The 144,179-nt window shown below is 43.1% G+C and overlaps 1 protein-coding gene and 1 long non-coding RNA gene across 7 annotated transcripts; both read right to left on the bottom strand.

The window, feature by feature from the left end:
• Positions 1-32,354: 32,354 nt before the first annotated feature.
• On the bottom strand, positions 32,355-90,553 carry ST18 (ST18 C2H2C-type zinc finger transcription factor). Of its 6 annotated transcripts, none has more exons than XM_088844614.1 (19): positions 90,358-90,553; positions 90,093-90,095; positions 82,095-82,889; positions 75,534-75,668; positions 74,306-74,396; positions 73,240-73,344; positions 70,058-70,245; positions 67,650-67,861; positions 58,250-58,495; positions 50,051-50,166; positions 45,155-45,217; positions 44,328-44,396; positions 43,757-43,819; positions 43,575-43,655; positions 42,528-42,749; positions 36,365-36,453; positions 33,877-33,980; positions 33,629-33,772; positions 32,355-32,579 (listed from the first exon to the last, which is right to left on the bottom strand). In XM_088844614.1, exons 1-19 carry the CDS (start codon positions 90,536-90,538, stop codon positions 32,439-32,441), a joined length of 3,048 nt encoding a protein of 1,015 aa, XP_088700740.1. In that variant the 5' UTR covers positions 90,539-90,553; the 3' UTR covers positions 32,355-32,438. The 6 variants fall into 6 exon arrangements, with proteins under 6 accessions (XP_088700740.1, XP_088700742.1, XP_055287987.2 ...); XM_088844616.1 differs by lacking the exon at positions 90,093-90,095 and having other exon boundaries at positions 82,095-82,443; positions 82,507-82,889; positions 90,358-90,547; XM_055432012.2 differs by lacking the exon at positions 90,093-90,095.
• A 31,320-nt stretch (positions 90,554-121,873) lies between these two features.
• On the bottom strand, positions 121,874-125,822 carry LOC148775286 (uncharacterized). The gene is made up of 3 exons (XR_016039318.1): positions 125,729-125,822; positions 123,077-123,226; positions 121,874-121,968 (listed from the first exon to the last, which is right to left on the bottom strand). It is a non-coding gene; the product is annotated as an uncharacterized LOC148775286 (long non-coding RNA).
• Between the last annotated feature and the right edge of the window lie 18,357 nt (positions 125,823-144,179).

Here is a 144,179-nt window from a genome sequence, read left to right as displayed (position 1 = left end):
TCAAGAGTCTTCTCCAACACCACAGTTCAAAAGCATCAAATCTTTGGCGATCAGCTTTCTTCACAGTCCAACTCTCACATTCATACATGACCACTGGAAAAACCATAGCCTTGACTAGACAGACCTTTGTTGGCAAAGTAATGTCTCTGCTTTTTAATATGCTATCTAGATTGGTCATAACTTTCCTTCCAAGGAGTAAGCGTCTTTTAATTTTCTGGCTGCAATCAGTATCTGCAGTGATTTTGGAGCCCCAAAAAATAAAGTCTGACACTGTTTCCTTGGAGACCTTACCTTTCTCCTAAAACACATTTCCCCTAAACTGGTGGCTTAGTAGTAAAGTATCCACCCGCCAACTCAGGAGACTTGGGTTCAATCCTTGGGTCGGGAAGATCCCCCAGAGAAGGAAATAGCAACTCACTCCAGTACTCTTGCCTAGAGAATCCCATGGACAGAGGAGCATGGTGGGCTACAGTCCATGGGGAGGCAAAGAGTCGGACACCCTTAGTGATTAAACAACAACAAGAGCCACCTACTGTGTGATATATTAAGTACCTTTCCTCATGTTTTATCAAATAGCTTTTTTCCTTATCTCTACATCATGTCAGCATCCTCTCGTGTAAAATGGGATGCTTTTGTATTAAGATCAAGTACAAAAAATGCAGATTATTTTTAGATTGAAAGAAGATGACATAACGTTTAAAATATAAATAAGCTAAGCTTGAATTGAAAACTCTGACCTGGAGCACAGGCATCTTTGTTAATTATCTATTGGGCTATGCAGACAGTGTTTGCACGGGGACAACAGAATGTAAGTTTTCTCTGAAGTCCTGCCACGTATTGGTTAATTCATGCAATAAGAATTTATTCTGACATTAATTAAAAAGCAACCATCACAAAATGTCTTTCTATTCATGGAACAGAAAATAGTGCATTCTTTGTAGAATCAGGCAAAATTTCAAAAATTGTCCCTACAACAAATAGATGAACATAAATTTTAGTGCCAGTGCTTGTGGTTTAGTCCCTAAGTCATGTCAGACTCTTGTGACCCCGTGGATTGTAGCCCACCAGGCTCCTCTGTCTATGGGATTCTCCAGGCAAGAATACTGGAGTAGGTAGCCATTTCCTTCCCCCGGGGAATCTTCCTGACTCAGGGATTGATCCTGGATCTCCTATATTATAAGCAGATTCTCTATTGATTGAACCACTAGAAAAGCCCCTTAGTGCCAATAATCAAGAACAATTCCTCTTAATTAGAAATATTTTGTTCTCATAAAAGTTCTGACAGAACTAAAGAAAAATTGAATAGGATTTTAATAAATATCAGAACACTGTCTCTGACAAACAAAAAATATTACCTATACTGATACAGGGATTTTTATTATTTTACAGGAAAAGGAAGTAGACTGCAGGGAAGTTACCTCCAAAAATCACACAGAGCGTCATCAATGAAACCAGGATTTCTCTCCACTCTTCTCAGTTCCAAAGGTCGTGCCCATGCAAACAGGAAAAACTGGGTTTACAAGCCCTGCATTCTCGGCCGTAGTCAAACATATAGATAGGTCTAAGAACCTCTTGATGAGGGTAAAAGAGTAGAGTGAAAAAGCTGGTTTGAAACTCAACATTCAAAAAACTAAGATCATGGCATCTGGTCCCATCACTTCATGGCAAATAGAGGGGGAATAAGTGGAAACAGTGACAGATTTTACTTTCTTAGGCTCCTAAATCACTGTGAATGGTGACTGTAGTCTTGAAATTAAAAGACACAGCAATCCAGGGCAGCAGTGTCAGCAGCACCCCAGGCTTCCACCCAGAGCTGCAGTCTCCTGACGGTTCTCTCAGCAGTAGAGGATGTGCATTGCCTTCTATATGTCCCTGTCCTGTGTCTAGTAGACAGAAGATGTTGTTCAGCTGCTAAGTCAAGTCCTGGTCTTTGTGACCCCATGGACTGCAGCATGCCAGGCTTCCCTGTCCTTCACTATCTCGCAGAGTTTGCTCAAATGAATGTCCATGGAGTCAGTGATGCCCTCCAACCATCTCATTCTCTGTCGCCCCCACTCCTGCCCTCAGTCCTTCCCAGAATCAGGTTCTTTTCTAATGAATTGGCTCTTCACATCAGGTGGCCAAAGTATTGGACATTCAGCTTCAGCATCAATCCTTTCATTGAAAATTCACAGTTGATTTCCTTTAAGACTGACTGTTTTAATCTCCTTGCACAAGATATTATGCAGTTAATCCCTGAAAAATAAGCATTAATAACTTACTTTTTTTTTTTTCCAGTTGCCATGGGAGAAGCCAATGAACAGTATGAAAAGGCAAAAAGATATGACACTGAAAGATGAACTCCCTAGGTCAGTAGATGCCCAATATGCTACTGGAGAAAAGTGGAGAAACAACTCCAGAGAAAATGAAGAGACAGAGTCTAAGTGAAAACAATGCCCAGATGTGGATGTGACTGGTGATGGAAGTAAAATACAATGTTGAACAATATTACATAAGAACCTGGTATGTTGGGTCCATGAATCAAGGTCAGTTGGAAGTGGTCAAAGAGGAGATGGCAAGAGTGAACACTGATATTTTAGAAATCAGTGAACTGAAATGGAGCAGAATCAGCTTAGTTCAGTCGCTCAGTCGTGTCTGACTCTTTGCGACCCCATGAACCACAGCACGCCAGGCCTCCCTGCCTATCACCAACTCCCGGAGTCCACCCAAACACATGTCCATCGAGTCGGTGATGCCATCCAACCATCTTATCCTCTGTTGTCCCCTTCTCCTCCTGCCCTCAATCTTTCCCAGCATCACGGTCTTTTCAAATGAGTCAGCTCTTTGCATCAGGGGGCCAAAGTATTGGAGTTTCAGCTTCAGCATCAGTCCTTCCAATGAACACCCATGACTGATCTACTTTAGGATGGACTGGTTGGATCTCCTTGCAGTCCAAGGGACTCTCAAGAGTCGCCTCCAACATCACAGTTCAAAAGCATCAATTCTTCGGTAATCAGCTTTCTTCACAGTCCAACTCTCACATCCATACATGACCACTGGAAAAACCATAGCCTTGACTAGATGGACCTTTGTTGGCAAAGTAACGTCTCTGCTTTTTAATATGCAGTCTGCTGCTGCTGTTGCTAAGTCGCTTCAGTCGTGTCTGACTCTGTGCAACCCCATAGATGGCAGCCCACCAGGCTCCGCCATCCCTGGGATTCTCCAGGCAAGAGTACTGGAGTGGGGTGCCATTGCCTTCTCCGAATATACAGTCTAGGCTGGTCGTAACTTTCCTTCCAAGGAGTAAGCGTCTTTTAATTTCATGGCTGCAATCACCATCTGCAGAGATCTTGGAGCCCAGAAAAATAAAGCCAGCCACTGTTTCCACTGTTTCCCCATCTATTTGCCGTGAAGTGATGGAACTGGATGCCATGATCTTAGTTTTCTGAATGTTGAGCTTTAAGCCAGCTTTTTCACTCTCCTCTTTCACTTTCATCAAGAGGCTCTTTAGTTCCTCTTTGCTTTCTGCCATAAGGGTGGTGTCATCTGCATATCTGAGGTTATTGATATTTCTCCCGGCAATCTTGATTCCAGCTTGTGCTTCTTCCAGTCCAGCATTTCTCATGATGTACTTTGCATATAAGTTAAATAAGCAGATGACAATATACAGCCTTGATGTAACTCCTTTTCCAATTTGGAACCAGTCTGTTGTTCCATGTCCAGTTCTAACTGTTGCTTCCTGACCTGCATACAGGTTTCTCAAGAGGCAGGTCAGGTGGTCTGGTATTCCCATCTCTTACAGAATTTTCCACAGTTTATTGGGATCCACACAGTCAAAGACTTTGGCATAGTCAATAAAGCAGAAAAAGATGTTTTTCTGGAGCTCTCTTGCTTTTTCAATGGAGCAGAATGGGTGAATTTAATTCAGATGACCATTATATTTACTACTGTGGACAAGAATCCCTTAGAATGGAGCAGCCCTCACAGTCAACAAAAGAGTAAAAAATTCAGTACTTGGGTGCAGTTTCAAAAATGACAGAAAGATCTCTGCTTGTTTCCAAGGCAAACCATTCAATATCAAAGTGATCCAAGTCTATGCCCCAACCACTAATGCTGAAGATGCTGAAGTTGAACGGTTCTATGATGACCTATAAGACCTTTTAGAACTAACACCAAAAAAGAAAAAAAAAAAAGTTGTCCTTTTCATCATAGGGGACTGGAGTGCAAAAGTAGGAAGTCAAGAGACACCTGGAGTGGCAGGCAAGTTTGGCCTTGTGTATAAAGTGAAGCAGGCAAAGGCTGACAGAGTTTTGCCAAGAGAAGGCACTGGTCATAGTGAACACTGTGTTCTAACAACACAAGAGACGACTCTACACATGGACAAAACTAGATGGTCAATTCTGAAATCACATTGATGATATTCTTTGCAGCCTAAGATGGAGAAGCTCTATACAGTCAGCAAAGAAAAAAAAAAAAAATCTGGGAGCTGACTGTGACTCAGATCATAAACCTCTTATTACAAAATTTAGACTTAAATTGAAGAAAGTAGGGAAAACCACTAGGCCATTCAGGTAAGACCTAAGTAAAATCCCTTATGATTATACACTGGAAGTGACAAACAGATTCAAGGAATAAGATCTGATAGAGTGCCTGAAGAACTATGGACGAAGGTTCACGACATTGTAGAGGAGGTGATGGTCAAGACTGTCCCCAAGAAAAAGAAATGCAAAAAAGCAAAATGGCTGTCTGAGGAGGCCTTACAAATACCTGAGAAAAGAAGAGAAGTGAAAAGCAAAGGAGCAAAGGAAAGAGACACCCATTTGAATGCAGAGTTCCAAAGAATAGCAAGGAGAGATAAGAAAGCCTTCCTCAGTGATCAGTGCAAACAAATAGAGGAAAACAATAGCATGGAAAAGACTAGAGATCTCTTCAAGAAAATTAGAGATACCAAGGGAACATTTCATGCAAAGATGGGCTCAATAAAGGACAGAAATGGTATGGACCTAACAGAAGCAGAAGATATTAAGAAGACGTGGCAAGAATACACAGAAGAATTATACACAAAAAGATCTTCATGACCCAGATAACCACAATGGTGTGCTCACTCTCCATGAGCCAGACATCCTGGAATGAGAAGTCAAGTGGGCCTTAGAAAGCATCACTATGAACAAAGCCAGTGGAGGTTACGGAATTCCAGTGGAGCTATTTCAGGTCCTAAAAGATGATGCCGTGAAAGTGCTGTACTCACTATGCCAGCAGATTTGGAAAACTAAGGAGTGGCTACAGGACAGGAAAAGGTCAGTTTTCATTCCAATCCCAAAGAAAGGCAATGCCAAAGAACATTCAAACTATTGCACAATTACACTCATCTCACAGGCTAGCAAAGTAATGCTCAGAATTCTTAAAGCCAGGCTTCAAGAGTACATGAACCGTGAACTTCCAGATGTTCAAGCTGGATTTAGAAAAAGGCAAAGGAACCAGAGATCAAGTTGCCAACATCCACTGGATCATAGAAAAAACAAGAGAGTTCCAGAAAAACATCTGCTTTATTGACTATGCCAAAGCCTTTGACTGTGTGGATCACAACAAACTGTGGAACATACTTAAAGAGATGGGAATACCAGACCACCTGACCTGCCACCTGAGAAATCTGTATGCAGGTCAAGAAACAACAGTTAGAACTGGACATGGAACGACCGACTGGTTCCAAATCGGGAAAGGAGTACATCAAGGCAGTATACTGTCACCCTGTATTTAACTTACATGCAGAGTGTATAATGCAAAATGTGGATTGGATGAAGTACAAGCTGAAATCAAGATTGGCAGGAGAAATATCAATAACCTCAGATATGCAGATGACACCACCTTTATGGCAGAAAGCAAAGAGGAACTAAAGAGCCTCTTGATGAAAGTGAAAGAGGAGAGTGAAAAAGCTGGCTTAAAACTCAACATTCCTAAAACAAAGATCATGGCATCTGGTCCCATCACTTCATGGCAAATAGATGGGGAAACAATGGAGACGGTGACAGACTTTATTTTCTTGGGCTCCACAATCACTGCAGATGGTGACTGCACCCATGAAATTAAAAGACGCTAGCTCCTTGGAAGAAAAGCTATGACCAACCTAGACAGCATATTAAAAAGCAGAGACATTACTTTGCCAACAAAGTTCTGTCTAGTCAAAGCTATGGTTCTTCCAGTAGTCATGTATGGATGTGAGAGCTGGACCATAAAGAGAGCTGAGCACCAAAGAATTGATGCTTTTGAACTATGGTGTTCGAGAAGACTCTTGAGAGTCCCTTGGACTGCAAGGAGATCTAACCAGTTCATCCTAAAGGAAATCAGTCCTGAATATTCACAGGAAGGACTGATGTTGAAGCTGAAATTCCAATACTTTAGCCTCCTAATTTGAAGAACTGACTCATTTAAAAAGACCCTGATGCTGGGAAGATTGAAGGAAGGAGGAGAAGGGGATAACAGAGGATGCAATGGTTGGATGGTGTCACCGACTCGATGGACATGAATTTGAGTAAACTCTGGGAGATGGTCATGGGCAAGGAAGCCTGGTGTGCTGAAGTCCATGGGGTCACAAAGAGATGGACACGACTGAGTGACTGAACTGGATTGATGGGAGGGTAAGTGTTTCTTGTCGGGATTTGGGAGTAACATGATCTGACTTGTGTTCTATAAAGATCATTTTGGCTCCTGAGAGCTGAATGAAATGAAGAGGTAAAAAATAGAAACTTATTAGCAATCTAGGCAGGAAAAAAACCGTAAACTGGGGATTTGTCTGGGTTCACGTGGGAAATGAGTAATAGGGAGGAGTTCACGGTGCCTCTTGGTTTTAGGTTTAGCAATCAGGTAGAAGGTGTTGACCGCAACTGAGGCTGTAAATTCTGTTTAAGGGCTTATATGTAAGAACTGTGCTTGCGATGTGCTGAGTTTGAAATGTCTGTTAGCTAGTTAACTGTAGACATCAGGTATGTGATTGAATTTGATGCTGCAGCTTTGGATTACATCAGAGCTGTAGGCATAAATTTGGGAGTCATCAGCAAAAGGTGGCATTTAATGCCTTTGGATGCTGAACGAAACATAACAGGTGTTTGATAACTATAATTATGTGGTGGGTGAGTGTGATGCCATAACAATATGAGGTGGGGGGAGGAGAAGGAGGGTAGTGCTCACAATTATCAATGGTAGAAACAGTCACTTTATGAAATACATACTCTGCACAGTTGAGATGATCGGGCCAGTATAAAAGCACAAAATGGAGAAAACAATGTTAGGGATGTTATGTTTAACTGAAAGGGTGAACCACAATCTCTGATTTTAAAATGACTTATTTCACTCTCTTATGATTTATTGCTAGTGTATAATTGTTTGAATGTTATACATAAAACAAAATTTCAGGAAACAGGCAAGATGCATTTATCAATATTCAAACCAGGAAAATTCATTTTGATGCTGCTTACCTAAGGAGAATGGTTCAAAATGTATTGAAGGAAAAAGCTCTAAAATATAAGGGAACCAAAGGATACATAAAATGCTATGGAAAATTAGGCATTTTTTTATCATTACAGAAATATTTGCATTCACTTAGGAGAATGAATAAAAAAAATTTTCCAAAGTCTTTGCCACATGAAATTGAATTTTTTTAACTGTAAAAAATTAGCAGCTTGATAATAACATAAAGGGATGAAACATTTTTTTTCTAATGATGCAAAGTGGACTGAAACCATCACAACCACTGCCAGGAAAATTTCTACAAACAGATTGTTCTCCTCTTATTAGATTGGTGTTAATAATTATCCAGGCACCAAATGGCAGTTTGGAGAATTGCTGGAAGAAGACTTTCAGACCAATTCTTCCAATTGAGACATTCAGGGACTAAAAAATGTGGGGAATTGAATTAAAACACTGGTAAAGCAATTTGTTTTCCCTTCTCTGTTACAAACAAGCTCATGGAGTCTGCTAGTGACTCTCATAGCTGGTTGGAGGGCCCGGGCAGAGGAGGTGACGTTCACCAAGACCAGGGTCACCTGGCCCCAGGGCAGTCAGTGTGGATGGCCCCACTCAGCTTCCACCCTAGAGGGAAAAACTCTATTTTGAGGAGACTTCTTACCACAAACCCAGCGAACAAAGTAGTGTCTGCAAAGAGGTGATTACAGATTGTTGTTCACAGATTTGCAGGTGAGAAAACCCTGACCAAAAGCAAAGGTGTCCTCTTCCAGCCCCTTTATCCTCTAATCCACCCATCACAGCGGCTGGTAAACTGTACGTCATGAGTATCACAGAGACCCTTCAGAGGCAGGACTCTCTTTCTTTCTCGGGGAAGCAGTCCTATGTACTGGGAAACAGACTGTTACCTACTGTCCTGTAAATTAATAACATCAAGGTTTTTAACATCTTTCCCTGAATTGTTCATTGTGCATATTGCTAAAGTGAAATTTGAATTTTCTGAGTATTTCCTTTTAAATGTTATTAGAGAAGAGGGAGGAATTTGTCCATAAAACATCACCCAAATATGAATGGTTAGTTGTACAATGGCTCTTCATTTCTGCCCCAGGGGAGGGAATATATAGGTTTCCAAGGTGACTCATTGGTAAAAAATCGACTTGCCAATGAAGGAGACACAGGTTCTATCTCTGGGTCAGGAAGATCCCCTGGAGGAGGAAAAGGCAACCCGCTCCAGTATTCTTGCCTGGGAAATCTCATAGACAGAGGACAGTCCATAGAGTCACAATGACTCGGTGACTGGTGACAGTCCATAGAGTCACAATGACTCAGACACGACTGAGCACGCACTCACTATATGGTTACATGTCACACCCTCTCTATTTGCCCTCCAAAGGAGGGTGAGGCTCAGAACCAGTTTCAACTTTTTAGAGGAAAATTTATGCGTCGAACCTGGACTGGTCACTTATGATAATATACATGCTACAATTCCATTCTCTCCAATCATTCCACCTTCACCCTCTCCCACAGAGTCCCAAAGACTGTTCTAAATGCCTATGTCTCTTTTGAGAAAAAAGAAAAGAAGAGATCTCTCTGGCATATGGCTTAAATGAAACCAGCAGAAAGCTAGGCTAGTGAAAATAATATCTATCAATAAATGTTGAATCACATTTTGGGTACAAGATACATGTGTGTGACTTCTCTCAGTCTCTTGTTATCATAGAATGCCCACCTTCTTGTTTGTTTTCAGAGAATCAACATATTTCGCTTAGCTTAAAGAATTGAGACACCATCAGTTTTGACCAACGCCAAAGGGATCTAGGTAAAACATTAAAAAAAAAAAAAACGGTAGTTGAATTAAAATATAAATACTACTTTTCTCTGTACAAATAATGTCACAAAACCAAGTTTCTTTCTCATGGAATAAATCAGAAGACATTTACCATTTTAGTTTTCTATGGGCTTCCCTGATAGCTCAGTTGTTAAAGAATCTGCCTGCAATGTGGGAGACCTGGGTTTGACCGCTGGGGTTGAGAAGATCCCTTGGAGAAGGGAAAGGCTACCCACTCCAGTATTCTGGCCTAGAGAATTCCATGGACAGTATAGTTTATCCATATTAATTATAAAATACCCACTTTCTAGGCATTTCAACACATATTACCATTTTTTTCTACTTTGAATTAGAAATTCTAATATAATCTGTCATTACTAGAATGACTTCCCTCAAGTTATCTTACAAAAGAGGCTGAAAATCTAGAATGAAGATGTTTTGATCTGTTCTTGCATAAATAGCTTCATGCGGCTCAGCTCCAGAGAGAAAGTGCTATTAATGTGGAATTATTAGATTCAGTGAATTTACTGGTTCCAAAACAATGTTTTCTTGATGGATGCAGAATTTCTTTTGTTTGTTCCAATGTTATTTAAGGTAAACTCTAACCTTAATTTCATTTTAATCTGCCTTCTTCAATATGAACTGTACCTGGACCAGATGACTTCTATTAAGAGAATTATCTTCTGTTACTAGTACTAGTGTTAAAAAGAAAAGTGCTTTTGATTTGTGGAGTTGGAGAAGACTCTTGAGAGTCCCTTGGACTGCAAGGAGATCAAACCAGTCAATCCTAGAGGAAATCAGTCCTGAATATTCACTGGAAGGACTGATGCTGAAGCTGAAGCTCCAATACTTTGGTCACCCGATTTGAAGAGCTAACTTGTTGGAAAATACCCTGATGCTGGGAAAGATTGAAGGCAGGAGGAGAAGGGGACAACAGAGGACAAGATGGTTAGATGGCATCTCCGACTCGACGGACATGAGTTTGAGCAAACTCCAGGAGACGGTCATGGACAGGGAAGCCTGGGATTCTATAGTCCATGGGGTTGTAAAAAGTCAGACACGACTGAGCGACTGAAATGAACTGAACTGAGTGAGAGATACAAGAAAAAATAAAGTAGCAGTGGATGGGGAAACAGTGGAAACAGTGTCAGACTTTATTTTTTGCGGCTCCAAAATCACTGCAGATGGTGATTGCAGCCATGAAATTAAAAGACGCTTACTCCTTGGAAGGAAAGTTATAACCAACCTAGATAGCATATTAAAAAGAAGAGATATTACTTTGCCAACAAAGGTCCATCTAGTCAAGGCTATGGTTTTTCCAGTAGTCATGCATGAATGTGAGAGTTGGACTGTGAAGAAAACTGAGCACCGAAGAACTGACGCTTTTGAACTGCGGTGTTAGAGAAGACTCTTGAGAGTCCCTTGGACTGCAAGGAGATCCAACCAGTCCATTCTAAAAGAGGTCGATCCTGGGTGTTCATTGGAAGGACTGATGCTGAAGCTGAAACTCCAATACTTCGGCCACCTCATGAGAAGAGTTGACTCACTGGAAAAGACTGATGCTGGGAGGGATTGGGGGCAGGAGGAGAAGGGGACGACAGAGAATGAGATGGCTGGATGGCATCACTGACTCAATGGACATGAGTTTGAGTGAACTCTGGGAGTTGGTGATGGACAGGGAGGCCTGGCGTGCTGTGATTCATGGGGTTGCAGAGTAGGACACGACTGAGCGACTGAACTGAACTGAACTGAAGATGACTGAAGTAGAAATTGTTTCAGTGGGAGAATTTTAATAATGTGTCTTTAGAAGAAAGTCCCCAAGAGATCATCTAATCCAACTTCTTATTTTTCTGTTGGAGGAAGACAAAAAGAGATAAAATCATTGGATAAGAAGTATCTTGCAGATCAAAGGCTAGAATGTATGTCAAATGAGTAATTCAGTGTCTTTTCTAGCTTGGCTCATATCAATTTTATTTCTTTACTATGTCTGAATCTATCATGTATCTCTCTATCTATAGATCTGTCTATTGATTTATCTACTGATTCATTTATCTATTGATCTATCTTCATCTACATCTATGCCTATGCAATCATGACTTTCTATGTGAATATGCTTATATAATCTTGTTCTCTAAAAGTATTCAAATGTGGAAGAAAGTTCAAAACAGCTTTTCCCATGCCATGTCACCTAGTGTCTTGAAATAAACTGAGAATTTTAAATAATATGAAAGTGATGTCCTAAGGAATTAAATTGAATTATGCTTAATTGGGGATATAAGTTGTATATCACCCACATTAACTTATTTTATCACTTATATAAGTTATAATTAACGTTTTACAAATATTTTGTTGCAAATTAACCCAACCCATTAAAGAAATGAGGTTATAGTGGCAAGGCTGGCCAAATAAGCTCAGTTCAGTTCAGTTTAGTTGCTCAGATGTGTCTGACTGTTTGTGACCCCAAGGACCACAGCACACCAGGCTTCCCTGTCCATGACCATCTCCCAGAGTTTACTCAAATTCATGTCCATCGAGTCGGTGATACCATCCAACCATTTCATCTCTGCTGTCCCCTTCTCCTCCTTCCTTCAATCTTGCCCAGCATCAGGATCTTTTCCAATGAGTCAGTTCTTCACATTAGGAGGCTAAAGTATTGGAGTTTCAGCTTCAACATCCTTCCAGGGAATATTCAGGACTGATTTCCTTTAGGATTCACTGGTTTGATCTCCTTGCAGTCCAAGGGATTCTCAAGAGTCTTCTCCAACACCACAGTTCAAAAGCATCAGTTCTTTGGCGCTCAGTTCTCTTTATGGTCCAGCTCTCACATCCATACATGACTACTGGAAAAACCAGAGCTTTGACTAGACAGAACTTTGTTGGCAAAGTAATGTCTCTGCTTTTTAATATGCTATCTAGGTTGGTCATAGCTTTTCTTCCAAGGAGCTAGCGTCTTTTAATTTCATGGGTGCAGTCGCCATCTGCAGTGATTGTGGAGCCCAAGAAAATAAAGTCTGTCACTGTTTCCACTGTTTCCCCATCTATTTCCCATGAAGTAATGGGACCGGATGCCATGATCTTCATTTTTTGAATGTTGCGTTTTAAGCCAGCTTTTTCACTCTCCTCTTTCACTTTCATCAAGAGGCTCTTTAGTTCCTCTTTGCTTTCTGCCATAAGGGTGGTGTCATCTGCATATCTGAGGTTATTGATATTTCTCCTGCCAATCTTGATTTCAGCTTGTACTTCATCCAATCCACATTTTGCATTATATACTCTGCATGTAAGTTAAATAAGCAGGGTGACGGTATTCCGCCTTGATGTACTCCTTTCCCGATTTGGAACCAGTCGGTCGTTCCATGTCCAGTTCTAACTGTTGTTTCTTGACCTGCATACAGATTTCTCAGGTGGCAGGTCAGGTGGTCTGGTATTCCCATCTCTTTAAGTATGTTCCACAGTTTGTTGTGATCCACACAGTCAAAGGCTTTGACATAGTCAATAAAGCAGATGTTTTTCTGGAACTCTCTTGTTTTTTCTATGATCCAGTGGATGTTGGCAACTTGATCTCTGGTTCCTTTGCCTTTTTCTAAATCCAGCTTGAACATCTGGAAGTTCACGGTTCATGTACTCTTGAAGCCTGGCTTTAAGAATTTTGAGCATTATTTTGCTAGCCTGTGAGCTGAGTGTGATTGTGCAATAGTTTGAATGTTCTTTGGCATTGCCTTTCTTTGGGATTGGAATGAAAACTGACCTTTTCCTGTCCTGTAGCCACTCCTTATTTTTCCAAATCTGCTGGCATAGCGAGTGTAGCGCTTTCACGGCATCGTCTTTTTGGACTTGAAATAGCTCCACTGGAATTCCATAACCTCCACTGGCTTTGTTCATAGTGGTGATTCCTAAGGCCCACTTGACTTCGCATTCCAGGATGTCTGTGACTCAGATCATAAACTGCTTATTGCCAAATTCAGACTTAAACTGAAGAAAGCAGGGAAAACCACTAGACCATTCAGATATGACCTAAATCAAATTCCTTATGATTATACACTGGAAGTGACAGATAGATTCAAGGGATTAGATCTTACAGACAAAGTCCCTGAAGACCTACGGATGGAGGCTTGTGACATTGTACAGGTGACAGTGATCAAGACCATCCCTGTGAAAAAGAAATGCAAAAAGGCCAATAAGCTACCTGAGGGGAAATGCTTCAGAAAAAAATGCCAGAAAAAACTTACGGATTATAATAAACTGATGGTGGTTTCATTGGTCAGTCATGTCCAACTCTTTGTGACCCCATGGACTATAGCCCATCAGGCTCATCTGTCCGTGGAATTCTGCAGTCAAGAATACTGGAGTGGTTTGCCATTTCCTTCTCCAGGGGATCTTCCCGACCCAGGGACTGTAAGCAGATTCTTTACCAACTGAGCTACCAGGGAAACCCCTATAATAAGTTAGTGATAGATGAATAATCTCCATTTGATTCATATGTGTATTTCTCACTGACTCAAGTCGAGCTTTATTAATATGCTTTAACTTTCAGTTCAGTTCAGTCGCTCAGTCGTGTCCGACTCTTTGCGACCCCATGAATCACAGCACGCTAGGCCTCCCTGTCCATCACCAACTCCCGGAGTTCACTCAAACTCATGTCCATCGAGTCAGTGATGCCATCCAGCCATCTCATTCTCTGTCGTCCCCGTCTCCTCCTGCCCCCAATCCCTCCCAGCATCAGAGTCTTTTCCAGGTTTAACTGTAGATGTTGTAAAAGATGAACTTCCTTCTCATTTCCTAACAACAATAACTAATAAAATATTAGTACCCAATGTGCCAAGCACTATTTACATCATTGTTGCTCAGGCATGCCTGACTCTTTTATGACCCCAGGGACTGTAGCCCGCCAGTCTATGGAATTTCCCAGGCAAGAACAGTGGAGTGGTTTGACATTTCCTACTCCAGGAGCACTGTTTTAGTTACACAATTAATCAAATTAGGAATAAGAGAGCCTTTGCTATTTTCTTTTCACTGAGGCCTCTGATCTGACCGTCCATCCAGGGGCCCAGCCAAAAGACCCACTTCCGGTCATGGGCCCTGACTCGTCAGAACTCAGTCAACCCTGGCGGGGCCCTGAGTATCTGGTTCTGCTGCTTCCCATGCCCTCACTGGATTCTGGTGCATCTTTTGCTTTTATGGTCCATCCATTTGCTGATCTAAATGCATTGATGGTTTGTAGAGATCGTGTGTCTTTTGGGTGAAAGACGATAAAGAATCTGATTTATTAGTCTCTCCTGTTTGTCTGCTTTGTCTGTCCTGAGCTCAAATCAATTAAGGATTCACATACTTTGGGGAAGAGAATCGCTCTTTGGTTTGAACAGTGAGTTTCTTAATCCTGTGTTTACCTCCGACCCATGTCTGAAATTCTGCACCAAAGCCAGAGGCTTTCTCTCCCTGAGTCACAGGTGTCTGCGTCTGTGACTCAGAAAGGCCTTTATCTCTCACTGGTGAGTGTGTAATACTTCCTTTTCTCCTGATGATATTACTAAATTAGATTATAAATCTCTTAAAGGAACTATGCTCTGATTGTACCTATATAAGTCAAATATTTGTAAAAGTTCTAGAAATGAAGGAAATGTAACTTTTGGTACTCTCAGTGTTCTCAAAAATTGTATTCTTATAGCCCGACAGGCTCCTCTGTCCTTGGAATTCTCTAGACAAGAATACTGGAGTGGCTAGCCATTTCCTTCTCCAGGGAATCTTCCCAATCCAGGGATCAAACCTGATCTCCTGTATTGCAGGCAGATTCTTTACCATCTGAACCACTAGGGACTCCATATTCTTATCAAAATCAACCCAAACAACATTCTCCCTATTGTGCAATAAGCTGAATGAAATTATATCTTTCATTGTCCAGTGCATTTTATCCTTGACACCAATGATCTACTTTCTGGCACTAGAGTATTTTTCATGTTCTGGAATTTTGTATAAATGAAATTTGTCCTTTTTTTTTTTTTTAGTCTGGCTTCTTTTACTCACCATATTGTTTCAAATATCAGCACCTCACACCCTTTTATGTCTGAGGAGTATTCTATTACATGAATGGGCCACAACTTGTTCATCCACTCACCTGTTGCTGGACATTTGGGTTGCTTCTGGTTTGGAACATTCATGTACAAAAACTTTCATGGACATATGCTTTCACTTCTCCTGGGTCAATCCTAGCAGTGAGAAGGCTGGTACTGAGCAGATTTCAGTGTTTAGCTCTAATGCTCTTGTTAGAATGTCATGAAATTGAACCCTTCTTTTTATGCAGCCAAGGGAGTGATTTTAAGCAGAAATTTTTCACAGAGAGATTTTCCAAAGCTCACAGGATGACCTAAACAATACTTTCGACAAGAACAATGAATTTGAAAAATCTGTGTGGCTTCTACAGTTTTTATTCAAAAAGAGAGAATCTAGGTTGCCTGAAATATCTGTAAGTTTCAAATAATATTTCCAATAGCATAAAATTATCCCAATGAAATGCTGTTAACCAGAAATTATACTAGTGATGGGCATAAACACAAATGAATAGATCAGAAGCTTCATTGATACAGGAAAGTAATATTATGAGGGTGATTGTGGGAAATGTAAGATACAGAATTGAAAGAAGATGAAAGAGGTTAAAAAATTATCTCAGAATGGTCATTTAAGCACATTTCTTTTTAAAGTTATTTTTGGATGTGGACCATTTTAAAAGTCTTTATTGAATTTGTTACAGTATTGCTTCTGTATTATGTTTTGGTTTTTTGGCCACAGGGCATATGGGATCTTAATTCTCTGACTAGGGATCAAGCCTGCACCTCCTACATCCAAAGTGAAGTCTTAACCACTGTACGGTGAGGGAAGTCCCTAAGCACATTTCTTTATAGATAGTATCTGTGCCTCTAATCAGCTCCTTCCTATGGGCCTATAATCATGTTCAAGACTTTTCCCTGAGAAATAAACCTGAAAGACACTTTGCTCCCACCCTCCCCCATGACCCATCCCCCTTCGTCTTGCAGAGCCAGTTCTTTGTCAAGTTCCCACTGGACTGTAGATGGCCTTCTGGAGAGGATGGGTTTCCATTCCATGTTCCTGCTCAGTCATATCTGACTCTTTGCAACCCCATGGACTGTAGTCTGCTAGGCTCCTCTGTCCATAGGCTTTCCCAGGCAAAAATACTATAACGGATTGCCATTTCCTCCTCCAAGGGATCTCCCTCATCCGAGGATCGAACCCTCAGCTCCTGCGTTACAGGTGGATTCTTTGCCCAGGGAGCCATGGAGAAGTCCTGGGCTTCCATTATCAGCAATATCAGCAATTATCACCAATTGCTCCCCTCAGTACTGTTCATCACATGCTTCCTGCTTAGCCATCTGCTGCCCTGATTCTGGGGTCCTGCCTTCCGCCAGCGATTCTCCTGCATCCTCACCTTTCGGGTGGACTCCTGCCTCCTTCTTATAAACCTCAGGGTCCTCACTGCTCTGTCCTCTCTACACGCTTGCTCTGATGCCAAGGTGGGGATGTCAACTTCTCTTGAGTGAACAGACTCAGGAGCCCCTGGAAGAGGGTGAATTAGGAAAAGGCAGCCCGCCCCCTCCTCCCTGCAGAGGCACAGCTGAGCCCAGGGCAGGAGGTTCCCGGAACCTGTGCCCTCAGGCATCGCCCTCGGACACCCTTTTTCCGGCTCCGGGTGTCTCTTTGCTTCTAGCTTGGTTCTCACTGTTTCAGGAAATGCAGTTTAAAATGTTCCTCTGCACTGCAGGTCTCCTCCTTTAACTCACCGCCCCTTCATTCTGCTCTGATGAAGGAGACTGGCGTCTGTAATTACAAACAAGATTCACCTCCAACTGGCATGTTTTCTGAGAACAGCAGGAAGCACACAAGTATTGATACTAATGTTTTCTGGATAAAATTACAGGTTTTTTGTTTTTTTTTTTTCATCCAGAGTAGCTTATCAGAATAGCTTTAACTGATATGATTCCCCACTCATCTCTTCATATCATTTTAATAAAAATGTATGTGTTTATATATGGTAGAAAAATTATTGGAGAAATACTGGGAGAAGGTGAGAATGAAGTTGCTACCAGGAAATGGTCACTGATGTTGTGTTAATTTAAAGATTAACATTTCAAAAAATCTCTTTTCAATATTTCTTTGTACTTCCTAATTTTCAGTGCAATTTTGTCTGTGCTAATTTTGTCTTGCTAATGTATTTGTGTGTCAATGAGGAATAATTTGCAAGAAAAAATACAGCCCAATATTAAATAATAACAAACAGCATTGCTGTTGTTTCCACTAGAGGTCAGACAAAATAAACGTGCCGGAGACTTTGTTCCTGTGTCCTTCATGAAATATAATAAAGCTGAGCTATTTCCAGTGCATATTAAACACATGCTTTGTATTTCTCCTAGCTTTTCCACGGAGCCAGAAGAGAATGCATCTATTACTCTAGATTATGTAGTCGAAATCGTATCCGTTTATTACTCTGACTTTTTAAATGAAATGAATAGTTTATGAATTAGTAACAAAATTGTAACCATTTACAACATTATATTCCTTACCCGACTATTGCTAACTCGACTCATAAAGATACATGAAGTTTCATATATATTTAAAAAAGACATACAATGTGAATCAGTGAAAGGATTTTGCTCAAGATTCTTTTGTAATCACTAGCCTTAGTAATGAGCATATATGATATGTTAGAAACAGACTTACAGACACAGAGAACAGACTTGTGGTTGCCAAAGGGAAGGGGAGGAGAGGGAAGGATGGATTGGGATAGTGGAGTTAGCAGACACAAACTGGTATATTTAGGATGGATTAACAACAAGGTCCCACTGTATAGCACAGGGCACTATAGTCATTATCTTGTGATAATCCATAGTGGAAAAGAATATGAAAAAGAATATATGTGTATGTATAACTGATTCATTTTGCTATACAGCAGAAACTAACACAACATTGTAAATCAACTATACTTTGATAAAATTAAAATACAGATATATTAAACACTGAAGTTCAGTAAAATCTCTACTGAGTACCAGGAGAATCTTCCTCTCTACCCACCGTCTCTCAGCCACCTCCTACCCTTGAATCATTACTGTGAAGATGGAATGGACATGCCTGGGGGCACGAGGACCCAGCTTTGATTTGCGTCAAAGCTGTGACCTCAGGTGAGCTCAGCAAATTCTCTGAGTCACGGCCTGTGTTCACAGTTGGATGGAGCTATAGGGACCAGGGCCAGTAGCTGCAAGGGCCTGGGTGTGTGTGTGGGGTGGGGACTGGATCATGGAGGCAGGAATTCTTACAGTGAGATGCCCCCAGAAGAGCACAGACCCTCTTAGATTCTAATGGGTTTGGAGAAGATTCTGGAAAGCCTGTAGATTATGGGGCAGAGATGTGAGTTAAATCACAATTTCCTCTAATATCCAAACAACACAGAAGCTAGAACTTGAGGACGTTTATAATACTTATAAATAATGCTACCTCGAACGATTTTACCTTGTGAACGACAGTTAAGTAAAACACACCTTACAGGTTAAATACCATTAGCTGCTCATACCTCACTTCCCGAGAGTTGTCCACATGTTGTGGCTACGCCCTGTGGACCCCACAACCTCTGCATTCCAACTCTTCCTCGCCTGCTCTCGTCTGCTGTTTTTTATGTCCCTGTCCCAGGTGATGCCCCTGTATCACCTTCTGCGCTAGTCAGATCTGACCATCAATATTGGCCCCCCATCCTGGGCTCCATCCTGTGCTTCATGTGTCTCTTCCTTGTCTCCTGCCGGCTCCTGCGTACAGGTATCCATCTCCCATCTCCGCTCTGTGATTCTGTCCATCCTTCAAGTCCCAGCTCAACTATTACCTCCTGGAAGTGAAGGGCTGGGGGTACACTCAGGTCAAAGCACCGACACCCCCTGCCTAGCTTCTGGGAGATGTGTGACCCCACTGAAGGGAGCCCCCTGGGCCTGGCCACGCCCTCCATGGACTGCAGGGTCTCAGGACTCCTTGGAGGGTGTTGGTGGGTCCCAAAGGCCCAGCCCCCTGGCTTCAGCATGGACCAGCTCTGCAGCACCAAGCCAACCCAGCAGTGGAAGCGCAGTGTCCCAACCACTGGAACACCATGGATGTCCCTACTACCAGTATTTTTAGAAAAAGCCTTCAAAAATTTTAGGGACTATTAAAAGACTTCCCTGGTGGCTCACATGGTGAAGAATCTGCCTGCAATGCAGGAGACCTGGGTTCCATCCCTGGATCAGGAACATGCCCTGGAGGAGGGTATGGCAACTCACTCCAGTATTCTTGCTTGGAGAATCCCATGGACCCAGGAGCCTGCCAGGCTACAAACCATGGGATCACAAAGAGTTGGACACAACTGAGGGACTGACACACACACAAAGGACATTATTAAAATGAGAAAATTTTCCAGGTCTACAAAATAGAGTCTGCAGGTGAATTGATTATAAATTGACCAAGCAGAGCTTTTGACCAAATTCAATCAGAGAATAAACTGGACTATCTTCAAATAGAATGTTGTGTAGGTTTGACTGGAAGAGTATCATGAGTGCAGAAGAGATGGAAGAAAAACAAATTAAAACGAGTTGTTGGAAGTTGTCATGGTCCATGAGATCCAAGTAAACCCTTTCAGTGAGGCCCACCCCCCACCCCCCACCCCCCCCGCAGGTCCTGTAAACCAGCCCTTCTCCCAAAGAGTAACAGGTCAGGTTCTGGATGGATCAAGTACAGAAACAGCCTCAGAATCCTGTGGGGACATTCAGGAAGAAGATGCGCGTGATGATAGGAAATGGTTTTGGAACCGAGCGCATCGTGGGAAATGTGTGTAATTCAGCCGCAGGAACAGGCTAAAAAAGGCTATTGAAAAGTTGATTCACTCATTGTGTGGGGCCAGATCCAAGTGTAATTGCAGTGGAGAAATTAGCATTCCATTATTGCAGAGCGGTTCTGAAAAACTGTGTCTTGGCCAATTTGTTTCTCTAAATCTGTGTAACATTATCGAACGTGAGTCAGGCGGTAATATTTTTCAGGCTCTGCCTACTTAGTGCCAAAACCCCTAGATGCAAAGTTAAAAAAAAACAAACAGCTATTCATACAGATGCAGATGTTTTTAGCTCTATACCCAATGTTTCACCTACAGTTTTCACTCTTATGAATAATAATTTTACAGGTTTTGGGTGAAAAAAAACCCAATTTGCCTGTTAAGTAGTATTTTTCAGGGTGGAGAGGGGAGGGTGACTGTCCTGCCACTGGGCTGTCTGTGGGCATTTCAGGATTGGAGTCTTTTAGGAACTGGACTTCTTAGCTCCCTCAAATTTAGTCATATTCATAAATGCATGTAAACTTTGGAAATATGCAGTCCTTTTAAAGAGTGTCCAATAATTTCAAATGTTCATTTTTCAGGGAGAAAAAAGACTTATCAGAATTATAAAAATCAATAAATGCAAAGTATTCTCAAAATAATGATTTTTAAAATTGTGGTCAGAGGAATGCCATTATTTGAAGAATTCTTGCACTCAATTCTGCCCTGGATAAATGAGTCTCAGTTGATGTTTCTACATCAAGTGGGCTCAGAGGTAGGAAATGAGAGATACCTACTTCAACATCCATTCTCTTCTTTTCACTGAGTGACAGAACTCAAATTCCAACTCTTGGCTACATGCATGTGTGTGCTTAGTCTTTTCAGACTCTTTGTGACCCCATGGACTATAGCTTCTGTCCATGGGATTCTCCAGGTAAGAGTACTGAAGTGGGTAGCCATTCCTTTCTCCAGGGGATCTTCCTGACCCAGGGATCAAACCTGCCTCTCCTGCATTACTGGTGTTTTCTTTACTGCTGAGCCACCAGGGAAGTCCCTTGGCTACATATGTTACTATACAAAATAAGAAACTTCCTCTAGCATTAGTTAAGTCCATGTGACTAATTCTGGTCAATGAAAGTAAAGTACAAGTGTTATACGTGGTGTGTGGGATGGACAGTTAAAGGGATATGCTAAGATTTGTGGCTCAATTTTTGCTCTTTTGTCGTTCTTTTAATTCTTCTGTTAGTCTAGAATGCAGGTTAGATGGCTGGAGCACTAGTAGCTATCCTGGCTCATGTGATGACCCTGATGATAGCTCAGAAAGATTGATGAAACTAGAGCCACGTTGAATTGTCTACCCTCCACCTTCTTGAAAAAAGAAAGAAAGCAAGACAAAAAAGCCCTTTCTATCATTTGTACTGGGATTCCCAGGTGGCTCAGTGGTAAAGAACCCACCTGCCAACGCAGGAGACACAGCAGACGGGGGTTCAATCCGCAGGTCAGAAAGATCACCAGAGGAGGAAATGGCAACCCACTGCAGTATTCTTGCCTGGAGAATTCCCATGGACAGAGGAGCCTGGTGGGCTACAGTTCATGGGGTTGCAAAGAGATAGATGTGACTGAGCACACATGCACCATCACTTGTACTAGGGTTTTACTGTTATGTTCAGATGATCCAAATCTAACACAGCGACTCTTTATCTATTAAATGAGAAACTCCTAACATAATTATAAGTCATTAAGATAACAGTGATTATTTTGTGGCTCTGGCAAAAAGCTCTAGCTCTTTGGATTGAACATGGGCCTAGAAATAATGGCGAGATTTTTCATTTCTTACTAGTTTCAGTGCTTCAAAGGTATCACAGTGACAAACACCTGACACTCAGACGCTGAAGCTTCAACATTAACGTGGACGGTATCTGGGAAGTTGGGAATAAGTCCCTAATCCATTCCTTGGGTGTGCATGTCTCTGAAAGCCCTGTGGAATGCATTTGATCTTCATTCTACTCTCTGAAATGTTTCCTTGAAATTGGTCTCCTCCCAGTTTCCTGCACGGTCGCCTTTGCTCAGAACCTCACCATCTGCTCAGCTTTGCAAGAGCCCTGGCATCTGCCCACACCCGTCCCCACCATGTACTTCACCCCCCATCCAGATCTGAGATTTTTCTCAATCATGGATCAGGTTCAGCGTAATGAGGTGGGAGAACCACGGTGTTCAGAGTCAGGCAGACCTGAGTGTAAATCCTAACCATTCTACTCGCCAGCTGGGTGATCGTGGACAAGGTATTTAACTTTGGGGAACCTTTGGTAAAATAAAAACACAGTGGCCTGCCTCATGGAGGGACATGTCCTGAAGTCACACAGGTCCAGCATTTGGCGGCTCTGGTTTTCATTAGGTGCCCCTCCCACAGGTTCTGCCCCAGCCCTCTGCTCATAGTTTCACTGTACTCAGGGCTTTTGTGTGCCAAGGGCAAGGGAATGGTGTGGTTTCTGATCCGCCCATTTCATGGTGTTCAGGTTGAAGCCATTGTCACCGGTGTGCTCCTGCCGTGTTCTGAGAATGTGTCATGTCCCCACACCCAGGAACTCTTGCCGACTCTGGCCACCTGGTCCCCACACCTTCCCTGAAGCCGATTCTAGCAGCTCCAGGGCCTCATGGCTCCTTTAGTCCACAGGGGAGTCTAAATTTACCCTGGAGAGCAGACCCCACCCTCCACTTTTGTCACTTGAATCACCATGGCCTTCCTACTGCAGTGTCTCTGTACACATGGCTTTACTAATCCAGGCACTGCCGTCCAGAAGATGAAGTTGCAAATAACTACCTTGTAGGTTTCAGGAACTTCCCCCAAATCCATTTATATGGACATTGGATCAGTCAGCTTCAGTTTCCATTTACTCTCCAACACTCCCTCCAAAGCTCTCCCCTCCTAACTGGTGGCCACTGTAAGCAATTATACCCCACACCTTACCCAATCAGGCCCTTGCTCAGAAAAAGTTACCTAAACCAAGAGGCTGGGAGGGATTGGGGGCAGGAGGAGAAGGGGACGACAGAGAATGAGATGGTTAGATGGCATCACCGACTTGATAAACATGAGTTTGAGTGAACTCTGGGAGTTGGTGATGGACAGGGAGGCCTGGCGTGCTGTGATTCATGGGGTTGCAAAGAGTTGGACACGACTGAGCAACTGAACTGAACTGAACTGAAGCCAAGAAGAGCCACTTTTACCTTCCCTTCAGGATCAGAGGTCCTCCTGCAGTGGAAACAATGAACTAAGATTGGAAATGCAAATCTAACCACCAAGAGCTATCATCTCACACTGGTTAGAATGGCCACCATCAAAAAATCTGCAAACAATAAATGCTGGGGAGGATGTAGAGAAAAGGGAACCCTCCTGCACTGTTGGTGGGGATGTAAATTGATACAGCTGTTATAGAGAACAGTGTGGAGATTTCTTTTAAAAACTAGCGATAGAACTACTATATGACCCAGCAATCCCACTCTTGGGCATATACCCTGAGATCACAATAAGTGAAAAAAGCACATGTACCTCAGTGTTCATTGCAGCACTATTTACAGTGGCCAGGACAAGGAAGCATCCTAGATGTCCACTGACTAAAAATGGATAAAGAAGATATGGTACATATATACAATAGAATATTACTCAGCTATGAAAATGAATGAATTTAAGTCAGTTCTAGTGAAGTGGATGAACCTAGAGCCTGTTATACACAGTGCGGTTAAGTCAGAAAGAGAAAAACAAATATCTATAATAATGCATATATATGGAATCTAGACAGTGGTACTGATGAACCTATTTGCAGGGAAGGAACGGCGACACAGACACTCAGAACAGACTTGCGGACGTAGAGGGGGATGAGGAGGGAGGGACAAAGTGAGAGAGCAGCGCTAAAGCATATCCTTTACTGTATGTAAAGCAGCTAATGGGAAGTTGCTGTCTAACGCAGGGAACTCAATGCTGGACTCTGACAACCTGGAGGGGGGGATGGGAGGGAGCTTCAAGAGGGAGGGGATGGATGTATTATGGCTGATTCACAATGATGTATGGCATTAACCATCACAACTTTATAAAGCAATTATCCTCCAATTAAAGATAAAGATTAAAAAAATAAATTCAAATTTCTCCCCCACAAATGGTCACTGTTGCTTAAAGGAAAAGAAGTCCACTGGATATTTTTTTGGTTCTCTAATTTCAGACTGGTTCCCTAAGCTTCCAGTTCAGCCTGTAGGCGGATATGTACTCAAGAAAGTATTTCAAGGTCCATAGTGATCTTTTAAAACAGAATTTGGTTGTATAGATTGGTAATTGTTAAGAAAAAAATGCTGAAATGAGTAAATTTTCAGGTTGTGTGAACACATTCAATACATTTATAGATTTAATGGCGCGATTAACTGCTTTGCTTTCTTGCCTGAACACATAAAATTTATAATAGGTCTCGGATGTTTTCATAATTTGGCAATTTCTCCCTCAAAAAAACAGAAAAGGGAGGAAAAAAGCACTGCAACTTCTCAACTGCAGAAACACACTCATGGTTTTTCTTCTTGAACACTCTTCTGGCTCCTCACAGAAGAAATGGTCTGATGATGATGTCCAGGAGATATACAGTGAGAGCCATGCGCAGACTTCACATTTTCTAGCAGTTACATTAAAAAAAATAAGTGTAACAAAATGAAGACTAATTTTTAAAAATGTATTTTATGCAAGCTGTTATGTGCAGCATGTTTTTGTGTCACCGCGTGGCACTAGCCAGGACTTGAGCCGGCTGCTCCTGCACGGGGAACAGAAGGGGGACAAGAGGGCCAGGTGGGCAAGGGCAGTGTGCTTAAGCACAGTCTCCAGGCTGGGAAGGGGCCCACGGACAGCGGGCCTCAGCAGAGCCCCCGTGACTCAGCCCCTGGGTGACTCCTCTTTAGAGTATGCAATGATTGCAATCATTCACAGCTTTCAGAATTGTAGTCAGAGTTAAATCACGTATGCAAAGCCCCTGGGAAACCCCTGGTGAATGTTCAGCACTGAATAACTGTTAAAACAGACACGTGTGTGTGCACACATGCACACACACTTTTTAAAGTTGTCCTGGGCGTTTGGCAGTACTCATGGGAACCAGTCAAACTCTGCTTGTCCAGGCCGGAGAATTAGCTTTGGCATGTACCCCAGTGGCTCAGTGATAAAGAATCCACCTGCCAATGCAGGAGACACTGGAGACCAGGGTTCAATTCCTGAGTCGGGAAGACCCCATGGAGAAGGAAATGGCTACCTACTCCAGTATTTTTGCCTGAGAATTCCACGGTCAGAGGAGCCTATGGGCTACAGTCCATGGTGTTGGACAGAGTCAGACACGACTGAATCGACTTAGCATGCACACATGTTGTCCATAAGGAATTTGCATTCACTCTTCATTAATTTTTTTGTTAAAATATTTATTTTCATGTGTCTATGTGGCTGCACAGGGTCTTAGTGGGTTTGGAAGAGATGCTTCCGGTGAATGGGGGGAGAGAGAGGGCATCTTCAAGCATGAACAGTCATTCTAGGGTGTCAGTTGTTCTGAAAAGGAGTGTTTCCAATGAGAGCATGGCAAGTTCTTCCTGATGTGATATGTGTATAGTTGAGAAGTTAAAGTTGTTAGTTAAGTCACTCCGTCGTATCCGACTCTTTGCAACCCCGTGGACTGTAGCCCACCAGGATCCTCCATCCATGGGATTCTCCAGGCAAGAATACTGGAGTGTGTTGCCATTTCCTTCTCCAGGGGATCTTTCCTACCCAGGGATTGAACCCAGGTCTCCCACATTGCAGGCAGATGATGTAAGCTCTGAGCCACTGGGGAGAAGCTACTGACAAATACTGAAGATGCTAAAACACTTTCTTCCTGGACAAGGATTTCCTGGAGTCAGACTGGTGGTCTGGGTGCATCAGAGCACGGCACAGCCAGCACTGGGTGTGGAAGCTTCTTCCTCTCTGGCCCGAGGGTGTTGTTTATTTATTTTTTTGGTTGCCCTGGGTCTTTGTTGTTGCTTGTAGCTTTCTTTGGTTGAGGTGATCAGGGGCTACTCTCTAGTTGCGGTGCGTGGGCTTCTCATTGGAGGGGCTCCCCGTTGTGGAGCATGGGCTCTAGGGTGCTCGGGCTCCATAGATGTGGCAAATGGTTGGAGTTGCCCCCTGGCATGTGGAATCTTCCCAGATGAGGGATTGAACATGTGTTGCCTGAATTGGCAGGTGGTTTCCCAATCACAGAACCAGCAGGGAAGTCCCCTCGGGCCTTATTTCTGAAATTCAAGGACGCTAGTCTTGGTGAGAAACGTTCACAGTGACTTCTAATGGATAGATGTTTGATCCTTCACAAGCACTGTTAATGTCTGTCCCCAAAGTGCCATTCTTCCTTCCAAACATCTAAACCATCTCCTCGTACACTCAGTCCGGGATTTCATTCTGGACAGAATAAGGTAATCGGTCAGAAAAGGAAAATAGTTGCCTTTATATATGATAATATATATTTGAGTGGAAAACTCTGAAACAGATATTTCTTAGAGCAGGGAAATGTCCATTCTCTTTATGTTTCTACATATTTAATCACTGGTAAATGTCGGCACAAAGTGTCCTTTACTCATTGGAGGCCAGCGCGAAGCTGTCAATCCTACACAAGGCAGCTTTGAACCCAACTCAATAATTATGTTGTTCTGCCTTAAAAACAACAGCAAATATAAGTCATTTCTATTTTCTTTATTTGGGGGCAATTACCATCCATAGGAAGATTTTCAATCCCAATTTGTCAAATTAATGATTAGGGTGTCAGATTTGCATGATGGGTCTGTACAAGAAAAACACATCACAAGGGTGTGGCTGAAATGCAAAAATGATGCTTCTTTGAACAACTTTATCCAGATTGGTGGTGACACTGACCCCTTCTCCCCTCAGGCTGTTGGGACGTCAGCTGGGAAGTCGGGGGTTGGCTGGATGTTGTTGATGGCCTACAGGAGGGACAGGGGCTTCTCTGGGGGTCAGAACTGGGTTGAATCCTGACCCTGGACTTGTCTCTGGCATGTGAGGCAAATTGACTCTCCAAGTCCTGCAATGCTGATGGAAACCTTTCCATGAGTTGTGTCTAGGAAGCTACAAGGACGAACTCAGGACCTCAGGATACCAGGAGGCGCTGTTGTCCCGTCAGGATTTAGGGATAGTCCACATATTTGGGCTTCCCAGGTAGTACTAGCGGTAAAGAATCCCCCGGCCAATGCAGGAGACATAAGAGATGCCAGTTCAATCCTGGGTTGGGACGATCCCATGGAGAAGGAAATGGCACCCACTCCAGTGTTCTTGCCTGGAGAATCGCATGGATAGAGGAGCCTGGCTTGCTGCAGTCCATAGGATTGCAAAGAGTCAGAAACAACTGAAGCAACTTAGTACACATGTGTCTGGGCCCAACAAATCTTTTCTTTTTTTTAAACATTCAACTTTGGAAAAGCACATAGCAATATTTATTAGAGCTGGCCTTAAAATCCCATTCTTAGTTTTAGACCTGAAATAAATGAATGAATACCAACAGATGTCATAATCTTGACTAATTCTTGTTTTCTTTCTTCCAGTTGAGACAACAGCTAACAGGTGAGTAGACAGAGCCCCATGGCCGAGATATTAAAAACAGTGGAAAGTGGTCCAATCTGACTGTACCTTATCCTGGCTTCCTGGTCTTGAACAACTTACCCACTTTCCTGAGCAACAGTTTCCTCATCAGTGTCTTTGGGCCTTGGGATGTTTACTCCATAAATGTGCTTGAGGATTTTAGGACCTGACTGTCTGGGCATCAGTGATGGGGTCTGATGGTGTCAACAGTGATTAACCAATTAAATCTGCTTGTGTTGTAATCAGCTGCTCAATCATGACAGGAAATAGCAAGGTACTGCTCCCAGACCACAATAAATTGGATGTGATGTGTGGAAGGAGATGTTGAAAACACAAGTTTTAAGAGGATTAGTAAAATACTTATGTATCATGATGTCAGGTTTTAAAACATTTTCTAGGGAGCCAAATCAGAGACTCATTTACCCTCTCCTTTTTGCTCAGAATGTAGTTACAGTGGAAGAATTTTACTTCTCTGCCTAAAGGCTCCAGGACTTTTCACGGGCTGGTGACAAGGTTTTCACCTGAAAACAACCACAGCAAAACTTATCATCAGTTTTTATTTCCTACCAAATATCAGAGGTACAGCACTGAACACAATTGTGTTGCCTTCAGGTAAGAAATTGTAGGGCTTCCCAGGTGGCTCAGACAGTAAAGAATCTGCCTGCAATGCAGGAGACCCGGTTTCAACTCATGGGCTGGGAAGATCCCCTGAAGGAGGGCATGGCAACCCACTCCAGTATTCTTGCCTGGAGAATTCCATGGACAGAGGAGCCTGGTGTAATTGTTTGCATGGATGGAAAAAAATTGTCTTTAATGGAGATTTGATCCTTCTTTGGTTTCAGACCTTTCTTTGGTATTCTGGAGTCTATGTGTGGAAATTGTAATTCTTTAGCACAGTGGTTTATAAAATGACCCCCTCTCCCACTTACCTGGGCTTCTTGCTTCTTATGGCCTCACTTCTCACTAATTTTTGGATATTTCAAACACCTGCTTGGTGGATGACCGTCTCATTGAAATCTTCTGTAGATGCTTCTCCACACTGCCTGCAATGTCTTTCTTCCAATTTGCCAGCTCGTCTGTAACCAGCACTCCTTTCCAGGGAATCGGAGTCAGCGTGGTACCCTGCTCACTGTGTCCACAGGAGGCTGTGTCCCTGTCACTCACTTCCTTGTCCCCTGCTAGGCTGAACTCCCCAGGAGTGGGCCTGACACACACGTCTTCTGATAAAACACCTGTCATCTGAACATCTCTGACTTGCCATACTGTCTTGTTTCTCCTCTTCTGCCACATCGACTGACTGGGATGCATATGTGGCTTGTGGATGGAAAACTCCACGGACGGCAAGATGCCCGTGCTCTGCAAGGGGTGCACTAAGAACCTCGGAGCATATTTGCGGCTTGTGATCCCTTCATAGGATGGATCACATGTGCCTCATAGATACATCAACTGGTGATTCCAAGCAAGCTACAGGGACTTCCCTGGTGGTCCAGTGGGTAAAGAATCAGCTTCTCAATGCAGGGGACACCTGTTTGATGCCTGGACTGGAAAGATCCCACATGCCTCAGAGCAACTAAGCCTGAACACCACAATTATTGAGCCAGCACGCCTAGAGTCTGGGAGCCGCAACTAGCAAGTCCAGAGGCCACAACGACAGAACCCGAGTGATACAGTGAAGTCCCCCACTTGCTCCAACTAAGACCTGATGCAGCCAAATAAATAAATAAGAGAATTTTAAAAAATATATAAAAAACAAGCTAAATATATATTTAACTGCTGTGTGTCAACCCCTATGATACAAAGGTCTACTCAGGTATCTGTCTTTTCTCTGGGGACCCAGACTCTCCTTCAGTCAAGTTTGCTTTAACACAAGGATGACATATTTTTTTTAAAAAAAAACTATATTGAGTATAAGTGGCAACCAACCTAGAGATGTGTGAAAGTGAGCAAGAAACTGTAAAATTAAATTAAGTTGTTTGAAATAAGATAGGAAAAACACGTAAGACAAAGAGGTGCTGTGAAGAATTAACTATTTTCCTTTAATCTGAGTTCAGTGGGCTTGTAGGAATACACAGAGATACTCCTCAAAGCAGGGTTAGCATTAGGAGGATGGGGCCTCTCTCTTACTGCTCACCAGATGCGGGTGAATTTCCAGCAAAGGTTTCCTGACATCAGAGGCAGCCGCCCTTCTGTATGTGCATTTACTGGAACCCAGGCTGGGATGGCATAGCAGCTGGCAAAAGTCCTCTCCACTTGGGGTGAGAAAACAATCCAAGTAGACTGGCTGATGGACCCCAAAGAATCAGAATGACTCAGAGGTTCAGGGGTGCCCTCCCCTTCCCCCCCACTGAGCTCCTGGGGCGGGGGGGGGGGCGGGGACAGTGTTTATCATGAGCTGGTCACAAGCATCTCTATATAGCAGCTTGAGAAAGACCACAGTGAAACTTTTCCATTTTTATTTCCTACCATACACCAAATGTACAGCACTGAACACAATCGGTTGCTTTGATGTAAGAAATATTAATTGTTTGAAGAAACTGTATACAAACTACTTCAAATTAAAAAAATGCATACATCATTGCCTTTTTGTTTGTTTGTTTACAAAAGACCCAATTTACAGTATCGATCATTAACATCATGGAAAGAAACAAAAATTCAGTGCACGTTACAAAACAGACCAAGTACAAAGGAGGCAAATAAAAACAAACATCCTTCACAAAACCATCCTGTTTAAACTACATGAACACAAATCAATGAACCTGAATCGCAGTAAATTATGGTAATAAATACATAGGTCGGTAAAAGATTTCTTTTAAATTAAATAAAATATATAACAAACTCGTTAAAATATTTAGCAAATTAAACCTTTGTCTTTGTAATAAGTGAACTCATTTGTATGCATCTATCGAGGACTGTATAGCAAAATGTTTGTAAATACATAACTTTAATAGAAAATTTCGTTTGGTGTCCCATTTATAATAGACAGCACACGCGTTAGCTCTTTTTTCTTAAAGTTGATTTTTAAATACCCACCACTCCTACCTAAGAACAGACATCTCATTTGCACTAGACTAAGAGTCAAGGATTTCAATGAATGCCAAACCAAAGATAAGCCCCACTTGATACAGAACAGTGACTAGCATCATGGTGGGGGGAATTACCGTGCATGGCGCTTCAGCTGGTGCAGGAACAGTGGAAAACAGCAAGCCTGCGAGCGCCATGGCATCCAGTCCACATACACATCCATGTTGCTAAGAAAAATAAACACTTTGTTACAGCACAGAAATCAAGCCCATTTACACGGAGGCACGTCGCACACCCGGGGTGTGCACAGCAAAAAGGCAGTTTAGCTGGTTGTCTATACCTTTCTCTTAAAAAAAATAAATATAAAAAAACTTCTGAAACAATGCTTAACTACTTTACAATCCCTGAAATAGACATTGCCTTTCCTATAGCAACTCCTAATCTCTGATCCATCCAGAAACGCGAGATCGAGAGCTCAATCCCGGGACGGTGAGCATGTCTGTGTGCCTGTGGGTGTGAGTGTGTGTACTTTGCAGCACTCCTGTCTGCAGAAAGACTTTAGTCAAATCGAAAGCTGTCTGCTTGCCTCAGGAGGCTGAGACAATGTTGCCAGTGTTTAAAGCAATGACTCAGATCCGGGTACCATTCGTGCTTGTGTGACTGTATGTTCCATTCCTTTCCAGTCAACCCAGTAAGATAAATGCTATTTCAGGGGATATGGTATCTACACAGTTTTCCATTTGGGTGCGTTTACATTTGCTAAGTACAAATCTACAATAGTGTCCCTTGTGGCAGGAAAGCCTGGCCAGTCACATCGAGTCTTATTTCTCGTCTTGGGGTAAGAGCTGCCAACTATCTGGTACAACCTGAAAAACAAATAGACAAACCTGCATCGCTTAAAAGCTTGTTTCTTGAAATAATTTCAAATAAATCATATGAACTGAAACCGGACAGCCAAGTCGAATACTTTGCTGATTGCTCTATTTAATTATTGCTAACAAATTTGAAACAGGCTGGTTTTCAGTCTACTGTGCTTCTGTAGGGCACACATCCTGTGAGTGAGCACCTTTTATCTTGTTTCCCTCCACGCATTTTACCCAAGCCCATTCATAAACACAAAGCTCGTGAAAGGGGTTGGGGGTGGGGAATAGAGTGTGCAATAAAAATTAAACTGGACCACAGTGCAGTCCTTAGACAAGGATTTTCCTTCATATTTTTTTGTCTTCTCCTTTAAACCCAGCCAGATATGTGATTTGAGAATAGCATTTCTAATATTTAAATTCTATCAGAAAATAAATTAATAAACACATTTGTAAAAATATGGCAGACTTCAAAATGCAGTTAAAAGATAAAAAACTCTTTGATTAGAAATAAATAAAATATAAAAATGTCACATTTATTTTACATATACTGTACAAAAAAAAAAACCCAAAAGAGTGCAATGAAGGAATAAAAGGAAAACATATGAAAATAAATAAGATCTAATATTTGACTGCATTGCTTTTTCATCCAAAGAGTCTATCATAGTTTTTCTTTCCTTTTAACGTCAGCTGGCGGGGGGGGGCGGGGAATAATTAGTGCAATGTTGCAATTGTAAATGCAGTATGGCCACTGCCTGCCCGGGTGGCCTGGAGCCCCTCCAGGTGCGTCTGTGAGGTTGGCAGGGCTCCCCAAGGCTGGGGCACTGCGGTCTACACGTGGATGCCCTTGACCGCCTGCTTGATGCTCTCCAGCAGAGCTTTGCATTCCGGCGAGTAGTCCCGCTCCAGGTTGCTGTACATGTCTGTGAGCGTGTTGACATACGCCTCGAAATTCTGCTCGCTGATGGGCCCCTGAAGGACGAGAGAACACGGGGCTCCAGTCACATGATCTGGGCTGCTGGGGAAGAGGAAGCAGGTCTACGGGGTGTGGTATCCTGACCCTGGAGCCTGGGGAGTGGGGAGGGGACCCGTGTGGTGGTCGGAGTTCAGGGGGAGGCGGGGGTGAGTGTGTGATGGGCTGGTCTGCTCACTCTTCACTCAGCTACCGGGATGAGTGTGACCACTTGTCTGTGCGTGTGTGCCAAGTCCCTTCAGCTTTGTCCGACTCTTTGAGACCCCATGGACTGCAGCCCACCAGGCTCCTTTGTCCATGGGATTCTCCAGGTAAGAATAGTGGAATGGACTGTCATTCCCTACTCCAGGGGATCTTCCCAACCCAGGGGTTGAACTCACGTCTCTTACGTCTCCTGCATTGGCAGGCGGGTTCTTTACCACTAGCGCCATCTGGGAAGGCCGACTGACTGTCCATACTTTGGGAAAAGCTTGGAGCCACACAAGGTGGAGGTCTGGCTACTGGGTCAGGTCCCTCCCAGCTGTACCCCTTCTGCACCCCTTCTCCTGAGGAGGGGTCTCAGCCTCAGCTCATGTGTGCATGAGCTCAGCACAGAGACCTCGTCTGTGGAAGGCGGTGCAGGCCAGGCAGGGGAGGGGAGGCCCTGCTCATGCCAGAAGCTTCCCGAGACCGCCCTGAGCTAGAACAGAAGGGATGTGGGGGTGGGGGGCAGCTGTCTGGTGGGAAGTGTACTCTTTCATCCTCAGACCCCTTTGTCCACATCCCCCTTCCGGAGAGCCAGAGGCAGGCTCTTTTCCCCCTTTCTCTGTCCTTCCAGGTGATGATGGGATCCACAGTCAGGTTTGTTCACCTCCTGCTCTCTGTGTGCTGGGGCATCTCGTCTCCCTGACCTGATGGCTCAAACTGAACAGCCCCCAGACGTGTGGAAACTGCACATGAGTGGAAGGACCGAGCAACCAACAGGTCCCCCCTGCCCAAGCCACCCCTCTGCCCTAGCCCTGGGAGGGAGCCTGGGGGCACGGGGAGGGAGCCGTGGCCTCAGACTGACCATCTGTGGGAGCTGGATGTCAGCAAGGCTAGAGATGAGGGCCTGGCTGAGCCCCGCCAGCTCCTTCAGCAGGCTCTCGTTGTTCTGTTCTATCAGCTTGTTCTCCTCCTCGATGGTCTTTAAGTTGCTCTCCATTGACGTGATCTGAAAGGGAGAGAACTTGCGAACGTGGAAGCAGATCCGGAAGGACACGGCACCAGGTGGGTCTTGTCCCATCCTTACCCCCTTCCCTCTTTCTTTCTTTTTACCTGTGTCTGGAGTTTCATCATATCAGCTTCTATTTTGAGGTTAGACTCGTTAAGTTCCTTTATTTCTTCATCCAAATGCCTAATTTCTTCATCACTCTCTATACCTGTAAAAAGTCAGATTATTTCAGTTCAAAGTGAAAAAAGAAGACTGACAAATCTGAGTATACTTATGTTTCATTTGTGGTTTGCTAAGTGAGAGCTGGACCGTAAAGAAGGCAGAGTGCCAAAGAATTGATGCTTTTGAACCGTAGTGCTAGAAAAGACTCCTGAGAGTCCCTTGGACTGCAAGGAGATCCAACCAGTCAATCTTAAAGGAAGTCAACCTTGCATACTCATTGGAAGGACTGATGTTGAAGGTGAAGCCTCTATACTTTGGCCACCTGATGTGAAGAGCCAACTCACTGGAAAAGACCCTGATGCTGGGAAAGATTGAAGGCAAAAGGAGAGGGGGACAGAGGATGAGGCGGTTGGATGACATCACCAATGCAATGGACATGAACTTGGGCAAACTCCGGAGATGGTCAGGGACACGGAAGCCTGGTGGGCTGCAGTCCATGGGGTTGCCAAGAGTCAGACACGACTTGGAAAATTAACAACAACAAGTGAAAGTGAGACTTTAATTTGAAATGTTGAATTTTTACCCAAATCCATGTCCAAGATTCTAAGAAAGTGGGTTCAAAGAGTTGCAGGATGGACTCCCTTGGTAAGAAATGCCCAGAGTTCAATGTAGCTCTGCTGTGTTCCAGGTCTGCTGCCAGATGGGTTCACAAGTAAGGTCTCATTGGAACTTGGCTGGACCCTGTGGGGCAGGTGTCATCACCCCTCCCCCCATGAAGGCCAGAGCCTCACAGGGGCTGAAGGAGGCTCACTGACCACCGACATGACCACGTCACCTGGCTGGGGCCAAGGGAAGGGGCAGGGCTGACCTGAGATCCAAGGCCTGTGAGTCCTCTTGTGCACAGTGCTACCAGGACAGCAGCACCTGGACTGTGCTGATTAGTGACCAAATGTAGGGACCTTCTGAGCACTACTAGAGGCAGAGGGGGGTCCTGGCAGGTGGGTTCGAGCCCAGGGACACACAGCTTGGCTTCTTCATGGACTTTAATCAGAAGTAAATTAACGGTCTGAAGGCAGTGCAGCTTTGGAGTCTGAATGCTGCCTGACCCTTGTTCTTGAAGTTGAATCACTTCATCTCCTTGTGCTTCAATAAAATGCTGTGAGAATTAACACAAAAAAATATAAAGTGCTGAACAGACAACAGGCTCTCAATGAATGGGGCTTATCTTCCCATCATTCTTTTATAGGAGGAATATGAGTACATTTTAAAGATTTTAAAAGCTAGGAATAGTGGCTGATAGATGCCAGAAGCAGGATCTAAGGTCATCTCAACAGTCCAGAATGACAACTTTAAACCAGATGACAATTCAGCAGGATAAATGTGATCACCAACATTTAGGTTTAGTAAGATCAATGCCTGGAAGCAGGCTGGGTGGGAATTGACAACTTGTGTGATGAGGAACAGGCTCTGCTACCCTCCTGGGTCACTGCTCTGGATCAACAGTGCATCACCTACTGAAGCTGGGCCTCACAGGCTCCACGGCCCAGCAACTTTACTCCTAGGCCCACACCTGGCGCAAACATTACACACCAACAACAGGAGGATGTGTGAGGTGCACGAGGCATATTGTGCATGGAAGCGCAACCTGGAAGCAAGCCACTGTTTCTAAGAGTCACACACGGATTTAAAAGATGGAGCAATGCTTTCAGAGAAATAAAGTAGCAACAGTTGAGAGTCCCTGGCTCAGTTCTACTCGTGTAGAATTGAGTGTCAAAGATGCCATCGGCTAAAATCGATAAAGCAAATGACTTCGCCTCTGCTCCCCAGATGTGTCAGGATGTGTCAGGATGATCTTATAAGAGAAGAACACATGCCTGAGAAAATGCTGATGAGAACTCAAGAAAAGTACTCGGGAATCAGAGGGACATGAGAAGATTCCAGTAGGGAGGATGGCTTAGCTACTGTGTCGGGGGTCGACCCTGGAAAACATGCAGGGAAATAAAGACAGAGATGCTGAATTAAACCATCTGGATTCACCATAAAAATATCATTCTGGGTGTGAGACAAAAGTTAAGGATTCAAACGTGGGTGCCCAGACCTTGAAATTTGATAGAGGGCTCATACCAGGAACACACACACATGCAGGCTCATACAAAAACTGTCACTTTAAGATTAAAGGACACAAGTTCAACAAGTGTATCCTAATTCATCCAGCATCATTGCCTGATTTTCTCTGTTGGAGATCCTTATTAAAAAATAAGGAAAAAACCAAGACATTGTTTTTTAGAGAAAGTAATAGCTTAGTTCAAATTTCAGGAAAGCATCTTTATTGCCTGTTCAAATAGCACTTCCAGCATGGAGCAGGGTTTGGATGTGGGCCCCTTGGGGGGGCCAAACCTCAGGGGTCATGGCCCCACCCTGTCCTCCTACCTCCAGAAGCTTTAACCTTGATGGTCATTAGTTCTTCAGAGACCTTGCCCTTCTTGATGGCTTGTGCATTGAGAGGACATCCAGACAAGCTATGAAAGGGAAAATTACACCAGTGGGTGAAACCTGTACTATTTCTTAGAAAAATTAAAATTTTGTATTCACTACATACTCTTTAAGTCTTTGCCTGCTTACTCATTACATTATAATCTGCAGTCTCTGTGCACAAAGTAACAATATCTCCCAAAACAAAAGCAGTGAAAGTGAAAGTCGCTCAGCCCATGTTCAACTCTTTGAGACCCCATGAATACACAGTCTGTGGAATTCTCCAGGCCAGAATACTGGAGTGGGTAGCTGTTTGCTTCTCCAGGAGATCTTCCCAACCCAGGGATTGAACCCAGGTCTCCCACCATTGCAGGCAGATTCTTTACCAGCTGAGTCACAGGGAAGCCCAAAAGTATTGGAATGGGTAGCCCATCCCTTCTCAGGTGGATTTTCCCAACCCATGAATTGAGCTGGGGTCTCCTACTTTGCAGGCAAATTCTTTACCAGCTGAGCTACCAGGGAAGCACACAAATAATGTAAATGTTTTGTATTTTTTCTTAAATTGAAATACAAATAGCTACTGCTGATCATTATCATTTAATTAATTTTTTAAAAACATCACTATTTTGTATTTTTGTGTCATTTTTTTCTTTTAGCAATAGTTACTTTATTTTCTGTAAATGTAAAATTGTACCCATATATTTTGAATAAGATTTGCTCTAAATTAGTCAAAATGCCATGGATAATAAATCTAGTTCTTTCTGTCTCTATACACACTGTCATCAGATCTTTACAGAATGACTCAAAATAATACAAGCTCAAAATAATTATTCTACCCTGTGATGGCGAATTCAGTTTGGGTAAGTGAAAGTTTCGAATTTACTCTTTAATTTTTCTTAAAAAATTGTTTTGTTGGAGTATATCTGTCCATGGGGTTGCTAAGGATCGGACACGACTGAGCGACTTCACTTTCACTTTTTACTTTCACACACTGGAGAAGGAAATGGCAACCCACTCCAGTGTTCTTGCCTGGAGAATCCCAGGGATGGGGGAGCCTGGTGGGCTTCCGTCTGTGGGGTCACACAGAGTCGGACACGACTGAAGTGACTTAGCATATCTGTTTTACAATTCTGTATTATTTCCTGCTGTACAGAAAAGTGAAGCAGCTATTCTGTAACTTTTTAAAACATCATTTTTCGTTTAAAAATCTCTTTGTTGTTGTTTAGTTGCTAAGTCGTGTCCAACTCTTTTCAGCCATGTGGACTGTAGCCCGCCCAGCTCCTCTGTCCATGGGATTCTCCAGGCAAGAATACTGGAGTGGGTAGCCGTTCCCTTCTCTAGGAGATCTTCCCAAACCAGGGATCAAACTCATGTCTCCTGCATTGTGGGCAGATTCTTTACCACTGAGCCACCTCGTACCAGACACGAAAAGAAAAGGAGGGGCTGCAGGTATATTTAGGTGCCCTCATTGCTCACAGCGCACTGTCTTGTAGACTGTTTATATATCTTTCCTATAAAGCTGTTCCATTCAGGCCTGCTTCTTTCATCTGTTTTATTTAAATTGCACCAAAATGATAATGACAACATTGAACAAAACATGTTTTCTGTTGGACATGATGAGATGATTTTTTGTTCTAAGAAGCCGCTAATTTTTTGTCATTTGTTATATTTTTGGATCAACAATTTTGAAATAAAATTAAAAAATTATAATAATCAACTATTGAAAATATTTTTTTCCCACAGAAATTTGGTTACTAATTATTCATGAAACAATCATTTTCCATCCAAAGATTAGGACATTTGGTAGAATGAAAGAGGATATTTCTGAAGCAAAACCCTTAGTAAATGCTTGCAGAGTGCATGCATTTTTTGAAGAATTTAAAATTATTCTATACTAAGATGATATGAAATAAAACAATACTAGATATGAAATACTACATGAAAAAGGAAGGCTGTGTGGTTTTCCAAGACTTTATAAATTATGAAATATTTTACACAGGGAAAAAAAATAATGGAAAAGCAGAAACTGAACTGTGACCATGATATTCTGTTTTGGAAACTGCTCACATAAAGAGTGGCCTCAACTGGCACAATATTGTAAAGCAATTATCTTCCAATAAAATAAAGAAAGAAGATGTGAAAAAAAAGAGTGGCCTCTATAAGCTGCATTATCTTTCTTTTTTTTCTCTGGGAAGTTTTTGCAAGTCTGTCTTGTTTTATGTCACCTATTGTGTTCTGAGAAAAGGGTCACAAGCAGGATTACTGTCTAGTTGGTAAATGGGACTTTAAAAGTGACCTGTGGGAGGCTGGTAACAAGATGGATGCTAACACCTCCAGAGAGTTCTCTGACTCTACCTTTGAGGGTCAGGGTTATCCAGACAACACGGGGTGACAGGAACAGTTGTGTGGATGGTCAATGAAGCCCCACAACCACAGGATTGACATCTAGTAAAGTTCATGACAGATGGGAGACTCCGGTCTAAAAATGCCACTGGGGGCTCCCCGGGTGGGCCAAGGGTTAAGAGTCTGAGCTTGCGATGCAGGGGGCATGGGTTTCATCCTTATGGAGGAACTAAAATCCCACATGCTTGTGGCGGGGCCAAGAAAATTTTTTAAAATGCCACTGGGTATTTTGTATCTCCCAGGATATGAAACAAATCCTAAATTTAAGAAAAAAAGTTCCTTTTTTCTTTTGAGTAGGCCAGGTCTTCCACAAGGCTCAGTTCTGCTGCTCAGGGAAAGGGGAGGTTGGCCGGGCGTCACATTCAGGGTCTGGGCAAGCGTTATGAAGGAAGGAAAGGTGTGCTTTATATGGCTTGGACCAAATTCATAGTGCTATGAAAGTACAGGAAGGCAATTTGAAACTATATCTTTGTCTGCTCTGTTATAATGAAATTGCAGGTGACACATTTATGTGAGGGACGTCCTTGCATAATATAATCTTCAATAAAATGACAGTTACATGTAGTAATAAATGAGTTATATTTATTCCCAGGACTTCTGGTTTTCAGCTTTGAGCATCCATGAGTGTGTGTGTTTGTGTATTTAATACAACACCATTCGTCACCTCAGTTGCCATTCTTTCAAAGTGGAGGTTTGTAACATGAAGATGCAAAGCAAGGTTGTAAAGTACTTAGCATGTAACCCTGATGCTGGGAAAGATTGGAGGCAGGAGGAGAAGGGGGCAGCAAAGAATGAAACAGTTGGATGGCATCACTGACTCAATGGACATGAGTTTGAGCAAACTCCGGGAGATAGTGAAACACAAGGAAGTCTGGCATGTGGCAGTCCATGGGGTTGCAAAGAGTCAGACATGACTTAGTGACTAAACAAAAACAACAAACACAATGCTGACATCATGCATAGGTAACTGTCCTCTAGGCAAGTTTCATAACTATTCTCGTTTTGCTGAATCTTAAATGGGAAAAGTTACAGACCGTGCCTTAGAGGATGGCCAAGAGAAATCTGCAGGAGTGTTTGCCTGGTGGTTGGAAGGAGCCAGGAAACACCAGGGGTGGGCTGGTACCTAGCTCAGGAGAGGAGCTTTGTGTCCTGATGCTGTGAGCTGTGCACGGGGGCAGTCCTTGAACTTCCCTGCATAAGGATTTGTCTGTCAACGGAGGCAACCATAGCGCCCGTAGCTCATGGGGTTTGTGAGGGTTTAAAGGAATAAACAGTGTGAGGAACTCAGTTGGAACAGGCTCTCAGCCAGGACGGAGCAACCTGGATAGCGGCTGGCCTTTGGCAGAGATGGGAAAGACAACCAAACCACGTCAGGATGTTAGGGGCGAGAACAGGACAGATAAAGGTGTATCGGTCAGTAGTGTGATTCCAGCAAAAGTCATTCCTACTATAATGAGTTATTGCATGTATGCACATATATCAATACAGCTGTACAAAAGGGAAAGGAAATAGTCCATGTCAAACGCTTATTATGTGCCAGGCAATAAGCTAGGCATTTTATTATATTACTTGTATGAAATCCCATACAGCATAAAAGAAAAGCATTCCACCTCAAGGAGAATTTCCCCAGGTGATGCTCAGGCTCTCTGAGTAGCAAGACTGAAAAGCAGTGAAATCTGAATTATTCATTTGTCTAAACTCTTAATTGTTTCTCTTCTATAAAATAATATCTCTGCATTAATATTGCAGTCTATACTTTTTGAGCTCCTAATTTCCTTTTTCACGTTATGAAATAAACAGCCTGTACATAGCTGCACACAATGCGTATCTGCAGTTGAAAGAACAGCCTTGAGGGGTTTACCATGCATTTGCCTGCAAACACAGAACACGCTTTCAAGCCTCACCAGCCCTGTAGTAAGAGCTGTCTCCTGGCCCCCAGAGACGGCCACTGACTCCAACTATAGAGGAATAATTACCTGACTCTTTAAAAATGGGATTTTGCTACATGTTTTTTCACTTGGTGGAAACAAAATCACAACACATGTGTCCCTCGGCACTGTGTCACTCAGGACCTGCTCCAGTCCTTGAGGAGCCTTCAGGTCCACACGGACCAGCAGTCCTGCATGTGGAACCCCTGCTGTTTCCTGTGCTTCGGGGACCGTGGTGGGGGACAGGAGGCGGATGGGCCCCAGCCTGGAGTCAGGGGCGAAGACCTCCTGGGACACGTCTGTTTCCGGCTCCGGGTTTAGGAGTGTCTCTGGGGCTGAGCCGGCAGCTGGACAGCCGAGCACCTTCGCTCACCTGCCCCATTACACCTGATACATCAGCTTCCTGACACAGTTCTTCCAGCTCCTCCTCCTCCATCCACAGCCCTGAGGGTATCTGCACCCTCATCAGGCCTTCGTATCATCACGTTAGACTACCCGGGAGTTTACACAGATTCTACCTGAGGGATGTGCTCACCACTGTCCAGCACTGAAGTGTTGTTACTGATGTCAGTAGGGATACCACAGTCTCTGTGAGAAGGAAGCATGGCTGCTGTGGAGCCTGTGCTGCTGGGCTCACCTGATTTGTGGCTGTCCTTCCTAAATAGGAGATGACAGTGCAGACCCAGCAGAAAACGGGGTGCACTGCTATGAACGTGATCAGGCATCTGAGAACCATCAGAAAAGAAACCACTGGAAGAGTTCAGGGGCACTTCCCTGGTGGCCCAGTGGCTAAGATTCCACACTCCCAATACCGAGGGCCCAGGTTCAATCCCTGGTCAGAGAACTAGATCCCAAAGGCCGCCACTAAAGATCCTGTATGTTGCAACTTAGACCTGGCACAGCTAGATAAATCTGTAAATAATAAACAAATGTTAAAGGATAAAGAGTCCAGGTTCCTCTACAAGCGGGTGTGACTCTCGGAGAAGAGAACCTCATTTTCCGACACACAGACATGCACCTGGGAATGGAATCAGCTTTGCTGTGTTTGCATCCTGCCCATGAGCAGAGCGCCAGGACTCCCTAATGCTTCAGTAGATCTTAAATCTGCATCATGAACCACGCCCCATGGCAGGAAGGACACAGTGCCAGGAGAAGCGTGCCGGAACCCTCCAGGTCCTCTCCTTGAGGTGGACTGAGGACGGCACCTGGGCTGGGATCGGTGCTCCTGGCCACGGGCCGGGGTGAGGTGCATTCCGCTGAGTGAAGAAGGAGCTGAGTACGTGGGAAGCTGCAAAGTCTTTTCTAAACCTCTCTCCCCTCTGTGTACTTAGCAGTGGCTGTGTCCTTTTCTTTCTGGCTGCTGGGGGCAAGTCACAGCTTCCCAGCTGCAGACTATCTACCATTTGGTCTGAAATGGAGCCAGTCCGTGAGCAGAAGGGAATGACATCAAGGAGTAAAGTGACGCTTCACAACCATACGAAATCAGAGAGTCATTGTCACCATCCAGAAGTAAAACAAACCCTTGAAAGACAGAACCATCCAAAAAACAGTGGCATGAGCAACATTTTAGGACAAAAGACACGAGCAGTTTTGAAAGTACCTGAAAGTCGAGCAGTGAATTTCAGAAATAGAGAAAAGAACATTTTCCACCTTTCAAACTGGTCTAATATCTCTCTGGCAAGACTTATTGCTTGAAATCTAAGGTGCTTATTGCTCGAGACCTTGGGGGTCTCTCCCCCCAACCAGCAGGTGACAATCATAGCAACCACATGATAGACAGCAAAGCTCACCTCCTGTGGGTGACGAATACGTTGTTGACGTGGCCCAGCCCATTGCAGCCTGGCAGGGGGCAGTGGGGAAGTTCCTGTTTGTTCAGTTTCCAGGAGAGGGGTGCCCCATTGAGTGGGTTCTCCTTCTGTCTCTTGGCAGCAAGGGGACATCCAGACGCCGTGCGGTGGGACGTGTATTTACCTGATATGTGACCTTGGCCGTCACACCCAATCACAGGGCATCTAGAGAGACACAGCACAGTCATTAGTTGCTGGGGGAGATGAGATAACCCAGGTGAGGCGCTGTGATCAAATCGAGGAGGCAATGGTGAGTTCAAATCACACAGGAATCATCTGAGGGAGATGACAGGGTTTATCAGATGTCTGGTAGATGCTGTCTACCTTCGACCAGGAAGACAACGGGTCCTGGCAGTGACAATGGTCCCCAGGCTCTGAGCTAAGCAACTGCCATGCATTATCTGGAGGAGAGAGCTGTCATCCCATTTTATCATGTCATTGTCCCGACTCCCTTCAGTCGTGTCCGATTCTTCCTGACACTATGGACTGTTGCCCACCAGGCCCCTCTGCCCATGGGATTCTCAGGTGAGAACACTGGAGTGCATTGCCATGCTTTCCTCCAGGGGATCTTTCTGGCCCAGGGATGGAACTCACATCTCTTAAGTCTCCTGCATTGGCAGGTGGGCTCTTTACCACTAGGGCTACCTGGGAAGCCCATCACCCAAAGCTTGAGGAGGGAATTAAATTTAGATAAAATTGTGTCTTAAGGCAGAATGGAAGTTCCAGGGGAGGTGCAGCCATGTTGATGACACCAGGGCACATCCCCAGGAGGCTTCCATTTAAACAAACTGAGAAAATAAACCCCCCACTCCTTCTGCAGCATCCGGGAACCGAATGAGCAGGGGATGGGGAGGTTTCCTCCAGCCCCTGACCGCTCTGTCTGTGCTTTCCAGAACTCGCGATGCTTGGTCCCTGCCACCTCCCAGCCTGGATCCCGAGCCCTGCCCGCTGACCCTCGTGAGGCTTCTGCCCTGAAGTCGGGTCGCTTACTTGAGTTCAGGGTCTTCTTTTTCTTCCTTTGTAGGAGTCACCTTGACACCACCTTTCCTGGCACGAGGGCAGCCGGACAGGCTGAAACAGGGACCCAACAAAGAGCAAGAGAGAAGCGTGTGATCTCATGGCATGCTGCCGCCCCTCTGATCTCCATCTCAGGGGGCAGGGGTCTGTCCTACCTGCGGTGGGAGGCATAGTTTCCGGTCACGTGCCCTGAACCGTCGCAGCCTGGGGTAGGACACCTGGAAAAACGAAAGCAGACCTGGGGCCCCATGGGTGTGGTGGGGGTAGGTCCCATGACACAGCACAGAGCCAGGGATTCAAAAACAGGATGAGCCGATTTGGGAGGGCTCTTTTTGCTTAAATACAACTGGTGTTAGCTAAGAATCCATTTTTAAAAAGGAAATGCTGACATGTAACTACTGCCCAATGCTTGGGAGAAACCATATCTGTTGTTATCCTGCACTTTTCTTTTCTTCTTTTTAAATCTTATTTTGGAATAACCTGAGATTTGGCCCACAACTTACCTACCGCTGGGCACCTGTCAACATCATGCAAAGTTCTCATCTTTTGCTCAAGGCCAGTACATTTTCAAGGCCAGTAAATGAACTAAACTAAATTTCAGGGACTTGGTTTTAGTTGTGGACTTTTGGTGAGAGGGTACATGGTTGTGATTTACTGAGGTCCCATCTGCCCCTGGTTAGGACCACCCTGGCCAGACACAGGTGCAGAGGCTGGGTCCACACTTACTTGAGCTCCTGAGAGTTGGCTGCCATGAGGGATTTCAGGGTCTTATCTGCCAGGGGACATCCAGAAACACTGAAGAGGGAGGAGAGAGGCAAAAACAGAGACATGCTGCCACTTGCAGGCCCGACCTGGGGGCAGCCTCAGCTTGTGAACAAACCCATGTTCAACCCATGGACAGGGGTCTGGGAGAAAGAACCGGGTCTGAACCCGGGTTAGCCGGATCAGGCTTTGGACACCTGGACTACTTCTCCTAGACTGTAGTTTGCTATTTACCAAGCCAGAGGCTTTACCCAGGGACACCCAGACCCTAGTGATGACCGACCCAGAGAACCCTCTGTCTGAATCCTGAGGGACGGTGCTCAGGGTTAAAGCCACGGCCAGTGGGACAGCGAGTCACACAGCGACGCAGGACGGTGGAAGGGCCGAACTTCCGCTGTCTGCCCTGCTGTCTCTTTACTCCCGCACCAGCCACCTGCCCCGGGGAGGAAGTCCCCACAGTGTGAAGGGCCAGCCCAGTCACTGCTGTCCTACCAAGCTTTCATGTAAAGCTAAACGGGACCACAGCCTGAGGTGAACCCTAACTTCTGGGCTGTAGCCTGCGCCACAGGATCAGGAAATCATCTTTGACCATAAAAGTATAATTTCTTTACAACAAAAGTAGAAAGACTGAAGATTTAAGTTAGCTTTTTTTCTGAAAAACAAAATGAGCCAAACACCCAACTAACTCAGCCTCCAATTTCCGATGGAAAGAATGTCTTTCTAGAAGGGGTGAGGACAAGTCCTTGAAGAGGATGGGATGATGGAGCCTGACCCAGCAGGCGGTGAGCTACCTGCGGTGAGATGCATAGTTGCCCGTGACGTGGCCGCTCCCATCGCATCCTGGTGTCGGACAGCTGGGGCAGTAAAAACACAGAATCAGGGTTAAGTGCACTCATGGGGGCTTTGGCTCTGCCTGACTGGTTATGAATGTGGTAGCTTCTCTTTTAAGACCAGTTAACACATGTGAGATGTGCAGAAGCTAAAGGAACTAAGGATGTAGCTATATAAGGACCCGCAAACTCGCTAAGAAGAAACTTGGATGGGCTTCAGTTCAGTTTAGTTCAGTTCAGTCGCTCAGTCATATCCGACTCTCCACGACCCCATGAATCACAGCACGCCAGGCCTCCCTGTCCATCACCAACTCCCGGAGTTCACTCAAACTCATGTCCACAGAGTCGGTGATGCTATCCAGCCATCTCATTCTCTGTCGTCCCCTTCTCCTCCCGCCCCCAATCCCTCCCAGCATCAGAGTCTTTTCCACTGAGTTAACTCGTCGCATTAGCTGCTCAATAATGTTCGATTTTTTGCGACCCCATGGACTGTAGCCCACCAGACTCCTCTGTCCATGGAATTATCCAGGCAAGAATACTGGAGTGAGTTGCCATTTCCTCCTCCAGGGGCTCTTCCCAACCCAGGCATCAAACCCGTGTTTCCTGTGTTGGCAGGTGGGTTCTTTACCACTGAGCCACCTGGAAAGCCCAAGAAGAAACTTACAGTCCTGAATTATGAGTTTCCAGCCTTGTATCAGTTCTCTGATTCAGAATGATGCCAGAAAGTGATGCTAAAATGTGTGTTCTGGTGATGGGTGAGAGTCAACAGTCAATGCTGTTCTATTTCTTTGAAAATACAAGTTAAAAAATAATTATTATAAACCTATGCTTTATCATGATAGTGGCTCTTAGGAATACTGGAACCAACTACATCATAGATTTCAGAAAGTTTTGTAACATTTTAAAGAGAAAGATAACGTAGTAGCTTCATAAACATGTTAGAAATCACCTGAAAAAGATCTTTGAAAATACTACCTATGGCTGACACGTAAATTGACATTTCAGATGGGAAAGCTGCTGACAGTACAGAAGTAGTTAAGAGGTTTAGTTAATAAAACTTGTGATCAGTTTCATCCTAAAGTTTGAACCCACCAAAGACACTCACGAATCAACAACCTAAGCAGTAGTCTCTCCTACACACCTGCCCAGAGTCTGTCCCAGGCACTTCATTCATCTGAGAAGCTGGTCACATTCTGTGTATCTTATGTGCAGTTTAAAAATAATGAAAGAGGATAGTTATCCTGAACAGGTTTACTCCCATAGTTAACAGGTATACCTTGGTTTCTCAGCCACTTATTTTTCTCTGACACTGCTATGCTGGGGGTGAGCAGATTGACCCCTGCCTACTCAGTGGTCTTTATGATGGTGCCAATAATCAGAGGAAGCATCAGCTACATCAGTCATGCCTTCTGATGTTCTAGCCACCCTGCCTTATGGAGAGGTTTACCCGTGTGTGGAATCAGACTCTGTCCCTTTAGAGAAGTATCTGGGGATAGTCTCATGATATTCAAGATTTCTGAAATGTCACCTTCTCAGTATATTTTTCCTGTAAGCTACTTTCCAATCGTTCTCAGGTATTCTAAAGAAACCATAAGGGTAGAACATCTCCATCTCTCAGGAGATGCCTAATTTTCAGAGCTTGATCTGAGCTAAACCAGCCAGCTCTCTGCCCACCACCTTCTTAGAACATCAGGAAGGAAAATTAGAAACTACAAATATATGCAAACAAAAAAAGAGAATAACAATTCACATCTGAGCTGAGTTATCCCACAAGTGCCATTCGCCCGCTGAACAGAGAAACAGTCTTTTCTGATCATTATGCAGCTGGAATATTCAGAGCATGAGGGATGGCTTATAACGGCCTGGGAATTCCCACTTTGGAAATACATCGCCACCTGGTGTGCAAAAACAGCATTGCGTTTATTTTATTTCACTTTAAATTTTATTTCTATTTTTTTAATCATCCTTATTAATACTGCCAGGAGAGGCAAAGAAGTGCCAATGATTTTTAAACCAGACAGTGATAAATTACTTAGAAAGTATAATGATAAAACATGCATTAAGGAAGTATAATGATAAAGTGTGTGTTTAAATAGTGGCTATCTGGTCCCATCACTTCATGGGAAATAGATGGAAAAACAGTGGAAACAGTGTCAGACTTTGTTTTTTTGGGCTCCAAAATCACTGCAGATGCTGATTGCAGCCATGAAATTAAAAGACGCTTGCTCCTTGGAAGGAAAGTTATGACCAACCTTGATAGTATATTAAAAAGCAGAGACATTACTTTGCCGACCAAGGTCCGTCTAGTCAAGGCAATGGTTTTTCCCGTGGTCATGTATGGATGTGAGAGTTGGACTGTGAAGAAAGCTGATCGCCGAAGAATCGATGCTTTTGAACTGTGGTGTTGGAGAAGACTCTTGAGAGTCCCTTATACTGCAAGGAGATCCAACCAGTCCATTCTAAAGGAGATCAATCCTGGATGTTCATTGGAGGGACTGATGCTAAAGCTGAAACTCCAATACTTTGGCCACCTCATGAGACGAGTTGACTCACTGGAAAAGACTCTGATGCTGGGAAAGGTTGGGGGCGGGAGGAGAAGGGGACGACGGAGAATGAGATGGCTGGATGGCATCACTGACTCTGTGGACATGAGTTTGAGTGTACTCCGGGAGTTGGTGATGGACAGGGAGGCCTGGCGTGCTGTGATTCATGGGGTCGCGGAGAGTCGGACACGACTGAGCGACTGAACTGAACTGAACTGAATTATCTTGTTTAAGCTTTGTGCTTTAAAGAGGTCAAGCAATAAAGCAAAGACTGAAGGAGTGACATAGTAGGAAAAATTGATGCGTTGGGCTCTGATGGCTGGGTTAATTTACAGATCTTCAATGAGAAATCTTACACAGTAACATGTGCCAGTTGGGTGATACGTTCTGGGAAGATTTGCAAAGGAAAGCATCACAGTTTAGAGAAAGGAAACCAGCTAGTTCCCTCAGTAAGTGGCGCTCAAAAACTAAATGAATTTATGTTGATCCCATAGCATCGAAAAATCTATTCTAGCCAAACAGTCTCTGGTAAGCAGTTAAGGTACATTTACCGGTTAGAAACGTAAAGCGTGATAAGGACTGGGTGAGTTATTTACAGAACCCGTGTGTGACACAGGTTCGTGGGAGCACATGGTACCCACCCCAGTGCTCACCTGTCCTGAAACAAGAGGAAAACCACAAGGCCTCTAAGGAGTTAATTTCCTAGGAATTCATGACTACATTCCGAAAATCGTTCACCACATTTTCGGAGCCCTTTCTCTTTGCACCAATGAGAAGGGCCCATGACAAAATAATCGCACTTCATTTTTCTGTCCAACATGGTGATGCAGGTTAATCATCAGTTTTTCACACTACATTTAGTTTGAAATGACTGGAAATTTCCAAAATCTGCCTTCAAAGGATAAACATTGGCCCTTTTAGAGGATCTTTGAGATAATATGCAGAAACAAAATCCATGCAAAAATTTTAGAAACTTGACTAGCAGGCCATGAGGACATAAGTTCATGGCTGCCCAGGTCACCCACAGAGGGTGCAGTGCTCAGTGACGCTCAGGCATCAGGAAACATTATTCTTGTAAGGGAACCCGATGCTTGGGCATTCTGCCTTTTCTGCTTTGACTTTGTTGAACTTCCTGTGGCATTTGAAACCACCAAAGGCCCAGGTGGGAATTTTCTGAGCTCTCAGCTCCCATGACCGTCACTTTCCTCCTTGTCCCCAGGTGTGTATTCTTTGTGGGCGTCTCTGACCCTCTCAGATCCCAGCAGAACGTGTGCTCTCAAATTCTGGGATGAGCACTCTGTCCCCTTCCTTCTATATGTCATCCCCAGAGGCACCGTCTCCCAGGCCACATCTCATGTCTGCATCTCTAGTTAATGTTTTAGAAGAGCTTTCTGACCCCAGACAGTCCCCCCACATGCGTACGGCCTCAGAAGAACTCTGCACACTGCCCTTCCCCAAATAGCCCAGCACTAGCTCATGTTTCTCTCAAGCATCCTGTGGTTTGTTCATGGAAAGCTTGCAACCAGGCCATCTTCTCAGGGCCCTCGTCCTGCCCCCACCTTCTGACTCTGACTGTCTCTCTCCAGGCCGCCTGGTCCTGGGGCTTGGCGTAGGGCCTTCTGATCCCAGCAACCCTTCCTGATGAACAACCCACTGAAGCTTGACCAGTACTACCTGCCTGGGTCTTTCAACTCTCCTGAGTCACAGAACTCCTTGATAATGTGACAAAAACCATGAACTCCCTTCCCAAATAACATTTTGCAGGAAGTTTTAAAAGTTTCTGGGCTTCCCTGGTGGCTTGGATGGTAAAGAATCTGCCTGCATTGTGGGAGACCAAGGTTCGATCCCTGAGTTGGGAAGATCCCCTGAAGACAGGAATGGCAACCCACTCCAGTATTCTGGCCTGGAGAATTCCATGGACAGAAGAGCCTGGCAGGCTACAGTCCTTGGGGTCACAAAATGTCAGACACAGTTGAGTGACTTAACACTTACACAGACTATCTCTAGCCCTAACTTGGCTCCTCTGAGGTCAGGGATTGTCAGATTAAGATCTCTGATCAGAACATAAACATTTTTCATTGTTTTGCATATTTTGTTTTTCAATTTGACTTAATTCCCTTAGCATGAGATCAAGTCATGCACCTTTTTTCATAATCCTCTTAGTTCTGAGTAGAGGTCTAGGTACACACAGAACATTTAACTATCGGTCAGTCTAAATTGCCCTAAAACAGTGCCAAGTCAGCTCCATAAGCCAAACTGTTATTACTCAAGGCTTTGATCAGGAGTCTCTATTCTAGAACCACAGGTCACTCACGTGATGAGTTCTTTCTTGAGATCTCTGGTGTGAAGCTTGGGTTTAGGGCTTGGTATGGAGGTCTCTCCAGAGAACTTCTTTTCCTCTAAATTTTCTAGAGAGCTCACTGGGTCTTTCTGGAAAAAAAAAAAAACACAGAAGCACACAAGGTATTAAGAAACCCTGGAAAAACAATTGTATTTGAAGTCATCGGGGTCAAATCTGAGTTTTGGCTTAAAGACTTAGATGACATCCCTCACCGAATTTGTACACAAAATAAATAATAAGCGTACACCTGGACTGCCATGGACCTTTATTCTTGGTAAAGAATGAGAAATTATAACTCACATGCACAATTTTTAAAACTTCACATGTTGGCAGATAAAACTACAGAGGAATTTCTTGAGCCATGTAAATATTAACTTCAATATATTTCAAGCTTTACAGTTTAATAAACATTTCCTAGCTGCTAAGTCACTTCAGTTGTGTCCGACTCTGTGTGACCCCATAGACGGAAGCCCACCAGGCTCCCCCATCCCTGGGATTCTCCAGGCAAGAACACTGGAGTGGGTTGCCATTTCCTTCTCCAATGTGTGAAAGTGAAAAGTGAAAGTGAAGTCACTCAGTCGTATCCGACTCTTAGCGACCCCAGGGACTGCAGCCTACTAGGCTCCTCCATCCATGGGATTTTCTAGGCAAGAGTACTGGAGTGGCTTGCCATTGCCTTCTCGGAATATTTCCTAGAGAACACGGAAATAGTTCTTTATGTACACAGCATGCGAGTGTGTTAAGTCACTTCAGTCATGTCTGACTCTTTGTGACCCCACACACTGCAGCCCGTCGGGCTCCTCTGTCCTTGGGATTCTCCAGGCAAGAATACTGGAGTGGGTTGCCATGCACACAGTGGTCACAGGTAAAACTAAAGAAATTCTGCAAAAAATGAAGCACACAAATTTTTAAATAGAGAATGAAGAAGTAAATTTGGCTTATTAGAATGTCCTTCCTGATATGCAAATAAGATTTAAACTATTGGCTTAAATGCATAGTGGCTGAGTCCACAATGTCTCGGCAGCATTTAGCTTAATTTTTCTGGACACCTCGTTTTAGTCTCACATCAATCACTTCCTATTTTCCTTAAACTCCCTCTTTTGCTAAGTTGGTTTTTTCTCACATTTTTACTCTCTGGATGGACTGTCTTGTTGGATTATCATTAATTTTCATGGTCTCCTTTTAAGCTTAGTACTGATCCCGATTTCATAAGGAAATCTCATTCATTGATCCTTTCACATCACTTATTTACCATCTGATATATTATTGTCAGACAACTAATGATGGTTCCACTCAAACACATAATAAGTTTGAATGTGAAGTCGTTCAGTCGTGTCCGACTCTTTGTGACCCCATGGACTGTAGCCTACCAGGCTCCTCCGCCCATGGGATTTTCCAGGCAAGAATACTGGAGTGGGTTGCCATAATAAGTTTACTTTTATCATTAAGCTTATATTCAGTAAATGTAATACTTTCTGGATTTAATATTAAAATCAGGTTAACTACTATTAAAAAAAACCTGTCTCCTAAATCTCAAAAGTATTGATCCATTTAAGATGAGAAAACAATTTTGAGTTATTGAAGGCAAATCTCATTTAAATTGCATGGACATGACATTGCAAGGGTAAATACAATTTTAATCACTCTGAGTTGACACTCAAAATCAATGGAAAAACAAAATCCGTGGATTTTCCCAACCTAAGAAAAATTCTAAGCCTTGATCTCAGTTATAAAGGCAAATGTAATTTCCTTCATTAATTACCTGGACAATAGTTCAATTGATTATTTTACACAAGATCACACAGTGGTGAAAACATGCGTGAATGACCTCAAGGAATAGGATCTTCTGAGCAAATTAGTAAAACCTGGTTTGGTCTAATTTCTTTTTTCATATTATTTTTAATACTGAGTATTCCATTTTGAATTACTAATAAATGTTTGAAACTAGTAGCAGAAAATCATATACCACTAAAAAACAAAGAGAAATGTGTGCTTGATGATCACTGTCTATTAAGGTACAAGGAGAAGGGTTACTTTAATGCTGCTTCTGTGAAATCTATAGAAAACAAGTGAATGATGCTTATCCTTTTCACATTTCACAATGTGACTAGAGCCAAGCAGTTCCTAATTATAAGAGCTTAAACTGGATACACTATTTTTTAAAAAAAATATTATTTGCTATTTATTTGCTGTGTTGGGTCTTCATTACTGCCTGGGCTTTTCTCTAGTTGTGGCGAGCAGGGGCTACTCTCTAGTTGCGGTGCATGGACTTTTCATTGCAGTGGCTTCTCTGGTGGAGAGAAGCTTGTGGAGCACAGGCTCCAGGGGCACAGGTGCTTCAGTCGTTGCAGCTCCTGGGCTGCAGAGCACAGGCTCACAGTTGTGTCACACGAGCTTAGTTGCTCGAGGTACCTGGGATCCTCCTGGACCAGGGATCGAACCCGTATCTTCCACATTGGCAGGTGGATTCTTTACCACTGAGCCACCAGGAAATCCCCCAGATACACTATTATCCATTTCATTTGGAGGTGCCTGGATTCAGCGTGGGTAGTGTTTTCCACTATAATTTACAAAACTGTCTTGGCCTTTTGAAAGTGGATACATATGTATATCCAATGACCTCTTCTGCTAAGTTGATATTTTATAATGCTTTTACTCACTGGATGGAATTGCTCTTAACTGATCCAAAAGCAATGTTGGATCATTACTAATTTTCATGGCCTTCTTTTCAGTTTAGTACTGATCCTGACTTCCCAAGAAAGACAAAGAACAGACTTTGTTTTTCTATTCAGATGCTAGATTTTTCACATAAATGGCATCAAGCAGAAAAGAGCTATTTTATTATTTTCTTTGTGATACAAATTATCAAAGTATCTCTAAGAAGGCATGTACATTTACAGATGAACATATAAAGGTTATCAGCTGTTGTTTGTTGAATCCCTTGTAGAAGACAAGGGAATATGAGATTCTGAAAGAAATAACCAGCTATGAAAGCTTAACTTACTTGACTCAAATACATTCAAAATTAATTCTTGCAGAATATATGGTATTTAATTTAGCACAGTAAAGTGTGGTGCTATTTCAACAGAATAATTTTATTGGATACGACCTTTTAAATATTTTGTAACTTTCTTAAAAAATTATGGACAATTGGGTATGCAATTGCATTATGAAATAACTGTCTCTCCCTTCCTTTGTTTTTCTTTTGGCTCAGCATTCTACCTCCAGAAACTTGCAGAGAGCATATGTATTAAAATACAGGTGACCCTCATTACAAGAATGTTTAATTTTGTTACAGAAGCATTGTATATCATATAAACTCCTAAATTGCATTCCATAAAAAATATGTCAACATCATTTGTCAGATTTTTTTCAAAATTTATAGCATCCTTTTGAAAATAATAATTTATATTGGAGATACATAAGAGAAAATGTGGCATACATATATGTGTGTTTAGAGAGTGCATGGGTGCGATGAAATTCCTTTAATGTACAATAGGAGTTTATATTGATTTTAGTAAAAACCAGAACATAATGAGAGCATGAATAACAGATAATAGCATCTGGCATTTTTAACATCTGAAGTCTTTGGAGAACTGACAGTTGAACAAAACTGACAGCTCTAGTTATTTCTCAGCACTTTCCTTTCGAGATAGTTTGAGTTTTTTCCAGATTCGGGATTTTTTTTTTAGGGGGCATCTGGACAGGCTATTTCACTGAGAGAGACAGACAATATTTTCTGAAAATTACCACCAAAATTAAGCAACTGTTGTGCATATGAACAAGATAACAATGAATTAGAAATAATCACCCAGTTTCTGGTCATGGGTACAGGCGTGAGTGTTGTGTGGGGTGGGGGGTGGGGAAGGTATGCGGGGTGTGGTGTGTAGGGGTGTGTGGGTGTGTGGGGTGTGTGCGTGTATGGGGTGTGGGGTTAGGGGTGTGGGGTGTGTGGGGGTGTGTGGGGTTTGGCGCTGTGTGGGTATGGGGTGTGAGGGTGTGTGGAGTGTGTGGGATATAGGTGTGTGGGGTGTAGGGGTGTGGGGAGTTGAGAGCAGCCCAGGTTCGCAGGGCACCCTGGGACCCTGAGCAGCATCTCGGCAGAGCTCCCGGGAACCACAGCCAGGACCATCCGTCCCTGGTTTGCATGGTCACTGGCTGTGTTCTACACCCGGGCTCAGAACTCTGGTCCTGCCATCCTGAGAAGCACCAAAACCACATACCCAGCCGAGCACTATCTCATCGTTATTCTCTTTTTTCTTTTCTTCCTGCTTTTTCTCAACATTTTGCAATTTTTGAGTGCATTATTTTCTTCTCCTTTTCTTCGTTTACTTCCTTTTCTTTATTTCAGGGAAGGCCAGGCCCATTACTTAATTTCTATATGACCAAAGAACAGCGAGTTCACTCCACCTGGCTTCAATTTCCTTCTCTAGAAACTCTGGTAATAATCCCGCTCTTCAGATTAGTCAGGAGAATAGACATGGTAGAGAGACAGCCATAACCCTTACTCTGACTCAGTGTGGCCATCCTCTGCTACCTTCACAACGAGGGCACTGATAACCGTCGACTTCTACAAAATAATAACTATCGAGCATCACAGTCCTCATTCTGGGATGCAGAACAGAATGTGAAAAACACTCTCTTTTTTCCACACACGTCAATCACCTTGGCATGGACGCAGGAACGAAGAGCAGGGGTAGGAACCATCCCAGGGCTTACGGGGATTCAGAAGCACTGTGTGTGTCCCACGGGGATAGCGCCCAGCAGTGGACCACCCATGCTCCGACCCTGACCATGGGCACTGAGCTTAAAAACTACCTTGTCAACTGAAACCTAGCGCAAGCTCCAGGACTCCAGGAACTTAGCATCTCCAAAGCCGTCTTTGCGCTTGTTATAACATAGAACCTCCAGTAGCTTGTCAATCCCAGATGCCAGATGTCTGCTGTGTGCTCAGTCACTTCAGTCGTGTCTGACTCTTTGCAACCCCAGGGACTGAAGCTGGGCAGGCTCCCCTGTCCGTGGGTTTCTCCAGGCAAGAATACTGGAGTGGGTTGCCCTTTCCTTCTCCAGGGGATCGTCCCAACCCAGGGATCGCACCCATGTCTCTTATGTCTCCTGCATTGGCAGGTGGGTTCTTCGCCACTAGCTCCACCTGGGAAGCCCAGGTGTCAGATACTTAGGTTGTAAGTTGGAGCGGTGAGCCTGCACTAGCAGGCCTGAAGGAAGAAAGCCGCTCTGAAAGAGCAGACGTCCAATCGAAATGATCCATCTTCCCCATGACTGCGCTGGGACATCAGCTCCATCAGCATTAGATAGGAACGGACCCCAGCCGAATCCACAAAGCTGCCCAGATGACTCCTCACATGTTTCTAAAGAGAGAATATTTGCTATGAGACTTCACTTTCTGCTGAGTGATAAGAAGTACACACAGCCAAGGAGGTCCCCAAGGTACCTACTCAAACCCCCAAGTGGCAGGAGTGCTCCAGAATATAAGGGGTACTCTGCAGACATTGATACAGAAATTATGGTGGTGGTTTACAGCTAAGTCATGTCCAACTCTTGCAACCCCATAGGCTGTAGGCTGCCAGGCTCCTCTGTCCATTTCCAGGGATTTTCCAGGCAAGAATACTGGAGAGGGTCGCCATTTCCTCCTCCAAGGAATCTTCCTGACCCAGGGATCAAATCCGCATTTCTTGTGTCTCTTGCGTTGACAGGCAGGTTCTTTACCACTGAGCCATCAGAACCTATGTCAAATGACACAAAGACCCTGAAAGGGAGCAAGAACCCACTTTGCTTTGTTACTGGTGGGGACTGGACCGGACGTCTGACTCTGTGCAAGCAGAAAGGAGACTTGTGGTGAACAGTGACTATGGCTGGTATACAGTGGGGTTGCAAGGGTGAGGAAGAGAAAGTTCAAGCCCCCACACATGGCACCAAGCCTCTCCAATGTGGGGGGTTTCATCCCAGTGGACTCTCCCCAAAACAGGGATGTACTAACGGTCACTCTGTAAGGGACTGTCCTCCATGCCACATATTTTTGACTGGACCCCACCTCCAGGTCTCATAGCTGGGATTAGGTGCCCACATTTGGGAGTGGTTTAGGCAGGGGACTGGTTGGCAATAGGGGGTCTCCTGGACTGGGGGTGTCCCTGACTCAGAAGAATCACCATCCTTGCTCTCATCTGGGCTGTGCTTCCAGAGGATCCACCCCCACCACCTCATCTCCACCTTGGACCCCAGTGTGGAGTGATGGAAAGTGTGAATGTGGGCACATTTCTGGATTATACGGCAATGACATCAACAAGGTGCAACTCTGGGGACTTTACACAAGCTGACCAGGGAATGCAGAGGAGGACAGAGACACATGTTCACCAAATTTCAATCACCACCCGAGGCAAACCAGCTTCTTACACTTTGCAGGATCTGTTTTATATTAAAGTTGAATGTGTATGATTTAAGAAAGTTTTTCTAAAGTAGTGTTATGATAGATTAACTCAAACCATTCATAAATACTTGGGTGAACTTTTAAAAGCTGAGCAGAATGACAGTGACTAAGCCCCACATGGCAGAATCTAACTGGAACCTGCTGCTGTGGGAAACCCCTGCCCTCCTGGGAAGGCGTGGCTGGTGGTGATGGAGACGCAGATCTGCCTTGGGTCCTGGAGGCTCCTCCAGGCCAACCCCACCCCACCCCCAGCTATTCTGCATGCCTGCTCAACTGCTCACTCATCCAGGAGCTTGGCTACAGGTTGGCTCTCCTACCAGACGGGTGTCCTACATACTTGGGGCCAGTCTTACTGGACATGGGGATGCCAGTGAAAGTGTGGGAGAGGGAGGATGGAGGGAAGGACAGAAGGGGAACAGAAAACACCCCAATTTTGTGATCACTGCCATTGACACTGACTCATGCCCAGAGATGTTAAGGAAGATGCTAAAGTCACACAGGGAACTATACTCAGTATTATGTAATAATCTGTAAGGGAAAAGAATCTGAAAAAGAATACATACACACATAAACATGTATATGTAGAGTGAGTAGTGCTAGTCGCTCAGTTGTGTCCGACTCTTTGTGACCCCATGGACTGTAACCCGCCAGGCTCCTCTATCCGTGGGATTTCCCAAGCAAGAATACTGGAGTGGGTTGCCATTTCCTCCTCCAGGGGATCTTCCCCATCCAGGGATCGAACCCCAGTCTCCTGCACTGCAGGTAGATTCTTTACCATCTGAGCCACCAGGGAAGCCCATATATATGTATATGTATCTGAAGCACTGTGCTGTACTCTTGAAACTGATATGATATTGTAAACCAACTATACTTCAATAAAAAATAATGTGTATGCTAAAGTCAAATTGGCCTCCCTCCAAAGTCTCTGAGCTTCACAAATCTGAAAAAGAGGGATGATGCTTACTTCCAAATGTCTACTTCACTTCTTCAAACGTGTCAGCTGGCAAGCACCAAGCACTTGCCTAGGACAGACAGAGTCACTTGCAGGAAGGCCAGGGTCACATGTGCAATGACCCAGAGTCTAACCAGTGGAAGGTGTGGCTGTGAACTCTGGAATGACACTAAGTCAGGGCTCATCAGACCCACCCGGGGGGCTCCAGCCATGAGAGGAAGCTGATGGCTTCCTGCACAACATCTGACTTCCGGGGTGATGCCACCTCCAGAGATAACCCAGCCCACAACTCTGGGGTTGCCATGGCTGGGACACCCGACAGCCAGGATCAAGTCCCTGGATTACAGCTCTGCACGTAGGGATGCCCACACCATCCCTCTGTGAAACCATGGAAGGGAATTTGACAAGAAGCATCCTTGTACAGATTTGCTCTCGTGTTCCAGCATCTGGCACAGAGACGCATGGGCTCATGGCTCACAGGCTGCCATGTCCCCAGGATAGATAACACCACCTCTCAGCGGACACAACTCAACCCTTAACGATGATATGACAGACTCTAATGACAGCTCGTTTTAGGCAAGGAGTGGGAAATGTTGAATTCTTTTGAAATTTACTTCCTGAAATTTAAAATCATCTATTTACCAAAATCAAAAACCAGCTACAGAATTACATATTATCTAAATAGGATGGGGAGAAATGGTGCAGGAGGAGTAAGTGGACTACGCTCTCCGATCATACTCTGTCTCCAACTTATTGATTGACACTGGAACAGTACCTCTTTCTCCTCCTCAGTCTTCCCGTGGGCTTTGCTATAGTTGATGGGTGTGTCCCAGCCCTCGTGGTCACACAGGGCCTGGTAGAAGGCGGCGTTGACCAGAAGGCTGCTGGTTTTGAATGGGGAAGAGGAAGCGGTTGGAACAGAAGGGTTAGTGGAAGTTAGGGGTGCAGCTTTGTCCAGGATTCGAGCTTTTTTCATGCTTAAGTCCAACGTGCCATTCTCATCCACTTCTATTTCGGCCCCCTGTGTATAACAGGAAACAAAAAAAAACATGTAAGCAGTTTGCAGTGGTAGCCTGGCCATGTGGGGCTTTTAAGGGATCATTTTAAATGCAAGCTTTTATGGAAGTATATCTGATTTTAAATCTCGCTTTCTGATTCGCTTTGGTTAATGTTCAATTCTTAGGCAGACTTTTCAGAGCAGCCCCATTAGGGAGTTTCGTGTTTCTGGGTTTAAGCAAAGTAAGCTTAAATATAAGTAAGATGGTCCAAATACCAAATGTACGGGTTAAACATATTTTATCTTTTTTTTTTTTTAAGTTTAGCTTTAAATCTTCCTTTCTAGTTTGGAGAATTATCACTCCCAATTCATCCTTTAAAGCATTAACACTGGAGTTAATAAAGAGACACACTATCCCCCCTCCCAACATGAAAAACATGCAGAAAACAACCAGCTGGGAGAGAATTTTTATTGGGAAATATTAGAACCATATTAGATTACTGTGACAGTGACATTTTACCCTGGGTGACTTGAACCAGAAAAGCTTGGTTAACTCGTGGGGGGCAGGTTGGGGGAAGGTGGGCAGTGCATGTCTAGTTCCCCCTTGGGGCCATGAGGTGGCAGCTGGCAGCATGATGAGGGTGGGGGTAGGAGGTTAAGTTCTACATTGAAAACTCCAGAATAAAGGTGATTATTTTCCAGATACTCAGTATGAAACTTTAATTCTGCCTCACGACATTTCTCCTCGGGAGACCTTGGCTAAGCTTCGTTTTGTTTTTAAGGTTCAAGTGCCAACAAGGTCCCCATGCATCCTGGCCCTTCCACAAGTCACGTGCCCGAGGATGGTGTACACGGTCCTGAATCGTGAACGCTGCCAGTCAGTAAATCTCAGGATGCTCGGAAAGCGAGCTTGTTACCCTCCTAAGTGGGTCAAAGGAATACCTTCCCGGTGTTCTCACTTCCATCCGTCAATTCACAATTAACTTCTAGACAATGTCTCTCCTCTGTTCCTTTTGGTTGGAAAAGCAGGAGACTTTCCTGAATATGTTCCTAAGATCCCTAATAGTTACTTCTCAGGGGTTTATTTTAATCCCCCAGTTACACTCTGCCCTTACCCCCTCCCCAATATTCCCACTGAGATGAGATAAACTGTACTGATCCTAAATTAAAAAATAAAAGCATCTCTTCTGTCTGGTTGTTTTACCTGCGAAGTTTTTGTTCTCAGTGTCTCAGGTAAAGATGCTTTACGATATCTATGGGAGATAAACACACTTCTAATGTATTTGTACTAAGATGCTTTCGCCCTGTCTTTCTGTCCTTTTTAGTAAATAGTTTAATCTCCTGTGATAGTTTTAAGCCCTGAATTTCACAGTAGAGCTTATCCAGGATAATAACTTAGTAACCACCACATCTTACGCCATCTGTATAATATCAAATACGTTTTTATACCAGCATTAATAAACCTTAGTTACAAAAATCCAAGATATTAACCATATCTGTGCTGCACACTCTCTCCATGATACAATGCAGTCTGCCACAAGCACATCAAAACAACTTTTGGCTTCAACGCTGATATGTAAATATAGCAATGAAACAGAGCTATAGCAATCAAGTTTAATGGCCAATGTAAAGTAAAATGCTAAATATTGTAGTTGCTGACATTTTTTTCATAAAAAAATAAAAAACTTGGGTTAAGACTGCACAACCAACATTCACATAAAATTCCAGACCTCTGTGACAGATGGCTTAGGAAAAAGGAGCCACGTGACTGGGCTGCAGCATTTTATAGTGCAAAACCCATAAATAGTGCAGATTCGAGCTTGCTGAAAAAAAAACCACCAACTATTCCAAGACAACACTAATATATATTTTAGTTTCTACAGGAAAAAAAAAAAAACTTCCAATGAGTAAATGAGAAAAGAAAAACAGATTCTCAGAGTTGTGGTGGTTCTACATCTTGAGTAATCATGGGCTGATTGAAAAAAAAAAAAAATCATTCCTAATGTTTGAAAGAGGTGGTTTTCTGTGCCCCGTGCCCCTGCCGGCTGCTCGAAGCACCTGACCGAGCGGGGGAAGGGGAGGCGGGTAGCAGGCGGCCATGCGGGTACAGATGGGCTTTAAGTGAGCTCACAGATGCACTCGACAATTACACACAGCACCAGAGAAGGCCCCTTTCTGCCCATGGATGGGTGGATCACACGTTTACTGCATGGATTTCATTCAGAGCAGTATCAATAGACATCATTTCTCTCTGTGCTTGAAACTCCACATGGCAGGGCAATGAGGAGGGGGTGGTGGTGGTGGGAGAGGCCGTCGGAGGGGGAGAGGAGAGCCCTACCCAGACAGGGACCCTCAGCCCAACTCCTAAGATGCTCATTTCTCAAAGGGCTGTTTTCGATCTTATTTTAGTCATTTGAATTTTAAGCTTCTTGAGCCTGGTCTAACACTGCTCATATACTCTCCAACTTGGGAGCAACATCAGTGACCATGTAATTCAGCCACTTCTGAATTAGAGATATTCCCTGTGATGTGCTGATTTTCAAAAGGATTGAGAAAGCACATAACATTTTCAAGCCACTATATTTAGAGCAAAAGAAAATGGAAAAATCTAGTGTTACTGCCTTCAAGAAGAGTATTTGATGCATATAGGACATTTTTAGTGAAATAGACTACAAATTATTATTTTAGTTTATATAATTTATATATAAATTATAAATTATTATTCAGCTGAAAGTTGAGGTGATTATCTATTATAAGCCTTATCTGTACTATAAAATCAGTAGTGACTCAGATGTCTGCCAACAGAGGGACAATATTACACTGCACCTATTAACTGGCACATTATGTGATCAGTAAAACGATAATTTCAAGGACTCTGTTTCAACAGGGAAAAGACTGATGCCACTGAAAGCAGGAGACAACCTGGAATTCTGGCTACACTTACAACTAGGGAAAATGGGAAGAAAATTGTTTTCTGAAGAAGAACAAAAGGGAAAACACAGAAATTCTTGTGAGGATAGGCTAAGGGCCCTTTTCCTCAAATATTTCCCAGGAAAATAATAATATTATATTGTTTCAATAATTAAAAAATTATCTTACATTCAAAGATGGTGACAAAGTAAATAAAAAACAAAACTGTAATTTTACTTTAAATGTTCTGATTATGAAAAGCATTAACTTCCAAGGCATTGGTAGAATAAGATAGCCTTGTTTTCCTTATTTGGCATATTTTCCATTGTTAATACTCCTTGTTTTGTGACAGATCTAAGACAAGTACAAGAGGAGAGGGTCTGCAGATGGGTTTCTGCTCCATCTCTCCACTAAGGCTCTTCGGTTCTTGATTCAGGGGGTTTTTCTGGGGAAACACCTTCATATTGGAAGTCCTCTGAAACATGTTTTCAAAGTAGGCAGGGTATTGAATACAGTTCACTGTGCTATACAGAAAGTCCTTGCTAACAATACCATGCCTACTTTGAAAACATGTTTCAGAGGACAAGTGTGTATATGTTAATCCCAAGTTATTTATAGCACAGGGCACTCTACTCAATAATCTGTAATAGTCTATATGGGAAAAGAACCTGAAAAAGAATGGATATATGTGTACGTACAATTGAATCAGTTTGCTGTATACCATAAACTAATACAACACTGCAAATCAATTATAATAAATAAAAATTAAATTAAAAATCTAATTAATATAAAAACATAAAATCCTCTTGCCTAGCCTCAAAAAAAGGGTAGGCAAGGTACTAACAATAAACAAATGGGGACTTCCCTGGTGGTCCAGTGGTTAAGACTCTGTGCTTCTTCTACAGGGGTTATGGGTTTGGCCCCTGGACAGGGAACTAAGATCACACATACCTCAAAAACTTAAATGAATAAAATAAATGAACTGAAACATCTTATTCTTATTAAATAGCAATTGACTATTAATATTAATACTATTAAGAGTATGACTTGTGAGACATACTAGTAGAAATCTTGTGATGGAATTCAGAAGAGAAGTAAGTGACTGACAGAAGGTATAAAATTAAAATGTTGTTGTGTCGCTCAGTCATGTCTGAATCTTTATAACCTCATGGACTGTAGCTCACCAGGTGCCTCTGCTCATGGAACTGTCCAGGCAAGAGTACTGGAGTGGGTTACCATTCCCTTCTCCAGGGGATCTTCCCGACGCAGGGACTGAACCCATGTCTCCTACATTGCAGGCAGATCCTTTACCACCTGAGCCACCAGGGAAGCTAAATGTATAATCTTTTCCCCTAAATCTTTGTCTGACACTTGAAGTCATAGTGAAAACTCTTGGTAGACCAGCAGTTTGTACACCAGGGAATGATAAATTCATCAAAGAGATCAAAAGTTAGGCATGAATTCAAGTTTTATCTCCAATAGTTGTAGCTGTGCCACTTAGGAACAATTATTTAATATCTCTGCACTACTTTCTTCACCTGCAAAATGAGATGCCATTCAAGTATTCTTGGACTTCCCTGGTGGCTCAGATGGTAAAGAATCCGCCTGCAATGCGGGAGACCTAGGTTCGATCCCTGGGTTGGGAAGATCCCCTGGAGAAGGGCATGGCAACCCACTCCAGTATTCTTGCCTGGAGAATTCTAAGAACAGAGGAGCCTGGCAGGCTACAATCCATGGGGTTGCACAGAGTCAGACATGACTGAGTGACTAAGCACACAGTACATTATGGGCAGAGGGCTCATTTACACTGAATGGCACATAGTAGGTATTCAGTAAACAACACAACTGATAATAATCATAATTTGATAGGGTTTTGGACTTGAAGAGCCCTCCCTATGCTGTTCCACATGGAAGCAAAGAGGTGGTTTCCCCACACACGTCGCTGGCTCTCTGAGATCCTGACTACAGTCCCTCAGAGCAGTTCACTCACATTGTGCAGCAGCATCTGACTTCACACGAAAGTTACTGAAAAAGGCTGATTTTGGATTCTAACCATCCCCAGAGCCGCCGGGATATTTCTGAGAGAAGGCAGCAGGAGTGGCGATGTGATAGTGTGTTGTTTCTCGGCCTTGTTCAAGCACAAAACAGACTTTGAACTTTAAACATTTCAAGCAAGTGTCAATTTTTTGTTTTCTTTTAAGGCACACTGTGCATATGCCACTTTGTCTAAACAGGTGGGGAAAACACCAAAACAAACAACAGCACACTTGGCAAGCGGCAGCGATTGGGATAAAGATAGACTGCGTGCCTGTTCCTACCTCTGCTGGCGAGGGAGGAGGAGGAAGGTGGGGAGGAAGGATGGAGCGGACTCGCAAACCCCTGCTGCTCACTCCTCCTGCTGTCGGGTTCTCCTCAGGCCCGTGCTCCTCTCAGGAGCACCGTCTCCTGACTCAAGGGGGAATGTCTGAAGCTGTGGTCCATCTACGTTTTGCAAACTCACAGGAATTCCACATGGAAATGAAGAACAGGCTACAAATCTCAGGACCAAGGACAGTTCTATTATCACACTGTGGCCCATTCGTCAAACAGAAGTGTCCGTAACCACAAAGATCTCCACTCAGTATTGCTATTACTAATTTTTCTCTGATTTGATTTCTCAAAGAGATACTTAAAACACCCACAGGTGATTGAGGCAGTGTGGACATGCTGTGTAAGTGCTGGATTGGATTTTAACAGGAGCAATTCTTTCTAAGATCTACTTTCAGGATGTAGTGGATGTGCGCTTGGGCAGCGACTGACAGCGTTTGCCCTGGCACCTCCACCCAGGGCTGGGCGGGTGTGAAGGAGGCGTGTGGGGTAGGCAGACACTCAGGCTGAGAAACTCGGGAAGGAGAACACTTCAGAATGTTCATAATGGTCTTCATTGTTTTTGGAAGAGGTTCTCTTGCCTCCCTGAGGTTTGCCTCTACCGTCTTATCTTCCACAAGAGTAGGGATTTTGCATATCACCAATTCAGTTATCCTGCCAAACATGGGGTGAGTTATGACTTTGCACACAGCTTGAAAGAATTTGTATTAGCCCTGATGAGTGGGTATGAAGGCAGTCTCAAGGTCAGTGTCCTTTGCCTTGATTTTAACAAAGTCATGCCCACATGCAAGATTCGTAACTTGTTCTCCTCTCGGGCTCTTTAAACAACTTCCGAGAAGCTCACTGGGGGAAGGAAAGGCACAGATGGAGGCAGAAGAAAATAAATCCTTTGTCAAAGTTCTGGTCAAATTCCCTACAGAGTCACCCACACCTCCCCTGGACCTCAGGAAAGGCCCCTCTGAAGACCTCGCTCTCCTCCTGCGGTGACCACATTTTTTGTCCTTCTCTGACCGTAAGCTCCTTGAAGGAAGGGTCTCTGAGAGACTCTACTCTGTTGGGCAGCTCAGCACCTACAGACTCTCCAGTTGGGACAGCTGAATCCTCCTGCCAGAATCTCTCTAGTCCATCAACAGTGCTACATTCAGCTCCAGAAGTCGAGAATGGGGAAAAGCCGTGTATTTCTACATCCTTCTATCTGAACTAGGAGCTCAAGAGGTCTCTGGATTCTGATCAGCAAAAACAAACACACCAAACACCCACCATGGAGGAAGCCCCGCATCCTGGCGAAGAGAGAATCAGGCTAGTATTCAGTGTGGAGAGAGACTGTTTACACTTAATCCTACATGAAACAAAGGGCATGGAGCAGAGGGCATTGTGGACAACAGAAACGGCCGGCACAGGGCACTGCTGGATTGGAGCCCATATTTCAGGGTTAATTACTTTGGCTTTTTCTCTCTCTCTCTTTTTTTTTTCTTTGCTACAATAATTACTTTTTGTGGTTTCAGGAATGTATGAGCTTCCCTTTTAAGGTCAGAAAATAGAATCCAACCAGGCTAGAACTCTGCAAATCATTTCAGTTGTGTGCAAATGCAGGCCTGGAGGAGGGTGACACAAGGTGACAGCGCAGGGGGCCACACGGATCCTGTTTACCACCCACGGTGTCCAACGAGACAGTGGTCATGGGAAAAAGGTTTTGAAAACTGCCAGCATCACAGATTCTCTAAAAACCGATGGCCTCACTTTCTGCCCCTTCCACTCTGATGGTCTCATCCGTGGTTGGGCTCCTGCAGTTAAGGTGTGGTTGACAGTTTTGGGGCTCAGGCATTTGGGGGGTTCCTGTCATCTTTGTTGGATTCACCGCTTGGCTTCAGCAATTGATAGAACATGGAGAATACAAAGGTAAAAGGCAGAAATTCGAAGGAACCAAACTGTATCTATCCACGTAGAGGGAAAGCCTTCACCCTGCAACCGTTCACTCAAGCAAATTTAAGTAGCATTAACCATTGTAATGCTGGCACTTTTCTTATGCGTGCGCGTGTGCTCAGTTGCTGTAGTCATGTCTGACTCTTTATGACCCCATGGACTATAGCCCACCAGGCTCCTCTGTCCATGGGATTCTACAGGCAAGATTACTGGAGTGGGTTGCTATGCCCTCCTCCAGGAGATCTTCCTGACCTAGGGATCAAACCCATGTCTCATGCATTACAGGTGGATTTTTTTTTACCGCTGAGTCACCAGGGAAGCCCCTTTATTCTTACAGGACAGCCTAAACTGACAGTAAAGCAAATAAGAAGGAAGACAGTTTAGTATCACTCCAAGGAGCTGCACGTTAGAATATCTGTTTAAAAAGGAGAAATGTTTTCAGGTTTTTAAAAATGACTTTAAGAATAACCAAAGTTATATTCTAAAGGACCCAAAATCACTCATTTATGTAAATAATCTGTGACTGAGATTTCTGGGGAAATTGGAGTTTTCTTTATATTTTTGAGGCAACGTGTTTTTCTTTGTTTAAGGAACTCATTTGTTTAAAACGGTTTTTGAGTGGTTTTTGGCCACCAACTCTTCCTGGGGTTTACTTGGCTCAGACCTGTCCAGAAGCTAATTCTGATTCTTCTGTCAAATGCGCCATGCCACTGTGCGCCCTGCTCTCCTGAAGGCCTGGCACCCGCACAGGTGAGCAGCTGACTGCACCGGGACGGGCTGAGCTTAAAGGGAAAGGGGAGTGAATGCCTGTGCTCACTGAGTTTAGGTTAGAGTTTAGCCGGGGCATCTTCCACCCAGAACAAGGGGAACTCTCTTTTCTAATCACCACTTCTCTGGTGGCTCAGACGGTAAAGAATCTGCCTGCAATGCGGGAGACCCAGGTTTGATCCCTAGGTCTGGAAGATTCCCTGGAGAAAGGAATGGCTACTCACTCCAGCAGTCTTGCCTGAAGAATCCCATGGACAGAGGAGCCTGGCAGGCTACAGTCCATGGGGTTGCAAAGAGTTGGACACAACTGAGTGACTAACACTTTCACTCTGCTCCAAACCAGCCTGGGCACGCTCTGTCAGCTAGCTTCTGCCAGCTAGATAGGAAAACCATTTCTTTTTAACAGCCTTCCGTGTAGACAGAAGTTACTGGCTTTAGCTGCCTGTGGCCAGTTCTGGCACCCCCATCTGAGGGTCACTGTTACTCTGGAGCATCACGACTCCCTTCTCAAAAGCCAACACACAAAGGATCTTTGGTTTTTATTTTCATCAAGACATCCTAAACACAGATGTCTACTTCTCCTTGTTAGTTGGAGAGGAGAGGTTATTAGAGAAAGGTGATTAATTTTGTGAGCTCCAGAAAGATGAGGATCTTCAGAAACTTCCTAGAATTTGGTTCTAGATTTGAATTTGGGCCCTGAGCTCTCAAGAGCCCTTGATCTTTCTCTTGTTGACTTAATGGACCCAGGTTTTATGATGTCCTTCGAGAAAACTACGGCATCTCAGACCATTTTATGCTCTATGATGGTTCCACACACAGTAATGAGATGTCATGAATTTTGCCATGTTTTACAAGTGGCGGTTTCATTAACACATCCGACCATCTTTGATCCAGACAGTGAACAGTTTTCGCTGTTCAGACAGCAGATTCTAGTGCTGTCTGTGTTCATGCGGCTGTGGCCAGGACCCCAACACAAAAAGAGGTTTGGAATCCACTGGGCTCCCCAGCCAGTCTCCACACCCCCCACCCAGCTTCCTTGCACAACCTGCAAATGAGCCATGGTCTCCCTGCTCCTTGAACCCACAAGGCTCACCCCTTCCCAACACAAAGGGGGCCAGGCCACGGGGGTGGAGAGCATGGCCAGGATTGCGGAGGCAGCCTATCCTCACGGTGAGCCGCTGGCCCCCCTCCGGGCTCTTGGCCTGCCTACCTTGGCGTGCAGACCCTGCTGTCTGTTGGCGAGGATGTCGGCGGCTTCCCGGCAGCGGGTGGACAGGTTCAGGATGGCCGCAGCTGCTGCGATGTGGGTGTCTTCACCGCGCTGGCCGGAGCCGTAGGAGCTGGCACGGCCTGGGCTCTGTGTGTGGGCGCCTGCACTCGGCAGCCGGGGGGGAAATTTCCCTGGACTGGAAAAATGCTTCGCTGTTGAAGAGAGATTTGATTAGCAATTGCACAAACATGGATTTACTCATTAAATAGACTTGTTTGAAAGACAGAACTTCTTGCATGAAAATACATGAAGAATATACAGAAACACAATCCATTCTCTCTGGGTACCTTAAATGAAGGCTATTCAGATTGGTTTTCACTGGAGTTCATAGATCAAACAAGGTGACTGTTGAGAAAGAAGGCCTATTCTCTTAATATTTTTTGTATTTACACGTTTTATGAGAAAAATTCTAACTCAGATTACTGGGCACGTGCTCTGGCAGCACAGGTGGTAAAAATGGTGGATTCAAGTTTACGCTAGTGAAACTTATCAGGGACTAGAGAGGCCTAAGGCCACAAAATCCACAAACAGTGTAGGTACGAGAATCAGCGATCCCTGTGGATGAAATGGACTGTTTCATATTTGTTCTCACACTAACAATTTATACTTAGATTCAGAATTGCATGCTTTGCTATTTGTTATGCAGGTTTGTTTTGTGCTTAAATCAGTAAAAGTTTCTCTTCCTCCAACTTGGCGGACCTGAAAGACGATGAAGCTTTTTTTTTACTTCATTTTTGTGTTCAGGTTCAGTGCCGCGAGTAGGGGATGGACTGAGCCCAAGTTCTCAAGGTGATCAGAAAGGCACTGAGTTATCAAGGCTGAGTCCTCCCTTATGCTTCTGCTTTGGGTACCAGGGTGTCCCTGAGAGGACTAAACATGTTTCTCTTTACTCTGGGTGTTTTCAAACATCATTCAGGGACTGGGAGGCACACCCAAAATTAAATGTGGGATATAAAGGCATTTGGCTGTTGTACTGTATATAGTGTTTAAATATTTGACCATTATTTTTCATAAAATATAGCTTAAAACATTACCAAATGTTATTTCTGTAGTTATAAAAATGTCACTGAAAATTCTACTTTTTAAACCAGTATCCATATTATATGAATATTTAGAAGGCTCTTATTAACTAGTTTCACCTGAATTAAACATATGTGTATGTGTGTATATTTTATGTATATACAAAATAGAATTATCTGCATATAAATACAAAACACTGTGTGTGTATTTGTGTGTATACTTTTTCCCTTGAATCTAAAATAGGTTGTCAGTGGTTACCTATGCTGGTTATACTTTATTTTTAGTAAGAACAGGTAAAACAATCTTTTAGAGTACAATATATTCTAGTTGATGGACACACTCCTCCCTAGTCTGTTTAGCCACTGTTGGGTTTTATACAGTATTCAAGTTCTTTGAAAAATTTGGTGATTCATATCACAGAAGGGAGAAACATTCTGTGTCCCTAAGAGCACCACATCTAGGTAACTATGTGTCAGATCAAAGGGAGTCAGGGATCTGCACAACACTGTAAAAAATTCATGGTCTATGAGGACTCCAACTGGGGGATTATTTCCCTTTGTAGAAATCATTCCTGGATTTATTCCCAGGTGAAAAATTTCACCTATTGATTAGAATATTCAAGGACTCTAAACAACTGGAGAAAACTGTTAGTAAAAACATCAAGTTTTATGTGTTATAAGAGCCTTTGCATTATGACCGTCCATACAAATGTGTCATTGTTAGAGAATGAACACATTTCTGCATTAATTCTTAAATCTGTGGGTGAACATCCCCATAGCCACACTTTTTTTTTCTAGTAAAAAAACTGAATTTGAATTATGAGTTTCCTCTTAGACCTTTCACTTTTTCTTCCACCTTAAGCCTGAAAGCTTTTGTTAATGCAAGTAATACTTTAAGTAGTATTTTGCTATTTTACCTATTAGAATTTTATAATTTTAATATGAATTAAAATTACTGTATTATAATAGCTATTGCAGTTTTCAATGTACTAATCCCAATCCTGGCTAAATGAGAATTAAATATTTTGTCAGAATTACTGTATTTAGATTCAACAATGGCACCATATTTGTAGAATAATTAAAACATGAACTATTCACCATATTCAGTGTAACATCATGTAATATCAATCATGCTGATGAACTTATTATTGTTATTCTTATTTTATTTCACTGTATATTTTCTCTCCTCCCAGCAATAGTATATTACCTATTAAATATTGCTAAATATTACCAATAAATAATATACTATCTATTTAAATGCATCCCCTCCCATAACACACACATACACAAGATACATTTTTTGGAATAAGTATTGGAATTCAAGCTTACATTCAGGAAATGGTGGTGTTTTCCGACCTGTTTGTACAAGGGGGCGTTTACCGAAAACCTGGGCATCAAAACTAGCATAATCGAAGGGTACTTTTCCAAACTTCTCTTGCTCTTTTGACACCGTGGCTCTGGGAGAGGTGATGGCTTGGGATCGGAAGTTGAACTCGATTTGCTTCACCAAGCTTGTCCTGAAGAGAGAGGCAGAACTCGAGAGAAACAGGACACTCCCAGTGAGCGCCCCAGAGTCAGGATTTAAAGCAGGTTGGATATGTCACGCCTGTGGGTGCTACGGAGACATGCGCTGGGGAAAAGAGCCGTGGTCACAGCTAACAGGGTGGAGGGACAAGGGGGTGCCTTGGGCCCTGGGTGGCCGAGTCGGGGGGTGTGGGGGGCAGTTGTACTTGGCTTGTCTGAGTCTCTCATCAGTAACAGAGGAAGCATCATCCTCCACTCATTAATAAAGATGCTTAAGGAGCAAGTATGTGATGTCTATTTGCACTGTGAGCTACTTAGAGAAAAGGGTCACGTTACTACCACCAGGGCACTGAAAAGGTGCACGAATCCTGCTGTTCATCAGAGCAGCAGTGAAAGCCACGACTGTCACTAGTGAGGAGTGTCATCACATTCTGTTCGGCAGAGCCAGCAGGACCCTGACGTCCAACAGGGTCAGTGTCAGAACCAGAGACTAGATTTCTGAACCATGAACTTCTGAGCCTTTTTACTCCCCACCGCAAGTTCACATTAAATGCGTTTGCTGTGTTAGGTAGTATTTCAATATTTTATCTATTAAATTGCCATATTTCAATATGAACTGAAATTACTATAATAGCTATCACATTTTTCAAGAGTTATCTTAGTGAAGTTGCTTCAGTCGTGTCCGACTCTTTGCGACCCTGTGGACAATAGCCTACCAGGCTCATCTGTCCGTGGGATTCTCCAGGTAAGCATACTGGAGTGGGTTGCCATTTCCTTCTCCAGGAGATCTTCCCGGCCCAGGGATTGAACCCAGGTCTCCATCATTGCAGGCAGACACTTTAACCTCTGTTATCTTAATCCAAGCTAAATATGACTTAAACATTCCTTTAGAATTACTGTCTGGATTAAACCAGGGCATCATGTCTGTGTAGCACCAACGTCAACCAAGGAAAACACAAATGTTGTGGTGCTGTGGTCTAAGGGTAAAGAACAGAGATATACTTTTCACAATTTAGTAGTATCAAATTTTATTATTTTTCTTATTTTTCCCACCAAAACATACTTTGTTCATCAGAATGTCAAAGTTTCTGTGATATTTCTTGGATTAGGTAAAAAGCTTTGAGTGCTACATCAAAATATTTAAGTGATTAGTTGATCTTGTTAAGGCATAAATAACTAGATTTATAGCCCTAATATTGCAGCAGTGTTCTAGCCTAAAATAATACGTCTCTTTTAAGAAATGGACAAAATAAAACAATGCTATTTCTGCGTTTGATAAATAACCTCCTTAGGGAACTTCCCTGGTGGTTGAGGGGTTAAGAATCCAACTCCCAGTACAGGGAAAATAGGTTTGACCCCTGGTTAGGGAAGATCCCACATGCCACAGAGCAACTAAGCCCTTTTACCACAACTACTAAAGCCCTCAGGCCTAAAGTCTGCGCTCTGCAACAAGCATGAAAGAAAATTAAAATGTTAATCATTCAGTCGTGTCCAACTCTGTGGGACCCCATGGACTGTAGCCCGCCAGGCTCCTCTATCCATAGGATTTCCCAGGCAAGAATACTGGAGTGGATTGCCATTCCCTTCTCCAGGGGATCTTCCCAACCGAGGGATGGAACATGGGTCTCCTGTATTGTAGGCAGATTCATTACCATCTGATCCACCAGGGAAGCCCCTGCAATAAGAGAAGCCACTGAAACTGGAGAGCAGCTCCTGCTTGCCACAACTAGAGAAAGCCCTGGAGGCAACAAAGACCAAGCATAGCCAAAAAAAAAAAAAAACTTACTAAGGGAGAAACTAGAAATTACAGTAATACTGATAAAAACTCTTTTGTTATAAGATCTTTATTTGATAGCTACTCAGAAATTCATCATGATCTTTGCTTGACGTATCTTTTTCACTCATGTAATTTTGATTCTTGTCAAAGTCATGCCAATTGACCCTCTTAATTAAAGAAGCAAATATTAAGGGATACCATATCTTGAAATGTTCCTAATAGCTGTTTTTCTCAGCTCAGTGTCTCAGTAACAACAATGAAGATCTGGTTATCTGTTGTGATCCAGAATTCTTTTTCTCCTGCATGTGTGATTTCTGTGTTAATAAGTGCATCATGTCACATTGTGTGGTCCTCTGTCATTATTGAGGTATGTAGAGCCCTCCAAAGTACTTGAGAATGTAGAGGACCCAGGACCAACAGGAGGTATTTTATTACAAGTTACCAGTTTGGAATGAATTTCTGTTTTAAAGAAACTATATGCATATCTGAAAGAGAAGGATGAATATACAGCATCACATATTTTGAGTGATGAGATTTATGAGATGGAAAGGTTACGTCAACCATAAGTGGTGCGTGCCTGACTCGTGGGAGGGCTTGCATTGAGTAATACAGAATGTTGATTAATACATGCTATCATATGACGTGAAAGTGAAAGTCACTCAGTCGTGTCCGACTCTTAGTGACCCCATGGACTATAAAGTCCGTGGAATTCTCCAGGACACAATACTGGAATGGATAACCTTTCCCTTCTCCAGGGGATCTTCCCAACCTAGGGATCAAACCCAGGTCTTCTGAATTACAGGTGGATTCTTTACCAGCTGAGCCACAAGGGAAGCCCAAGAATACTGGAGTGGGTCGCCTATCCCTTCTCCAGCAGATCTTCCCAACCCAGGAATCGAACTGGGGTCTCCTGCATTGCAGGCAGATTCTCTACCAATTGAGCTATCAGGGAAGCCCATGTTATTATATACTTCATATTTTTTCGATTCATCCACATTACATAACTCTGCACACAGATCCATTTTAAGCTGAACTTCTGGAGGGTCTAGCAGTTCACTTCAGTGACATGGTGATGAATTGGGCCAGCCTCTCAAGTGGAAAGAGGCTGCTGTGCACTGAAACGAAGGTGGCCCACGGTGCGGACACGTGGGGGGCGAGGGACGCTCAGTGTAGGATCTCCAAACACAAGGCGCATAGGGGACTGCCATACCTGTGACCCTGCTCAGGACACTGTCCGATTTTGGGAGAATCAAGCTGACTTTTGTCCTGGGACATTGCCAGTTTTTCAGCTGCAGCAATTGGACAACCAGAAAGACTGTTTAAAAAAAAAAAGTGGGCAGATCTGAGTTAAAAAGAGAATGTAATTTGCTTGGGCACCTACTTCACTCATCCTTGGCGCACACCAAATATTGTTGTAATAATATTAATAATTCTCTTAGCACCATTCTAATCCTAAAAGATCCCAGGGGGCTTTGCAAACTACTGTGTCAACGTTTGTCTCCAAATCTCATCTCAGAGGTGATACAAAACAAACTCATTTTAAAATCAAAATATTATGTAAAGGAGATATAACTGAATTATTTGGAAACTTAGTGATATTTTAAGTATTAACAGAATGCACTCATCCAACAGCAATTGTCCAACTATAGATAATTCCATGATATAATAGCTTAGAGTCTATAGGCAAAATGTTCAGAACTTAATTTTACATCTTAGTTTAAATGGAGAGTACAGAATATAAGTTTTCTGGCAATATGCATATGCAGCAAATAGTATCTCATGATTACATAATCTATACATAATATATGTAAAACAATAAGCATTCTACCAAAATATTTACATGTATGTAATACATTTGTACATAAATGCACATATGTGTTTTAAGTTAGTTGCGATCTCTGTGGAATAACTCTCAATGAAATGAAATGATGTTTACCTTCAGTAATCTGAAGTTCTGTGGTGACGGCTTTAATGCACATTGGATGGAGTTCAAGAGAACTCCTAAGCCACTCTTTCCAATATCAAACAGCTCCGGGGAGGTTCAGAGCAGAGGTCACATTCTGTGTGTGTCCCTATATGAGTATCTACCCCTGGTGTTCAAATACATTTTTTGTTGGCTGCTCTATGAAAATTTCTAGGGAAATAATGAGGTATTTTATTTTTTACTCTCCACACATTGAGAATATTTCTTATCTATGTCAAGTACTAACACAGTTGACAGTGATCCAGCAATAGTGATAACACAGGTTAAGTTCCTGGAGTCTCATTCGTATTACCTCCTGTGCGTGTTGCGGTTGCTGTTCACATGCCCTCGTCCCGTGCATCCCGGGGTGGGGCACTTGAGCACATTTTCATGCATGGCAAGAACTAAGCACAAAATAGCACAGAAAAGAAAAGAGCAATTTACTACCAGTACACCACATGCCAAGAAACTGATATCTCAACTTCACATCCAGATGAATTTAGTTACAATCCAGCTTGCTTCCTTCCCATACAACTTCGGGTTGAAGACCAGGAGCCCGTGCGAACATCCAGTATTAAATGTCTTTGGGGCAGCTGGTACTGAGACATGCCCATCAGGGCAGGTTGTGTGGCCTAAGAGGTGTTTCAATAAGAGGCTCCAAAATAGAGGACAGAGCCTGCAGGTATTTCAAAGTTTAGGAGCAGCTCTTCCCTCCCCTCTCCCTCCACTTTCAGGGCTCATGGGGGGGCATGGGTGGAGGGACCAACAAGGCCCTCACTCAGGGCCCTCAGCATCTGTGGGAATGTCCTGGATGATGCCTCAGATGCCAGGTGTCCCTGTTGCCAAGGAGGCGAGAGACACAGGTGATGCTCTGGAATCTCAGGTGAGAAAGGACACTGGGGACACAAAGCATCACTCAGGCCTTTTATCTCCTGTATATGCTGATGCTTTGACAGTGGGGTCTCACTGACTCTGGGGAGATGGCCCCACCTGGGGCTACTTAATTCCTAGTGGTTGTAAATACTTTTCAAATACAAACCAGACAATTGGAGCCCATGTCTGACATCCTCCCCCATCTGATTCTCACTCCAGGACACTCTCCACCTGTTCTAACCCCCAGGGCCACGTCCCAGACAACCACAGACAGCCCCCAAGCTCCAGAGCTCCCAGGAAAAATTCCAACTGGTTGATCTGAGACTGGCTTACTTCAGCGAAGCTTCTTGCCAATGATTCTTCCCCGCTCTCCCCAACTCCCCACCTTCCCTGCTGGCCCTGGTGCTTCCCTGGAGGCCTCGCCTGGCCTGAGGAGGCCCCTCCTCTTGGGAACTGTGAGAAGCAAGTTATGTTTTCAATGTCAGTCATCTCTTGATCTATTGGCCTCACTGCACCCCGATTCTTTTATGAATATGCTGTATTTTAAAACACCCGGCTAGACGGGAACTATCTTGACACAGAAAACTTGGTGTTTCCATGTCTAATCCCAAACTGGAGGAGAAAGTGGGTGACCCCATGGACATTTTTCAGGGACAGGCGGCACTCACTCTCCAGGGGGACCCGCACTTTGTGGGGGCACCCCGAAAGGCTGCGGTGGTGGGGATATAGTCCCGTCACGTGCCCTGTGCCGTCGCACCCGGGGATGGGGCACTTGGTCTCCCTCTTCTCAGGCCTCGGTGAGTCTACAGAGGAATTCAATGGAAAGACAGCAGGTCAGTCCTTGCCCTCCCTTCAGAGAGCGGCCTTGCGGGGGTGGCCTTCTCATGCTGCTCAGACTCCACATAGTAAACACTTGCCTCAAATCTCCCTGAATAAGACCCTCCACTAAGACCCACGGGGGTAGAAAAAGTGTTTTCTCTCTGATTTTCTTGGTATCTTAAGCAGAGGCTGAGACAGGGCGAGGGTATGTCGAAACACAGTGACGGTTTCAAGTTGTCATGTCAGATTGTAGTTGTAAAAAGTCAGCCCTGCACCAGAGGATGAGTAGGCTCCAGAAAAGCAAAAGAGAAGGAATTTATTTAAGCCCATACTGTCTCTTACTGAGGGAATCTGGAAAAGCCAGGCTCAACCATTAAACGATGAAGAAGCTGTCCTATTTGAGGAGGGACTGCTTGGCCAGCCCATTGGGTCCTGGTGGCAGGTGCAGTGGCCCCAGGGCTCTGAGTTCCAGCCATGTGGGGAGGCTGACCGGACAAGAGGCCACCTCTCGCCACTTCTGGCCAGTGGATAGGGCTGCAGGGGCCCAGGAAGCCCAGAACCCCGGGGTCCACAGCCCTGGATCAACTTGCAGCAGCTGCAGAGAAGAAGGGGCTATGGTTTCACTCCTGGTGCAGAAACTGAAGACAGAGGCCCGGCAAGGACGCATCCTTGGGGGAGCCTTGCAAAGTATGGGAGCACAGAGAGTGGGGCAGCCTGGAGTGGTTTACGGGGCACTGTCAGAACATGGTGGGGGGTGGGGGTAGACCAGTTGGTAGAAGAAAGGGACACCTAGTAACCCACACAGTCAAGCAGCCTAGAGGGCATGGGCTGAAGACAGCTCAGGGTCCTCATTTTCCAGCACACGTGAGGCTAGGGGTTAGATAATATGTGAATATGTGTGTCTGTGTGTGCTGTGTGCAGCTCTTTGTGATCCCATGAACTGTAGCCCACCAGGCTCCTCTGTCCATGGGATTCTCCAGGCAACAATACTGGAGTGGGTTGCCATTTCCTTCTCCAGGGGATCTTTCCGACCCAGGGACTGAAACTGTGTCTCCTGCATCTCCTTCATTAGAGGTGAGTTCCTTACCCCTTAACCACCGGGAAAGCCTGAGGGTTAGATCAAGGATTACAGAAATACATAAAATAAACGAGGACTAACATGGCATGCTGTGGTTCATGGGGTCACGGAGAGTCGGACACGACTAAGTGACTGAACTGAACTGAACTGAACATGAACATGTCTATATTCATGACTGAGAGGGTAGATAATCTTAAAAGCGAAATGCATTCTCAGAGCTGAGACTGCAGTCTTAACTAGTGAGTGAAGTGACAATGCCAGCTTGGGACAGGTCTGTCCCTTACATCCCTCACATTGGGGCTTCTGGAGAGCCAGGACCAGAACGGGCAGAGAGGGCCTCACAGAAAGGACCAGCATGGTGCAGAGGCTGCAGCTTATCAGAACTCCAAGCATCAGGAATCGGGAACACACAATGCTGAGAGTGAAAGTCAACAATCCACAAGGTCCTGCCGCAGGGAAGCTACGGGCGATGGGTACAGGCAAGGTCCCAGCTGTGAGGATGCCAAGGTCCCACATGCTCCAGCCTCAGAGGTGGCACGGAGCGCCAGGCAGTGCTGCCCGATGAATATCGTGGAGAGCAGACGTGCCTCAGTGTGGCCACATCACCCCAGTTTTCAGAGGGTAAACGGTCCTGGGCAGATGGGCACAGCAGGTCATGTGCAATGCAATTATTGGGGGCGGGGGTGGTTGCTGGTTTTAACAAAGTGGGAGGAGCCAAGGACCCTTGGAGTTAGAAGCACTGCCTGGGGTGGGGGCCAGGAATCGGCAGGGAAAGGACGCGGTGGGTGGGAAGGGACACTGGAATAGCTGGTATGCGTGTTTCCTGAGACAGGATTGTGTGAGCCAGGATGTGGAGACTACACTGTCTTCTGTGAGAGACAAAGGGACGTATGAAGAGTTCTGTCATGTTGTATGATTTTGTGGGGCTATTTTTCACCGAATCTGAAAATGCTGCCAAATTTCAAGTTCGTTTGGGTACAGAATGTCTGCAGAAAGCTAGTCAAAACCCTCGACGTTTGATTAACATGAATCGGGATGGGGGTGCTGACACCCAATGAGAGCATATCGGAAAGAAGCAGCGACCTGAATGCTGATGGCCTCCCTCCCTCGGATCTTGGCCAGGTGAGGCCGCATTTCCAAACCATAGTGAGAGGTCTGGCCACGCTATCTGCCTGCGGGAAGCCAGAGGGGGTGTGGGAGATAAGGGAGGCTGGCCCCTGCCCAGGTGGGGGCTGGGTCTGCCAGCCCCTCCTCGTGGGAACAAATATGCCCGCAGTGCTCTCCAGGGCCAGCCCCGTGCCTAAATCAAACACAGCAACAGTTCTGTGGGTGGGAGGGCTCTCTGGCCTGGCTTTTCTTTCTTCATTTTCTTTCCTGGATGCTACTTAATGAAAATGACCTTGTACCCTGGTGACCTGACATCCTGATGGACTCGTGGGCTTGTTCCCATAGCTCCCCTTCACCCTGAAAATGTCACAGGCTGTAGAATAAATTATACAGTGACTCTACTTACACTGCAACCCAAAATCTCCCTGTGGCTGGTGGCAACAGGACAGCCACACCCGGTAACTGAAGACTTGGGTGAAACGATACTTTAAAATCCTAGTACTCTCGGAGAGCAAAGTCCTATGCCCAAGGCGCATGGGAAATCAGTGCTAACTTGTCGTTGTTTAATCACTTAGTTGTGTCCAACTCTTTGGGACCTTATGGACTGTAGCCCACCAGGCTCCTCGTCCATGGGATTTCTCAGGCAAGAATACTGGAGTGGGTAGCCATTTCCTCCTCCAGGAGATCTTCCTGACTTAGGGATTGAACCTGCATCTCTTGTTTTGGCAGGTGGATTCTTTAACCACTGAGACGCCTGGCAAATCTGGTGTTAACTTAGGTGCATGGAATATACTCTCAAGAGAAAAAAAAAAAACTGCTCCTCTTATGATTCCACACCGGGGATGAAAGAAAGGGTATGAACTTGGACATCCTCTGGGAGAAGCCTGAAGTCCCTGCAGTTGGCTTCACTGTTCTGCCTGTTTCTTCCTGTCTGGAATGAAGTTCCCTGCACCGACTTGACACACCAAGGCATGACCTCACTCCCGCCCCACCCCCAACACACAGGCTACACCGTGGACTCATCTAGTCCCATCAGTGATTCTCTAAGGCTCCACCATGACCTGTATTTCCTAACTCACATTCTATTGCCTTGCTAATTTTTGTAAACAAAAAACGTTTTGAAAGTTCTATAAAAGAGACCAAAGTATTATCATGTGTTTTAAACTGTGGCACAAACAGTGTCTCAAAGTCGAGATATCAATGACTGAAGATGCCATCCATTGCAAGAGGAAACATTATTCTGTTTTGCCAGTGAGAAAGGAAAAACAATTGAAAACTGAATAATGGCATACCATTCTAATTTTACAGAGATGCTAAAATGGGAAAACTGTGTGTCCTAGAAGAGAGGAAATAGAGTGCTTTGGAAATGAAGGGGTTTTGGAATAGGAAGTAAATTTCAACTTTTTTTCTGATTTTGTTGTTCATTAAAACACATATACATGCACACACACACACACACAAACACACACACGGGTAAGTTTCCAAGCTGAGTGTGAATGGAGTGCTGAGGGCTGCTTATACAGCGTCCCACCCCAGACTACATGCTGGCCTTTAATATTCAGCCCTTACAGTATGTACCCAAAGAACTACTTGTCTTATCCCTCACCAAATGACATTATTTTATTCTTTTTTTTTCTAAGAGATGAGTTGCAACACAGTATTAGACAAGATTGCAGGTGAGTACTAAAATGGATTTAAAATACCCATTTGATTTCTCAATAAATTTCAGTGATCAGAACATCTAGCCAGATAGCACATTATTCTCATCAACCCTGTAAGTCCCCAAACTTGACCTCTAGGGTATTCCTCCCCTAATTCTGTGGTTCTCAGATTTTACAGTGTCCAAGAATCACCTCAGGAACTTGCTTTAAAAAAAAGCAAGTTATGCACATGAAAAGATGCTCAACATTGCTAATTATTAAGAGACATGCAAATCAAAACTACAGTGAGGTGTCACTTCACACCAGTCAGAATGACCATCATTAAAATGTCTATAAACAAAAGATGCTAGAGAGGGTGTGGGGAAAGGGAACCTTCCTGCGCCACTGCTGGGAATGTAAACTTGTACAACCGCTATACAGCACAGTGTGGAGGTTCCTCAGAAAACTAAAAATAGAGCTACCATACGATGCAGCCACCCCACACCTGGGCACATATCTGCAGGATACACTCTAATGTTCATTGCTGCACTAGTCATAATAGCCAAGACATGGATGAACCTAAATGTCCACTGACAGAAGGATGGATAAAGAAGATGTGGTACATACATACAATGGAATATCACTCAGCCATAAAAAAGAATAAAACAATACCATTTGCAGCATGGATGGACCCAGAGATTATCATACTAAGTGAAGTAAGTATGGCAGAAAGTGAAAAGGAACTAAAAAGCCTCTTGATGAAAGTGAAAGAGGAGAGTGAAAAGGTTGGCTTGAAGCTCAACATTCAGAAAACAAAGATCATGGCATCTGATCCCATCACTTCATGGGAAATAGATGGGGAAACAGTGGAAACAGTGTCAGACTTTATTTTTTTGAGCTCCAAAATCACTGCAGATGCTGATTGCAGCCAGGAAATTAAAAGACACTTACTCTTTGGAAGGAAAGTTATGACCAACCTAGATAGCATATTAAAAAGCAGAGACATTACTTTGCCAACAAAGGTCCATCTAGTCAAGGCTATGATCTTTCCCATGGTCATGTATGGATGTGAGAGTTGGATTGTGAAGAAAGCTGATCGCCGAAGAATTGATGCTTTTGAACTGTGGTGTTGGAGAAGACTCTTGAGAGTCCCTTGGACTACAAGGAGATCCAACCAGTCCATTCTAAAGGAGATCAGTCCTGGGTGTTCATTGGAAGGACTGATGCTAAAGCTGAAACTTCAATACTTTGGCTACCTCATGTGACGAGTTGACTCACTGGAAAAGAGTCTTATGCTAGGAGGGATTGGGGGTGGGAGGAGACAGGGATGACAGAGAATGAGATGACTGGATGGCATCACTGACTCTATGGACATGAGTTTGAGTGAACTCAGGGAGTTGGTGATAGACAGGGAGGCCTGGTGTGCTGTGATTCATGGGGTCACAAAGAGTCGGACATGACTGAGTGACTGAACTGAACTGAACTGAAGTCAGAGAAAGATAAATATCATATGGTGTTGCTTATACGTGGAATCTAAAAAAAATGGTACCTATCCATGATACAGACTCACAGACATAGAAAATGAACTTAAGGTTACCAGTGGGGAAGAGTGGGGTGGGAGAGATAAATTAGGAATTGGGGATTGACATATACACACTGCTACATGTAAAATAGATAATTAACAAGGACCTCTGTATAGTACAGGGAATTATACTGGATATTCTATAATGACCTACATGGGAAAAGAATCTGAAAAAGAATAGATATATGTATATGTATAACTTAGGGCTTCCCAGGTGGCAAAGTGATGAAGAATCCACCTACAATGCAGGAGATGCAGGAGACAGGCTTGATCCCTGCATAGGGAAGATCCCCTGGACGAGGATCGAGTACACTGGAGTAGGTTGCCTTTAAGGATCACCCCCTTGGGAAACCCCACTTAACTGAAGGACTCATCACCAGGCCCATACAGTGCAAGACTCGGTGGTGGGGGAGGGGTATATCTTCATGGGAAATGCAATTTCCCAAAGTCTGAGGATCGATTTTAAGCACATTGACTTTCTCATTCAAGTTTGGTCTAGATGTTTCCAGACCCAGAGTCAGAGAGCTTGTTTAAAGCGTAGGCTTATAAAGTAATTAGCTCCCAGTCTTGTCCCAAGAATGATGAGAACATCTTGCCTGGCTTGCAAGTAACCTGATGTTGATGAATCTCCAAGCCAGTGAGATGATCCCAGAAAGAGGGTGGGAAAGAACAGTTAAAATTCAGTGAATACTAATGTATTTATAACGTATCCAACATACCACTTTTTTAAAAAAGTACCATATATTTTTTTAAAACTCATATTAAGAGAAATACAGTCAATGATTTTTCTTGTGTGTGAAAACCAAGTAAAACCAACCAAGCTTGATCTGAGAACAACCTAGAGAATAGGAGAAAATCTTGGTGATTTTATAGTACAAATTAGATTTTTAAACTATGTTAAGTTGTCAAAAAGCTATCTGGAAGAAGCAATCAAATCTCACTCGCTCTCCACCCCCAACTCTAAAGCAATTTTAAATGAAATAAAAGCAAAACGGGGTCTTACGTTTATTGGGAAAGACTTGTCTTCCACCCATGTCGATGACTTTGGTTTGCCTCCTCTCCCCAGAGAGATGCTCCAGCAGAAAGCGGTCCAGCTCTTTGTAGGTGTTGTGGAAGACGCAGCCCCTCTCAGCCTGCAGGGCAATCGCCTGCTCCAGCAGACTCAGGTTCCCCTTGGCTTTCTCCAGGGCAGTGGCCTCCTCCGTCCCCGTGGCCGGACACCCACGACCATGACCACGGTCCTCACTCCCTGGGAAGGACGGCTGGGCTGGGCCATCTGATGGGTCCAACGGAGTGTTCTGAGGGTCTTTCCTTTCTGTTTCTGAATCACATGCATTGTTGCAGGAGATAAACTTGTTGCCTTCAGTTTTTATTTCGGGAACTTCCAGTAGGTCTTTCCTATCATCCACTAAAACATACTTTGGGACCCTTGGAGGTTTGGTTTCTTCTGAGAAGTTGGAGCCACTGTCCCAACCATTCTCCGCACTTTCAGAGTTACTGTCGCTGTCGGAGGAGGGCGAGAACCGCAGCTGGGAGTTGTCCGTCTTGTCTTTTCCATCGTCGGAAGGAACCATAAAGCACTCGTCCACTTCATCCCCCTCTGCTTTTAGAGATTGGATGCCGCTGTTGTTTAAGTTTTCACTTATGGTCTGAACAGATGCACTTTTTTCCAGTGTCCCCAAGTGCATTAGAGATTTGACCACAAGTTCCTGATAACAGCTGTATCTGCCTTCCTTCCCATCTGGGTTTTCTTGTGCGGTTGAATGAAACTTCTCATCCACGGGTTTTATCATGATTTCTTCAAGGGGAAAAAGAAAGCCATTATTTGAAAAACAAGAACAAAAATATTTTAAGGAAATTACAATGACCAATAAATAAATAGACAGATACATATACAATGGGTTTCCCTGGTGGCTCAGCAGTAAAGAATTCGCCTGCAGTGCAGGAGACACGGGTTCGAACCCTGGGTCAAGAAGATTCCCCGGAGGAGGGCATGGCAACCCACTCCAGTATTCTTGCCTGGAGAATTCCATGGACAGAGGAACCTGGAAGTCTACAGTCCATAGGGTTGCAAAGAGTCAGACACGACTGAAGTGACTTAGCACACACACATACTTATATAATAGATGCAATATGTGAATATGTGGACTCTATCAGTTTTATAAACATTGGGTAGAAAAATACACACTCTCGACAAAACAAAATAAAATTCAGACCTTAATGTTCTTGAGAATTACCTTTCAAGAAATGAGCTATTTGAATTTTCAACACGTCGGAGCTAAGTGTGTTTAGTTACTGAAATAAATGCTCAACCATTAGAGTTCTGAATGTGAAATTCACATTACTGTACCTCTTATATTTGCAAGTCTCAGCCAACTGGAAGAAAATAAAATATATGTCCTATTATACATTTTAAAGGAAGTAGTCATTGGTTTTCTCTGCTAGCTGGCAATATATTTTCAAAGCTTATTCAGTCGATTTTCTCTACTTCTGTAGTGTCCCAAACAAACTTTCTGATTTTATGGAATGTTAGCTAAAATACACTTGTCTACCCAGAGATGGTAACTAAAAGAAGCCCTGATCACTTTCATACTTGCAACATGAAAATTCCACACCAAGGGAAACACAAGTAAATGGAAAAAGAGTAAGATGGAATAATGCCTTGACTAGTAGCACAGTTTCTGGCCTGGTACCCACGTACACTTATGTGAATACGGAGGTAGGGATGGTTGGAAGACGCTGAATGTCAGCTAGTTGTTCCCAGTCCTGATGGTCAAGAAGGCCTGGGACTGAGGACAGGCACCCAAGTACCAGTCTGTCCATGTCGTATCCACGTCCAGAGCAGCCATCAGTGTCACCCACCTTTCCTCTTGGCAGTGGCCTAGTTGGGGTGACAGACTGTGTGTTTATTTATACACAACTGAGGTGCAGGTCCGTGGGTGCCCCAGCCCCAGCCTGGCACCTGGGAGGGGTTGTCCGGGGAATTTAGCGCTTGCCAGCCTATGAAATACACCAGACAACCCGACAGTGGTCCCTGGCATTCATGAAGACCAAAAAAAAAAAGAAAAAGCAGGACCATTTCTGTGTCTTTACAGGCAGAGTGGGGGATGGGAAGACAAAATAATAAACCTCCTTAAAGACTGTTAAAGACACCAAGTGCAGGGCATTCTGCGTTAAAGCACATCTTAGGAGGGAAGAAAAGCACAGGCGTCCTGCGGAAGGGCTGCGGGAGAGGGTGTATGTGCGGAAGACAATATGCCTTTTTTTGGGTCCTATTTAATTTTTTATAAACATTGTCTCTGACAAGGACACTCAAAAATACATCTCCATCATCTTCCTTTCTGGTAATTATCTCCCTAAATCAACACTGGACTGCCAGGATCAAGTAAATATTGCCATAGTAACTAAAAGCATTTTTGGATGAAGAGAAGAATTGAGTCACAACACTAGCCCCTTTAAATACCACTGATTATAGGGTGCAGTCCTTTGTTGGGATCTATTCAACATAAACTGAAAAATTTAACATTTTACTTCCTAGAAAAGAGGCTGGCAAAACCCAGCTCATAATATTTGAGAGGACGGTCTATCCTCTCCTGAATTCATATCAGAGGAACTCCAGGTTTAAATAATATATTAAATATAGTCTAAAATGCAAATGAAGTTTTTCTCAATATCACGGCTGGCTATTAAGAGAAAGTGTAAAGGGTTATGATAATTTTAGAGTATTATGAACTACAGAAAACAAATAAAAAGCGTTTTCCGTGAATATGCTCAATTCATTGAACTATTCTCTCAACTCCACTTAAGTACCCACATGTGTACAATAATGATTTATAGACATTATACCTAATTATGCATATTTGGGCTGTGTGAGAGTGCTAACAAAAGCTCTGGAAAGCAACAATTACCTCTGTTGCTTAGCTACATAGTTTAAAATATTCCTATTAAGTGCAGATCGTCGGAGAGGCGGGGTGACAGCCGTGCACGTGTGCCCGACAATGCGTGTCACCGAGCCGCTGCCAATGCGAGCGTTTTGGGTCACTTCCAGTTTCCATAATTGTTTGGTTCAACTGTTGGTTATATGCTAAAAGAAAATATTTATTAATTATTCTTCAGAAAGAGAGGAGCCCTGCCGGGAGAGGTGCCGGCGTGCGGCGTCCGGAGGTTTCCAGGCATGCTCAGCAAACCTGCCAACCACCCTGCCACGCGCCCGCCCCCGCTGCCACTGTCATTGTCACAGGGAGAGACACTGAGTTCACTCTGAGCCTGACGGATCTGTGACAGGGCGCCCTGGCTCCCTAGGTCCTCTCTGCTCGAGCAATTTTATTTTCTGGGGTGGTTCAGTCCTCTATTTTGTACTTCTGCCCCTGAAATAACCCAAGAGACCTGCGTTGGGGACCTCATTGAGTCCGGGGGCATGTGTCTGTGTCAACTGCGATGGCTCCTCAGCCTCAGGGGAGAGCAGGTGACACCCTACGGGTCTTCAATAAAGGATGGACACTGCCCCTTGCCTGATGCTGCAGCAGAATGAGCGATGGCGGAGGAGACATAGGAGCCTCCACCTGGACAAGGTGGGGCCTGTCTTCATTCAGAGTGAGTAGTGACCCGCGGCCATGGAAGGGCCCAGTCCAGCATCTGAAGAGGATTTGGCCCAGGTAGCCATTGTCTCCACCACACATGCTATGATCACCAGCTGCCTGGGGGACAGGAGGGTCTATGCAAAGCATGGAGGGCGACTCCCCCCAGGTTTGAAGTCCAGAGACTGGGGTCATGACCTGTGTGATCTCAGGCAGGCCACTGTCCTTGGAGTCCTGGGTCCTCATCGTTAAAGCAATGATAAGGGGCTCCCCTGGTAGTCCAGTGGTTGAGAATCTACCTTTCAGTGTAGAGGACACGGGTTCGATCCCTGGTTGGGGAATTAAGATCCCACATGTTCTGGAGCAACAAAGCTGGTGCGCTGCAACTAATGAGCCCGGTGCTGCCAACTGTGGAGCCCATGGGTTCTGGAACCTGTGCTCCGCAACCAGAGAAGTCCCCTCGTGCTGCAGCTAGAGAAAGCCCTCGAGCCACAGCAAAGACTCAGCACAAATTTTTTTTAAAAAAAGGATGATCCGATATCCCAGTGACCAATAAGCCAATGATAAGATATCCTGACAATAAACTAGTATGTCCCTGGTATGATGTCCAGTTCCTTATTTCATTTAATCTTCACAGTAACTCCAAGAAAGGTACTTCTGAAGCTCTTCTACCAAAGGGAAACCAGAGTTCTAGAGAGCTAAGGGCTTGCTCAGTTCACATGGCCAGCCAGTGAGGGGCTAAGAGTCAACTCTGAAGCCAGGTGCCTACTGTTTGCCCAAATCTGAATACTTTCAAGACTGAATTATAGGAAAATACTAAAATACATCTGTCAGCTAACTGGTGATGAAAAGCAACACAACCTAATGTATAAATAAAAATACATAAAACAAACACAACAACAAAACAAAAACTAACATAGTGCATCTCACAACAACACGTGATGGAAAATTCCTCTGATACACTCTTGGGCTTAGAGAGGGGCAGCAGTTTCCTCGTAGAGCAAAAATAAATAAATAAACTGCTTTTTGGGAGCCTGATATGTAAAAGCTCACATTTGTTTATTTACTTTACATCAAAGGCTCTTCTCTGAGGGGTCTGGTAATCCTGAAGGTACAGAGCAGTGATCACCCATGCATGTCAGCTGTTCTGCATCAAAACGGCTTAAACAAAATAAATCCTCCTGGTGGCCCAGTGGTTAAGAATCTGCCTTCCAATGCAGGGGACACAGGTTCAAGTCCACGTTGGAGAACTAAGATCCCACGTGCTGTGGGGCAACGAAGCCTGTGCGCTGCAACTAGAGATCCCATGCAGCCAAAAATAAAAATAAATATTAAAAGAAAGAAAGCCTCTGAAAGTCACAACACGTTTTGAGTTTGATTCCTTTAGTATAACTGAGTATTGGACTTTAGTTCTGTTTCTAGCTAAATGATTTTTACAGGTAAATTAGTTTTCCAGGCCTCCTGAGTGATGTCAGTTTTGCTGAGAATAAAAGCCCTAAAAAATGAATTCGTCTTTCAAAGTTTTTAAGTGGGAGTGGCTTATCCCTTACTTGCTGTTTCTTGAGAGATAATATGTTCAAAATGTCACCCCAGTGCTCAGAGGTCCCACGAGTGTGAGGAGTTTCTTAGATTCACGAGCTAGAGCTCACAGCCTGGAGAGGACTCCAGACAATGGTTCACCCTACTTCTTTCCTTCGTCTGCGCTGGGAATGCATGGGCTCGACCTGCCTCCTGGTGGTGCTTCGAGCTCACCTTCTGGTTGCCCCAGTGGAAAAGGTGCATCTGCATCGTTTTGTCTAAATTTTCTACTATTGCTCTTTTTCTAAAAATGTTTCTTTCATTGCACTCGGTTTTTGTCACAGCATACAGGATCTTTAGTTGCAGCATATGGGATCTAGTTCCTTGACCAGGGATCACACCCAGGCCCCCTGCATTGGGAGGTCAGAACCTTTGTCACTGGACCACCAGGCGAGTCCCTTTTCTATCATTCTTATCGCCCATGGGCAGCTCTTGGAAAGATAACTGGCAGAAGGCACATGGGGCACAATTTTGCCATTAAAGGGACTCAGGTTCATGACCTTAGCTTTCATGAGTTTGTGTCCTCTCTCATCACCTAAACTGCCCACTGAAGACACAATCAGGCACACACCTGGTCAGGTGAATACCTTGGGGCACCTGGATGGTAGATAAAAGCCCTTAGGCTGAGCCTGGATGAAAGCTCAGCTCTCTTTCTCTCTGGGGGACTTGTTTAGGAGGCTGAAGACCACTTAGAATTTTCCTCTCTCAACCAGGGAAGGGAGCACCTGGGACTGGTCATTTCTGGACCTGTGACTTCGTGATTTGACATGGTGGGGACTTTGCCCAATATGCCTTCTAAAGGTACTCAGAGCATGAGGATTGGATTATGGAGCATGGTTAGCTGAGAGATCAGAATCTTGCTTGTCCTTCGATTGTCTCTTAATTATCTTCTTTCCAACAGCTACAAGCTGCATCACCTTCAGCATTAACCCGTCTGTCCTCAGTGGTCTCATCTGCACACCTGTGGTCACAGTTACAGTCATGTCACTGTTGGGTGGGTTAAGTGATATGATTTTTGTGCTCAGGATATAGTAAGAATCAAAAGTAATGGCCACCACAGTGTAAGTTTAGCATATTCATTATTAGTAGTGGTGGTTCTAATACTGAATATAAAAACGAGTGAACCTTTCTGAAGCTGCAGAGAGATGTCCATCAGTGCTTATAAGTGAATATTTAACTGAGAACATTTAACAGTTTATTTTTCTGGTCAATATCAAGCACCCACAACGATCATTCAGCGACAACAGAAGGTGGGAAGCCAGTGGGCAGGTACAGACCTGGTCCTCATGGCACTTGCAAAATGTGTTGGTGTAAAAGATGCCCATTTTCTTGAATACTTGGTAAATTAATGTCTATGGTAATAATTGTGTGTGTATATGCTGTGCTCAGTCATGTCCAACTCTTTGTGACCCCATGGACTGTAGCCCGCCAGGCTCCTCTGTCCATGGGATTTCCCAAACAAGAATACTAGAGTGGGTTGCCATTTTCTACCCCAGGGGAATCTTTCTTACCCAGCGATCAAACCCATGTCTCTTGCATCTCCTTATACCTCAAGCCTAACCATACTAAATCAAGGATTTTCCCTGACACTAGCTTCAACCTGCAATTTTCAGGAATCAACAAGAAACTGACCAGCCCAAGGAAACAAACAAACACAAAAGTCAAGGATGATAATTTACAGATGAGCCACGAGGCTTGAAGACATATGTTAAATACAGAAAAGCCAGGAAATTTACTCCAGTGCTAATAAATAAGAACACAATTGTTTTAACTACAGAACCTCACACTACTTACAAGTTGAGATTACTGGAGACCGATGATCATGCTCTAAGATTTGCATCCACTCAGTCAATACACTTTGACACTTTTTCTGTTAACTCCTATTGCAATTACTACCATTCTATAAGCAATAGGTTTTTATGACCTAAGAATCTCACTGCCTTAGGCTTGTATAATGTATTCTTCTTTCCAAATGACAATTTATTTGGTATATTTTGATTACTTAAAAACACATTCAAAAAAGTGTGTATGTAATAGCACATGAAAGTGAAAAGTGTTACTCGCTCAGTTGTGTTCAACTCTTTGCAACCCAGGTACTGTAGCCTGCCAGGCTCCTCTGTCCATGGAATTCTCCAGGCAGGAAAACTGGAGTAGTTTGGCATGTCCTTCTCCAGGGCATCTTCCCAACTCAGAGATCAAACCCGGGTCTCTCACATTGCAGGCAGATTGTTGACCGCCTGAGCTACCAGGGAAGCCCATACTTAGGTCTAATAGCAGATACGTACATTTGATTTCACTTTCTAATTAAGTCAAGCTTTAGATCTCCATGTGTTTTTAAAAACAAACTTTTGAGATACTTCGCATGTCCTTCAATGTCAGCCTCATGCACAAAGTGGTCTGTGATGGTCTAGCTCCTGGAGGTACTGTGACAACCAGGTCTAGTGGGTATGACTGTGAACTGGGGAGAAGCACATCCTAAAAATTTAAAAATAAAATTAGGGATGGGGGATTAAGAGATGCAAACTACTATGTGTAAAATAGATAAGCAACAAGGTGTATCATACAGCACAGGGAATTACAACTGTTTATGGTGTACAATTATAACTATTTATGGTATACAGTAAAAATACTGAACACTATGCTGTACACCTGAAACATAATACTGTAAATCAATTATAAAGTCAGTAAAAAATTAACAAAGTAAAATTTCAAAATAGAGAGTGCATCTCATATGTCATTTGGAAATGTTGTAAAGCTCATTTTGAGGTTTTCTTTTTTAGGGATTGGACATCCGTCCCATTGCTGAGTCAAGGTCCTTTCCAACTGCAAGGCTGAGCATCTTTTACCTTCTGTGGAAAGAGGCAGTCCAAGCTTGTGCTCCTGCAAACGGCCCAGGGGCAAGGCTGCTCTGTGGCTTGTGTTTGACCTCCCTGCGGTAACGGAGGAAAACTGGTCTTCACTAGCGGATGCTGAGGGAAACCAGTGTCTGGTTTTGATCCCACGGTGGGATGTGCTTTCCCACCACACACGCGGCATGTTCCCCCTAAGGTGGGCCTGTGTCTGTGTGCTGGGGAGGAAGTGAAGTAAAGCTGGAGCCAGGCCCCTCGCTACCTGTGCCGGGGTGATGGTTGGTCTCTGGGCGGTCGTCCTGCCCCTCCGCCTCCGTCTGGTCTGCATGTCCCTCCTCACAGTCCACACTGGGGCTGTAGTGTCGGGGCTTCATGAGCAGGGACTTTCTCTTGTTCACCGGGACCCCCAAAGCCTGCTCCCCGGCTCTTCTCTTCTTGGCCATGGTGCAATCGTGTGCAGCGCTGCAGTAACAGACACAGGTTAAGAACAGGGCAAAAGAGTTCACGGCTGCCTGACCCTTGACCATCACCAAGTAAACCCAAAGGAAGTTGTGGCCCAGTTTGGGATTAGTTGTCGGCACTAACAAAAACAGCCAGTGAGTTGAATCCATTGAACTGTGTAGATTCTATTTTACTGCTGATCAGAAGAGTTAAAAAAAAAAATCATCCTTAATCCTGAGTAAGCATATGTTAATCTGAGCTTTGCCTGGCACTAGACTAAATACCCAGGGATGGATGAAACAAGATTTGCACTGGTTTGTTAATCCCAAGAAAGAGCTAATGTGAAAAATATACCACCAGCTACAAGAAATGTGTCCAGTATGGATAAATCACAAGGTTTTTCGGATAGTTGTTTGCTACTGAAACTGCTTATCTCTGCCACAGTTGCATGTCAAACTTGAGATGCCATATCCTGGGCTTTGACTTGAAAGACGGGGCATTAAGTGTGTGTGGGGGGGGAGGGTTGGGTAGACTGTGAACATTTGATCAGCCCATCTCCAGGCACAGAAAAAAGTGGAAGGATGCTCATGGCACTCTGCCGTTTGAGTCTTACCCATTTGGCACACAGAACAAACAAATAAAAGGAGGAGAAAGGAGATTGGATTTCACAAAAATGGACCACAGTTTATCCTTACTCCTGCTCTCATATCGTTTTATTTGGAAGTCCTCCTGAGGATGGCCCTTTGAAAACACATTTCCTACATATAGCTCGCTTGGCGTCAGTGCAGCTCACTCTGTGCTGAAGTTAAAACAAACATTCTCTTGATGAGATCTAGGAAGACCAGAGGGTTCAGCCAACACTGAGTTTCTGACATATATTTATTAAATGCTCTTTGGAGAAAAATGCAAGGGCTTAAGATCCAGAGGAGAGAACCCTGGTCGCAGAGTAATGAGATATTATTTACTCCATCTCTAAAAGAAGGTTGAATATTCAGTAATATTAAGACAAGGCCTTAAATTGCTCTCTGAAAAACATCAATACAGAGAAATACCCATGGTGGCCCGTTTGTGAAAATTATCTGATCATCATCATACATGAATTCTTGGGTTTCACAGGTGGTGCAGGGGTAAAGAACCTGCCTGTCAAGGCAGGAAACTCAAGAGACTCAGATTCTATCCCTGGGTTGGGAAGATACCCTGGAGAAGGAAATGGCAACCCACTCCAGTGTTCTTGCCTGGAAAAATTCCATGGACAGAGGAACCTGGCGGGCTACAGTCCATGGCATCACAAAGAGTGTGACATGACTGAACACAAGCACATACACATGAAGTCTTGAATTTAGAAGGGTAGATTTTAAAATTTCAGAAGAAAATAAGTGCTATTCTTCCTGGGAAATAAAAGATTCTGGAAGGAGGGATAATTCAAGAGGGTTAGAAATCCCTCAAAAAAAAAAAAAAGATTAAAAATTGAGAATTGAAGATTATCCTGATGTGGAAAAGAGCAAGTTTCTGAGATAAACTAATGTGCTTTGGCAACATTTCTCTGAGGAGCCCAAATTTAAAGTGACCATGTACAGACAATGGGGTAGAATAAAATCTAAGCAAATGAGCAGGAGAGCAGACAGGGGCCTTCAGGAGGAGACTACATGATCCAAGCCTAGCCAGTTAAGCAGAACGGTCTATGACACATGTGTCCTATGTCACAGGAGCAAACGCAGACAGAGAAGCAGAACTCCCGGGGTCTACGCCTTCTCTGGCCAGGAGGTAGACCTGTGAAAAGTGGAGAGACAGGAGAAGAAAGCTTCCAGGAATGTGAAGAGGGTTTAAGAAGCCCCCTAAACCAAATCTCCTAAAGCAAGAGAGTTTCCATCAAGATGCTCACAGACTACACAAGTAAGACCACTTAACCGCTATCCAGAACCAAGAAGATTTATAGAAGATGAAAGAAGCTCCCAGCAAATGATATTCAGATACTAAAATGGGGAAGGAAAGTGGACTGTAAACACCAATGTAAGCAGAGCACAGGCTCTGGAAAAGAGGCTGGGAAGGTTTATTCAAACAAAGCTTCGTCAGCACCAAGACGAACACTGATCACAGGGACCTGGCCGGAGGACTTGGCTAGTCCGACAAATACCATTTCTTTCTGATGGCTGGGGTGATGGATGAGGTGGAACATCTAGTTCTGGTGGGATTATTACAGATTTTGCCTTGTCAGTATCTATTTTTGAAAATAAATTATCTCCTGGAGCTACATTCTCATTTTCTTTTAATATAATTTTATTTATTTATTTTTGACTGTGCTGGGTCTTCGCTGCTACACGGGCTTTTCTCCAGTTGCAGCAAGGGGGGTCTACTCTCTAGTTGCAGGGCACAGGCTCCTCGTTGCTGTGGCTTCTCTTGTTGCGGAGCACGGGCTCTAGGGCACACGGGCAGTGCATGGTCTCCAGAGCACAGGCTCAGTAGTTGCCGCACACGAGCGTCATTGCTCCATGGCATGTGTGATCTTCCTGCATCAAGGATCAGACCCATGTCTCCTCCATCGGCAGACAGATTCTTTACCACTGAGCCACCAGGACAGCCCTGTTAATATTATTATCTTGTTAATGTTTTTATCCAGGTTTATTTAGGAAGACAAGGACCTTCTCAAAATCACATGATCTGTAACTGGTGGGGCTGATATTTGAATCTGGCCTGCTGGTCCCCAAAGTTCATGCTCTCCCTATGTGTCGCCAAATCAGAACAAGGAACCTGGGTAATTTCCATCTGCCTTTGACAACTGGGTGGAGCAGGCCCTGTTAAACCAGTCACCACTCTAACCGGAGGAAGCCACCTGCCACAGGGCTGATCCCAATGATTCAGGTCTCATTAAACCAGGAGATGACGCTCAGTCAAAGCAAAGAAAAAACATGGTTAAGACACAGGCTCCCCACACAATGTCCGCAGTGTGGAGCAGTAGAATGAACATAATGAGGAGACATTAATAATAATAAAGATCAAGCTCAGCATTTGGGTCCAAACAATAACTTGTGGAAGGTTGAAAAGGATATTAATGTTCTATCAAAAAATACAAATATACCTTCAAATAAATTAAGGCATGTGATAGTAACAGTGCATGAAGCTCCTTACATAGTATTAGCTGTGTCATCCTCAACAAGTAATTGAATCTTCTGGGATGCTAAATTCCTCATCCAATGAAGAGGGATAACAATTTCCATATCATATGTTGTGGGCAAAGAAGGTGATATCCGTGCTGCTGGTGACAAAAGCAGGTCAGGAAAAGGCGATTCTGATCCCCGGGTTCTGACTCTGTGTGCCTTGCTGCTGCTGCTGCTGCTGCTAAGTCACTTCAGTCATGTCCGACTCTGTGTGACCCCATAGACGGAAGCCCACCAGGCTCCCCCGTCCCTGGGATTCTCGAGGCAAGAACACTGGAGTGGGTTGCCATTTCCTTCTCCAATGTGTGAAAATGAAAAGTGAAAGTGAAGTCGCTCAGTCGTGTCCAACCCTTAGCGACCCCACGGACTGCAGCCTACCAGGCTCCTCCATCCATGGGATTTCCACCAAAACCCGGCTGAAGCCTCCACCCAGCAACTCCAAACTCCCCCACCGGGGGCCCCCTGCACAGACTGACGCAAGCTTCTGTGTCTGTAAATGTGTTCTACTTTTTTACATCGTATTTGTATTTACATAAATTACATTAGATTTATACACAACATTTGCTTTAAATCTCACATTCTGTGCATTTCTCCACTGCAAAGTAGCTGTGGCCCAGGCAGCATTTGGAACTGAAATGAAAGCCTTTATAATAAATATTACCCTTTGTGTGTGCATGGAGAATGGTCCCTCTCCCTCGTTTTCCCCGAGGGCACACTGTTTTGGCTTTATTGTGACACTTCACTGTGACACTGCAGTGAGGGAAAGCCAGGCTTTACATGTCACTGAAAGAAATGCCACAAAATGCTAACATATCTTCTCAAGGTTGCCAGAAATCATTTCCACTGGGTTGTGTTTTCCCATCTGCGGAGCTCTGAAATGTTAAGGAAATAAATGAGCTCTATTATCTATATTTTTCTAGTAGATGAGAAAGAAAGAGAAAAAATACACTCAGCCCTGCATTTATTGTTCTATTCAATCAAACTGTTGCTTTAAACATGCAGAGTCCTCCAGGGAGCGTTACTGATGCACTGAATACCTTTCAACGCCAAATTTCATATCTGCGGTTTTGATTTTACTAAAATATCTTTAGAAGATCTGTATTTTTACCTGAAATTTTTGGTTACATATTCAGAAAATGCTTCCATTTGGTAACCTGAATTGTAACTGGAAATGATGCTCCCTTTGATGACAACATATAGCTGAAATTTTATTTAAAATGATGCAGGACAATAGTAATCAGATAACATTGATGATAGATTCATTGCTGGAGGTCTGCTTGACATCAAATTCACTGACCTTTCAGGTTTAGGAAACTGTGAGTCCCTCAAATCTGTGCAACGAACACTGGGTTCTAGAATAATTTTCCAGCTTATTTTACACAGTAAAAAAATCCTCAATGCAAGTTAACAGAAGATATGCAACACATTTAAAAACACAGATTCATATATGGGAATGGGCTTCCCAGGTGGCACTAGTGGTAAAGAATCCTGCCTGCCAATGCCTATGTAAGAGACGCAGGTTTGATCCCTGGGTTGGGAAGATCTCCTGGAGGAGAGCATGAAAACCCACTCCAGTATTTTTGCCTGGAGAGTCCCCATGGACAGAGAAGCTTGGCGGGCTACAGTCCTTAGGGTTGCAAAGAGTTGGACACAACTGAAGTGACTCAGCACAGACATATATTGGGACATCGATTCCCCACATATATGGGAATAGAATCTAAAAAAGAGTGGATATATGTATATATATAACCAACTCACTTTGCTATATACCTGAAACTAACATAGCATTGTACATCAATTATTCTCCTATAAAAATTAATTTTAAAATGTAGGTTCGGCAATAGCTATATTTTGAGTATATCCCCCCAAAAGAATAGAACAGGAAAACAAATGGAAGTTATAAATCCCTGAGTCCAATAAACTATTTACATGCTCTAATATTTACAGGGAAAATTCATATTGGGTATTCCTGTTTTCTTCTGGTTAGAAAGAAAAGCACAGACTCATAGGAAGGGACCCAGAAGAATGAATTTGAAAAAGGACTGGCAGGAGAAAAATGCAGGTATGATGTTTGAAAAAGAAAAAACTTATACTACTATTATTTTCAGAGACATGGTATTATTTGAGGAAAACCCCAAAGAACCTACAGATAAATTATTAGGATAAGGAAGCAAATTTAATGAAGTCACTGTTTAAAATGATTTGAACTTCTATAAACCACTGATAAAAAATGAGAAAAAATTAAAATAAAACCACTTATGATGCATGGAAGTATGAAATACTGAGGAATAAATTAATACAAGACATGTAAAACTTATACAAAGCAAATTACATTTTGAGAAAATTAAAGACAATCTTCAAAAGGAAGAAATAGAAAATGTTCATGGAATAAAAGATTCAGTACTGAGAGATTTCAATTCTTCTCAAATTTTACCTACTAGTTTTAATGCAACCCCCAACAAAATCCCAATAAGAATTTTTTTTCCTTTTTTTTTAGCAATTGACAAGTTAGTTAACTCTAAAATTTGTATGGAAATGAAAAGAACCAAGAACAGCAAAAATGGTCTTGAAGAAGAACAATGAGGAAGTTGAAAGACTTACAGACCTGGATGTCAGAGTTTATCATAAACCTTTAGTACCTGAGACAGGTATTTCTGACACAAACATAAACAGAGAAAAAGAACAGAGTATACATTCTGTCTACTGGATCCAGAAATAGACTCACACAAATACAGTCAACTTATGGCAAAGGTGTCACTGGGGAAAGAGTTGTCTCTTCAGTGGCTGGCACTGGGTCAACTGAATATTTACCTGAAAAAAAAGTCTTGACTCTAACTGATGGGGCATACAACAAACTATTCATGACAGATCATGGATTTAAACCATATACTATAAAACAATAAAACTTCCAGAAAAAAATGTGAGAAAGTTCTTTCATGACTTTGACAAAAACTTCCTAAGCAGTTTACAAAACGCAATGATTTAAAAGGAAAACACTGATAAATCAGAACACCTTAAACTTAAGAACCTTTATTCATCAAGAGATACCAGCCAATAAGGAGAGCTTTCTGTCAATAGTCTGGTTTTTAATCTATTTACACAAACTCGTTTAGGTTGTGAAAATTCATTGAGCTCTCCTCTTATGATAAGTACATGCTTCTGTAGATATATTACACTCTTCAAAACAATAAAAGGCCAATAAGACGAAGAATTCTTTCAAATAAATACGAAAATGACAAGTAACTTAAAAGTGGGCAAAAACATGACAGAAAAACTGACACACAAATGAAGAGGCATTCAGGCTCTTTCCTCTCCAGGTAAACACAAAAACATAACTGGCTTCTTGGCAAGTGAAGTGGGAACTGTAAGTGGAATCCTCTAAAACTTCTCCGTCCCAACATCAAAATAGTAACCCCCAAACATCATATTCTAGAAGAAATGACAGTGATTGGTGTCACTTGGACTGCAAGGAGATCCAACCAGCCCATTTTAAAGGAGATCAGTCCTGGGTGTTCATTGGAAGGACTGATGCTAAAGCTGAAACTCCAATACTTCGGCCACCTCATGCGAAGAGTTGACTCACTGGAAAAGACTGATGCTGGGAGGGGTTGGGGGCAGGAGGAGAAGGGGACGACAGAGAATGAGATGGCTGGATGGCATCACTGACTCAATGGACATGAGTTTGAGTGAACTCCGGGAGTTGGTGATGGACAGGGAGGCCTGGCGTGCTGTGATTCATGGGGTCGCAGAGAGTCGGACAGGTCTGAGTGACTGAACTGAACTGAACTAAACTGAAAACTTAGAGGATGCGTCGCTGGTGGGCCCTGTGTTCTTTCTCTTCATTAAATTTACCATTGTGAGTGAAGGAAGTTAGGGAAATAGCATATGACATCCTTTATACATGGAATCTAAAAATAAGTGATACAAAATAACATTCGCAGAACAGAAAGGGACTCACAGACTTTAAGAAACCTGTGGTTGCCTAGGGGGAAGGATGGGGGAAGGGATAGTTAGGGAGTTTGGGATGGACATGCACACACTGTGGTATTTAAAATAGATAACCAACAAAGACCTGCTGTACAACACAGAGAACTCTGCTCAATGTCATCTGGCAGTCTGGATGAGAGGGCAGTTTGGGGGAGAATGGATACGTGTAGATGTATAGCTGAGCCACTCTGCTATGCACCCGAAACTATCACAACACTGTTAATCGGCTATATTCCAAAATAAAATAAAAAGTTAAAGTGCAGACTCTTAGTAAGACTGATCCTCGGGGTTAATGTGGGCAACCACAAACTCAAATAATAATTCTAATTGCAACTGCTAGACCAAAAGAAAGGATATTTGCTTTACAGATTAACATAGATGCAACTATGAGTGTTTCGCAGTCACTGATGTGGCAGATATATACTTTCCAACCTCCATCAGCAAGTGGAACCAGGACTGTTGGCATTCTCTGCACTGGCTCAGCGGTAGAGAATCCTCCTGCCAGTGCAGGAGACATGGGTTTGATCCCTGGGTCCAGAAGATCCCCCGAAGAAGGAAATGGCAACCCACTCCAGTATTCCCGCCTGGGAGAATCCCAAGGACAGAGGAGCCTGGAGGGCTACAGTCTGTGGGGTCACAAAGAATAGGACACGACTGAGCGACTAACACACACACAACATGTATTTGAGTATGAATTTGCCCGGCCCATCTTCAGCGCTTCAGACAGCGCTGCTCTCTGAATGTTCTGCCAACAAGAATTCTCATACGTCTCTAAGAGACCCAGCTAGGAAGACAAAGAAAATAACTGGATACACCACTGGTATGACTACAGCATATCCTGGCCTGATGGAGTGACAGAATAACCTCTCAAAGGCAAAGCTGAGATGCTGGCTTGAAGGTGCTACCCTACCAAGAGGGCATGCTTTCTTTGGGGCCAGTATGCACACGTGATGACCGTTATAGTGTCCTGCCCTCCATGGTTTGGATATTTGGGCCCAAGAACTAACAAACAGGTGGCATTAGGAATGACTTGGTTTACTATGATTTGTAATGACTAACTTGAAGGATCTGTACGTTCAGTTCAGTTCAGTTCAGTCACTCAGTCGTGTCCGACTCTCTGAGACCCCATGAATCACAGCACGCCAGGCCTCCCTGTCCATCACCAACTCCCGGAGTTCACTCAAACTCATGTCCACAGAGTCGGTGATGCCATCCAGCCATCTCATTCTCGATCGTCCCCTTCTCCTCCCGCCCCTAACCTTTCCTAGCATCAGAGTCTTTTCCAGTGAGTCAACTCGTCGCATGAGGTGGCCAAAGTATTGCAGTTTCAGCTTTAGCATCAGTCCTTCCAATGAACGTTACTCCCCCTAAATCTATCCTCTGAGGGTCTAAAGATCCTGGTCCCTTAAGAGAGGGCTTCCACTGGGGGACACCTGAGAGTCCGATCAAAGTTCCAGCTCTGCCTGCCTCTCAGGCACGTAGATTTCTTGGGCGGGGAGTCCAGCAGGCAGGGGAGGGTTGCCATCCTGGCAGGAGTATGGATCCTGGCTGTTGGGAACAGCAAGGCTGCCACTAAATTTGGGGAACAGAGAAGAACACATTTGGCCCTTCAGTGACCCTCTTGGCCTCTCCTGGTTCTTTCTGGCCAGACTGGACAGCCAATCACCTGGGCAGCAGCCAGAGAACTCGAAGGTCGTGGTGACCAGGGCTCAGGTCCCTTAGGGATGAAGGTTACCAGGTAAGCCATCTAGGAAAGCAGGGATGCTAGGCAAGAAGGAGGATGTGGATGGAGCGGTATGTAGGCAACGAGAGGGACCAACGCTGGGAGCAGCCCCCACAGCTGAGTACCCGGGAGGAATGGTGAGACTTTGGCAGCAAGTTCTCGCCCAGCTACTTAACCAGCTTCTACGAAATCAGGAGACAGGCCCCTGCAGGAAAGTTAAGTCTGTGTTCACTTGAAATGGCCCTCTTGATTTCCAGGTCACAGGCTACCACAAACACAAGTTTACTTTTACACAGATGAGCCTGGGGTCACTTTTCTTTCATGGAGGACAATCCCCACGTCCACGCCCAGCTCGCTCAGCCACATGGTGGACACCCGTGCCCACGCTCACATTCACAGAGCTGTGTGAAGCACAGCACCCACAGAAAACCTATAATTTAAGCTTCTCCTGTGACTCATGTCATCAATTCAGCAGCCACGTCGTTGCTATTTATCGATGGTTGGTTTGCTGTCATGGAACACTGATTCCATCAGCAAGGTTATTTGATAATATCAGGTTTATAAGAGCAAGAGTTTTTTTCCCATAAGGCCAGAGCTAATAGATGCTTTTTCCTCATTTAACTGGGATTAAGTTTTATGAATGATCAATTACTTGCATAATGTCCACAATAGTTTTTTCATAAAATAGTCAATCCATTAAAAGCCACACTGTAATAATAATAACGATAACAACAACAACAATAATAAAAACTTGCTCTGAATCCTGAGTAACAGTGGAAGGAGCTAAGAAGACTCTCTCAACCCTCCTGCTCCCCTCACCCCACCATGCCGGTGGACACACTCTTCCCAGTGATATTTTGGCAACACTGTCAGAACACACTCCTTTTGTGCCACCATGGGGGCTGGAAGTTTCCATGATTGTAAAACTTAACTCCCTAATAGCCGTTGTCTCTCCCAGTAACCTGGAACTGTCTAAAAGGGAACAGAGTGCTTCTTGTTCATTTCTTATCTCCTGTACATCTATAGACTTCCAAGGTGGCGCAGTGGTAAAGAACCCACCTGTCAATGCAGGAGATGAAGGAGACAAGGGTTTGATCCCTGGGTCGGGAAGATGCCCTGGAGGAGAAAGTGGCAACCCACCCCAGTATTTTCACTCTATGGAAAATTCCATGGACAGAGGAGCCCGGAGGGCTACAGTCTGTGGGTTGCAGAGTCGGACACAACTTGAGCATGCATGTACCAGCACCAGTGCATCTATGAAGCCTGGGTCTTGGGATCACACTTCATAAATGTGGCCTGAAGCTGAATTCCATCCAGATATAAGTGTATGAAGATGACTTCATGCAAACAGGAATTGCCTTTCCCTGGGAGAGGCATCAAAACCTACCCAGTGACTGTTCAGACGATGTGGCTGCCCACTCTCCTTGGAACAACAGGTCGTTGATCCACATGGGCTTTTGCTCCACCGAGTAAAGCCAAAAGAGAGATGGTTGGGGGTGGGGTTAACAGGTGAGTCAGTAAATCCTACTTTATTTATTCACCAAGTAAAGTCATGAACTAGGGATGGGTTTGCAGCCTCTTATGATTGTGGGGCAATCACTCCCAGAAACACATCAGGACTACACAAGTAAACCTTACATTTGGTGGCTTTAAATGAAGATCAAGAAGCATAAAGTGCACCTATTTTAGTACTGAATGACTAGAACACAGGTGTCCTCTCTTCTCCCCTGTGAACATTTACTGACTTTTTCTTTTTCCCAAGATGTGCAGACATGAACTCTTTCTAAGGAGCAGGCTCTGAATGGCTCTGAATATTGAGAATGACAGAGAGTAAGGCTTAATTCGTTTTAAAATTCAATGTAAGAATGGAATGTTTCTGGTGCTTCCCTGGTGGTCGAGTAGCTGAGACTCGACTCTCCCAATGCAGGGGGCCCAGGTTTGATCCCTGGTCAGGGAACTAGATCCCACATATCAAAACTAAGACTTTACAGGCTGGAACTAAACATCCCCCATGCTGCAATGAAGAGCAAAGATCCTGTGTGCCACACCTAAGACCTGGGACAGACAAATTAGTTAATTAATTAAAAAATAAAAATATTAAAAAAGAGTACAATGTGTTTACATTCAAAAGATAATCATAACCATATTTGGCATATTAGCAACTAACATAGTGGCTTCATGCTCTTTAAAATATAATGAATTCACTTCTTCAGATGACATTTATATACACATACTTCTGTCAGGCAGTCTTTATATTTGATTATTCTGTAGTAAGAAGGAGAGTCACATCATTTTTGTCATCTAGAATGGATTTTATCAATGTTGACCTTTTTCACTATTTGCTGATTTCTTTTCCTGGCCATTTCTGGTGTGGTTTCTACTATAGATATTCCTCAGTGTTCAAAAGAATGGTTTTCTCAGTTTCAAGAGGGGTGGGTCCAGTAGAACATTGAAAGTAGACATTTGTGGGAGAAGAAAAGGTAATATGAAGAGAAGGAAAGGGAGAGGGAGAGAATGTGGTGGAAACATCAGGGAAGGGAGGCTGGGAGGAAACTGTGTGCGCCCATGTGTGCGTGTGCCCACGTGTGTGTGCACGTGTGCCTGTGTGCATTTGTGTGTGGGTGTGCCGAGGGCACAACACCAAAGACCAGCAGAAACAGAAGTCAAGAGCACCCAACATGAGGGAGAGGCTCACCTGCTGATGGAAACAAAGCAGGCCAGGCACACACACAAACACAACAACACAACTCCATCAACTAACACGGTGATGTCTGGCTTTTACCACGACTGTGACAGAAGACACTTTTAGAGCATGTGGCTCTTTTATGACTATCATCGTAAATGCCGATTTTATTTCTTGACATTTACCTGAATGCAGATATTTGGTCCATAAATCTAGTATCCTTTCTTAGTTCCCTGAACTAAAAAAAAAAAAAAAAAAAAAACTAGAAACTTACAGATACACACAAGGCCATCAGTATGAACAAGAGTTGTCTGACATTCGGATGGCTTCCATTTATCCTTCTCCACTTCACCAAAACATATCATGAATCATTTCACAGAACTTGCTGCCATGCAGGAGAAATATTTAAAAGGAGGGTCAAGCATTAAAATAATCAAGTGAGTGCTGAATTAGCAGGGACCATCTCCTCCGATGTATTATTAAAATTGGGTGTGTGTAAATGTATGTGTCATCTCACTATAAATGTGTATGTGCAAGTATATATAGGCACACACACAAATCTGTGCAGTGCTTTGGCAGCCAAGTATTCCACTGAATCAGAAATAACTTGCTTTTAGAGGCTGTCCCTGATTTAGAAGCTCTCAACTAAAGATTGAGCCTGCAAGTCCACAAGTCACTTCCCATCAGAGTGAGTCTGAAGTTCAGGGAAGAGCGGATTTGACATGCAAGTGGATTGAAAGCCTGGAAGAGTTCACCAAGAAGTCACCAGGAAAGAGGGTCAGGGACATACCTGGGGTGGGGGTCCAGTGTATACAGACTGAGGAGCTGAGGGAGAACCAGAGACGAGAGCTGAGATAGAATCAGAGAGGCAGGGGAGGTCAGGAAGGTGAGTGGGCCTGCCAGTTCTTCCTTCCTGCAAGGAACTTGGAGCCCCTGATCCCAGGAGAGATGGTGAGCTCTGTGTCTGCCTCTACCTCCAAAGACACAGGCCCTCAGAGGGCTGAGGGGGTCTGAACTCTCTCAGCTTTCAGGGGGTACCAGGAAGAGCAGAGCTCACTCCATGGTCACCCCAGGCGTATGCAATCGTTTCCCTACAAGTGTGACTGTCCTGGCCTGGAGAACATCCTGCCCCATGAGCAGCAGGCCATAGAGTAGAGGCATGCCCCTGACCTCAGGGGGGACCACATGAGCACCTTCATGGGTCAGACGCTCCAGTCCTCCCCTTCCTCCAAGCGCCCATGCATCCAGTAGCAGCGGTTCCACCTGCTGCCCTGTGACCCCAGCCGTCCTGTCCACAGACTCACTGGCTGATTCCTTACAAAAGCATCTCAGAAACAGGCAATAGGCACATATTCTGGCTGTGATTTCTTTTCCTGACTGAAAATGACCAAAGGAAACTAAAGGTGAAACTAACAGAATTAAGAGCACCTTGTTTTTATGTTGGATGAAATAGACTGTGGAGGAAAACATGTATTGATGGTAGAAAATAAATGAGAAACTATTATTACAGTGAGACGGGCCTGGTTTGCAGTCAAGGGGCTGGTGGAAGCTTTGCCAACTAAACAGTCTTGGTTTTATTTATTTTTGTTACTTTTTAATGTTTTATTACTATGGGGCCTTAACCCTTTTAAATAATCTTGACTTTGAAGGGACAGAAGTAGGGAAAGAATTGAGGAATTTGAAAGAGAGGTTATAGGCACTATAAAAAAGAGAATCAACATATTAAATAAAAATTCCTTCATATGAGTCACCAATTACATCAAGGTAAAGGTGCTTGCTCAGTCGTGTCTGACTCTTTGAGATCTCATGGACTGTAGCCCACTCTGCCCATGGGATTTCCCAGGCTAGAATATTACAGTGAGTTGCCAATAATCCCTTCGCCAGGTCTCCAGGTCTTCCTGACCCAGGGATTGAACTCAGGTCTCCTGTGTCTTCTGCAATGGCAGGTGGATTCTTTACCACTGTACCATCTACCACTAATTGCATTATTTATTCTCTAAATGAACATTGGTAGACAATAAGAAAAAACCCTCAAGTAACATCATATACTAAAGATATAATAGTAAATAAAATAGATTTCCTGTTTTCAAAAAGTTTACAGTGTATCAAAAAGAATTATGTATGATTCATTAAAGTTTTGTTCAATAGCTTGCTCTTTTTTTTTGATGTCTCACCAACCAAATTCTAAACTTGAAGGCAGGGGATCTGCTTTCTTCTGGATGGGTGGACAGATGGATGAATGAATAATAAAATAGCTATAATTCAAAGTAATAAGTGCTTTAAAACAGACAGGAAAAGAAGTGCTTTGGGGACACAATGGAAGAAAGTATTAGTCAGCCTGGGAGGTCAAGGGGACAGCTCACGGCAGAGATGACATTAGTCATTAGCCTTAAAGAATGACTACAAATCCCACAGGGGAAAAGATAAAGGAGAAAATGCTGCCAGGAACAGATGTAATAGAATTGAGATGGAAAGAGAATGATATAACATAAAATAAAATAAGGAGGAGTTCTAGGCTTGGGATTTCCTGCAGAAAACAGTCTGGTGATGAGACTGGAAGAAGAACATTTGGAAGTGGATGTGATATGAAAAAAGCACCTTCTGTTTCAAGGAGGATGAAACAAACAAGGAGAATGTTCACACAAGGAAAAAACTAAGTGAAGAGGTAGCAGAGCACTTCAAAGGCGAAGACAAGTCAGAAAACACGTCTGCATAAAGCCAGAGGTCAGTTTAGCTCTGCTTGGAGGTGGGGGACAGTTAGCAGGACCCAGAGGCCGAGACTGAAAACGCTGCACGGAACGGCCTTAGTCAAGAAGGCATAGGGATGTGATATGTGAACACAGCTCTGAGGTCCCACAGAGGGTCTGACCCACAGCGAGTTCCCCTGGATCCAGGGCGGCGGTTCACCCAGTTTCTTACCAGCACACTCCCCTGACAAGGTCCCAGTCTGTGTTAAGAGTTCCAGGAAGTCATGCACCGAGAGGAAGCATTGCAACTAAAGCACACACACGCTTTAGGGGTAGGGAGTTGACATGTCAGCATGTGGGACATGTTTATCTGGGTTCACACTTCCAGCAGGAAAAACACAACAAAGTGTCTGAACTCTTATGTTTGCAAACACATACTGTAACTGAGAGGAGACTTCCAGTGGGTATATTAATAGCTTACTTGAGACATAACAGCAGAGATGAAGAACCTGCCAGTGATTCAAGTTAATTGTTCCTTCTCAGAAGATGAAGGAAAAATAAGAGATGGAATGAAATACTTCTGCATTGGGTTAAAGATGCTCCATGGAATACCTGGGTGAGAAGACAGTGATTGCATCTGAACTGTGACATGCCTGGGCAGGTTGAAAGGAACCTCAATGCATTGGGTACCTACACATCAAGGTGACAAGGCAGTCACATGATCCATGGAAGCTGAAAGAGACTCTGGATTTTCTCTGAGACACAACCAAATCCTCTGAGAATACACTGTAGATGCTTGTGAAAAGTGAAAGTGTTAGTCACTCAATCATGTCTGACTCCTTGCAACCCAACAGACTGTGGCTTGCAGGCGCCTCTCTCCACTGGATTTCCCAGGCAAGCATAATTGAGTGGTTGCCATGCCCTCAGAGACCTCATAAGAATGCAGGTTCACTCAGTCTGGAGTTAGCCTGGGAAACTGCACTTCTAATAAACGCCCAGGGGTGCTCCGAGCAGGTAGGCTCTGGGTGACACCAGGTCCCTGAGTAGCAGGGGACCTCTCCCTCTACAGTGTCACCCACAGGGATGTTATCCTATAATCCCCTGGTTTATTATACCAATGTGCTAATTGGGGCAACACTGGGGCAGAGTAAGTGCTGAACGAACACCACGGAAGGAAATCTTCTTTCCTCAATCAAGAGCAGCAAATTGTGCTGTGTAAAACGTTTGTGTATCCAGGTGGCACTAGTGGTAAAGAAACTGCCTGCCAATGCAGGAGAGGCAAGAGACGTGGGTTCACTCCCTGGGTTGAGATCTCCTGGAGAAGGAAATGGCAACCCACTCCAGTATTCTTGCCTGGAGAATCCCATGGAAAGAGGAGCCTGGCGGGCTACAGTCCATAGGGTTGTAGAGTTGGACACAACTGAAGCAAGCAAGCACCAAAGAAAGAAGAGCTAAGTGGGTAAACAGTGATCTCTGTGGTTGAGTTCTACAAACCTAAAGCCTCGGCGGGTGCATCTTCATGTGTGGCCCATAAGGGTGGCCTGCATCACAGTTTTAGAAAAGGTCTGGTTTCTGGAGATGTTCGCGCCGTATGTCCTAGAACCCTTGGCTGACCTGTACCACCCATATCCTTGTGATAACATTGGAACATGGAAAGAAAAGGTAGAGGAAAGAAAGCACACTTGCTTGTTCTTATTTTTTCTGAGAAACTTTACTCAGAATACTTATGTATAAGCCCCATGGTGTTTTTCCCAAAATGCAGGCTTTATGCTGGAAAGTAGAACATACACAGCTAAGCTGGGGAGCACCCGCCCCACGCAATCATCACGTTAGAGATGCAAACTGGAAAGCACTGCTCTTCAGCCTCTCAGCTCTGCGTGCTGTGTTGGCCCCGTTCTAAATGCCCGTCCTTCACCTCAGGCCAACGGCAAAAACAACACACACCTCATGATCTGTAAAATCCGTCTCGGAAGGACAAGAACCACGACAGTTCATCACCTGGGAGACAGCGTTTTGAAAGGAAAACAACTAGAATGAACAGAGATTTGTATGAACTCCAGGAATTTTAACACAGACTTAAAATCACATAACTCATTCATGGAATACAAAAATCCGGAAGGAAGGACAGTGATCTCTAATCAGCAGTGCTGTGAATCAAGAAAATGTGCTGGGCTTGGTTTGTAGGTCTGATATAGTCCACCTTGATTTACTCATCTATTGATGAGGTTTAAATAAATATCCCCCCAAATGTGGATGCTAAGATGGGATTGCAACATGCCAGTGCAGGTTCATCAGTTGTAACAAAGATATCACCCGGTGCGGGTGCTGACGGTGGGGGAGGCTGTGGGGGGTCTATGTGGAATTCTGCACCTTCTGTCAGTTTTGCTGTGAATATAAAACTTCTCTAAAAAGTAAAGACTATTGGGGGAACAAAGGAATGCTAGGGTCTGTGGTATCAGGGCAATACGGTGACTACACTGTGTCCGGTGAGACATGGAGTACACTCTGGCCCACAGACAGGCCCACAGTTCTGACTCTGGTCCAGTCTCTTTCAGTCAAAGACCTTGTGGGAATAAAGCACTAACTTCCCCCAACTCAGCTTGTCAGTTAAACCTAGACAATGTCACTTGAAATCAACACTGAATATTCATTGGAAGGAATGGTGCTGAAGGTGAAGCTCCAGTACTCTGGCCACCTGATGTTAAGAGCCAACTCATTAGAAAAGACCCTGATGCTGGGAAAGATTGAAGACAAAAGGAGAAGGAGGTGGCAGAGGATGAGATGGTTGGATAGCATCCCTCAATGGATATGTATTTGAGCAAACTCCAGGAGATTGTGAAGGACAGGGATGCCTGACTTGCTGCAGTGCTTGGGGTCACAAAGAGTCAGACACGATTTAGTGACCGAACAAAGTAAAAAGAGACAACTAAATTAAAATTTTATTACAAAACTTCAGCTAACTGGGAGGCAGCAATAAGACCATGAAAGGACAGTGGGATTTACCTCTAATATAATTAAGAGCCTTGAATTCACTTGTGCCTCTAAGGAGTCACATAGAAAAGCCATTTCAGAGGCTGGAATATATTTTCCTAATGAGAGGAGAGGGGCCGGACCAGTGTAAAACACTTTTCCGACGCAGAACACAATTACCAATATTAGCAGATGCAATTGCAGGAGGATCAGATTAAGGATAACAGTAATAAAAGAAAAGAGCACAGAAAATCCAATGGTCATGATTTAGACGGACATGTGAGAGCCCCCTCAGCACCACATGTAACCTGAATTGTGCTGGAGGAAAAGCTGGAAATGCTAATAAGACACATGATTAAAGGTGGGTCTGGGGTTATAAATTGCTTTTTTAATGGTGAGGATAGTAGCTGACATAGAGGATCATAAGAAGATGAGAATGTCAGTATCAATTTTTATTAGTGTCAGGAACAATATGCAGTATATTTAAATCAGCTTCATTTGTATTAGTGTTTTTGTAAGTAGTAGCTGTAGAAGCAATAACGTGCCCAATGCATTCTAAAAGAAAGAACTAGATAAAGTTGCCAAGGTTCTCTGCAAGAGCCACAAGTTTTACACTGGGGAAAATCAGCCACATTTCCTTAGATACTCAGAATTCAGGGGCAACAGATTCTGGGTTCTGGACCAGAACAAAGCTGCAGAATCAGTCAGCAGAACAACTGTAGCAAATAGATAAAATTAAAAAGAGACCAAAACCATAATTTTCCATGCAAATCGGACTTTTTTTCAAGGTTTGTACAGAACGGAAATTAGGGTTCATACCTGGATCAACTTGAGCCATTTAAGAAATAGCTTGAGACCTATTTAGCCTGAGCACGATCAGGCTGTTGAAAATAAGTAATTATCAAATTAACAATAATCAGTAATTTTTATAAACTCATTCTCAGTAAAGAAAAAAACCGGTGAATTCATTTTGCTTATGAATTTTCCAGCAATTATCACAAGCTCTCTGAATTGATTAATTTAATGACAAGTTAGGTAAAATTGAATATCTGACAAACATTTTTTTAGAGAATTAGGAGACTAAGAAATGTTATTTTTACTTGAAATGTATTCTTTTTTGAACTTCAGAAAACTAGGCTTTGAAATGCAAGTTCGACCCCTGGGTTGGGAAGATCCCCTGGAGAAGGGAATGACAACCCACTCCAGTATCCTTGCCTGGAGAATCCCACGGACAGAGGAGCCTGGCAAGCTACAGTCCATGGGATCACAAACAGCTGGACACAACTGAGCAACTGAACACCAACAGGCTTTGAAAAATAAACCGTAAGGGTTAAACTACAAAATTGTAACAATCCAGATTCTGAGGACATGGATTGCAGACTTTCCTTTTTGATTCATATTCTGGATAATCAGCATTAACTGTGCAGGGGCGAGCATGCAGCCAGGGTGAGGAGCTGGCCTGAGTTAGAAGTCTGAATTCCTTACTAGTTGTTTAATCTTAGGCTATTTATGCAAACTACTTATTTTCACTTTCTTCATCCAAAAATTGGAAAAATAATAGTTTCTACCTTGTAAGGTTCTTGGAGAATTGATGAGACAAACTGCTCCAGGACACTCAGGACTCTCTGGCTCTCAATAAATATTAGTTAGTCTATAATTACTGATGTTAATAAATATTAACATATTTAAATATCGTTTAAGTAGTAATCTCTATTTCTCCATTAGTTAAGTTCAATTCAGTCACTCAGTTGTGTCCGACTCTTTGCAATCCCATGGACTGCAGCACACCAGGTTTCCCTGTCTATCGCCAACTACCAGAGCGTGCTCAAACTCATATCCATCAAGTCAGTGATGCCATCCAACCATCTCATCCTCTGTTGTCCCCTTCTCCTCCCTTCAATGTTTCCCAGCATCAGGGTCTTTTCCAATGAGGTTATTTAAACAATGCTGCTTCTCTCACAGAGTTGTTTCTCTCTGCTAAAGTCTTTTTTCTCTATGAATTTTAGGTCAAACACAAAATATATTTATTTCTTCAAAATTTTCCTTTGTTTTTCACATTATTCTTCAAGACACACTACCCAAAAAGGCCTTCCCTGCCTCTAAGTAGTTCAACTCCCTACAAAGAACCCTACTGGAAAACACACTTAGTTCTTCAGTTGTGAGACCCCCAAGGAGCCCCCCGGGAGGTCACATATCACAGACCCCTGAATCCTTGAGCACTGTCAACTTCTCTCCTCTATTCCTCAGAGACATCATCTCCAAACAAATAGGAATTGTCAACAAGAAAAGATGCAAAAGCAAGAATTTAAGGGAGCCAGATACTTCAGCCATTTAATCCTGTCCCTATGTGTGGGTGTATTCTGGGCTCTACTCTAATAAAAGCAGTTTAAAATGTAAAATTCTCAATGACAACATCCATGTAGAAAGGGCCATGGCTTTCCTACAAACACATTTCCACAGAGAAAAGCACCAGCATGAAAGCTTGTACCCAATTCCGACAGATCCCATCCCATTCAATTGATGAATGGACTGAAGGTACTCCTTTAGAAAGTCACAGAGCACAACTGCCTGGAGAAATGACTATGTAAACTGTCAGTGCATACACTGTAACTTTCCAGGTGTACCAGACACTGTTACACATTCACACACCATTACATGTCCAGACACTGTTGCCCGCACCCCAGTTTCCACACACTTCCCCCGAGGAACACGGATACTATCGCTGTTTTCAGAAAGATGGATGAGACCCTGAGTTTGGGACTTTCTGGGTTTGCATACCTAGAGAAGAGAAAAGGGGTTCCTTTTGCTTGACAAATTTTGTTAAACAATAGCACCAGGACAGAAAACGTATTAGCAGCATGCATTTCTTTTTAAATATGCACTTCAAAACAAAACAAAGCCAGACCTTGCAAAGACTCTATGAAAGAAAACCTCTGTATTGGAGTTTATTCTGCAAAAACTAGTCAACTGGAATTTCCAGAGGATTGCCTGAGGCCCATATCACAGTCTCTAAGTCTGAAGTGCTTAGATCCACCCCGAATTCCATGTCATATTACCTTCAAATACTTAGAGTCAAAAATTCACATGATTATGTGATAATTTTTGTAATTTTTTTTAAATTGAAGTATGCTGATTCACAAGGTTGTGTTAGTTTTTGGTACACAGCACAGTGATTCAGCTACATATATATTACACATAATTTCTTTCTTTTCCATTAGAGGTTATTGCAAAATATTGAGTATAGCTCCCTGTGCTGTACAGTAGGATCTTGTTTATTGATTTCATATATAGTAATGTGTCTGTGTTGATCCCAAACTCCTAATTTACCCCCTCTTCCTTTTTGTAAGGATAACTTCGTTTTCTATGTCTGTGAGTCTACTTCTGTTTTGTAAATAAGTTCACTTGTATTAGCCAAGGCATGGAAGCAACCTAAGTGTTCATCAGCAGATGAATGGGTAAAGAACATGTGGTAGCTATGCACAGTGGAATATTCCTCAGCCTTTAAAAGGAATAAAGTAATATCAGTTGTAGCAACGCTAGTGGACCCAGGGATTATCAAACTAAGTGACACGAGCCTGACAAAAAAAGATGTATCACGTGATATCACTTACACGTGGAATCCAAAAAGCAATTATCTGATTATTAAGGAGAAACATGGAGCATTCTGGACTGGGCTTATTCCTCAGTCAGGTTCTCAGATGACCTCAGTTCTCTGTTTCCATCAGCACGGAAACAAACCACATGCAGGGTGAGCACACAGAGGCAGCACACCCTATGAGGAGAAAGTGGGAAAGCACCCACGCCACAGAAAAACGGGGTCTTGTTATCAGAATATCAGCTTGGATGGACAGTCGGTAGTTTCTCCCCTTCTTTGTCTCTGGTGTAGAGACAGAGGCACATGAAATAGGCCCACTGGCTTAGTGCTCACCGTAAAATGAGGATCTGAGGCTTGAAAAGTAGAAAACATTCTAATAATTAAAGCCAATCAATCTTAGGAAAAGTAAAGTAGGGCAACTCTTACCTGAGCTCCTGGATTAGAGAATCCATTGGTGCTACTGAGAAAAAGAAAGACAGAAAAGGAAAATCAGTGTATAATTTTGTAAACTGAGAGAAACCTTTCACCTCCTAGGGATAACGACCAGTGCATGGTTAGTGCATTACATGTGTGCTAAGTCACTTTAGTATTGTCTGACTCTTTTCAACCTCATGGACTATAGCCCACCAGGTTCCCCTGTCCATGGGATTCTCTACACAGGAATATTGGAGTGGGTTACCAGGCCCTTCTCTGACCCAGGGATCAAAAACAAAAGTCTCCTACATCTCCTGCCTTGGTAGGTGTGTTCTAGCACCACTTGAGAAGCCCTGGTTAGTGCAGACCCAACAGTTTCCCTCTGGGCTGATTCATCTTTCCAGTTCTGGTTCTTTGGATACAAGAAGACAGGTGACCAGGGCCCAGAACAGATAGTTCTGGATCAGGCCTCCAGTGACCCTGGGACTTTGCAGTCATGGATCAACTTCCAAATACCTGTCTCTAGAATCTCACCAAAAAAGTACAGGAGCACAGAGGACAAACTGTTTTTTAAGTTTTTTTTTTTTAATGTGGACCATTTTTTAAAGTCTATTGAATTTGTTACACTATTGCTTCTGCTTTATGTTTTGGTTTTTTGGCTGCAAGCTACGTGAGATCTTAGCTCCCCGACCAGGGATCGAACCCACACCTCTGCATTGGAAGGTGAAGTCTTAACCATTGGACTGCAAGGGAAGTCCCTGAATTACTTTTTAAATCAGTTTTATTGTCTCTAGGAAAATTTTCAAAAGGATCTTGTTTGCATTTTATTTATATTAAACAAGCATTTAAATAAAATGGACAATATTTTATTAATAAATGTCCTAAGATTCTGTTCCATAAATTTTATTGCTGGAGAAGCAGGAGAAGTTGGAGTCATGTTAATTTCAACCTCCAATTAAAAATAAGACACTTATAGAAAGAAGAGCTTTGATTTTTCCGAAGACTTATGGACACGGGGAGAGAGGAGGAGAGGGTAAGATGTATGGAGAGAGTAACATGGAAACTTACATTACCAAATGTAACGTATAGCCAGTGGGAATGCTGTATGTCTCAGGGAACTCAAACAGGGGCTCTGTATCAACCTGGAGGGGTGGGATGGGGAGGAGATGGGAAGGAAGTAAAAGAGGAGGGGACATATGTCTACCTATGGCTGATTCAGGTTGAGGTTTGACAGAAAACAACAGAATTCTGTAAAGCAATTATCCTTCAATTAAAAAGTAAATAAATTTGTAAAAGAAAGCAGTTAGAGGGAAAAAAAGAAGTGATGGGAACTAAAGAAGTTCATGTTTATAAATACCTGCCTACCACAGAATAAGCAGCATATTGAGAGAGACAACAGGTGGTTTTAAAGATGACTCACGCTACGTGAGAAACAGTTGTTTTATTTCTCCAACAATATTTTGGCTCTGTTTAAGAGTGCTTATGTGTGTGCCAAAAGGATTCAAAGTCCAAAAAGAATGGCAAATTAAAATGCATTTGAAGTACGAGAGAGTCGTTTGCTTTCAGAAGTCAGAATAAGAGATTCGAAAATCCAAATACAGTTCCTGGAATACTGATATTTATGGCAGACGTGAGCCTATCCTAAATAGTGAAAAGTGAAAGTGAAAGTGAAGTCGCTCAGTCATGTCTGACTCTTTGCGACCTCATGGACTATAGCCCACCAGGCTCCTCCTTCCATGGGATTCTCCAGGCAAGAATACTGGAGTGGGTTGCCGTTTCCTTCTCCAGGGGATCTTCCTGACCCAGGGATCGAACCCAGGTCTCCCGCACTGCAGGCAGATGCAGGAAGACGCTTTAAACTCTGAGCCACCAGGGTGCCAGGATATTATCACTAAACTCTTATTCCGTGGAGAAATTTGCTGCCTAAAACTTTGATATTTCCAAAATTGCATTCCAAATATTAGGGACTGTAGCCCACCAGGCTCTTCTGTCCATGGGATTTCCCAGGCAAGAATACTGGAGTGGGTTGCCATTTCCCTCTACAGGAGATATTCCCGACCCAGGGATCAAACCTGTGTATCTGCCTTGCAGGCAGATTCTTTACCACTGAGCCACCAGGGAAGCTGCTCCAAATAATAGGATATATGATGTAATTACTTTTAAAGTAACTTTAACTAAACCTGGGAAAGAATACTGCACAACTTCAGTTTGGGTAGAGAAAATTTCCATATCTTGGACCAAATGCAAATGCATGATTCTGTATTTGGTTATCATGCCTAATGATAATCAGGGTTCTATTTTAACTGAAAAAAAAAAATCATCCTGGAATTTAAAAAAATGGGTGATTCCATACTTCACTGAAATGGAGATTATGTACCTTGACTACACAACACAAACGCAGCTAACAAAAGTATTGAATTTGATTCGATGCTTTCAACTGTAAATCTCAAAATGCTTCCAAACGACTGTGTGATCACTCCCCAGCCCAACCCTTCCTCCACGAGGAGGCCAACCTGAGGTGGGTCAGGCCAGGAACAGCTATCCGGCTCCCTCCAGAGGCCAGGCTGAACCTTCCATTTAGAATGGAGGGTCACACAAATATAGCTAATTATAATAAAAGTTATTTTCCTTAAGGGGTATTATTGCCAGTCAATCCTGTTTTCCAGATGTTTCGATCATCAAGGGCCTGTTTATATTTCAATATTACATTACCATCTGTTGGTTACAAAAAGAGAGGGTAACCGGCAAGTTAAACCTTTCAGACATGACTTTGCAGAGCTGCCGGAAATCCCCGGCGGGGACAGTCTAAAACCAAACATCGTCATTTTACTTGTGTGAAGTTTAGATTGGGAGCCACTAAACCAGATAACATAAAAATCAAAACCCACTTTGGCCATAAATGAACGGTTTGGACTTTTCCCTTGGATGTTAAAGGTCACGTCGATAATTTGAGGTCTCCACAAAGCCTTCTTCCCTCGCTGACCCTTATACTGTTTTGCAGGATGTTTAAATCTACTCATGGTTGCATTTCATAAACATTAGCATCCTACATTATTTGGCCTTTTCTGGGTCCTTCAACTCCTGGTTCATATTCTTTAGCCTCATAGTACCATGATGCAGTATCCTGGCTTGATTTAAAAACGGGAACCCTAATGAAGTTGTGATCCTCCTGACTATACTTCAGGGACCAAGCATGGGATGCCCACATTTCATGGTGTGCTGGGCACGGGATCACGGAATCTGCATGCTAACTCACCCTTGGTTCCTTTTGCACGGGTACGAAGCGTTTTATCTTCAGCCTCTGCATCCATCTGTAATGTGAACACAAAGTCCTGGGTCATTCCTTTGACACTGACTAAAATACAAACACAAACCACTAGAAGTTCTGAAGGTCAATATGAAGAGCAAAGGAGCTTTCCCATTCCTGAACAGCATCTGACTCTGCAGAGACAGAACTGTGACTGCTCTCACAGCCCGCAAGTTCTGAAAATACGTCTATAGATGCTAAAACCAGAGGAAACGAACAAGAAGGCAGATGTTCTTGTCTGCAAGTGTTCACTAGTGACTCAGACACTTTCGGCATCATGAAGATGGAAAGAAGAATGGTCAGATTAACAGTGATTGTGAAAGAGACAAAACCTCAAATACCAAACCCAAATGTTCCAGACTAAGTTACTCAACCAGATTCCCTTGTATTTCTAGACCCTTTTGGATACAGGCCTCTTTATAAAGAACCCGCCTGCCAATGCAGGAGACACAAGAGATGTGGGTTCTATCCCTAGGTCGGGAAGATCCCCTGGAGGAGGGAATGGCTACCCACTCCAGTATTTCTTGCCTGAAATATCCTATGAACAGAGACTGGCAGGCTACAGCCCGTAGGATCACACGGAGTTGGACACAACTGAACACACATGCATGACCAGCTTCGGATACAGGCCTGTTTCTAAGTTAGAAAAAAAAAAAATTCCCAGTGTAAAAAACCCATGTAACACAAAACCTCAAAATGTCCCTACTGTAAAATACCACTGGAAATGTTGATGACATTTACACTGGTAATTCCAGAATAGAGGTGAGTTATAATCATCCACATCTATAAGGAGAGAAAACTTCGGGTGTTGTTAGCATCAAATTCCCTAAAACATCATTACTAATGATCTTAAATATAACCAAGCGAATTTTCAAAGGGATGCCAAGACTTAAAAAGTCTGCTATTTTTGTCCACATGGAGATAGATTCTGACCTGACTACCTCCAACCATTTCACTAGGATCTTTTAAGCATCTCAGTTTAATTCACATTTGCACTTTATCAGAAGGAATTCTGAAACAGAAAGAAGTCATTTTGCTGGTTGAAAATCAGAGGCAAGGCAGAAGGTGCTCTCCACGGCTACCATCCTTAAATCCTGACACAGGCGGGGATGCGGTGTGCCTGCGATGAGGATAGGAGACGCATCTCTGCTCTCTGAGGCTGAGTTGTGATGGAAAGCGCTGACCTGCCATAGACTTATAATAGGGGAGCAGGTGTGGCAATGATGGACTTTAATTTCCTTTAATAAACCTTTTATGTGCCACACTTTTACTGCCATTCGACGCTCTCCAAGGTCCTGCACATAATAGGTTCATTACTTTTGATTACTATAGTCTATTGAGACAAACAACTCCAGAACACACTATATATTATGTTCAGTTAAACCAATATAGACTATTTATCCATTGTGCATTTTTTCACCTGCAACACTACAGACAAAATTAACGACAGCCCTCGTAAGCTAAAACTATTAAAACCACCAGCACCCTTTTGTCATCATTTTGTAATAAACACCACACCAATCACTGAACTGTTTTGCAAATTAGCCAACAAAAAGTGTCCTCCGCTTTTTCAAGCAGCCCTGGCTTTAGCCTACATAAAAACGGTCCATTGTTACGACTATTTTAAAACTACATGATAAGAGGAGACAAGAAAACAGAGGTGTTTTTTTTTTTCTACTGTAGATGTCCCTTCTTTTAAAACCAGGCGGATTTATGACAGATGTGGCACTGTCTGGGATTAAAGTGGCTTGGTTTACACAGGATGGTGAGCCCTGTGTTGTGAAATCCTCCTCTGTGAGTGTCCCTGCTGCATGCATATAAAGTGGATCGACTCGTGCGAACCCCTCTCCCTGCGTGCTAATCGAGTCGCTTGATTATAACAAGAGAGATCAGCAGCTTAAGGGTTAAAATGGTGAAAACCATCCATTTTGCTTCTGCTGCTCCCCGGGGGTGGAGGGGGACGGGGCGGGGCGGAGGGGTGGGCGGTGAGAACCCCCTCAAGGTAAGTCTTAAGGTTATCCCGCACATAGGCGCTCTTAGCCTCCAATCACTCTGAGCATCGCCCACTCAAACACAAGTGAAGGCTGGACTCTACGGATTTCTTTACGAAAACTGAGACACTGTGTGAAGAGGAGTGCCAGCAGCACAGAGAAAAGTTTCAGAAACCTGCTTCAACGGAACCTTCTCTCTAACAGCTTCAAGACTGATGCTCTTTCACAATCCAGCTGTCTGAGCACCTGACGGTCTGCCTTCACCCCGAGCAGCCGCCTCCCCGTCCCAGTCCGGGGAAGCGAGGCATAAATATTCATGGACCCTGGCTCAGGGTGCCTGGAGTGCCAGCCTCAGGACGGCATTTTGTGATGCTATTGTCCTCTGGCTGGACAATAGCATCATACTGGAGCACATACATCCCATTCAAGCTTTGTAAGAACTGGTAACTCATCCACGAAGCTCGGCGTTCAATGTAACATGTGGGCCAAGTGATGGGCATGGGAGGGATCAAGGCCCCCACATACAATTCACCCATTTCAGCTCTCCCTCCTTTCACACCTGAAGGACAGTTCCTAAGTTCAGGGTTTAGTCACGTCTTGCAGCAACTTGGGGATAAGGATATAAGACATCTTTGGCCTTTCTTTTGGGGCAAGAAGTTTTAACAAAAGTCATGAGAAAGCTTGATCTCCTGGGAGACCTCAGCTTGAAAAAAAGCCTTTGTTCACAAAAACCTTACACCTGGAAGCAGAAACCTCTAAGCATTCTTCCTATGGATTATGTTCATGGACTTCAATAAACTGCTGATGGGTAGACTTAATTTTTGTAAAATGGAACCCTGGATTCAGTGGGCACTGCATTCCAGGGATGGTTTCTTCACGGAAAGGAGGTCCTACCTCATTGCTGGTGCTCACACATGAGGGGTGTGCATGGGGGAGGGGACCAGCTCTGGTTACAGAAGCAGCCACCATCGTAACCAACACGGCCTGCATCCTGAAAACTCCACTTCTTATGGAGAACATTATTATTATTATTATTTTATATTGGAAAAGGAGGCTTGATCAGCCTTACTGCCTACACCCCAATGCTATGGACAAGCCTGCAACTGACTTTGCAAAACTTAACGAAGCATTTCTGTCCTCAAAACAGCTTTGATTTTCCAAACAGCTGTCCTTCTTCCCATTTCTTAGGGCCTTTATCTACATCCCATTGTTTATGGATGGGAATAAGACATTTTCTGAGACTCTTACCATTTCCTCCTGGCTATATCAATCTACTCAATCGAGATAAAACAGTAAAGGCAAATTTTGCCACTCATTTTTCCTGAAACTATGGTAAAAGTTTTATTAAACTGTAACTATGGATATGTTACATATAATACTTATGTTGAAAGGAAAAAAAGGAGTTCCTGCTTGGTATCTATTTCATAATGAAGTCATAAAATTTTTTTTTAAGGAGCTTCTCCCCCACTTCTCTGGGGAGAGGAATTAATACAAGGACAAATGGCAAGAGGGAAAGAAACTTATAAAATAAAGGAGGCAAAGAAGCAAACTTAGGGGAAGGCTATGCCAACCAACAATGGAGATAAGCAGAGAGGCAGTGAAGAAGAAAGATGACTATAAAATACATTCTCACTATTTACTTGAATTTGGAAAACTCATGTAACACCTTCAAGGGATTTACAAAGCTGTGTGCAGGTGTCCCTAGTGACAAGAGCCTGACCACCTTCTCCTCCTGGTACTCAGTTACATCAGTGGCGATCAGAGGATCTTCCTTCTGTGTCACTCCACGGCACTAACTAGGTGCCTTCTTTGGGTTCAGTCATGTCCAATTCTTTGCAATCTCATGAACTGTAGCCTGCCAGGCTCCTCTGTCCATGGGATTCTCCAGACAAGAATACTGAAGTGGGTTGCCATGCCTGCCTCCAGAAGAGATTTCTGACCCAGGAATCGAACCTGGGTCTCCTGCATTGCAGGTGGAGTCTTTACCATCTGAGACACCAGGGACCCCTGGAATTGTTGATTTGTGAAAGGGAGAGATTCCAGGAGCAGGACACCAGATTGATAAACTCAGTTTTGCTTCCATCATACACGCAAATGACTGGTATGTGAGGAGATTTAGTTCCTTTAATTTTATTTTTCACTTAAAACTCTGTTTTGATCAATGGTTAAACAAAATTATTTGTCTACAAAAACAACCTCCAAGTAAATATTTAATCACTTCTTAAGATTTGGGTAAAACAAATCTCTTGGCAATCTTTAAACTTTATTTCTCCTTTCAGCAGAATTCTATCCACTGACATCCTTGATATAGATTTATAAGTAGTCTCGAATTTCTTAATATTAGTAGAAAAACCATGGTGATCATAACATTTTGAGGACACTCTCAAAATCCTTATACAATTAATTGTAATCTTGTCTGAAACTGAAAGTGTTAGTCACATAATCGTGTCCGACTCTTTGTGACCCCATGGACTATAGCCCCTCAGGCTCCTCTGTCCAGGGGATTCTCCGGGCAAGAATGCTGGAATGGGTTCCATGCCCTCCTCCAGGGGATCTTCCCAACCCAGGGATCAAACCAGGTCTTCGGCATGGCATGCAGATTTTTTATCATCTAAGCCACCAGGGAAGCCCTGTCTAGTTACATATAATTTCACGCCAGTAGCTACTTTTAATCTGAGAAGTCTTTCACTACATTTGACTTACAATAAGTCCCACTTTAAAGAAGATTTCATAGTGTTCCTCTCCCGGGAGCTGTAAACCGACAAAGCAGGCTGTCTGTTGTGTCACGTGACTCTTTCATTCCTGAGAAGCTCACGGTGATAGCGAGAGGAAGTTAGTCCCCTGCCTGCCGAGAGGAGGTCCAGGGGTCCTCCCCACCAGGAGCCCACCATCCTCAGCGGATGCTTCCTTTACAGAAGTCAGGTTTTTTTTAATGACAAAAAGAAACTCAGGAAGTTGGAAAAGGCTAACCCCAGAAAATGGAACAGCTAAATGATGTCTGTACCTTGGGACAAAACTTGGCCAGATCAAAGAACAAAGAACCCTACACTGAGTGCCCTTCCTTTTGATGATTCTGGCATCGTTTTGTTTTGAACAAAGCTTTGAATCGACTGAAAATGGCAGCAGAAGATGCTTCCCTGTTGTACAAGGAAAAGATGGGGGAAATGAGCTGTGATCCTAAAAGCACAGTTGACTCGCTGAGAAGGAAACCAAGATTGAATGATCAAGTATATTTTTCCTCTGTTCTTACCCTCCTTTTATTTTTCTGGTTCCCTTTTCAAACATTTACTTATTTCTCAGGGAGATTAATTCAGAAAATAAACACAAGGACTTCCCTGGTGGTCCTGTGGTTAAGACTCCATGCCTCCAATGCTGTGGGCATAGGTTCAGTCCCTGGTCAGGAAAGTTCCATATGCCATGCAGTGCAGCCAGACATAATAATAATTTGTTTTTTAAAAAAGAAAGCAAACTTAAAAACATCTAAATAAACAAAATCAGGAAGTTTGACAGCATCCTTGATGCCATATTAGTAATTTTCTGAAACTTTTTTGAATCCCTTCTCCTAAATGAAATGAAAAATTTTCCAAATCTTTTATTTAGGGCACAGGATCCCTGATTTCAACTCTCTGTTCCTGTCCAGCTCTATCTGTACTGCTTCGGATTCTGCATAAAAAGCTGAAGAACCGAAAGATGGCATCCTACACATCGGTGACCCATCTCATGTCCCCTCACCCCTAATGGGGAAGCAGGTTCAGTCTTCTCTCAGACCAAGCATAGCTGTCTGGGGAGAGCTCTTCCTGAGGCTGAGGGCATGCACACCCCCACAGAAAAGCTGCCTTTGAAAGGGAATTTCTAGGGTCGAATGGAAGAAACCTCAGGCCTGTGAAAGCTTGAGTGGCTTTAAGAGGAGGCTGATGTGTTTGGAGTCTCACTTTTGATTTCTGAGTTGCTGCCACTCCTGTGTACCAACTAACCCTCTAACTTTGCACAACTGGCAACATGACCATGAACCAAAGCCATATGTCTGTGTCCTTTTGCCAAACGACTCCAGCAAATAGTTCTAGCATTCCCTTAGGTGGACGCCGGGTGCCAAGGATTTCTATTAGTCTCTGTACCACGGCCTCCGAGTCACAGTTTTGTGACCTAAGGGGGAAATCGCCAGCTTTGTGTTTTCATAGACTTAAAAATATTTTTAATATGCTCTGATTAAAGAGAACTCAGTGAAAGTAACACCCTGAAACCGTCTAAAAATTTTTTTCTTGCTAATATTTTGAGATGCATGTGTTGAAAAATGCATAAATGTTAGAAAACAAGCTTATTCATAGAGGGGTAAGCTATTTTAAACAGATTTTTCCCAAGGATGTCCCAGTTCCTTACTTTTCAGTGTTTGTAGGAATTAACTGCAGAAATCAGCTACAATGCTTTTAAAAACATGCCTTAAAAAATCTCACTTATTTACTCCTGATCCTTAAGTAAACTAATTTCTAATACAAATGAATTCAAATTGGAATTTTAAAACAATTTTAATGCTGAGTCTCTCTCTAAGGGCAAACATGTGCAAACAAATAACACATACTAATCAATATGCAAAAGGGCTTGTAGGCTCAGAGAACTTCACCTGTTTAACATTTTAAAACAGTAAAGTGATCACGCTTCTAACAAAAAAATCACAATCCTAAATTGGGCATTAACAATATATTTTTCTGAAAGTAAATCAACAGAGATAAAGCAATGTCATAGGGGAGAGTCTTTATAAAACACTTCAATCGGATCCATTTTATTTCAACATATTCTGCTTTTTAGTAAAAATGTTGCCTTACCTCTTTCTCCAGGTAACTTGTACACTGGCTTGGTGAGCCCCCCTCTGTCAGAATGAATGAACACCTGTGTTTGCTTTAGTGAGAAATCCTGCAATTCATTCTATTAAGATAAAAAATAAAAGAGAGAAGGTATGTAAGGTGAACAAAAAACAGAAGAGCAAAAATAACCAGTGATGTGAACAGTAAACAATTACCTATAATTCCAATGGACTATGCTATAAACAGAATGAAAACATCATACTATTTAATAATATATCAACGGGGAAAAGAAGTCTACCTTTATCCTAGTTGCTCAGTCTTGTCTGACTCTTTGTGACCCCATGGACCGTAGCCCACGAGGCTCCTCTGTCCATGGATTCTCCAGGCAGGAATACTTGAGTGGGTTGCCATTCCCTTCTCCAGGGGATCTTTCTGACCCAGATATCGAAACCAGGTCCCCTGAACTGCAGGTAGATTCTTTACCCCCTTTACTTTTATTAAGGTAAGCCATATCAATTTTTGTTTTTCTTACCAAACTAGATATATAGATAAGATATAGATAAAGAAGGGCATGACAACCCACTCCACTATTCTTGTCTGGAGGAGCCCCATGGACAGAGGAGCCTGACAGGCTGCAGTCAATGGGGTCACAAAGAGTTGGACATGACTGAGCGACTAAGCACGCACATAGATATAGACATAGATAAAATGCCTCCCCTTTACTAGGAAAATTGTATAATAGGGATTCTCAGTGTCATTATTGTCGGTTTTATTTTTAACCACCAGAAGAAAAAGATCAGTCAAGGTTTGGCACATGTATCCTCAAGAAGTCACGAGAGACAAGATCCCAAAGGCATGTGGATTTAGGCTGCTCTTGAATGAGGTGTCCTGAAAGGCTTCTAGCACTTTTTGCCAACATTTTATCCTGCTTTCCATGGGAACAATCTGCACGTGGCTTCCTTGCTTCTAGACATAACACACAGGCCTGCATCTCCTTTACCTGGTACCAGGGATGGAACAGAATCTGTCTTCAGGCTGTTTGGCCCTTGAAAGAAAACTCTGAAATTCAGTGTTAATACACTCAGCCTGACAGCAAGTGGCTACTGACATGAGCACTATATATCTATCTCTATCTCTATATCTATATCTATCTATATAGTTCCTATATTAACACACACTTGCTATGGTTTGTCTGTCTGTTCTGGCATTCTAGAACACAAGTCACCAACCTTCCTGGCAGATGATTTCTAGGGTCCGTGTTTACCCTTTGCAGTAGGTTGGAGCGTCCAGCTTTTTAACCATGGATTTCTGCGTTACTTGAAAGTTTTGACCAGACATTAAGCAGATGCTTCTTCAACTCAAATCAGCAACTGTAGATCCTGGTGGAAAATGGGGATAAAACCCTTAAGACAGAGCAGATGTCTTAAGACACAGATGTCTCAAGACACAGGATGTCTCACACAGCAAAAGTCTCAAGACACAGGATGGAAGGACTGAAAAGTCACATAGGAATTGGGAGTTCTTAGTTTGCTTGATTGCAACTTAAAAAAAGCAAAAACAAAAGCCAGCTTTCTCTACAACTGTGTTTGGCTTATCCTCCCTCGCCCTCGGTCGGTCCACCTGCCTGTCCCTTTGTTTGCCACACTCTAACCTAAGACAAAAGATCTGGAAAACACTGGTGGGCAGAGCGCTTTTCTAAACCCTGAAAGTAATGGCTTTTTGTCTACACCCAATCATGGTGTGTGTTTATTAGCAATACATTTTCCATTTATTTTCTCAAAGATTGCCAATAAAGAACCGAATCACAGAAGGGAGTAGCTCTAAACCCTCCGAGTTCCCTAATGTCAAACTCATTAGCATCCGAATAAGCACACAGCAGCACCTCATCTGCACAATCGTGATTTTTTACTACTTTTAATAGCGTTTCTCAGAGGGCTCATTTTCAACTTTCTTCAGTGGTTAGTTGGTTCTCAGGGGAAAAGGAGCTTCCTGACGCTCGCGGCTTCCCCGCAACAACCCGGCCGTTTGCTGTCAGATGCGTCAGCCCTCTGCCCTAACCCCATCTGCTGTCTCTTCCCTCCCCAGGGAGCAGAGCAAAGGCAGCACAGCTGAGATCCACGTGGAGCCCTGCACAGAGGATGCCGGCAAAATATAAGTTCAGAAATGTGATGTGACACAAAAGGCCTGGGAAGCCCAACTGCACCGGAATACGGGAGGGAAAGAGGAGCTGCAGAGGCTCCCTGTTCCAGGCATCCATCGTTCGCAGCTCCGCCCACGGCCTTGTGGAAACACACTGGCTGAGACCAAGAGGAATCTCCTGCTGCAATCAGTTCCCTTCACTCCCTGCATGCGTCCCATGACTGTATCAAAGAGGTACCCCTAAAAACCCATTTTCAATAGTTGCCATACTTTTTCTTAACTTTTTATCTTGTACTGGGGTATAGCTGATTAACAATGTTGTGATAGTTGCAGGTAGATAGCAAAGGGGCTCAGTCATATTTATACATGTATCCATTCTCCTCCGAACTCCCCTCCCATCCATACCATGGAGCAGAGTTCCCTGTGCTGTACAGTAGGACCTTGTTGGTTATCCATTTTAAGTATAGCAGTGTGTACAGGTCCATCCCGAACTCCCTAACTATTCCTTCCCCTCATCCTTCCCCCTGGCAATCATAGGTTCTTTCTCTAAGTTTATGAGTCTGTTTTGTAAATAAGTTCATTTGTATCACTTCTTTTTAGATTCCACCTATAAGGGACATCATATGATATTTTTCTTTCTCTGTCTGACTGACTTCACTCAGTATGACAATCCCTAGGTCCATCCATGATGCTGCAAATGGCAATAATTGCCATACTTTTAATCTCTTTGCTGATCTTAAACCATGCTGTAAAACTTAAAGACTTAGTAAAATATTCTTAGGAGATACACATTTTGGAAGACAATTAACCTAAGACTTGGAACCTTGACCAAGCTTCCCCCAACTTGTAACTGAGTTAGTTAGTTCTCTCCCCTGCCTACCAGGATGGACACTTTTCCGTTGAAGTTCATCTTTTCACGAAACAGCAATCTTAGAAGATGAAACTACATGACAAACCAAGGCGCTGGGAACCTAGTGGGCTGCACAGTCTTTCAGCGTGTGCTATAATTAAGATGTGGCTTCACTTGTTAAATGGAGTCATCACAGAGGACTCCATTTGTGTGCTTTGCTTTATGCCAATAATCATGGATGGAGTGCTAAATTTACAGACACTTCAAGGATAAGTATTTGCTTCAGAAAAAGACAGTTCTTTTTTATTTTTTAGCAACTTTGAAATATGCGCTACAGTATTACTGTTTTTTATTTTTAATTGGATTATAATTGCTTTACAATGTGTTGGTTTCTGCTTTACAACAACCAAGTGAATCAGCCATAAGTATGCATACATCCCTTCCCTCTTGAGCTTCCCTCCTGCCCCAACTCCACCCATCTAGGTCATGACAGAGCACCGAGCTGAGCTCCCTATGCTATACAATAGCGTCCCACTGGCTATTTTACAGATGGTAGTATGTATATGAAAGACAGTTCTTTAAACCTATGGTATGATGTAATGAACCTGAGATGTTACTTTTTTAAAGATATATCAGATTATATTTTATTGGTGGTGGTGGTGGTAAGGTGACCTAAAGTGATAAGATGCAACTGTCAATTGTGTCCTTAAAGCAGAGAACCATAGATTTACTTACGATTCAGAAAAAAAAAAAAAAAAAATTCTATATTAAAAAAAATCCTCCGGACTAAACTCAAAGTGAAAAGTTTGATGAAAAGGCAAGGAAACTAAATATGAAACATCACAGTGCTGGAAGCCCTGTGATACAACTACTGCATTTGGAGTTTACTTACCAGTTGGACTGGTCCGAGGCAAATGCCCGGCAGCCTCCTCTCAGAAGTTGGGTGTTAATTCAAACTCCAAACATCACCCTCAGGTCTAGTTTCCTGCCAAGTAAAATGAAATGAGAGAATTCAGCATGTTAACCTCAGCACTAGGCTTCCCTGCTGGCTTAGAAGGTGAAGAATCAGGCTGTAATTGGGAGACCCAGGTTCGATTCCTGGGTTGGGAAGATCCTCAGGAGAAGGGGTTGGCAACCCACTCAGTACCCTTGCCTGGAGAATTCCATGGACAGAGGAGTCTGGTGAGCTACAGTCCATGGGGTCACAAAGAGTTGGACATGATTGAACGACTAACACACACCTACAGCCTCAGCATTGCTGACCCATGAGGCCCTGTTTCCCAACCTCCCAACACTTTTAACCTCTCAGTCACTAACTTTGGGATCTTCACCAATGGTTCATTAGTTGGAATGGTGAAAACAGGGGATTTTTCTTGCTCTTTTTTTTTTAATGGGAAAGCAAGTCCTTTATAGTTCTAAGTGTCTAGTTTTATTTTTTTAATTGGAGTATAATTGCTTTAAAATGTGCTAGTTTCTGTGTACAATGAAGTGAATCAGCCATATGTACACATATATCCCCTCCCTCTTGGGCTTCCCTCCCACCTCCCATGTCACCTCTCTAGGTTTATTTTTATATTAATCACCGTGATAATTTAAGTGAGAGTCAAATTTCGTATAAATTTGCCTGGACAGATGATCAAATTCTTCAGCTTTCCACTTGCCATGTTTCACCATTAAATTTGTAATGAAAATTTAAATCTCTTATTTTGAAGTTTTTCATCAATGAGCTTTCCCATCATAGCAAGAGAGTATATATTTAGCAACTGTAGTACAAAAATGACGTTAGCCTACTGTCACATTATATTTATGCTGTCAAACACGACTTCCTTCTTCTTAGCCTTCCAGATTGATGTAAAGAGGACTTGCTTCATAGACAGGAGCAAATGAAGAGAAGTAGTGGGTTCCTTTTAAGTTGTTTTAGGCAAAGAAAGGAGAAGGCAATGGCACCCCACTCCAGTACTCTTGCCTGGAAAATTCCATGGATGGAGGAGCCTGGTGGGCTGCAGTCCATGGGGTCGCACAGAGTCGGACACGACTGAAGTGACTTAGCAGCAGCAGCAGCAGCAGGCAAAAAAAAAACTACTGTTTATTGGCTAGAAGCTCTACTTGTCATGGAAGGAGTAGAAAGAACTTCATCAAAACTGAAACAGCCCCCACTGCAAAATGGGGCAGTGGCATTGCTTTCTCTTAGGGGGAATGCCTTGGGTTTTAAATCACAGCATATTCAGCAAGACTAATTATTTGATATCAGCAACCAAACTGCTCTTCATGATACATTCTGAATGTTTTTGCTTCCCCAGTGATCACTGAAGTTCAACTACAAACAAAACTTCTTATGCAGTAGAGTCTGTTATTTTACAAGAACAGAAACATGATTCGTCAATGTATAAAATTTCCATTGACGGACTTAATTGATTTTTACTGGTTTGCCTGGCTTTTTGAGCCCTCTGCCTTATGGAGTCTTTCAAGGAATCTGAAGTACAAAGAATGCTATGGCAACTCCAATCTTCTCTAGAAAATGCTTTTTTTTTTTTTTTGCTTTGCAAACTGCTGCAGTCATACAGAACATCAGAATAACTTCTGGTTTCCACTGTGATCAATATGAAGTCATTGTACTTGTACTAGCAGGCATTATATTATTCATATTTGTCCTTCTACCACCTGTAAAAATAAAGTACAAGCCCCTTCTTCTGAAACTCTGAGGCAATGCCAATAACTCATGCGAGACCCATACTTCTCCCTGCAAGAGGTTTTAACTTCCACCTGATTTAAGTCACAAAATAGCCCTCAAAGATCCTTAAAGCCTTGCTGCAATTAACATAAACGCATTCAGATGCCATTCATGACTGATAATTCCAACACCTTGTGGGAAAAAAAAAAGTTGCATGCTGTAAATATTATAAACATATTCAAATAAGCTTAACACAAGCTGCCATGCTTATTTCTGCCTAGATCATGGACCAGCGAAATGGTTAATGCAAATGGATTTATAATTTGCTTTGGGGGGCCAGTTTCTTCTCCTTATTTATTAGCCCAGCTGATGGGGTAGATTTGATGAGGCACTTCTGGAATAATTGAGTCATCACACAAAGAAGGCCGCTAGCATTCAGAGTGGTTTTATCAGCAGCAAGCAGGCCTGATTACTGACAATTACACTCTGATCCGGTGATGGAGGAGAAAGAGCCAACGAGTGGGAAATGTCCATGTTTCTATCCAGGAATAATTTCTACATTCATTTTACATGCTAAGTGTTTCCTATCTCTGCATAATAAACTGTAAACAGGAATCGATGGCACAATGTCCCTTAATATTTCCTGGTAATGAAGACACAAATGTACAGTGAGTGCTGATAAATATAGATGAAACATAAGCTATTCTCCTAGTCGGTATTGTTACCTTTAAAACAAATGCATTTTTCTGGTAAAAGCATAATCAGAGCTAATGCAAAAAAATGACAGAAGATTGAAACTGTCCTTGTAACTACATAGAAACTTTGGGAAAGTCCTGTTAATCACTGCCGCCTTAAAGGCTCACAAGCTGAAGGTGAGACAGTCGGAACCACGTCAGTCTGCTTCTCAACAGTCGATGGTGAAGAGCTCCTTGGGTTGCACACAGCAGCTGACACGGCGACAGTAACCATCTCTAGCACTCAGAGCGCATCTCAGCGAACTGGCATGAGGAGGATTTTGGTTTCCTTCCATCAGGCCTTCCAACAGAATGGTGATCGGGAATAACCAAGTTAGACCTGAGATGGAGAGTAGGGCTGTGCTGTCTCCTGCATGGGTTTCTAACCACTTGTTTATGAAACGGTTCTTAACAAAACACTGTGAGCAAAAATTCTTCTCATTAAACCAGCTTTCTCTCTGACTCATGCTAGTTGGGAATGCCCAGGGATATGGAATGTGCATAGTTCTTATTGTGCTGCTATAGATTTTAGAGGGAAAACTTTAATTTTCTGTAATATCAAGTCTCTACTTTTAAACAAGCCAATCAGGTGCAAAGCCCTGCATAATGAACCTGCCTGGGTCTGTTTGCTTAATCTTTTCTCTAAAGCCCCTTTCTGGTTCCAAAGAAATAAAAGTTATCTTCTGTTCTCCTGTGGTAACTATGGAAACTCTGTTTTATTAAACTAACCACTTAACTTCAAGGCTTGTGTTGCAACTAAATGTGCTATTTTGAGTAAATCTATACTGAACAACCCTATAATGTCAAAACATTTTTAATAAAGTTCAAAGAGCACTTGTTGATTCATAAAGGAGGCTTTTTATTATGTAAAGGGAATTTTCTCTATTTAGGCTGTTTTATTATATAGATTGTTACACAATATGCTTGATATCCTAAGACATTTTCTATTTTCCTTGTCCATTTCTAAGAGGTTTTCTTAGAATTTTTTCCAACAAGTGTGCTGTTTCGCCCAGCAGGAACTGTTTGTTTTGCATTAAAATCCTCACCATATTCTGTACAATTGGATTAAGATAAAAGAATAGAGTTATTTATCTTTATCGTCTGACCAGGAAATATGGAATAGGAGAAATTAATGAAACTGACAAAGAAATGACCTGATTCTCAAATGTTGAGGCCAGTGGACATTGGATTTTTGCAGAATGGTTTTGGATTTTGTCCTCATTACAGTTAATTTAATGCAGATTCTGTTAACATAAGTCCCTTTCTGCTAAACACTTTACTTACTATTGGTTCAATACACATTTATTGAGAACTGATCTAGGAAACTCCACGCCGGTCTTGGGCATTTAAAGATACAGAAAGCACAGCTCTTATCCTCATGGTACAAATCAGCAAACTGAGGATTCCAATAGGATGTGGAAATATGATAAGGGAGGAGGCAGAACAAGCAATGGGAGCACAGGCTGACAACCAGCCTGGAAATTATTCCAGAAATGATGAATCATGAAGAACGCATCTTCGGAGATTCAGAGACTTTGACTAAAATACATAAATGTCCCCAAAGACCAAATGAAAAACCACAGTCAAAGCTGTACTTGGTTTGGTTAAGCAATGTGTTTAGCCACAGTTTTGTATAGCTAGACAGGGGTCAAAGAAGACTAACTGGTCAGGGTAAAGAGCTAAAACGAAATGTTTAGGATGTGTTGATTTTATTTGCAACTTTCAAAGGAACTCTTCCCTTTGGTATCAGAGCTGCAAAATGTGTCTGCTGAGAAGCAGTTATCACCCATGCAGTGGTAAACCGACCAAATGGCATGGACTTGTGAGTTCCAGTCCTATTTTGATGGCACCTCCACCCTGACACCTTGAGCTCCCTGACATCACAGAGTCAAGGTCACTTTATCCTCCTGGTGCCAGTAAAGCTTATGGACTTGAGGGGATGTGTCGTGTTGACCTTTCACTGAAACACAACGTGGCCAGAGTGGGTGCTCAATACTGAACTGAATTGAATTCAGTTACTACTGAATTGAATTAAAATAAGCCTAAAATAATATTCCTTGGATGCCTGAGATACTATCCTATTAATTGTATTCAATACATAACATCCCAAGACAATATCTGGAGCTTATAGATTTTATCTGATTGCCCCGCCAGTTAAGAATTTACAATTTTGTCTTCAATGTCCTCTTCCCTTATATAAAAATGTCAGCACCCAAAACACAGAGAGCAAGCATACAGTGTAATAGATTTCACAGTCAGTTTCTTCCCCAACGTCTACTTTTCTATGATTTACATGAAAAATAACAGTATGTGATTTAAATCATTCCTTTCATTGGAATAAAAGACAAAGGTAACATGGAAATATTAGTCTTATTTTTCCAAATTTGGCAAGAAAACCATTTAGGAAGATCTTCAACTCATTTAAACTATATCCAGTTTCCAGTTTCTGTACCTCACTTTTCTTACTCAGAATTTGTCAGTATGGCCACTGACAAAATTTGTCAGTATGGTCCTGACTTAAACACACTTACATTTTATTTTAAACAGTGTATGTCCATGTCCTTCAAATGGATGAGCTTTGTACTGGAGATAAAAATGGAACCACAGGGAGAGACAAAACTAACCCATTACTTTTACCATGAAAGTAAAATGGTATGACATTTTCTGGATCAGGAAGATCCCATGGAAAAGGAAATGGCTATTCACTCCAGTATTCTTGCCTGGAAAATTCCATGGACAGAGGAGCCCGGTGTGCTATACGGTCCACGAAGTCGCAAGAGTCAGATACAACTTGGTGACTAAATAACACCTTGACTGAACTCTTTCCCTGAGAAAGGCACTCTCACGAGCGCCATAGTGCACTCTTTACCTGTCATCATCCCATGCCTATGGGGAGTTGTCTCCGTTTCACAATGAAGAAAGACTTCCATGCTAACACCAACTTCTGCGTGACAGCCCTATGATTCTAGGTGCTGGGCTCCATGAACCCTATAATAGATCAGTTTTCTCTCTGCATCATGGACCTCGTCTTTCCCACGGACATTCTATTCCTCTTGCTCAAGCTCAGTGAAACACAGACATACTAGTAAAGACATCCCAGTAAAGCTGGTATTCAGTGAAACACAGACATACTAGTAAAGACATCCCAGTAAAGCTGGTATTCATCTGTACCTCTGATAATACAGGCAACATGTTTACAAAAATACCACGTGGAGAACATTTTTGGTGTGAGGAGGGGTGTTGCAACGCAAAAATGGAAATCTCAGAATTCATGACAACCATCATCATGATTTACAAATTCCAGTTCCTAAAACTGATTTCTCAGTCTTGGGTGCTCAAGAAATCTTTATTCTCTTCATTCAAACACAAGAAATTCTTTAGAGGATTTACATTGTCAGTTGTAAAATACGTCCCATCTATCGGTTGACTTATCCTCCATATTAGTTTTCTATTGTTGCTATAAAAAGTCCACAAACTTCATGACTTCACACAAATACATTACCTTACAGCTCTGGAGGTCCGAAGTCTGGGACAGTCGCACCAGGCTAAGATTGAGTCAGGCTGTGCTCCTTTCCAGAGGCTGTATGGGGAATTCACGAGGACTGGGGGCATACCCCAGTTCCTTGGGTTGTAGGTCTGAGGTCGTTGTTTTTTCAGTGGCCATTCTCAGTGTCTCAAGGCCACTGCATTCCATGGCCCATGGCTCCTTCTTCCCTCTTCCAATGATGGGTCCTTCTCGGGTCACTTCCCCATGACTCATCCACCTGCCTTTCTCTTATGGTCCCTGGGATAAGTTGAGCCCACCTGGATAATCCAAGCAACTCTCCCATCTCCAGACTCTTAATTTATTCACACTCCTTTTGTATGTAAGATAATGTATTCACAGGTTTCGGGACTTAAGACATAGACATTTAATATCACTGTTAATATTTGGGTTCAAAGTGCCATGTTTCCATTTGTTTTCTATTCATCTTATCTTTTGTTATATTTTTTTCCCTCTGACCTAAGTTCTTTCAGATGTTAAAGATTTTTTTCCCATTTATTCTTAAAAAAAGACAGTTTGTGGAGGCAGGGTGATTATGCTGCCCACTACATTCTTCAGCTACGTATGTAAATCCTGATTGTGTTTAAGTATTAATGCTCCTCATATGAGACAAGTGACATCATCAGCCAAGAAGGCCTGGTGTACACAATTCTCAAAAAAATACATAATTGTAACTCAAATGACCAGGAAGAGACCAACATTAACAATAACAGGCATCTTTAGTTGCCCCCGAAAAACAAGTACCTTAAATTCTCTAGTTTTTGGAGGCCATTGGAAAGTTAGGGGTACTTCTCTCTTGAGGGGGAAGTTTATTTCTAAATAATCTTCACTCACCTTCCCTAACGTCCACTGGCTCTGAATTGGAGACTTTCCATTGCTATGGACAAGATGTGTCATCAGAGGGAAAATGGAAAGAAAAAGAGAAACTTAATTAAACAGTAATTATCTACAGCTTATTAACTGTATGAAACAATCTTTTCAAGTAATTTACATATTGACTATGAGAGAATGGACCAAGGCACTAACCAATCATCAATAGTCCAACAATATTCATTTGAAAGGACTCCCCTCGACAAGAAAAACAGGTGTCTACTGTGATCAGAAGATGCTTTTTAGATTTGAGTTCCTTTGTCCACAAGTACATTTGAGAACCTTTTCTGGGCACACACCTGAGAGTGAAAGTGAATTATCAATGACAGTCTTTTTTTTAAAAAAAAAAAAAAAAGAGTCAGTGGTTTAACACTAATTTCTAATCAGATCCTACAGAAAGGAACAGCCCGCACGGCAGCTGTACTTTTCCCAGGGTTAATTACCTTTCACTGCTCTCTGCTAATGAGTCAGCTGTCCCTGTCAGCGCACAGCCCTGGTTCATCTGGAGGCCTCGCTGTTGGACAAACAGCTAGTGACAGTTCTATTTACATACGGGGGTGTTTGTTGTGCAAAGATTTCCAAAGGCTTAAAAAAAAAAAAAACCTTCATTTTCATGTGTTTCCATGCTACAAATGTTCTTACAAATAAGATTCTACTTGGTCAAGTCTTCTTTTCTGCTCAGGCCACTGGCTTCACCACCAGAAGGTGGAAAACGCCAAGTCCTGGAAAGAGGCAAACTTCACAGCATCAACAGAAAGCTCTGACTTCCTGGTTCCTCAGCATTGTAACAATGACCCCGTGGGGATGAGATGGGACTCGAAAGTTTACAGCCTCCTTCCCTGGTAAAAAGACTTTCCAAGAGACACATTCTGGAAAATTAAATTTGAGTAAGAAAAAGAGAAACATAAAAAAAATCTTAGATTTATCTGTACATGAAAAGTGAATTAGAAAATTGAGCTTTCAAAAAAATTATTTGAAAACTACACTTTCACTTAAAATGTCTAGGTCACTGTGGGATATATAGATATACACGTGTCCATATGTGTGTGTTCCTTTGACCATATATATATACATATATGTGTATATTCATGCACACTTAGGATTTATTATCCAGTTTATAGCTCTGCTGCCTAGACCATGGTTCTGTTCTCCATCTCACAATGTAGACGCAGCATGTCTTTACATATTTCTGAACATTGTGACAAGAGATTTACACATCTCTTCCCTCTTTTTATCCCAGAAGGAACTGAGGGGGATCCACAAACAGTAAAGTGGCCACTGATCCCACTCAACAAAAAGGGGTATAGTTTGCAAGCCCTCTGCTAGAGGCAAGGCTTCATTCAACCAAGAGATGATTGCAAAAGTTTTGGCAAAAAGACAGATGCTGCGAATTTCTTTAGCTAGTTGAGAAATGACGACTGATATAAGCATGGAATTATAAGTATAGGAATACCACATAAGTGCTTTCTGTTCTGACAAAGGACAGAAAAAGTGGAAAATGGAATGAAATCACTGGTATGAAGCGGTACAAATAATAACTGGGATTCAAGGTTTATCATTTAAAATATACAAACCAGCTAGTATGAGATTATATTTTTTAAAAAAAGAGAGCTAAAGAAGAGTAAAAACAGCAGCATTGATATATTGATGTAAAGTAAATACTAGAATAAAATTAACAACTTCTACCAAAAGAAACTAAAAATAGAAATTACATACTATAAAAGGCTAGGGTACATTTAACAAGTAACACTTTCTTGAAAATAATTAAGGTTTAAAGGTAGTATTTCATAGTGACTGTGTATTTTGTTAGCTGAGTGACCTACCAACTATCTTATAAAATAAGCAAAACACATGAACTCTACTTTTCTCATGCCGTTACCTGTAAACATTTTTTTCTGTACTCTCACAGTTATTCTCACTGCTCCCTTAATAAAAACAAGTTGAATTAGGCTGTTTAAATATATTGTAAGATGTTACAGAAAAACCCAAACTAACTTTTTCGCCAAACCAATATTTGGTGCAGTGAAAAAAAAAAAAGCATCACTGATCCCACTTTGACAGACTCTCAAATGCCCCTAAATGCTCTAACCTCAGGTAAGTGTCCTGCTCTAACCTCAGGTAAGTGTCCTCAGGTCAGTGGCTCAGGTTCTACTCCAAATCAGGACCACCTGCTTCCGAGACCCCAGACTCCTGCATTGCTAACAAGAGTCCAGGGGCTCCCGCTACTCCACGGATCACAGCTTGAACAGCAGAGTGTCAGAGCAGCAGTTCTCAGACCTCAGCCAGTACCATGGTCACCCGCAGGGTCGTCTGGGGTGGGCGTGAGCATGGCCCTTCCCATCCTGTTCTCAGGCAACGCAAGTGCTGATGGTCTGGGGACCACACTCTGAGAACTGTCACCTTCAATGTTCGCTAACACAGGCTGTGAGGCAAGCCCATCCCACAGTCTAAATTCCGTACGCCCACATGGAGCAGAGTTAGTCCCCACTCTGTTCTCAAGCTATGGATCTGCTCTATTTTTAATACTTTATGCTAGAAAAGAACAGATACAAGGTGGATGTTCTGGCCCCTCACTGGAGTACATTCTGAGAACCACTTTATAGCTTATTGAACTTGATCTTCCCTTCAGATGAAGCCATTCATGTTGAGAAAGAAACAGTAATTATGCACTTCTTCATTACAGGTGCCATTAACAAACGTAAGCTCAGAAATTACAGATCTAAGACTACACCGGCACTGAAACTAGCCCAAAGCAAATAAAATAAGAGGATGGATTAATTAAAAATGATATCAGAAAAATGAATTTCCATGTCAAGCAAGAATGCATTTTTCCTTGAGACAATCAATGTTTTACCAGCCTTAGTAAATTTTCACTTATTCCTAAATGGTAAAGCAAGTTTCTCAGAGACTATTGAAGGGTTCGGGTCGCTGCTATGTTGAAGAACATATCATCCCACAAACTGCTCGAAGGATGAAAACACCTTTTAGTCTAAAACTAAAAAATCTATTTGCATTGCTGTCAGGGTAAATACCTCAGTGGTAAAGCTCTTACAAGGGTATATGCAGCATCGTTCATTGGAATACATATTTTAAACTAGAAGTATGAGAGCTGTTGGAAGTAAAATAAATTTATTTTATTTATAAAAAAACAATTTATTTTGTAGAAGAAAACATCACTGAAGAGATGGAGGATGATTCCCCAAACGGAAAGTGACATATGGAGCAGAAGTGAAGTGCTTTTGCAGGATGTGCCCAGACAAGGAGAAACTATTTAGTGTCCTAAGCCATGAACTTATTAAACAATATCCCAGGAAAGCTAGGAGAATCATGTCTCAATGTAAGAAATCACAGTAAGCCAATGACAACAATTTTAAATTCTTCTTCAAATTCTTCTCCCATTTAGGTTATCACAGAGTATTGAGCAGAGTTCCCTGTGCTATACAGTAGGTCCTTGCTGTTTATACATTTTAAATACAGCAGTGCGTACATGTCCATCCCAAACTCCCAATCTACCCCTCCCCACTTCCCCCTGGCAACCATAAGTTCATTCACAAATGAGAACAATTTTAAAGGAATCTATAGCCCTTCTGGAATTCTTACCACCTCTTATTTGGTCTTGCTATCCCCCTGAGATTTTATTTAACAAAGCTATTCTAAAAGTACTAACCTCACCTAAACACAAGATAACATCACAAATAAGTAATCTGATTCATGCCAGTATAACCAACCTTCTCCATATAGAACAGTATTTTTAAATGAACACATTAACTCTTTTACTCAACTCCTCACTAAGCACCTATTCTTCTAGAGAAAAAGGGGGAAGAATTCATATAAACAGGTGTACTCCTGGAGAGTGGGGAGGGGTGTGAGGTGTGTGCCCCTCTCATAGTACAAATGTTTGTGTTGCACAAACCAGAGGTGAGGAAATGAAAGTCTTTGAGGAGATGGAGGTGCGGAGTTGATTTCTCAGTAAGTCAGGAGAACAACCTGAGGGATCTGGGTCTGATGAGTTCTCTCCTGCCGAAGGACAAACATGAGCTACAGAGTCTAAGTGGAGGAGAACTCATAGTCTGCACATCCAGATCGGCTGTGCATGGTGCTGTCATAGCTGAGACTGCTGTGAGAGTCCAGATCTTAACCCCATCTCTGCTTGGGTGCCTTTTACGAGTTACAATGAATCAGACTCAATAAGAGCCTCTGGTCATTTGAACATCTGGTTTTCCAGAGAGACCAGGACAGCTCATATCAGGCACTTCGTCCTGTGCTTATCCAACTCCAGAACCCTACTGGTTTTCACTAGTTTCTCTCTCAACCCCAATGTTTCACTATCTGTAGAAGATTACTGGGGAAATTTGATATTAGTTCTCTGTCAGAGGTAACATACTACATATTTTGGGAGGACATTAAATTTTTCCAAAAAAAGTGTGTATGAGAAGAAAATTCCTTAGACGAACTACAGAATCCATCTTTTAAAAACTTAATTTATATACTGTGATTCCAAAGTGAATAACAAGAACACTCGTGAAATGAAGACTTGGCCTCCAGGAACCGAGATGGGTTTCCTCTCACATTCTAACTCCTCCTCCCAAGTGTGGTTCTGTGTCCCCACAGGAAGCCATGTCTACTCTGGTTACAGCCCCTGATCCCATAATGTATTACCCTCAACATGCTCTTCACCACCCACCTATTGATGGCTCCTACAGGGCTGGGACAACCTTGTCTCTGCCTCCTCCAGAGTCCAGAAACCCAGTGAGAATGTTGACTATTTGAAGACCGCTGACCAATTATTAAGAAAACAGAGAGCTGTGATCAGGGCACTGCCTCTGGGATACGAATTTTGAGAAAATAAGATCTGAAGATAAAATATGAAAGTATCCTTTAAAATAATATCTAAAGATAAAATATGAAAGTACCCATAGCATGTAGAAAAAGTTATGCAGGTGAAAATATACAGGGTAGATCAGCTTGTAAGACTAGTACATATGATGCTTCAAGTCAATTATTGTATTATTAATGTTACATCTGAAAAGTAAGGATGTACAAAATAACAATCTTATGAACAGTCTACTTGTGAATTAAGATCAACTTTACAAACTAAAAATAATTTTCAAGTTAAAATATACCCCAAAAAATATGCAATCTTGCTATTACCTTAGTGTTAATACATATAACTATTGATTTTAATTCCAAGTGGGGGTGTATTAAAACTTAAGGATTGTTATAGCCAATTCAATCATATGCTAAAAACAGAAGAGTGACTGGTGTGTTACAAATGCCTAAAGAAACTAAATTGGGCAGTTCTTAAGATACCATGAAATAAAATTGAAGCAATAGAAGAAACACAGTATTATTTATCATGAATGTGCCAAGCAATATGCTGACCCTAAATTAGATAGAGGCAGTAGGGAATGGTGGAGGGTGCTTTAAGTAATCTGCAGGAGGCAAGAGGTAAACACAGAATCAGAGGAGGCTTTTAGCAATTGCCGTCTTCAACCATACCTGGACACCAATTCACACACTGGACTAGGTATCTCATGGTCGTATTATCTTAGTTAAGTCTCATAACAACCTAAGGGGGTCGACATCATTATTCCTATTTTAAGTTGAGCTAATGCTCAAGACCCCGTGTGATGCCAAGGTTTCTCCTGCTGTGTAGTGTGGCTAAAATGGCAGGTGGAGCTTGTATGTCTTTCTCTGAGCAAATCCTGGAAAGACCCACAACTGAGTCAAAGCTCACAGAATGGGAATTTCTTTGTGGCGTTTTTCAGAAACTGCCTGGAGAGAATGTTCAGAAAGTCGGTGATGAGTGATAAGATTATGGAGACAATGAAATATGGTAAAAATCATAATATCAGTCTGTGGGGAAAGACCTGGGAAATGCTCGTAGTTGAAGGCCCAACCTCAACTGTCTGGCAGTACCTCTGAGGCCTCACCAAAGGTGGCAGGTGTAGAGTGGTGATAACCTGAATTTAAATCCTGACTCTAACATTTGCTAGTTCTTTGATCTCAGGACTGCATTTATCCTCCCCAACGGATCTTCAGGGTCTTCAACTGTTAAAACAGAACCTCCCTCTAGAACCCTGAAGACTTTTGAGATGTCACTCATAAAAGGCATGGCACACAACAGAAATTCTATAAAACTCCACAATCCCCACAGAGATCAGTTTTTATGCGAAGTCCACAGGTAGTTGGTACCAAATTAAAAATCTCTCCTGGTCATAGTGAGGATATGTGTTGATGAGACTGATTAAATCTTTGGAAACTTAACAGCTCATTTTCCTTGTTAGTAGGAAAATTCATTAAATATTCATTCAAAAATACTTGCTGACTTTTTTTTACTCTATTTCTTTGTGCTAAATACTATTGTTAATGTTTTATTATAAATTAACTCATTTTGCATAATAGCTATATGAATTGATTATTAACTTTTCCTGTCTTTCAATGAGGAGATTAAAACACAGAGAAGTTAAATACTTGCCCAGAGTCACCCAGCCCTTGAGAAGCAGCCCTGGGAATTGGACACCTGCTGAAAGGTACATGTGTTTAATCACAGTAGCCTCTCATTGTCGTGAGAGAATAGAGGGAGAAGCGGGGCTAGATGAGACAGAAATTATATTCTTGGGAGCCAAACCAAGAGAAAAGGAAGAAATGAATGTAGAGTGCAATTTGAAGCAGTGATAAGTACTATGGACAAATACTCAAGAAGCTGGGGAGTATTTTAAATTGAAGTAATAGTAATCTTTGCTCATTTAAAGCAAAGTACAAGAACTGTGCCTGTGGTGAAAGCAGTTAGAGCTCTCTACCCAGAATATCTAAAAAAGATGACAACTCAATAATAGAAAGATGAGTTACTCACTGAAAATGGGTCAAGGACTTGAACAGACATCTCTCCAAAGAAGACGTACAAATAGCCAATACGCACATGAAAAGATGCTCAACGTCATTAGTCACTAGGGAAATACAAAATGAATCTATGATGAGATACCACTTCACATCCACTGCTGCTGCTGCTGCTAAGTCACTTCAGTCATGTCCGACTCTGTGTGACCCCATAGACGGAAGCCCACCAGGCTCCCCTGTCCCTGGGACTCTCCAGGCAAGAACACTGGAGTGGGTTGCCATTTCCTTCTCCAATGTGTGAAAGTGAAAAGTGAAAGTGAACCACTAGGATGGCTATAATAAAAAAGACACACAATAACAAGTGTTGGTCAGGAGGTGAAGAAATAAGACGTTCCTACACTGTTGGTGAGAATGCCAAATGTTGGTGAGAATGTCAAACGGTGCAGCTGCAATGGAAAACTGTCTGGCAGTACCTCAAATGGTTAAACATGGGGTTATTATGGAATCCAGCAATTCAACCCTTAAGTACATACTCAAGAGAAATAAAAACGTATGTCCACACTCACAAAAACTGTACATAAATGTTCACAGAAGCATTGTTCATAAACAATGGAAAAGAGGACACAACCCAAATGTTCATAAACGAATGGGTGGATAAATAAAACATGGTCTATCCAGGCAATGGAATATTGTTCCACAATTAAAGGAGTGAAGCGCTGACAGATGATACAACATGGATGAGCCTTGAAAAAATATACCGAGTGAGAGAAAAGTCACAAAAGACCACACGCAATGCTATTCCATTTAGATGAAATCTCCAGAGTAGGCTTAGCTACGAAAACATAAGCAGACAAGTGGTTGTCTGGAGCCTGGGGCGGAGGGAACGTGAGCATGATGGCTAAGGGATGCAGAGTCTCTTCTGAGGAAAGGAAAATGCTCTAAAACTGATGCGTCACTCTGAACATACTGACGACTATTGAACTGTAACATTAAATAAGTAAGTTGTTTGCTATGTGAATTATAGCTCAACAAAGCTATTCGAAGAAACAGGTGGAGCCATACAGAGCACAGTGAGGAGTCTGCATTTTGTGTTAAGTGTGATAAGATGACTTTGGGCAGCCGTGCACAGAGGCGTGAAAGGCTGGGAGAGCAGGGTCCAGGCTGTGGCAGTCACCTGGGTACGAGGAGGTGGACCTTCTCTGGGGTAGGGGCGGGAAAGAGAAAAAGAGGCAAATGGCTAAAGGACCATCTTCAGTATAAATCAAGGAAAAGTGCAAAAAGAAGACAGATACAGAACAGAAGTGGATCTACTGCCTACTGTGAGCTAAGTCCACACTTCCCAGTGTCCTCACGAGTCCTCAGGGCAGAGAAGCCAACGCCTGCCCCTCCTGCTTACCTCCTCCTTCTCAGTCCCAGAGGAGACAGTCCTCTTCCCTCCCCCCACCATCTGCATCTTCTAGCACAGCTCAAAGCCCTTGCTCCTCTGGTTCTCTTCTGTCTTCTGAGTTTCTGCACCAACACCCTTGATATATAACATTTAGGAGTGAAGCAGAACATTTTGTTTTTAATATGATGTAAATGTAATAATAAAAACATATTAAAGGCACTTAGAGTTTAAAGCTATTCCACACAGAGTTGATACAGGACTTTGCTGCTTAACTTCACAGAAAACGTGGGGTCCCAAGATCTTACCTTTCCATGTACAGACACGCTGTTATCTGCATCCTCTCGTCTGTCTCTTTTTCTCTCTGGTTTTAGAGGAGAATGCTCCCTCCCAATTTTGGGCTCCACTACACGTGTTTCCTACCTGATCAAGTTTGTTTTTTATCCATCTCTTGTTTCAGCCTTCTATGCCCTCTGGTTCCTTCTCTTCGGTATATAAACATATTTCTCCTCTATATATTGCTGACTCTGTTCTTCAAACTCTTTAAAATTCCCAGAGGCTTTCTGTTCTCACCTTACTTTCCAGTACGACCCATGATGACCTGGCTCCCAGTCCCTGAGTCAACCTGAGTGTCCGCAGCTGAGATCACCAGTATCCTCCTACTTAGTGTATCTCACGGCGCATTGCCAGTCTGTTCTCTGAGCAAATTGTTTACACCCTTGTTTTCTACAAACTGAAGAAATTCTCGAATTTCTCCAGTTCTCTTCATTCCTCTTTTGTTGGCTCCTCTTTTCTACCTTTCCACTAAAACACTGATCTTCCCCAGTGTTGCTAATTTTGATCCTCTTCGCACTCCGTCCGTTCTCCTTGGAAACCACATCCAAATGTCCCTCTCAGATCCTGCCCTTGTATCTCAGATCCGTGGATCAACTGGATACTCAATATCACTACCTGGTTGTCTTGCATTTATCAGCTTTCCCTCTAAATAACCTCTTCCTTCTGAACCTCTTAACCTCGCTAATCACCCCCACTGTGATCCCAGCCATAGGGCTGTGATCCCAGCCATATGGCTGTGATCCCAGCCATAGGGCTGTCATTTATGACTCCTGACCAGTTTTCAAATCGATGCTCTGGGCCTGCCTCCTGCATAGCATGGGCCCCACTGGCCTGTGAATGTCAGTTTGCCCATGTCACCTGCTGTGGTACAACATCTCACATTACTTGTGTCTGTATCCACAGTGCTGGAACACAGCAGACTTTCAATAAGCTGGTCAATGGATGGATTCAAGTCTCTTTAAATGGCTCTTCAACGAAATCTTCCCTAAGGCCACAGCTAAGCAAAAGCAGTCATTCTATTCTTTAGGCCATAACCTTACCTTTGAGGGGAAAATGGAACCAACTAGGCCTGCCTGGTGGGGTGCTCTGGCCCCACATACAGTAGGGATGAGTGGCAGAGTGGAGTGGCATGTGGCCACGAGGAAACCTCCCTATCACATGAACAATGACCCAGCCAAGCGGGTGACTTCAACCATACCACTGTGCTCCACTCCAGCTCACAAAGTCCCCGAGGGCAGGTAGCAAGACTTACATCCATCGTCTAAACTCCTGGCAAATTCTAGATACATCCCTATTTCTTAGTCAACTGAGGGCCTGAATAACCTGTTTCAGTTTTCTAGTGCCAATATCTACATTTTTTACTTCACTGGGAAACTATAAAATACAAACACTATCTTAAATCATATCCAACTGGAACAAAATATTTTAATCATTTGTGAACTTGATGTGGTATCTACCTAGAAGAGTTCCACTGTGCTCGAAACTCTTCATCCTTAGATCCTTTATTTCAACAAACACTTTTGCATCTTGCACAACGTTCACAGTTTTTGTGCTAGATAACTTCGATGTGATGATGTTCAGCACCAGAGCTAAAGCTCACGCAGTTCTCAAAGTTTCTGTGCTAGATACTGAAAAATTATTTTAAATACCACTTCTCTTCTAAAGGATTTTTGCCAAATCGCATTAGCTTGACTCTTCTTACTCAGTATTATATTTTCAACATGGTATTTGCAAAAGATTAGACAATGTTTTTGGGTTAATCTTCTATAATAATTTAAGGAAACTGAGTGTTATAATAGTAACTGTTTAATTAAGATCTAAAATGCAAAAATAAATACTACGATGAATCAACATGTAATTCATAATCCGTAATCAATGTCAATTTTTCTTAAGCAAAGTGAAATCTTAACGAGTCCACAGAGAGAAAGGGAACACAGTGGCTAACTGTGTAGCCCATGCTGCCAGAGGCCACAGTGTCGAGCAGGGTCAGCCAGGCTCTGATCTGAAACCCTGAGTTCTGGGCAGGCTCATCCATGTCCCCAGGGCATGGTCACCTTGTCTATGAAAGGGATGATGACAGACCTCACTCATGGGCTTTTCCTCTGGTTGAAATAGAATTAAAAGAATTCATAGCTGCAAAGGATTCAAAATAGTGACCTACACGAAGTCAGCACTGTGTTATTATCACAGTCAAAAAAATTATGTCTTCTGCTCAACATCAACATCCTCAGAGGAAGAATTTAATGATCGGGTGTTTCCAGGTGAGTGTGTGCTTTCGCTCACAGACCTAAGATTCTGCCTGTTTGGCTAAATGTGTAACTTCGATGTGCTAATGTCTAACACCAGTGCTAAAGCTCATATAGTTCTCAGAGCAGGCTACTTCCAATACCAGGTTATGGCCTGCTAAATATCTATGTATTAGGTATATCAAAAACTTACGTTGTCTGTGAACTATTTTTCAAATTTGGGGATGTTTTCATTTTTAAAAAGTTCATCGAGTTACAGAATTGAGGGAAGGAAAAGGACCCACCACACCCAACCCTCAATACGACAGATGTTATCAAAATAAAGCAAGTTGTTGGGTCAGGATCATTCAACAACTTAACGATATTTGACTGTAAATAGAACCCAAAGTCCGTGGGATCTGGTGTCACTTGACACTGTCGCTGACAATGTTTTTCCCCCAATCTCTCTGCCCAGAGACAACACAGCATAGAAATATAATTAAAAGCAAGGATTTGGGGAACAGTTAGATTCGGGTTCAAGCCTCGATCCTGCTGCTGACCTCCAGGAAAACGCCTGTATGGGTCTCAATATCATTTGCTTTATCCACAAAAAGGGGTACAAAGGGAAATATTACAAGTAATAAATCACATAACGCATAACACAGGGCTTAACACAGGACCGGCATAGTGTGGCATCGGTGAAGGTCAAAGATTGTCATTTTGTTATTAGTGTCACATC

Source organism: Moschus berezovskii, chromosome 16 (assembly GCF_049115385.1).
Source record: "Moschus berezovskii isolate FMDL1 chromosome 16, NW_MosBer_1.0, whole genome shotgun sequence".
NCBI lineage: Eukaryota > Metazoa > Chordata > Mammalia > Artiodactyla > Moschidae > Moschus > Moschus berezovskii.
This window is presented reverse-complemented; position numbering and strand designations above follow the sequence as displayed.

What these genes read in the sequence shown, in the direction of transcription:
- ST18 (XM_088844614.1), bottom strand. Translation starts at nt 90,538, where the DNA reads ATGGCCAAGAAGAGAAGAGCCGGGGAGCAGGCTTTGGGGGTCCCGGTG. An exon ending in AGACTGAGGAGGAGAAAGAG is followed by an intron (nt 50,167 to 58,249) that starts GTACTGTTCCAG and finishes TTTTTTTTCCAG; the next exon opens with AAAGACCCAGTGAGCTCTCT. An exon ending in AACTATGCATCTCACCGCAG is followed by an intron (nt 44,397 to 45,154) that starts GTAGCTCACCGC and finishes CTCCCTCTTCAG; the next exon opens with TGTTTCTGGATGTCCCCTGG.